Source organism: Diadema antillarum, unplaced genomic scaffold (assembly GCF_040938485.1).
Source record: "Diadema antillarum isolate AM-2024a unplaced genomic scaffold, OU_Dant_1.0 scf00000017, whole genome shotgun sequence".
Classification (NCBI taxonomy): Eukaryota; Metazoa; Echinodermata; class Echinoidea; order Diadematoida; family Diadematidae; genus Diadema; species Diadema antillarum.
This window is the reverse complement of record NW_027270906.1, coordinates 5,742,725-5,886,903: the sequence shown is the minus strand read 5'-3', so window position 1 is coordinate 5,886,903 and position 144,179 is coordinate 5,742,725. Positions and strand designations below refer to the sequence as shown.

Here is a 144,179-nt window from a genome sequence, read left to right as displayed (position 1 = left end):
TGGAAGGTTTTAGGCAGAGTATGGATAAGTTCAAAGACTCTTTTCTCCAGTCAAATCCAATGGAAAGAGAAGTGGAAGTGAACTGGGAAATGTTTAAGAAAGAACTCTTCAACCAGATGGACAAACATATACCACAGAAACGACTGTCATCATGGCAGGATTCTCCATGGATAAACACAACCATTAAGAGACAGATCAGAAAAAAGAAAAGATTATGGCAGAAGGCAAAACGCCATGGCACTGAGAGGAATTGGCAGGACTTCAAAGACATGCGGAAGAAGGTCAAGAGCAGCCTTAAGAGAGCATATGAGGGGTATGTTGGAGGAATCTTTGACAGAAACACAGAAGAAGCAGGAAAGAAGTTTTGGCATTTCATCAAAAGCCAGAGGAAAGATGTGGGAAGTATCCCGACTCTTCGGACAGATGAGGGACTGGCCACTGACAGCACAGCAAAAGCAGAGGCACTGAACAAACAATACCAGTCAGTGTTTACAAAGGAAGATGTAACCACAATACCAGACAAAGGACCTAGCCCTTACCCAGCAATGCCCAAGATTGAATTCACGACTGACGGCATAGAGAAGTTGCTTAGGTCACTAAATCCACAAAAAGCATGTGGACCGGATCTCATTCCCATTCGAGCCCTGAAGGAAGCAGCGAAGCATATTGCACCAGTGCTTCAAATGATTTTCACCCAGTCCTATGAGAGTGGTAGCCTACCATCAGATTGGCTATCAGCCAACATTGTTGCCATTTATAAAAAAGGTAACAGAAGTCTTCCATGCAACTACCGTCCTGTTTCCTTAACTTGTGTGACCACCAAACTCATGGAGCATGTAATCTTCCATGCCATCATGGAGCACATTGATGACCATGACATACTAGCCAAAAACCAGCACGGGTTTCGTAAGAAGCACTCAACAGAGTCTCAACTCATCACCACCTTAGAGGAGATTAGTAGATCCTTTGACAACAAGGATCAGACCGACGTACTGATATTAGACTTCTCGAAAGCATTTGACTCAGTGGCCCACCAACGTCTTCTGACAAAGCTATCATTCTATGGTATAGGTGACCACACCCAAGCATGGATCAAGACATGGCTCACTACTAGGACGCAGAGAGTGGTCGTGGATGGGGAGGCTTCACCATCTGTCCATGTTGACTCAGGAGTGCCTCAGGGCACGGTCCTTGGACCGCTGATGTTTCTCTTGTTCATCAATGACATCGGGGACAAAATCAACTCAACCATCAAACTGTTTGCGGATGATTGTCTAGTATTTCGCACAATATCATCCACAGATGACACTCTCAAGCTCCAGGACGACTTGAATACCCTCCTTGAGTGGTCCAATGTCTGGCAGATGAAACTCAATGCGGAGAAATGCTACTCAATGAGAATCCACAGAGGGAAACAGCCCACCACTCACACTTATACCATGGGGGATGAGGATATTGCCTCTGTTTCAACCCTAACTTATCTTGGGATTGAACTCCATGAGAAGTTAAGCTGGAAACCTCACATTGAAGCTGTAGCATCTAAAGCTGGGAAAACCCTTGGATTCTTGCGGAGAAACCTTGGAAAATGTTCTACCGACATCAAGAAATTAGCCTACGTAACCCTAGTACGATCACAGTTAGAGTATGCATCAACAGTATGGGACCCCTACAAGCAAAACCAAATAGACCTGCTGGAGAAAATTCAAAGGAGAGCTGTTCGCTTTGTATGTGGGAATTACCAGAGAGAGGCCAGTGTCACGGCTATGAGGGAAAGTATCTGTCTCCCTACCCTAGAAGACAGAAGAAAGCAAGCTCGACTCACCACCTTCTACAAAGCAATAAACAACCAAATTGCAGTACCTATACCACATTACCTCAAACAGAGACAAAGAACAACACGAAGCAGCCAACATCAACGTTTTATGAGAACCGGCTCTACCTTGGATGCCTACAAATACAGTTTTTTCCCAAGGACAATCAGAGACTGGGATAGGCTTCCTCAACACATCATTGAACTGCCCTCTGTTGAGCAGTTCAAGAGAGCCACAGAAGCCAATTAAGCATGGCAGAGATTTTTTACTTGCACAAGCACAAAGCACAAATGGCATCCACTGTCTGAAGCACCACACCACAAACCCTCATCCAGTTGCTGAACAGGCTTTGATGAGAAGCACCATAGAAGTAGAAGTAGAAGTGGCAATGACAGTGTGCTACAACGAATGGCTTACCAGCTCGGGAATGTCTGGAAGTCGTCTTCTTCTTCTTCTGGTTCTGGGTGATAAAATTGACTTTCCAGAAGAAGGTTACGATTTTATTTTTAAATACTTCACAACATACAACTCAGATTTAGTTACACTTTTCTACATATTTCTGGATGGGATTGACAGAGACTCCAACCCCAAGCACCTTCTGATCTGGAGATTCTCCTGCCTGAAACCCCTAGAAAACGGGAGACTCCAACTTGATGTGCGCGAAGCGCATAATCACGAGCACGAAGTTCCTTGCGGCCGGGGTCCAGGGCCCGTTTTGGTACTGGAAGCTCTTATGATTAGGGTTCTTGATGCTCTCTCGTGCTATCTAAGGCTTATTTTTCAACAAACGAAGACAAAAAGTAAGAAATCATTTCAAATGGGAGACACAGAGCCAGGGCAGGAGAAATTAATTCTCAAGCGGGAGAACAGGAGATTTTGTAAAAATGGGCTTTTGGCGGGAGATCTCCGTCGAAAGCGGGAGAGTTGGAGTCTCTGGATTGACTTGTTATAAGCTGTATCATTTTGTGAAGTTTCATTTCTTACTAGATAAACAGGCGAAATTTACCCAACATTATGTTAGCATTCAAAATGACTCCTCCGCTCAGATTGCTCAAAAAGACAGCTTGGCATCAAATGCAACTACCGTTAGTGCACCAGTTTTCAACAGGACCCAGATTTCGACACCCAGCAGATAATTCTTATAAAATTTTATACTCAATACAAACGTCTGACTTCAGCAATCAACCAAGTTATCAATCACATTTCTAGTCTTATATAAACACCGTTTGTCACTTGTCATCATAATCCGACGGTAGAATATTTAGAGGAAAGCAACACAGTGTCAGCAGAAATGTAAATGTCATCCATTTTTAGGGGTTCAAAACAATATGACGCATTTTGTATACATCGCCGTAAAATTAAATTCACCCGTGCCGGTTATCTTGCTTTAGTATCAGTTTGTTTGCTAAATCTTGATCTTTGATTTCATAATCGTCTTTAGTAATTTCATGGCTGAATTCGTGATAAATGAGCAAACTTGTAGAAAGAGTTGGCTTTGAGAATGTGGCACCAGATTTCGACATTCCCATATCAAGACACGTTATAGAGGAAACAACAAGTTCTTGAGCCGGTATGATTGCTAGTTTGCGTCCACAATGCAGTGTACGCGTACTGTACGCGCCATGTGATTTCTGTGTGATGCGCGCTGTGATTGTGTCAAAAAATGATGCTGGGTGTCGAAATCTGATGCCAGCGACGGCGTGACGGAAATCGCTTAAAAATTGAACGCGAGTGCATTCAAATGGGAATTCGTTTAAGGAATATTATTATTGGCCTTTGTAGCTCAACTTCATATCGAAATTCCGAGGTAAAACGGTGCAGTATTGATGGTAAACAAGGAAATGTGCTAAAGTGTCGAAAACCGGTACCCTTACTGTAGATTAAAAGGCATGAATGCACCTATGGAATTCTAGTTTTGAGCATCGCCATAGAAAAAAGACGACTGTTTCAATAAATATATCCAGCTAGAATTCCATCTCTTGAACCTTCTTGATTGTTCGCAACAATTTCATACACCATGCCACTCATACAGTGTACTGCATTGATATGCTTGCTCTCTCACACATGTACACACACACACACACACACACACACACACACACACACAACCACAATACTTGCATGAGTTATGCAGGAAATGAGTACACCATACAGGCAGTATATTTTGCAGTATTTATATGTATATTTTTGTGAAGTTACCAGTCAAGACCAAATCAACAACTTTCAAAAATGTTGCTCCTGTGAAACAAATGACCTTCAGTGTATTTGGTTTCAAGGACAAGGTGGGAAATTACTTAACTAGTAGTAGTAGATTGGAGTGTACCATGAACTAGAGTAAGTTGTGCTCATACACCCTCCTATTTGTCAATCGTAAAACTTTCCATTCTTTGTTTTCATCCTCAATATCATCAAGGTGTACAAAGTAGGTTATTGTCGTCAACGCTGAGGAGCAGACAGTCTGGGACTAGCGACCACTCGTCTTCCTCATCTTCGGAAGGAGACACCCAGTCAGCGGAGGATGAACCCACTGTGGATGACATCAAGAGGATCGTCCTCAACACGGCGCTGGAGTTTGTGCCTGTCCATGGCTGGACCGTCAAGTCACTGGCTGAGGGGGCGAAGCATGAGGGCTACCCTGGTGTGGCCCACGGCATGTTCCCCAGGGGCGGGGGTGACCTCATGCACCACTTTGTGAAGGAGTGCAATGCTCAGCTGGCAGAGCAGTTAGCAAAGGAGAGCAGCCAAGAAGTAGAAGGAGGAGAGAGGTGTGCCTATACCAACAAATCATCATTTGAGAAACCAGAAGGATAATTGATGCTGCAGATTGTATTTGATTTGCACCCTTATGCTTTTCAACAAATCATACCATGTCCTTTCAGGGTTTCCCAGGTGTAGTTTCTTCTATACTGCCAAGGCAAATCTAAAAGTTTGCAATCAGGGCCCCAGTTCATAAAGAAAGTAGATTAGGATAGCAACTCATACTGGAATGGCAATTGTCATAGTAACGACAAGAATCTAGCTTCCTGATTGGCTGTTACTATTGGAAGTTGCCTTTCCAGCAAGAGTTACTGTCCTACATCTTTTATGAAATGGGGCCCTGATGGAATTATTCATTTTTATAGGTGTATGTAGAATATGTTTTTTCATGCAAATTAATGATAACATGATATGAGAAGTAGAACAGCTATCTCATGTTCTTGTTTACCATATCACCCTCTTAGGGTTGTTGTTATTGTTGTTGGTTTGTTTTTAGGTTTAATCTGGGTATTGAAAGTGTCCAAAGTATCTGTATAGTATGCTACTAATATAGTACGGTATATGCAGTTAAGAAAATATGATTGATTGTATTGGAACATACTCATGTACACAATAAGGATTAGGAATATTATTACTCTACATTCATTAGCGAGGTAAATCAAGGTGAAGAGAATATTCAAATATTGCAGGAAAAATGCTAATGTGGATGTTAGCTATTTGTTAATGTGCATGATTGTATTTGTAACAAAGTAGCAACTCTCCTCTCCTTTCTGTGCATAGGAAGAGGACTACAGCTTTCATTCGCGATGCCCTAGAGGCGCGTCTACGCATGATCACCCCTTACCATGAGACATGGCCAGAAGCGATGGTACTCACAGCTCGACCAGAAAATATCACAGAACACTTTGCCAACCTGGCTGATTTGATGGACACGATATGGTTCTACGCTGGAGACAAATCAGCTGATGTAAGCCTTGCAATAAATCTAAACACACTGTGATCTCCTGTATTTCATTGCATGATGTGTGTTATGTTTTTACAGGATCCTCCCTCAAATGGCAGTAACTGTAATAGTGGAAATTATCAGTATATGGAACTTTTTGTGCAGTTTGGGCAACTTGAAACTTGCACGAAAAATAGAAGCACCCAAATTCGTAATGCGGACCAGTTTCCTTTTTCTGTAGTATATGCTGTCAAATCCCGTAACTGTTGAAGTAGAAGTAGAAGTAGACGAGGTAGCTATGTAATTGCCATTGGTGCTGACACGTGAATGGTTGAAATTTTTTTCATCCCATAAATGATCTCTTTACACTGAACACTTGCACTTCGTATGTTCAGGACTAGTGGATTTTTCTTGTGGTATATGTGTGTATGAATGTGAGTAGATAGTAATATGCAATAGGCAAGTTTGTTTCAATACTTCATTTACATGTAGATCATTTGCAATCATGTGATGAAGCATCTGTCCCATTCGATGATCCAGCTTATGTAATCAATGCCAAATGTGGACGAATGCCAAATGGTTGGCACTCGGAGGCATCCAGATGTGAATTGCACATGTTATATACGTACAGTGTTGTATGGCAGTAGTGACAGTGGTGCTTACGAAATCTTGTGCTTGCTTGCCTCACGTTACTAGTTCAACTGGTACACCAAACGAGTGACGCTTGCGGCTGTGTACAAGAGTTCCGAGTTGTGTCTCATTCAGGATAAATCTCCCGACTTTGAAGACACCTGGACCTTCCTGGACAACAGGCTGGCTGATTTCACCAGATTAGCAAAAGCCAGAGGAGAGGTAGGGATTGCATCCAATCATAATTTTGTGTGTGTTTGTGTGTGTGTGTTTATTTGTTTTTTATTTTTTGTTATTCTTAGATTGAGTTTATTTTTTTGTTTGATCAAGTTAGTTTCTCTGAATTTACAGACAATGATACATGCCAGCCTGGAACACTTATCTATTGGTTTGTTTTTGTTTTTTTGTTCTAGTTTAACGACATTGTATACGTAAACATTGTTCAGGCTTCAGTGAGTGAGTGAGATCAGAGTGCAAGAGTGCACTTGTGAAATAAAAAACAAAACAAAAACAGACCAAAACAAAAAGACACGAGGCATCACTGACTGACTTAAGAAATTTGGATGTCAGTACATATGATTTTACTGTTTGCTGGGGTGTGCATTCCCTGAAATAATAGTGAATAATTGAATTATGAAAAATCAAAGTTTATATTTTTCAGTTCAAAAGTTCATTTGGGCAAAGCAAGCATTAAGTCAGTCACTTGGGCAAAGCAGGCATTAAGTCAGTCATGATTTCTGATACTCTCATCAAAGTGTTGGTGTCTTGTCAATATCTTAGCAGTATGTTTGATTCAGTTATGTCTATGTCTTGTCAGATATCCAGTGTATGCAAATCTGTAAGGTACCAAATGTGGTGGTTGTGGAATAATGTAATTAATGGAGAAAAACATGTGTCCATGTCACATACATGCTGGGATCAGAGGTAATATTTTCACATTGTTTTTTAGTTTGTGAATAGCAGCCAATTTGTGAATTTTGAGAAAATAAATACTTTGTGACATGTATGGTATATGCATAAAATGGTAACTTTTGTGTATCTGTTATTTTTAAGAAGTTCTGATTGTATTCATCCTCCCTCACAGATGGAGACTGCTGGTGCAGCTTTCAAGGATTTCATGTCAGCAGCAGTTATCACAGTGAGTTCATGTGCTAGTATGCTTATCTCATTCATCATATCAGTCTTGGGAACTGGACCATGAGGGAGGCTTCTACTCATGAGCACTCCTGCCCTCCTCATGAGTACCTCTGCTGGTTCCCCCCCCCCCCCCCCCCCCCCATCACACACACACACAGCTGCAGATTAGTGCAGTTTTTATATTTTTCCCCTCTTTATCTATGGCTTCTTTCTGCTAGACACATGTAGGGTTGCAACTGATTGACACATTGCCCTTCATAAATGTAAGTAAGCACTGAACTAATCGGTGGTCTTAGAGTAGCCATGAAAAAAAAAAAAATCAGGGACATACATGCTTGTGTAGGATTCAAACATACGACCTCCTGATCTCCAGACAGGCGTCATCTCCACTAGACCATGGAGCTTCCGCTGGTTCTAAATCTTTAGACCATGCAGTGGGTACTGCATATTCAATCAAATATTTTTATTTATTTATTTATTTATTTTATAATAGTTACTGCTACTGAAAAACACTGATTAATTTGATGCTCATTTACGTTGATGTAGGGCATTTTGTCAATCAGTTGCAATAAATAACTTGACGCAAGAATATTTTTAATTTCAATAAATAAGCTGTATAGTATGCTTTAGAGTGCAGGTAAATACACTGCACAAGATTAATCAATGAAGAATACTTGTTTTAAGGCAACATATGTTGGTATACTGTGTCTGTTTAAAAAACAACTGAGTAAATTTACACTCATCAGTTCACACATTCAAAAGATTTACGTACACGATTACTACAATTCGCATGTGTATGTCAATTTCTGTATGTGTTTACTGGTATGATTTAGCATATCTATGTGCATCCAGAAAGTACTGTAAAGCGAGAAATGTTCGCGGCATGAAATTTTTGTGAATTGCCACTGGCATTCAATGCCTATAGTGTAGACAAGAACTTTCGCATGCATTTCAATTTCGAGAATCTTTACCCTTGCGAAATTTGCAAGATTAGAAATGCACACAAACATTTCTAGTTTTAAAGTTACTCAATTTGACTCGAATATTAGATTTGTTGTGATTTTGTGCATCTTCTTTTCGACAGGCGAGAAATGTGGCAGGACTGAATGTGAGAAACTGAACACGTGGAAGTTTGTATTCCAAACATGATGACAATAATTATGAGAATTCCCAAGGAGAGGAGCTAGTAAGAGTAGATGTCTACGCATCAAGGAACTGTTTTGCAAAGCAGCTGTGAAGAGTGCGTGGTTCCCTGGAAACCCCTGCATCGAATGTGGATTCAGTTTGTATTCAACTCCCAGCCTACTACCTAGAGCAGACATTACACTACGATGAATGGTACTGTAGATGGGGATGATTAGGTCTGAGGTGCTGGATGGATAAGCGTAGCCCAAGTTTTGTGTCACAAGTGATTGATATAATGACTTTGTCTCCTGCAAGACAGGGTGCTACATATAAGCACCTGTTTGATTGCCTGGGGCAACTGAAAATCAAAGTCGGGCTCGTGTTTTGGAACAATGAGAAAATAAATGCTTGCCCAAATTGGACAAGGAAAAAGTTTTGAAGCCATCTTTTCTCACTTTTCCCCTCTTCAAACCCATGAAGTCAGTCATACAGAAGCCCAAAGATAATGGCTGTTTAGTGATGCAACGCATTTTAATTTCATTTCAGCTAACTTTCCAACACTGACGTGAAGAAGCCCCAGTGCAATGCAACACCAAAACTCGATCGAACCAAGCTTGTTTGAATATTCCAGTGTTTTTGATGTGTTAATCAACTTGTGTTGCTTATTCAAATGATTGTGTTTTATCAATCCCTTGACTTACAAGTGATTTTCTTTGAGCCTTCAATGTGTCATTTTTGCATATTTGTGGACTTTCTTTTTTGGACAAGTAAAATCCATATTTGGGCAAGTGTCCTGCAACCATTCAAAAATCTGCTTGCCCAACTGGGCAAGTGGTAAAAAAAAATTATGTAGCACCATGCAATAGTTTATGTGATTTCTTTGTATATGCTTGTAGGAAGTACATGGAACTTAAAGATATTGCACAGGCAATTCCTATGCAACATACACTCAGTATGGCAATGTACAATGTTCTGTGTTTTGTATTTACAGTTCTACAAAAGTGTTCAATTACATTCTCAACACTTATGTTCCAAAGCTCTTACCTTCTTTTTCTTAAGGCTTCCACATTTTACAGATCCCAAATGGAGAGTCAAACTGAAATTAGTGCATCAGTTGACAAATCTCATCTCAAACTCTCTTGGCAATTAAGCACTCACAAAATTGAAGTATTCTTTAGATTCCTTTGTATTGTCAAAAAGTTCCTGTTTCACAAGAATATCTGGTAGGTCCTTTGAGAAATTTCTTTCATTGTCAAACTAATGAGCTTTTATGAATTGTACCTGAATAGAGACAGTCTTTAGTATTAGGACTACAGAGATACTTTGGACAAACTAAAATAGGATTTTCTTCCTTGAGCTGGAGGTTTTGGGTTTACTTCCCTTTCTTTCCTCAGCTAGAGTCATCTTTCTCTATGGTGACTCTACCAGGACTAGCCATAAGATACAGATACCGGCCCAGACTCTGATGTTGATATGTAGTGCTGTTCAATAGGCATGAAGCATTCAATAAGAGAATGATTAAGCATACACGTCTGTGACCCACGACAGAAATACAAATATGGGCCTGGGAACACAGTAAATGAGGCAGGTCATGTATGAAGTTCTCTGTTTCAAAGAAACATTGGAGCACTTTTATCTGGAATCTGTTGGGGAAGGGGAGCCTGGATTCTGAGATATGGAGTATCTTCCAAGAGGAATGTTGACCTACCATTAAGCCCTACTGAAAAGACAGCAGACATCCATCTAACCTGGAGAGCAGGAGGATGAGAGAACATGGCCTCCGTGGTGGGGAACATAAATGCCGGTACCCCTTTACTTTCAGAGGACACTATCGAGTCAAAAGGGCAATGATAGAGTGGTAGAAAAGAATATATTTTTCTTCATAAGAGATAATGGTTTGCGTAATAGAGCAGAGGTATAGAGGTATAGAGGTCAGGAGTATAAACTAGAGGTTGAACCCACTTGGGGAACACTGTGTTTCAAAAGGTGAAGGAATTTAGACTCGATCACTAGAGGTGGGATTCATGGGTGGCCCTATTCATTCACTGCCCACTGAGGTACATTTGAAAACCACAAATAGCACCAGTCAGTGAATACAGTGGAGTCCCATTATAATGAAGTCCTCGGGACCGGCAATTTTCTTTCGTTATATTGAAATTTTGTTATAACCGGACATATAAACAGAGAAAAAAAACATAGAGAGGATGATGTTGAGGTCTGAATTTTTATTTCGTTGTAACCGGAATTTCGTTATAACCGTGTTCGCTTTAGCGGGAGTGCACTGTATGTGCATCGCAGTGTACACTCATCGATAATGGTAGACTTGGGTCGAGATTCTTCGGCTGTATGTTTACTTCCATAGAGATCAGTGATAAGCTGTACACAATTCTTTGTGGGAATTCTTGAATATATCCGAGCCAGGAGAGCCATGCCACTCTGTGGTATCTCTACTTCACAGTCTCTTTAAAGACCTTTACAGCGTTCTTCTCATGGGTGTGACATGGTGGAGGAATTTCAAACCCCTCCTTGAAAGTAAGGGAAGGAGTACCGTTGGTACAAGTAAAATGACCTTGAACAGCAATACCTGCTAGTTACATTGTAAATTTACATAACATTACAGAGGTAAATAATGTAGATTACCAAGAGCTGTGGAAACTGGGTCAAAGGTCAAAGCTGCCAGCTGATATCTTTTCATCATATTTAGTTGTTGTTTTTTCTTCTTTGGATTTTATGAGAAAATATGATCATGAAACAAAGTTTTATTTTACCCTGAAAACATGGGATAACATTCAGAGTATGTGCAGTTGCCATATTTTTTAAAACAAAATATGGTTTCTGCTTTCATAGTACATGTACGTTTATTGCTTTGCCACATGTGTGGTTATTTGTTCTCAAAATATTGACAGCCCAGGTACCAGCATATTCCATACTTCAAAGAAAATCGATACTTTTCAGTATTGTAGTGTGCAGATCAAGGACTATTTGGTCAGATGATGTAAATGATAATAACACTTCTTCATGGTGATTGTAACAGAGATGCCAACAGTATTTCTACTGTTTCTTTCTTCTTGTTTTTTAAACCTGCAGCTTTCATAGAAAATACACATAGGGTTTTTCCCAAATGGTAGTACATGTACCATGCCTGTCTATTGCAAAAATGTGAAAATACTCCTTTCCACCAAAAACATGCCTTTTCATCCACCAGAATATAGCAGTGCTGTTTACAAGGCTGACATCCCAGTTACACGGACGAGAAATATCAGTCAAACTGAACAAAGTGTCTTGTGATTATTGTCATAAATCAGGAATCTGGAAGAGGAATAGGCCACAAGATGAAATCAAGGCGAGTTTATATACATTGATGTGTTGTTGGGTTTTTTTTTCACAATTTAAGATATATTGGAATTGAAAACTTCTTATTGTGTCAGAAATACACTTTGTAGATAAAGGAAAATAAATCATGCTTCATGTTATACCATTTGGAGAGTTCTATGTGGGAATTTTGTCTCCGAAGTGTGCACTCGTGTGAATGGGAGTTGTGAAATAGATAAACAATGTAGCATATTTTGTGGGATTTGAGCCAAATTATGACAAAGCTGACGTCAACATGTACCAAACTGCAAACCATGATGACATCATCATCACTACCATGTGACTGATGTTATTGCACTTAACCCATTGAGGACAGACTGATTTTGCTATAACATGCATTTCCCATAGACACCTGCCCGAGTATACTCTGGGCTAGTCTTCAACGGGTTAAGCAACAAATTTGTTTTATTTTTTTTTACACATGTCATTGTTTTGAGATAAGTTAAAAAATAGAACCACTGTCACAATGACTGTGCTCTACAGTGCTGCAAATGATGTCATTCCGTACATCTTTAAAAATATAATGAATTTGGACATTTTATTCCTTCCTGCAAACTTTCTAAATGTTGAACCATTTTTATGCCTCCGCCGCGAAGTGGTGCCGGAGGCATTATGTTTTCGGGTTGTCCGTCCGTCCGTCCGTCCGTCCGTCCTTCCGTCCGTCCGTCCGTCCGTCCTTCCGTCCGTCCTTCCGTCCGTCCGTAATGAATTTTGTGGACAAGGTAACTATCAAAACCTGTTGAGGTATCCTAATGAAACTTGGCATGTATGTGTATTAGGGGGTGAAGTTGTGCCTATCAACTTTTGGGTGCACATGCTCAAGGTCAAAGGTCAAAAGGTCAAGGTCAAATACATAAAATTTCACTATTTCCACCATATCTATTGAATGCCTGAAGATATTTTCTTGAAACTTAGTATATACATGTATTACCCAATTAAAATTCTCTGGTGAAAGTTTGGGTCATGAGGTCAAAGGTCAAAGGTCAAAAGGTCAGGGTCAAATACATAAAATTTCACTATTTCCACCATATCTATTGAATGCCTGAAGATATTTTCTTGAAACTTAATGTATACATGTATTACCCAATTAAGATTCCCTGGTGAAGGTTTGGGTCATGAGGTCAAAGGTCAAAGGTCAAAAGGTCAGGGTCAAATACATAAAATTTCACTATTTCCACCATATCTATTGAATGCCTGAAGATATTTTCTTGAAACTTAGTGTATACATGTATTACCCAATTAAAATTCTCTGGTGAAAGTTTGGGTCGTGAGGTCAAAGGTCAAAGGTCAAAAGGTCAAGTAAAAATATTAAAACTTCTTTTTTTTCTCCGTACCTTGGAAAATTGTTCAAGGTATCTTCATGGAACATAGTATATACATGTACTGACTGGAAGTGATTATCTAGAGAATGTAGGGTTCATGGGGTCAAAGGTCAGGGGTCAAAGGTCAAGTGCAACACTTCAAAATTTTACTATTTCCCTCATATTTATGTAATGCCAGCAGGGTTATTTTTTTTTTTACACTTGGTGTATGCATGTGTAACCTAATAGAAATTCTCTGGAAAGTTTTTTTTTTCTTCTTTCTTTGCCTCAAAGGTCAATAGGTAAAAAATCAAGTGAAAGTGCTGAACTAACTTTTTCCTCCATATCTCGGAAGTGGCTCAAGTTATCTTGAAACTTAGTACATACACTGTATTATGCATGTTCTACCTGAAAGTGATTATCTTATGAATTTTAGGGTCAAGGGCCAGATGAAAATGGTAACAATTTACTATTCAATTCAGAAATTCACACCAATTTTCCACACCTGTACCTTGAAAATTACTCAATGCCTAAATGTATGAATGGGTCAAAGTCAAGTTAAAGTCCTTAAATCCCTAGATACATGCTCTCCTATTCATCCAATTAAACCTAGGTCAAGGAAGGTGAACATTCAACACATTTGTGACAAATTTGTTATTTAAATATTTTGCCAATTTTGTGAAAATGTAATCACACATTGTCCACATGTACTATCTAGACCTATTGGGAAAATCATGCATTATGGCGGAGGCATACCAGTCGCCAAAGCGACATTTCTAGTTTTGTTTTGTTATATACTGTTAAGTGTTAAGAGGGGAGTATATAAGCCAAATGATGTTTCATGGACATTTGTGGGAAGTGACTTTTTGTTTTTTTCCTTTCAAATGCCATGCTAGATAATTTAATGACTAGTTGGTTGTCTATTGGGTTGTCTGATAACTTTAACCTGTCTGATCTTTTTCTGTGGTATGACAGTTGAAATTTATTATTATTTTTATGCCTCCGCCACGAAGTGGTGCCGGAGGCATTATGTTTTCGGGTTGTCCGTCCGTCCGTACGTACGTCCGTACGTCCGTACGTCCGTACGTCCGTACGTCTGTACGTCCGTACGTCCGTCCGTCCGCTTTCGTTTACACGATAACTTGAGTAATATTTACTGGAATTTTACCAAACTTGGTCCAAGTATGAAGTATGATGGGGCAATTATTTGATTAGATTTTGGGTGAAATAGGCTAAAGGTCAAAGGTCAAAGGTCAAGGTCAAATCATGAAATTGTATCCGTTTACGCGATAACTCAAGACTGGATGGAGTAAATTTCACCAAACTTTGTTGGAGGATGATGTATGATGGGACAATTACTTGATTAGTTTTTCAGTGAAATCGGACAGAGGTCAAAGGTCAAAGATCAAGGTCAAATCCTAAAATTTATCTGTTTACGTGATAACTCAAAACTGGATGAAGCAGCTTTCACCAAACTTGGTCCAAGGATGATGTATGATGGGACAATTAGTTGATATGATTTTAGTGACATTGGCAAGAGGTCAAAGGTCAAAAGGTCAAGGTCAAATGCTATAAATGTTGCAATTTCCCCCATATCTATGCAATGCCCAAAGGTATTTTCTTGAAACTTGGTGTGGACATGAACTACTGCGTAAAGATTCTCCAGAGAGAGTTTCATGTCATAAGGTCAATGGTCAAAAGGTCAAAGGTTAGGTGAAAATGTTGCAATATCACTTTTCTCGCAAATGGTTCAATGTATCCTCGTGGAACTTGGTACATGCGCATGTACTGACTGGCAGGGATTATCTAGGGAATTTAGGGGTCATGGGTCAATAGTCAGGGGTCAAAGGTCAAGGTCAACTCCTCAAAATTTTACTATTTCCCTCATATACTAGTATATGCAATGCTTGCATTATTAGTTTCAAAACTTATTACATGCATTACCTAATGGAGATTCTCTTGGAAATTTCCAGCTGGAAGGTCAAAGGTAAAGGTTAAGGGTCAAAGGCCAGGTTTCAATGCCCCCTCCCCCCCCCCAAAAAAAAAAAAAAAAATCCATTTTGTACCGTCATTACACTCTTTCTTCATACCTTGGAAAGTACTCAATGCATAAACTTATAAAATGGTCTGTCAGAATTCAAGTAAAAATTCTCAATTCCCCAAATATGTGTACCTGCACTCTTAGAAAATTAAAGCAAACCCAGTTCAAGACATTTCTGACAAACCTGTCATTTCAATATTTTGCCAGTTATGTGAAACTGTCATGGATCACACATTGTGAAGACATTGTACTATACGCCTATTGGGAGAATCATGCATTATGGCGGAGGCATCAGTCGCCATAACGACATTTCTAGTTTTTTAATGGTTTTATCATCCTTTTCATTCAGTGCTGTCATGTGAGATAACGTATTGATATGTATTGCTTGTCTGGTTTGGCAGATGTGTTTGTGATAACTGGGATTGGTTGTTTGATTCTGATTATTATTATTTTTTTTTATTGGAGACATTAAGGAAATTGTGGCTTTTTTATGGTCATGTCAGAGAAGTTCAAGTGCCACAAGTGTAAAGAATCCCCCTTTCAGATTCAGAGAGAGAGATAGAAAGAGAGAAAGAGAATGAAGAGGAGTTGGAGAAAGAGGGAGAGATTGAGCGGGGAGAGGGGAATAGAGGAAGAGAGAGGTAGAAAGAGGTAGAGAGGTAGATAGGAGATACGCGTAAGAGCGATATGGAGATAGAAACATATTTATTTGCAAGATCATGTTAATTTCTACCACCCTTATCTATAAACGGTAGTATGAAGTAGTTTGACACATGTGTAATTTTAAATGGGATTTCCAGTCTAGTTGAAAGTTAATGTGAAAAGGAAGAGTCAAATTTTATATGTGCAGCAGTGATATTTGATCAATGTTGGATGAAAAAATATATGTATATCCTTGGCACAATGGTTATAGGGTTTGAATTTTCATAAGTTAAAGGGAACGCAAACCCAAAGAGCAGTGGGGATTGAGTGAAAGCATTAACATTAGTAAGATACATCAATGAAAGTTTGAGGAAAATCGGACAGTCAATGCAAAAGTTGTGATTTTTTTAAGTTTTGGTGTTGGAACCGCTGGATGAGGAGACTACTAGAGGTTATGACGTATGAGTGGACAACAATATAACAAAAATATACAGGGAATGCCACAAAAATTCACTTTTCTTGCAAAATGAAAGAGTACTTGATCAACCGCTTTCAGAAAGCAGGGGGAATAATTGCTACCCTTAACATATGTCAGTATCAAGTTGATGGAATGTGTAATTTTTGTGAAAAATGAATTTGAGAACCTCTAGTAGTCTCCTCATCCAGCGGTTCCAACACTAAAACTTAAAAATTTCATAACTTTTGAATCGATTGTCAGATTTTCCTCAAACTTTCGCTGATGTGTTCTTCTAATGTTGCTGCTTTCACTCAATCCACATTTCCCTTTGGGTTTTGGTTTCCTTTAACAATATCTTTACGTGTGTGTGTGTGTGTGTGTGTGTTTGTGGGTGTGTGTGTGTGTGTGTGTGTGTGTTTGAAAAACAAAACAAAAACAAAAAATGCGTGTGTGTATTTGAATGTGTGTATGTAACTATATAACAGAACACAGCTATTACTCTGGGAACTTATCATGTTTTACACCAAATGTTTGTTTTCTGTTCACAAATTTTCTGGTGCCTTGCTCTTCACCAAGGATTTTACAGATAAGTTTCTTGTCCAATTTCTCTGTTCCCCTGCTATAACACATGTTTAGCCAACACATGGACAATGAAATACTGAACACACACACACATAGAGTCAACCTTGCTTAAAGGTCCTTTTACCTTTGGGAAAAGAGATTTAAAAATGTTCAAGATATCACATTTGATGCATGTGTGTAGGTCTGTTGTATCACAAAACATCCTATAAGAATTTTTGCAATAAAGCCTAAAATATAAGATGTCAGTGTTTGTCTAACTGTAAACGGTTTAGTCTGGAAACGTTTTCATTATACCTATTGTTCACATTTTGTGTACATAATAATACATCGATTATACGGATTCAAATTTTTTACAGTGGTTGTTTCTATCCCAAACTCACATTTTAGAACTACTTTGAAGCACTAATGCTGGGTTTTTGTTTAATCTGCAAATGGTAAATTATGCCTTTAAGTCGGCCTTGCATAAGTCGAATAATCACCTAAGTTGAGAGTCTTTTCAAATTCTCCTCTCTTTATATTCTGTTGATTTCAATCCCTCATAACTTGAATTTTCTACGTCGAACCTATTCATTTAGTCCAAATAGATTCGACTTAGGCAGTTGACTCTATACATTCGTTTTACTATGAAGTGTTCTACTCACGATTATGGCACAAGGAATGCTCAAAATAATTATAGTCATCCCCCTTGAACCAGATTTCAAAAACTCAATCTTCCATATTTTACAATGGCTCTATTCTTTGGAATACATTAATCAAGAGCAGTAAGACTTTAAGTCAATCTAAATCATGGCTTTATAGCCAATGAAAAAACAGTGTTAAAATGTACTAGAAGCTAATGAGTATGCAATATTTGTTGTAAATTCGTGTAGTTTGTTTAATAATTGCCTTTGTAGAATGTAGTAAAGGATTATAACAGGTTCCTTTCTAACAAGCCTCTTGTGTCCTTGTTATGATCCCACCATGTAAGTAGTACGATAAATGTATTTCAAAATTTGTAAATGCCATTATTATGCCTTGAAATGAACATGAAAGAATGAACGTGTGTGTGTGTGTGTGTGTGTGTGTGTGTGTGTGTGTGTGTGTATTAGATATAATAACTATGCATTTGTCGTGTAATGTACAGGTTTACCAAGACACTGCATGTTACATGATACTGTTTTTCTATTCGACGAGGACTCAACACTCCTCATCAAGTGGTTCTGTCTACTTATATTTTTTTCAACTTGTTTATCTTTATCTTTTGTGTGTGTGTCTGTGCATGCTTGTTTCATTTCCATGCCCCCTTAAGTGGTCCCTGCTCCACAGACTCGCAAACACCATCCACGTTTTGGAGTGTTCATGTCTGGTGGATTTGTATTTCCAATGTGGTTAACAGTTAACTTTAGGGTACTTCTGTAATGCAGAAACATACATTGTTTCTCGCCCACATGAACTGCACAGCTTTGGTGAGTATAGAAAATAATACACATTATTGAGGGCGCTAGCAAGAATTACCCACGCAAGTTATCTTTGGAACAGTCTGACACGGAGATAGTCCAGGGCGTTTGAACTGTTTTGATAGTGCTGAGTGTGGGTAATCATGCTAATGCCAACCAAAATGTGTATCATATTTTTTATAAAAATGATGAAGCAGATCCTTTGCAGTTAAAAGAATTTTGTTGAAAGAATTTCAAATGTGGGTGCATTGTATTTCATATTCCGAGGGAGCCATTTTTGCAAGTAAATGAAGCAAAATATCTTGCACAGTCACCATTGCGATATGAAAGTGCCAATGACCAGTCATTAGTAAAATTAAGTGTTAGGCAAAATAAATGCCTGGTGACATGCATGCACACTGTCAACCAATCATTGTTGATTAGGACCTGCTTCATTATTTTGTAAAAAGCAATCAGGAACTGGGGTTGTAAAGAAAGAAAGGAATATCATATAGGAGATGTGCATGAATTGTCATTAGCCCTAACTTTGGGCTGGTTTGAAAACTTGCCCTGATGTGGAAGAAATCCATATTCAAAACAATGCCCACACCAACCAATATAAAAAAAAAACAAAAAAAAAAAAAATAAAAAAAAACAAAAAACACCCCGAAACACAGACGGGCAAACAGGGGTATACATATCCTTCGAATACTTTGTATTTTTGGTTTCTTTTAGGCTTGCATAATGTGAAGTCCCAGTTGTTCATGGTTGGTTTTCTGTTTGTCTTGCTTCATGTGATGTGTTAGCTGTTACATAATTGTTGGTTTTACTTCTTTTTTTTAACTCTCTGAGTTGTTTCTGACAAATATAGGAGGTTATGTACCACACAAATTATGGCTGCAACTGCAAGTTGTGGATGTACTGTTAACTGTTTCGAACGTAAACATTGCCAGCCCGCATGCAAACATTCAAACAACATAGAGATCCAAATTTGATCGATGTACGCTGATCATGAGCGCCATTACCTGGACTTCCCTGCATGCACTATAGAATGTCTGTAAACAGCTGAATTCCTGTGGGAAATTTATGCACTTTTTACCGGACTTTTTACCGGACTTTGATACTTAACTGTACAAATATCAGTCCATATAAATGAAATATCTGTGAAAATGGTGTCTGCATTCGACTGAAATGAAAGTTTGTTCTAGTCAAGAAAAAGAACACATCCATCTGAAACAATTGCGGCTTATAGTCACATGTAGATTCATTTGCATTTATTATCTGTCAAAGAAAAACTGCCATCAATTATGCAACATTTTGCAGACATTGTCAATTATCATGTACAAAAAATGTAAATTTTCACTCTTGGTACTACAGTGATACAAAACTCTGTCATACAAACTTGGTAAATATAAACATACAAAAAGTACAAAAGTGTTCCAAATACCGAACCTATTTCAAAAAAGGCAAACATTTGTCCATTAGGCACAGTACCATAATCTCATCACATGAGTTTGTAGATTACAAATGCAAAGTACATGGTGACACACTTATATTTTCCCATCAATAAAAATCTGACAATAATTCTGGAGACCACACATTACAACGAGGCCCCTTCGCATAACAAACACCAGCATGTCTTCATTTACATCACAAAGTAGGTAACATGAACTACTACATGGAAAAGTACAGCTACAGAACTTTTCCAAACAGCTGAAATACCAACAAAATATGACCAAGCACCACATATACCAGTAATCCCCTCTGTATGCTTTAATATTTCTGCCATTGAAACCGTAGCGAACTCCTAAACTCTTCTTCACATATCAGCGTAAAACATAGTTATCTTGTAGTTCAATTAATATACTGCCTAATACAGATATCTGTACAATGAATGAGAAAAAGATGGTGGTCTATTCTCTAATGAATGGCCAATCTCTCTAAAACATAAACCACAAAAAAAGTACTGTACCACTTCCTTCTGCTTTGTTCAGTTGTTTTCACATGGCTTTCCTGTCTCAAAAAGCAGTTATGAGAGCATTTTCTCTCAAGGTAAAACACCCTTGACAGCCCTACTAATGTTTCTCTTGAAAGCAAAAACTTGCATGCAACATACACAGTGGCTCAACTATGAGACTGGTGCAGTTTGCACAATAATTCTTAATCTCACTTTTGACCATAGGTGTGCATTTTGCTCTGCACATCAACTTCACTTTCACTCACATCTTGATTTCATTACAATGTACTTTGTCAATGACTGAATCTGCTCCTGTAGAGGAAGCAAAAAGCAAAAAACAAAACAAAACAAAAAAGGGGGTTTATGAAACATTGTGATATGCCTCATTTTCACAACAGTATGGGAAACATATGATTCTGTTCACCAGCATCCTTTTCCTACATTGTAAGCATGTGCCAGGAGCTACATTCAGGTACTTTCAGGGGAACCCTCTTATAACGATTACCTTAAAACCATATAACACTACAGTCTACTGTCCCACAGTATATATTTTGCAGTTTTTACTTCTTACGGGAAATTGCCTGTTGACTGATAAGCTGTATTTGCAAAATTAATAACTTGCAAAAACAATGCCTGCTGTAACACAAATGTGTTATACATTGTCTCCATAGTGGAAATTTGCTGACTTTGGTTTGCGATCATAGATTCAACCACTCACAAGGTTTGTCTAACGAGTCTCAGTTTCTGAAATATTATACTCACAAAATATATACCCTACACTGTATACAGCAGACATTGAGAAGTGCTGTGCTAAAGGCAAGGATGATATATGATTCGCACCAGACCAATACAACCATACTTCCAATTCTTGGAATCGTTCATGATGATTTTAACCGTAACACATTGTACCATGTCTGCATAATAAGCAAGCACTCATTGCCAATGGGTAAAATGGCCACCTAATCATAGAAAAATTCTATGCTGCTTGTATTTAGAGTCTATCACTGCTAGAGATGCTGAAAGGGTGTGGAGTACTTGTAGAGGTAAACCCAAAAGGGAGCTATATTACACATCTGTATGTAGACATACATTGTACATATGTAAACGTACGAATTTCAGCCAGTCCTTTTTAGAAGTGCTCCTCATCATTGTTCATACACACTGCACCTTCAGGTTTTACAGCAAATAAGATGCCAGTATAAAGGACATTGAACACATATATGGACATTGAACATGTAAGTTTTCCTTCTTCACCGCAAGAAAGAGACAAATTTATGTGATCTTATATGAGTTCACTATCGCGTCTCTGGCAAATCTGACGTAAACAGATCCATTGTACAAGCTGATCACTCAAGAATTGTATGGTTTGCAAGAGTGCAGTTTAACAAAGAAAATGTCAAAAACTTTGAGTACATTGTTCATTGAACATAATATGACAGAACAATACCTACATTATGTTGTGTACATGTACACACATACACTTGTATATGATGTGTGTTTGCATGTATAATACACACATTTGTGTGTATACAGATTAATACCTTTATTTCTTAGAGAAAATATGAAAAAAAAAAACCACATTCTACACTGCATTTGTTCAGACTACACTGCATTAACATCTTTGGGATCGATTTCTATATTGATCATGCATGTATTATTATTATTTCTTTCAATTTGCAACAAAATGAAACATATAACTTGACATACAAAGTATGCAGAAGGCACATTCTCAACCCATGCCAGTATGACAAAATGGATAGGGTAACATTGCTCAAGAACAATACCACTGGGTATGACGAACAATTGTCGGACAAAAAAAAAAAAAAAAAATCATCAAGGATGAAGATTTTCAAAGAAAAAAAGAAGATATGTACTGGCATTGTATTACCACAGTACAACAAAGCCGGAATCTGGCATGACCACATACAGGAAACTGATCACACCCCTCTGAATAGCATGCCAGGATGCAAGATAGAACCAATACAGTTCCGATCAAAAGAAGCATGAATGCAAAAAGATAAAAAGCAAGCAAACAAACAAAACCCACCACCAAACCCCTCCCACCCCCCCCAAAAGCAACAACAACCCCCCCCCCACACACACACAAACAAAATCCCAAATGGGAGATCAAATAATGCACAAGGCAGCATGAGATCATTTCAGCACCATCAAGTGGTACATTATGAGAAGCTTCATAAGGTGATTATGCAGTTAGAACTTACAACATTGTAGCTTCCATTTTTCAGATGTGATAGGAGCTATCTTAAAATAGTAAGTATACCGTAAAACAAGAAATTTTTGCATGCATTTCAATTTCCCCGAGAGCCAAGACTTGCGAAAAATGCAGATGTGAAAGTTCTTATATAGGCCTACATGTAGGGCCTACACTTTATGCACTGAATGCCAGTGGAAATTTGTGAAAATTTCATGCCGCAAAAATTTCTTGCATTCCAGTACTTCATCTTCACAATTTTGTGAGTCCACACGAATCACAAACATGCTCTAATAAATTTTGCAACTCATCATTCAAATAGACATGGTTTGTTTCTCAGGGTGGGGTTTTTCACCTTTGGGGGAAAAACAGATAATATGAAAAGAAAAACAAAATGAATTAACAGGACACTGCCTTGGGAAAGGTCTATCTTGGCTTCCAGAACAAAGAAGGGGTTTCAGACTGACAAAAGAACTTGTTTGTTATCACATTTCTGAAACATGTTTGTAATTTTGTTCAGATTTGCAGAACATTTACACATTGAAATGTGTCTCCTTTCAGACCACTAGCTTGGAAAACATTTTACACAAAAAGCTGTGTCTAAAACTGCATATAAAACTGTTGTAAAGTGTATTTAATCTTGATATGCTTACTTGAATTTAGTACTAACACATGTGTGCACATTATGTACATTAATCCCTGCAGCTGAACTCAAACCCCATCATATGCAAACTGGGCATCCAGAACTCACTACATGTAGATATACTACTAACAATGTGTTTGGGGGAAATGTAATTGTTTGCATTCAGACTTGTCAAAATTTACCTTGAAAATCATGCAACACACTACTGAACATGTTCACAGAGAAGTTTTGTGTGCTCAGTCTGAAACTGCCTCATGATTTGAGAGCCCATGCTTTTCAGACAAGACGAAAGAAATCAGAGCTTAAACTAACAACCAGTTACGCATCCAACTTTCACTTTCACATATTACAAGAGCGATAGGCTTTGAAACAGACTCCACACTATTCACGTGTGTGCAACTCTGCCTGGCAAACACAATACATCGTATTTAGTATCCACACTGTCTTCTATACCTCCCTGTGTTGTATTGTTACATCTGTTAGAGTGTGAATGCAACCATCCTTTCATTACTGTACTACAGAGTAACAAAAAATATGATTGTGCTAAATACAAACTCCAGCTGCGGACTGCCTTCAAAGAGATTTTTTTTCAGAATTGACTTCGACTGAATTGGACGAAGCAAGAGACTAGCATCTTGATGTTTTGGCAAGTAACTTGATATGTTGATATTCATGAATAGGGACTTTGAGGGAAATTATCAAGCACCGCCATCTATTATGACATCAGAGCATTGTTGGCTCTCTTGTGGTGTCAGACTACAATGTATAATTATACGTGGTAAAACCATCCATTACAAAGGAGTCCTGTCCACACTCACACGAGCAGCATTAAGAACAAAGGGGAAAGGGAACTGACCAAGAAGCAGGGCCCAGCAATAACTTACACCACATTTCTCTGGTGGCATGAGCGGGCCACTGAAATTTTAAAATCTGAAATTTTGGTAACTTAAAAAAAAAAAAAAAGGTAATATACAGGGATGCCAAGTTCAAAACATTTTTATGAGTGAGATTTTCATGACTCGGCATCTCGGCGAGCGAATGTGCGCGCAAGCGAGGGTGTGGGAGGGCCCCCCCCCCCCCCCCTGACTATTTTTTACTTATTTTGAAAGACAAAAGGAAAATATACCTTCAATTGTAACTATCACTTTAATCCTTTGAGCTATGCTCCTTATTATGGGCCCAAATTGCAGACTTTGCCCGATTCGTGAGAAAAATGGGTGCCATGCGTGAGATCGTGAGACGACCCCTAAATGCTTGAATGAGTCTCACTCAGAATGCGTGAGACTTGGTAGCTCTGAATATAACAATTCATTTTTTTATCTTCCTTGCCCAGTCGTGCCACCAAGAGATTACTTTTTTGAAGTTTGGTGGCCTGCCATCAAAATCAAATTTTTAGTGGACCTAGGCCACTAAACATACTTATGTCAAGCGAGCCCAACAAAAAGTATGGGGCTGGGGATAGAAAGGATGAAAGAGTTCAACTTCACAGGATATTTGATCTCAATACTTCAAGAAATAGATTCTCAAGTGACCAGTACCTTAAAATCAATATGTTCCTATGTCTCTACAATGCAGACACTACACCCAGGCTTTCCATGTACAGGGCTTATAGAGCTGTGACATATTTTCTTTTCTTATGCAGGGTTTGACACTAATGGTGGCCCGGTGGCCCGGGGCCACCAAAAACGCACGTCGGGCCACCAAAATTTCAGAAATGATGAATTTGGTGGCCTGATCGGGCCACCAAAAAAGGTCGGATGTTTGCCTTTGGGCCACCAAAAATAAAAGTTAGTGTGGAGCCCTGTCTTATGTCAACCCTGTTGCAAATAAATGTCAATATAAAACTTGAAAAGGGATTAACGGTTGATTAAAATTTGGACTAAACGTTCAGTATGTATTGTAATGGCTGGAATAACCTTAATGTCTTCTATATTCGTGAAGAAAAATGCATGCACAGGCTGGAACAAAGACTATAAAGTATTATCCCTCCAGGTTGACATCTTCCTGAGCATTTTTTTTTTTTTTTTTTTATACTTGATACAAGGACAGTAGGATTAAGGCTTGGTTTGAAGCCAGCCAAATTCTACATGGCACACCCTATGGATTATTTGACACCCCATAACATACAATACACTGTATGCAAGCTACTTTCAAACATTAATGCAACATACCGGTACTGTGTAAATTCTTCTCACATCTTTACCATGACTTTGCTATAATCATAAAAATGGATAAGCATAACAGACGGACACTATTAACTTGTGCATACAGTCCGACCTCTGTCATTGGGCCATGTTGGGACCGGCGCCCATCCCGATATGTAATCAGTTTGGCTGGATATGGGAGAAACAATGTTTACGTTCATGTACATGTACCAGCTAACCCAGTGGTAGCTACAATAGGTACATTAGGTACTGTACTTGATGATCTCTATATAGGAGGTATAATGTACAGTATTTGTACAGATCAGTGGGTAGGTGGTGTACACCACAACAGTGGTGTAATCTATGTCAACCTATATACCAATTCGTGTAATATTAAATCTATAGTCCATTTTTAAAGGAAATTTAAATATCTTGATGTAAAATTCATAACAAATTTTTTGTTGAGAATATCATGTTTTATATGTATATAGTGTAAGTTTTATAGGAGTTTTGATCAAGTTTGAAATCATTTCTTTTTTCACCTTCACAGTGTGAACCTGCCTGGATGATAGAGAAGTATGCATATTACAGAATTACATGTAACTGACTAATTGAGGATGGACGGTATGACATGAGCTCCTGTGTTTGTGTGGTACTCCCAAGACCAACAGCATGGTTGTTGTGACTGCTATTCTACTGAGCAGTGACAGAAATCATCTCAAAGTCAGACCCCTTTATGGTTGCATCATCTGGTTTCAAGGAAATATTGTTTACTTAAAAAAAGAATATATACACGTACACTGTATCTTCGACATATCTTTCATATAAAGATTTTAGTTGTCTCCTTAGCAACCAGAAAATCTGCTAACGCTTGAAAGGAATCTTCTCAAGAAAGTCTAAATAAAAAAGAATGGAAAAACAACTTTTCAGTTAGATGCTTGTAGAATTCCCTTTTACATGCAATCAAGTGTACAGTATGTAAATTGGTTCCTGTAATGTAGACTGTGCTACCTTATTTGACAGAAAATGTTGCCATCCATTGTGAGTTCCTGTGTACCTGTCATACACAATGTACATATTTGTACAGCTATAGTCAACTGATGTTGTTGTTCTTTTTTTCCCTTATGGTCTTCAGAGCCACCATAACTATGCCGTGACCTACATAATACAGTGTACATTGAATGGTGGGTCTGTGTTGTGTAGAATTACTGTCTGTATGTGGTCTTCACTTGTGAAAACACAAGACTTCCGGCTAACTTTTCCTCAAGAGCTTTATCTTCTTATGAATAGGACAGTCCAGTGTCGCTGCCACAATGCATGCAAAGTTTTTGAAACCATCGTCCTATTTTCATCCAGGATAGACTTCATTTCACAGCTAGGAAAAACAAGGAAGGAAGTATAGGGTTCATTCGATAGCAGGTTAAACTGGCAGAGTGCGGTTTCACTCACAGTGATTTGTGACTTAGCTAGGGGCATATAAGGCAGCACAATTATCGCACTGGCATAACATGTGGATGTCACACCAGTGTTTTTGTCTTTTGGGGCAATGGCACGTACAAATTGTATATCATCAACATTAATCGTGACGCTACACTCCGCCAGTTTACAATCCCACTGAGCATAAAAAGATCAACAGATGATTGATCAACGGACAACTGCATAATGACTGTGCAGTCAATTAAAATGCATGAACAATAATGAAATTGTGGTTTCACCTACTGGCCAGTCACAAACACTGTATAACATACCGGTACTTGTATCTGTCAGGTGAGGCTGTGTCATTTTGATAAACTTTGTTTGGTGTGGTTACTCAATGCCACGATGATTGAACACATTGTGGAGTAGAGCACAGCACAACAAACATGTACTCGACTGAAGACGAAACCAGTCAAGGTTCCTTACCCATCTACCAGGATGCAAGGTGACTAACGTCAGAGATACAATGTATCATTACAAAGAACACATTCTAGCGGATCAGTGCAAACAGTTTCTGCAGCCAATAAAACCACAATGGAGAGAACGTATGATTCCATGAAAAACAACTGCACCTTGATCACTCAACAACAACGAAAAAAGGAAAATTTGGCAGCATTGCCATACAGTGCAAAGGGATGCTTCATACTTCATAATACATACACTGTGCTCACTACTCTTCATCACTCAAGAAAAATAATGATAATAATAAAAGAATGTCAAGTAATAAATGCATTCATTGGAAGGCCTATTTTCTGGTATGCTTGGAACCACTATTAGACCAGTAAATCACAGAATTCCTCAATTAAACTACTGGAAAGCATGTCACAAGTCACAACCACAGAGTGCACAAATATTTAATCAGTACCGGTAATCACCGTTTGTCATCTTCACTGTACGATTTAATCTGTGGCAAAATTGGTGCAGCTTTCAAGGCACAGTTCACAAGTCACACAACAGAAAAATAATGGCAATTCTATGTCAGCGGAGAACAAGATGACAATTTGTCAAGGTGTCTTTCGTATTTGTTCCAGAATGTACTGGTCATGACTTGCTTCAAGTGGTGAGCTGAAGGATGCAAAAAAGGCAATTGTACGTCTTCTCTACAGTTTCCACTCCCTAAACCATTGTTAGCATTGTCCGGAGAAAGTATTTGGTCAAGAGAAAGTTGTATGTTTACACTTCTGTCTGTGCGCGGTCTGGCAGCATATCAGGCATTACAATTGCTCAGATTTCGTCTGCTCCTCTCTGAATAATCAGGCCATTTCTCCAGTCAAGTCACCTGGTCATGAAAGCGTCAAAATGTATCACCACTATGATTAATACTCATAACCTTTAACATTCAATTCCGACCCCCTTTTCAGTTCCCAACACTCATACTTACAACCAGTCATGTTCTGTTTGTACAAACACTTAAAGCTAAAGTTAGGTGTAAGAAAGCCATTCCACAGTGACGATCACAGAGTTTCCCTTTTCCATCATTTCTTCTAAATTTTGTTGAACACTGTGTACAATGCTCACTATGGGAAGGCGGTAAGACCTTCAACACTTGAATGATATTGGTAGGGTAGCACTTCCAGTGTACATGCCTTCCTAATGACACTTTAAGTTTAAAATGCACTGTAAATTTGATAGATTTAAGCCACTTGCAGTTTCTATTCTCGCATTGCAAACATTTGTACCCAGCATCTTTCTAGAAATGGGAGTTCCACCACCAGGAAATGTGAACCATCTTACATGTATGATGGGGGTTAATGTTTAATGTACAACACATTATCAATACCGGTAGATGGGAACAAACTTTTAACAGGCAGCACTGTTTGAAAAACAAACTCTGCATCAAAACTTTACTGTAACCTGCAGGGAGGTAAGTATGCCATACGAATGTACTGTACATTGGCTTTAGATCAAAGCTACTTTTTTTTACTGGTCATAGCATACAATTGTACAGCTGTACATTGTACATGTGCATATTGACACTTAATACATGCTACATACCTCCACTCAAAAAAAAAAAAACCAACCAAACAATAACCTTAAGGCCAACGAAAAAAATACCCTTGGTACAATTGTATATTATGCCACCAGCATACTTCCTTGGGTGTGGCTGCTGAGTGCGGCCCATTTTCTTCATTTGAACTTTATTGCACATGACTCTTTGTCATGTGCGTACAGTTTGTAACCTCTGTTGCTGGAATAATGACGCTCCTTGGTACAACTGTACTTAAAAGTCTGATGATCAGAAACACTATACATAGAAATATCTGGAGAATACAGTTCTCTCTCACAAGGCAAGTCAGTCATTGTACATGGGTGTTCATGGACGCCTTTGTGCTGCCTTCCTTACACATCAATACATGAATATGGCTCATCATTGTCCCGGTACAATGACTTGCCAAGAAACAATGTGGGAAATGTGCTGGGCCCATAAACTTGTGTGCTGTAGCGTAACTACACTTTGTGGTACTATTTCTGCACTCGCTCACAATTACCAACTTCCTGATGATCTGTCTAAAATACTTGTCCTGCATGATAGCAGCAGGGGGAGGAGACAATGAAGATAGAAGATACAATACTGTATGTAGGAAGCATCAGTAGATGCACGTATGAAAAATGATGCATATTGTATCAAGTGGTAATACAGTAATTACAACGACCTCTTTTACAAGACCTTACATTAATAATAATAAATAAACATATTATGTTTATAGGCACTGTGTACTTTAATAATGTACATTGTATGTATACACTGATATCCATTGCATTGTCTACCTTACAAGAGGAAGGGGGGATTTCATGAAAAAAAAAAACCACACATGATGTAAACACTGTCTGTGAAATGCTGCTTACATACCAATTTCAACAGGTAGTTGCAGGCTACCTTTTGTCTGATGGTGGAATACAATGTAGTATGAAGAAAATCCCCCAACACTGTCAAACACGCTGGCACCTTTAAGCAATTGAGGGAGTGTTGTACCTGAATCTGCAACAAAGTGATTTGCTCAACACTATTGTGTGACTGTGATCACTGTGAAACCATTTTTGTAAGTCCACACTCTCGACTGATGAAACAATTTAACTTTTTCTTCTTGTTTCTTTTAAGGACTGGATATGCCTTGCATTCTGAGTTGCTGCAGAGCTGACGTGCTGATCAAAGCTCTGTGTATACAAATTGTAAAGGCCTCTGTCCTCAACTGAACAGGTGTGATTGCATAGTTTACAGTTTCTTTTATACATGAAGCTGTTTTGCATTTCTTTGGAATAGTTTAAAGGCACCTTCCAGGCAATGGACATTTCTTTGTTCCATACTGCTGAACCATATTTCTTTGTGACTGAGAATTAAATACTGATTTTTGTCTTCTCATTTTGACAACATGGCAAAGGCACAACATTGATTCTTGAGGGATACCCAATATTAAAATAAACATATCAACACTGTGTCAGAAAAGCAATTGTTCTCTTGCATAAAAGAAGCAATTGTCCCTAAGGCTTTGATGTGCCACATTATCCTTTTACAATGAGGTTGCCATTGCAGAATCTGCTATATGATTTAATTCCTACTGTAGGCAAAACATACTAATTCCGGATGAACAACAATTGTAGCAATTTAATGGTGACTGTCACCAGAAATAAATGCTACTATTTTTGGGGTACCTTGGATCATCTATTATTTCAAGAGAGTGAAATAGAAAGATGATATACAATGTTAAAAGATGGTTTAAAGGAAAAGGAACATCCCTTTGCACATCTGAGATATTGTCACAAACTGCTCTATGGATGTTATTTTGCTCAAACAAGAAGAATAAAAAAAAAAGCCTGAAGCAATTGAAATTACTCCTAGCCTGTAAGCCAGTGGTTTTATAAAACTTGCTAAATATGGATGGAAGATTAATAAAAATTCTTGGAACAGTATTACGCAAAAGCTGTACCAGATCATCTGCCAACCTGTAGCATGATCAATTCAGGCATACAGTGTACCAATACATGTAGGTTGTACAATGTAGTGCCACTCCACATACATTTTGTACAAGTATACAATACAGGAATGTTTGAAGAAAAATCTAGTGGTGATATGATGAAAAATTGTCTTCATGCCATTTTATTGGGTTTGGGCATTACTTGGATCCAGGGTGTTGAAAATATTTACTTTCCTGAACGAGGACCCCTTTTTCCACAGGATGTAATGTATAAACTTCTAGTAAACCAACCCCAGTTGGAAAAAAAAAGTATCATTAGAGACTTTGTACCATGTGCTTAAAAGTTACTTAGGTTTTCTTTTTCTTTTTCCTATTACATCACTGAAGATACTTTGAGTATGGCTATACAACAATGGTGCTACATGTACATGGTCTGAACTGTCTGAATAAACGTGTTTGTGCTACTTTAATACATACATTATACAATTGTGTATGTGTACACAACTGTCAAGAGTTGGGACATAAAAGCTTCACAAGCAGGAACACAACAAAAGGCTATTTTCTCCATTTCTACTTTCCACTAGAAATCTTCCATCCCTTCTTCGATGAGTACTGTATCACAATTTCATGTTCGTTTGTCTGCTTGTTTGTTTTTTTTTGCTCACAGTACCATTATTACAAAAGTTATTGGCATACAATTACACTTATAATATCAAAAAATGGTTCACAAAAAGTGTCATTTGATCAAGAAAGTAAAAAACTATATCGATATTTTGATGTTATATCAAGAAGTACACAAAAAAATATAGTTCTGTGAACAGTAGAAGGACATCAGTGCTCAATGCATTTTCTCAAAATGCCCGCATTCTGACAGGAGCCAACACAAGATAGCTGCGCAGCCCATTGCATTTGTTTACTTCTACTGAACTGTCATTCCGATTATTGGTTGGAATTACTGCACATTACAAAATTGATACAGACTTACGAATAAACATCAGTAATACAAGATACATTCACTTGTCTTTGGAATATCATATACACTGTATGTAGTTCATAATATGCTTTCAATATGGCAACTTGTGTTTTCTCCTTTTCTCACTGTATAGTTAGTACTGATTTTCAAGGAGGTACTCGTTTATTTTTTTCGGGAGGGGAAGTCGGCGGATGTGATGTCGGGGATACGTCTCCCTAATGACAAACCTGCAGAGATGCTGTAGAGATTTCACCTCGCTGTAGCGAGAGACCCACTGGGTAAGCCTTGCAGGAAAGTTCTGGATGCCTGTGGAGTCGTTCATGTAGCCGTAGACCCCCTTCTGGGACTCTGCTACGACATTGTGGATCAGCTCGATGACGGAGGAGTGGCCTTCTGAGTCGTTGAGGCTGAAGAGTCCATTTCGGTGCTCGATTCTAGTGTGCAGGGTACGACCGCCTGACTTGAAACTGAGGGTGAGAAGGTACCGCTCGTCCGAACTGTCCCTCACAAGGAAGCTCCCGTTGGCTCTGTCTGCTAGTTTTTCCTCCGCTGCCTCCTGTGACATTGGACCCCAGTACCAGGGCTGGCGGGGCAGTTTGGATAGCTCGCCTGCCAAGCCTCGATTAGGATGGTTGTAATCCAGATGGACATCCTCATATATCGTAGGTCGGGGGCAAGCCTTTTCCCGCTCCAAGTACTGCCTGTAGAATGGCAATGAAACATCAACACCGTATCTCGTTTTCGAGCGTGCGGGCGGACGAGGAGGTGGACCCTCGACAGCTGGGGAAGATTCAAGACATTCAGTTGGCGATGATCGCCTATCTCTGTCGATGGTCCACTGGCCATTACTGAAAAGCGTTGCTGGCTTGGGTGGAATTGCAGGTGGAACGTCTTCAGGTGTAGAATTTTCAGCAGTCATAACGTCAGATGTGTCACCATTGGAGTTATCACAGGTACATATGCATGTCTGTTCACTATCACTAGTGTCATATTCTTTATGGACTTCAGCATTATCATTCACATCACATTTCATATTGGCAGCTGTTGCGCTACCACCAATACTGCAGTGGTTTGTCAAGCAATTATCGCCTTCACTTTCAGCCGGACTCTGTTTGACACAGTCGAGTGCATTAGCATTGCTTTCCAGTGAATCCTTGTTCTCCATTCTTTTCACATTATCATTGATGTAACAATGACTTGCACTTTCAACAGGTCTAAAAGTGTGTGTGCTAGCAGTCATGTGTGGAAGCTTGTGTTTTCTCCCACTGATATAACCCCTTTCATTGTCATTCCTTGAACTACATACGACAATATGGCCATTTGCTGACGGCCCACTTGAAATCGCTTGTTGCTCCTCGATCTTAGCGGAGCTGGAGCCACTTCCGGGTACACTCAGAATTACGGTGGTGTCTACGTCGTACTCATTAGCATTTACGTGATTTATGGAGCGATTGCTTTTATCAGACGACTTGTGCAGAAACCGCCATCTACTCACTTTATTTTCTAGACTTCCCATATCAACTTCGTTACCATTTTGATGGATGATCCTTTTCGACTGATCGCTGAGAAGTTCAGGTTTCACGTCGACATTTTGATATTCCACGTTCCTTGTCGCACTTTCGTTCTCGCTCTGGGAATGAGACTCCCGGGGTTCGTTCGCACCATTTGAACGATCACCTTCTGACGTTCCACGGTTCGTTTTGCGTCGAAATGTGGATTTAAATCCGCTCAAACTAAGTTTTTTGACGGAAGACATATTCCATACATGCTCAACAGAGTTACTGGAAGACAGTGACGAGCGATTGGCGAGTCATTTCAGGACACGAAACCCTGACATGTCTCGGGCATTTCCTCGGCTCAACAGGCGAAATAATGATACTGAGCACACAGTGAGTGCTAGTGTGGTGCGTACTGTAGTATATAATGCATGTGTGACTAAACATCGACACATAACATCCTTGTTGGCCTTCTCAACATCACACACACACGGCCAAGCCACGGCCATCCAGTACACTGCCAACAGAAGTATGTAAACGCAGGTGGCGCTATAGTCAGAGCTCATACGGCACTGAGCTCTCTCTCCACTCGGAGGGCTCTCTTATAGAATGACTCTCTCACTCACTAGTATGATTGGAGCTTCAATCTCCTTGGCATTCGAGTACATTTCAGGGGCGGATCCAGGAATTCCGAAAGGGGGGGGGGGGGGGGCCTAAAATATTTCAGGTGCCAATTCCGGGTTTCGTGTCCTAACAAGAAAAAAAAAAACTTCCACGCGCAATATTTTACGTTTCTCGTGCGACTTCAATCGCTCCCACTACAATCGACTGACAAAGATTGCATCTTCAAAAATTAAAGTTTTTTTTTCTTTTTATTTCTTTTGTTTTAACAAAACAAAATAGGGGCGCGCCTGGGGTGCCTCCTCTGGATCCGCGTATCCATTTCATGTAAAATACATACCTTCCTTGTTTTATTGGGGTCCTGCCGTATAGGCAGTTTGTCCGAGTTATACATGATATAGTATGGTGTTAATGAATATAGGGGATTTTGTTACATGTAAAATGGAAGATGTAATGATTATGTCTGATATCGGAGGATGAACACGCAGGCGAGGGTGTGAGATGTGTATAGGGAGCTATAGACTTGCAATTCAGTAGGGCCTATTCAGGGACACTAGTATATGATGGCTTTATAATCCAGTCCAAATATAAGTTAGTCTGTTAAGAAAGAGTAAAATATTACGAGTTCAACGGTATAATTTTGATCAAAATCGGATGAAAAATAAAGAAGTTATGACATTTTGAAGTTTCGCTATTTTTTTTTTTGGGGGGGGGGGGGGAAACAGTTCTTGAACAGTCAATAGAAATATGCAGATGGAAAAGTGAGTATATTATTCCCTCACAACTTACCATTATGGTTTGTACATAAAATGTTGAAATTTCCAGTTTTCCATTCAAACGCAATTATGCCCAAGGCTCAAATCCTCGTATATCTAACTGATCGCTATTCTGAAGTTATTCAACCAGGAATAACATCATGTTTCAGACTTCACCGACAGAAACCTTGAATTTTCATGATTTTTTTTTTATACGATCAATGGAAAATTGTGAGGGTATGACATGGTTAGCTCATACATTTGCATATTCATATCCACTGTACAAGAACTGTTTTGCAGAAATTAGCATAACTTCAAAATGTCATAAGTTCATTGTTTTTCATCCGATTTCAATCAAATTTTTACCGTTGTAACTCGTAAGATTTTACTCTTTTTTTAACAGATTAACTTATATTTGGACTGGATTTCCTCTTTAAGAGATATGGTACGGGGTGCATCTTTACTGCAAGCGTGCTTTTTTATGGTCTATACCGGCGGTGAATGGACAGTGCTCACCGGCGTTAATGAACGGCAGTGAATGAGGCGGTGACAGCAGGGGTAATCGCAAATTAAAACTGCGAAACTATACATGTAGCAGACACAAGAAAAATAATCTAAATCTTGTCTTGTTGAGTGATTTTCTCATCTACTGATCACATTATATGAATATCTAACATCCGAGTCTAAAGAAAAAGGGAACTTCCAAAATCCCCCCACGCCGCCGATGATTACGACCATGCTTATATCAAAACGTTGAAAATTATAATGAAAACAAGAATAGAAACTGAACATTTTTTTTTTCTGAAAGAATGAATCGTTGCACACATCGTATTAGATTTAGAATATTGTAATCCCCCTTTGTAGTAAAAGTGGAGTATTATAATTATACACCCGGAGAGTATTTCATCATATTCGCCCCATAAAGATATGGATCCAGATTAAGAAGAAAAAAAATTATTGGCTGAAAGCTTACATAATAAGGTCATTCTTTCATTTACCTTTTAAAGGCCTTAATTTGACTCTTCAGCCGACCGTATAGGCTACAAAATACTTTGCCTGAGGTTTTTGGTTAAATATGGGCAGAGTGATTCCAAAATAGTAGGCCTACTATTAATTACTTGGCACTGCTTGAGGCGCGGCCCCAAAGTGATTACTATACTAGTAGTAGGCCTACACTCGGGGGCACACTGAGGCACATTGTTTAATCAATTTAGGGGGAGTATCTTTGTTTTATACTTAGGATAGAAAATTTAAACAATTTTGAAGCAGGCACACTGTACCTGTTATTTTATGATACTCAACGTTTACTACGACGGAGGATTACAATCCATAAATCTGATACGATGTATGCAACGGCTCATTCTTTTAGAAAAAAAAATGCTCAGTTTCTATACTTGCTTTTTAATTTAAGGGGAACAAGACGCAAGAAGTTGTGTGGTGGATGCGATGTTATCTTATATACAGTGACCGTACGAAGCATGTCCCCAGGCCCATACAGCGTCCGATGTCAGAATTGTTTTGTGACGTCACAATCACTTTATAAAGGGATAGTACAGTATTGGTGGAGATGAGAATTGGGCTTTTAAGTTTTTGCAAGATACCAAGAAAACACTTATGAAATAGTACAGCGCATACCATTTTAAGAGGAATTCAAAGTTTATTTGATGAAAATCGGGTTTAGAATGATTGAAACATATCCAAAAGCAAAGTAAAACAAAGCAATCGTAATAAAGTGTGGGTCCCACACTTTATTAGAATCAATACATATGTTTTGAATATCTCAGCCATTTCAAAACCAATTTTCATCAAATAAACATTGAATTCCTCATGGAATCACATGCTCTTTCATATTTCATATGAGGTTTCTCATTATCTCACCAAAAGATGATAGACACATGAAATTAGGTCTCAACCAAAACTATGCGATCCCTTTAACGAAGCAGCGCGCGACGTCAGAATTGTTTTGTGATGTCAACACTTGCTTCGTGACATAATGTAGAGTGCATTGTTTTTGGAAACTGTCGTAACAAACAGTAACGGCATTTTAATTTTTCATATAGTATACCATGAAGCAGGGGCGGATCCAGGAATTCCGTAAAGAGGGGGCGCGTTTACAAAATTAAAGGGGGGGGGGGGGCGCACGCACCCCTCCCCCATTTTTTTCATTTTATTTCTTTTGTTTCAACAAAAAATAAAGGGGGGGGGGGGCGTGCGCCGGATGCGGTCCTCCCTGGATCCGCCCCTGATGAAGTGTCCAATATGCCATCTTTAGAAGAGTTTTATCCAAAACGTTTTGCGATAAAACTCTTGTAATCACTGATTATGACACAAAATGTCCGTGTCTGGTCTCAACTGCATTGTCTGCATGGCTTCAAGGCCTTAGCCTATAGGGCCTACAGGATAATATTTTGGATGATCATAACAAAAAAAATATCTTTGACCCCTGTTTCAAACTAACCGCGCTTTTCCTTGATTCTTGTTCTTCTTGCATTATTTCAATGAGATATACATGTATGTCCAGATGAAGCGCATTTTTCTATAACATACAGGGCCTACGTCTCCTGCTTTTGAATCATGAACGATTCTGGGCGAAGCATAATGATGCACCGAAATCATTACTAAAGAAATGTTCCGTTTGTAAAACAAACAAGAGGGAAAATAAGCGTTTTACTGTCAGTTGGCAAACCATTTAGCGAGCTTCAGGGGGGCGTTTCATCAACGAGTTCGTCGGGGGTTTTCACCGACGAATTTGCTATCAGCCAATCAGACGCAAGGATTTACACTGACAACTGTTAAAAGCTAATGAAATTCTTGGTCTGATTGGCTGATAGCAAATTCGTCGGTGAAAACTCCGACGAACTCGTTGATGAAACGCCCCCCTGATCTGCGACTCGACCGCTACTTTACGACGCAGATTGTGCCTGTGTACGGACGGGTGTACTTCAATACGTCATACGAACTCGTATGCCCAACGTTGTTGTGTTGGTGCCTACGCACGTTCGCGGCGAGACGCCGCTGCGCCGTCACATGATCTCCATCCCGATCACGAATAGTACTGTAGCACTCGGCGTGTGTGCGCTGATAAAAGCGTGTCAAATGCACGCACGGAGATACTCTTGACAAACTGTACAGTACTAGTATGTCACGTAGCGTGCGCATCAACGTACACGTATGTACGTACGTACATACGTACGTTCATTAATTGTGCACTGTTGTATTAGAAATGGCGGCCTACCTGCATGCGCTGTGGAAGTGAAGATTGAAGATAATTGCAAGGAAAGCTCATCCTTCGTGTTCTTCACAATCGAAGTTTGGGAATTTGAGAATCTGCATTTTCTAGATCATTTTATTGGTAAGGTGTTATGTTCGTTCTGAGGCTGTAGCTTGAGTAATATTATGTTAACAGGAATGAAAAGCCGCTTGAACCTGTCCTGGATTGTTTCTGGATGTCTGATGGCGTATTGATACGTCGAATGCTGTTTGCATGGGAATCGTCTGCGTACATACTGATACTGCATACTGCATGCTAGCCTATGCGCCTGACCAGACCGCTGTGGCGCTGTCGCTTCGCGACAGCGGCTGTGTGTAGTTAACTGCATGCTGCTAGTTGTACGGTGGGATTGGCCATTGCTTGGTGTGGCGTTGGCTGTTGCGTGCGGGTGCTCTCCGACTCCGTGTATATAGATTCTAACTGGTTAATACTAATAAAGACAGTCTAGAACAGAGTCTGCATGCTGTGATTCATTTCGTCGCTTTAATGCTTAGTTTTGTGAGGCTTTCCTCACCCAGTTAAAACCTTTGTCTACATTGTAATGATATGTACCGCAATTGTATAGACAGAAAGATCCGTCTGTCCGGAGGACTCTTTTATATTTTGCCATTAACGCTGTCCTCCGTAGACAGACGGAAGGTTGCAGTACCCATTGCTGTGTGGATGTTCTTAACCACTGTCTCTATGGAAAATTGGGTGAGGTACCTCACCCTTCTCGATTGCGTCTAATTCACGGCCCTAGGTCGGCAAATTTAAGCTTGTATGGTGAAATTACCATTTTTTTAAGAATACGTTACACTCACCAGATTAATGAATAATCCAAAATTTATTAGAATTTTCAACGTAAAACACAGCCTGTCGCGTCGTCACATTCAAACTGCCGAAACATACACTATGAATCTATAAGCCAATCACATGCGAGGTAGTTTCTACGTGTTTGTTTTACTAAAACAGGTACCTCGCATGTGATTGGCTTAGCAATTGTTACAGATTCAAAATGGCGACTTACTGCTCGCGAACGGCGATGTTGCGATATCGATCAAATTTCTGCATTATAACCGAGGTTATGTGAGTATTTCTTTTGTTTGCACAAAAATGTGAGAAATGTTATCCCAAATATTGCTGCAGTACTGTGTCATCACATGTCATACTAGTTTTTCAAGGTGAAAAAACTGTCTGAAACTTTTTAACGGTTTCCGATCGTAACGTTTGATCTGTGCGCTACTGCTCCACACAGGAGCCGCAATCATTGACTTCGGTCTGTATACGGAGGGGATCCGTGAAGCCAGACGCAGTCTCCGCGGAACATTCCCGACGGACAGATACAGACCGATCTTTGTCTTTGAGTCACTGTAAAGTGTAATGACATTTAACACTAACAACCTTAGAACAGGAGTTAGCATTGTTAGTGTACCACTCCGCAGTACTTTCGAACCTCCTTGCTTGGGCTTGACTCACAAATGATTTCAAAACATGCAGTGATGCACAAGCTCAGCTCACCCTAAAAAATGGTCCCTAAGTGTCTGAAAATCTTGATTGCTGGAAATATTGTTCTGCAGTGTAGGCCTAACTTAGTTACACTTCACTTGTATTACTGTAGTTGTAAGCAATTGACACATTACGAATACGTTCAATGCATGCAGTAAGGGTAAACTAAAAAACGTTTGATATGAATGAGTGAATGTAGTAAATTTAATCTAGTATAGGCCTACAATGTATGTACGTAGTGATCACAGCACAGCGCCCAGCGGCCTTTTGTATTTGTATGACTATGAGTGTCTTTGAAAAGCCAAAATTTGTTTTTCCCTTTTCCTCAGCCAAGTTTTGCAGTAGCGGTGGTGGTACTAGTAGCACTGTTGAGAAATCACCGAGGTCAAATAGTTTTACCATGGCCCGAAAGAAAGCAGTCGATATTTGTTTTATATCCCTCTCGAGCATTTTACTAGAGTGATGATGGTTCCCTTTTGGAAAAATGTGCAGGTTTCCTGACGTTAAATCTAACGTTAGGCCGTAGCAGTGCAGCAGCAGTGCGTGCAGCGCGTAGCGAACGACACCGTTGGTTCCTACACACGAGCTACACTACAGCGTGCAAAACTCCGAAAGATCGAGGAGGTCCAGGACTACGTTAGAAGTAGGTCTAAAGCGGCTTGGTTACCCACATCATCTTCAAAATCGCTTTTAGTTTATTCCTAATTCGTACCTGATCTGATATGGTGTCCTTCTGCTGCAATTATTCCTCCGTTACTTGAAGCGCAGTCACTTTGTCAATAATGAGCTGAACTGCATTGATCACACTAACGATTGTACGAATACACAAGTACACACACACACACGCCTGTGCCATCGCACCTAGTTTCTAATACAAAGTGGTTGAGTGTGTGTGTATGTGCAGCTCTCATTTCTTTTTCTTCTTTCATTGCTGGGTGCCGTAATTGTGGGTAAAATCGGCCTAAATTAAACACCCATGGTTCTCGGCCCCTGGTAATGAGATTTTGAAGAGGTTGAGTTTACCTGTTTAGTGTTAGGCAGAGTTTTCTAACTTCCCCATTTCTTCTTATCAGTCATATCTTTGTGGGTTTCCTCTTGTCTAACTTTCTCAATTTCCTATTCAATATTTAATACAGTACTTACTGCCTTATTGTTCTTTGTTTCCTTCATGGGTTATCTTTCTCTCCATGTACTGTACCTTTCCTTTCTTCCTCTCCATTATCATTTTCTTATGTTTCGTTCTGATGTATCCTTTTCTTATTTCCTTTTCAACCTGTATGATTCTTTCTTTCCTCCCTGTTCATCTTTGCTTTCATCCAGTTTTGATTTACATGTACAGGCTGTACAATGTATCTCTCATTCTATTTTGTCAAAGTGCTTTTTATTTTCAATCTTTAATTGTTATCGTTTGTAATGCCAGTTTCTCTTTGTTTTTTCCTTCCATTATCATTTGTTTTTATTTAAAGTGTACTTTCTCTTTTGTAAACCTTTTGTTTCATTTTTCCAGTTTTTTATTCGTATTTTTTTCATTTATTTCCTTTCCCCCAGTTTTCCTATCCTTTCACTTTATATTCTTTCACCCTGTAATATCTTACAGTACTTTTCACAATCTTCTTTCATTCACATACACACCCTCACATGTACGCTGTACATGGTTGTACACACACACACACACACACACCAACCCAATACCTCAATCACTACCACAAGACTCGGTACAAGCTGAGGGAAAGGTGGAAAAACAGGTTTATCTTTTTATAGATGCCATAGAAGAACTTGCGGTAGTCGCTGTGAGATTGCTATTGCACATTGTACGTGTACATTCAAATTGATCCTTGCCCTCGCTGCCGTGCTGTGAACGTGTTTTGCATGTCGTGCTGTGCTGTCTGCTCCTGTGCAACACAGTTATCTCAAAGCAAACTACACTGTCCTGTAGCTAGCTGCGACCGACATTTTCCGATATTAGTGTAAAAGTGTCAAAATGGCAAAAATTCCATTTCAACTGGACTTGGGTCTCACTCAGATGCAAATGGTTGTTGAGTGAGTTTGTGCATGTTTGGAGATCAGTTGATGAGGAGTTGCAAAAGTACACTAGCACCCATTTCACATGTTTCAGTCATGTTGTCATTTGACACAAGCAGTGTTTCTATAGATCTACTTATGATCCTACTTTCTTTAATATTGGCAGTGAACTGTACAACCACATCATGTGACATGCGCACACGTGTGTCTTTACCATCCAGTCACAAGTGTGTGGTTGCTTGTACTAGTCCAGCCATGGCCCGTGTGTATGCTGTACACCCACATTACACATGGTATTGGAGAAGCTGGCCTAGATATTACAATTCGTATAAATACAGTATACACTGTATCATTGGATAGGGAACTCAGTGTGTGTAGTAGCCTAGCCACCACATCGTCATCAGTCTGGGAAACCAGCTCACGAGAGGGGCTCCTGCTCATAAAGCACTCTCCCCCTCATACATGAGCCACTTCTCTATGATATAATTGTGATCCAACTTTGGCCACAAAATACCGGTAATAACATTATTATCATTGTGAGATCTACAATGTATACTATACAGTACATGTACGTTGTACACTGTACACAAGGTCTCCTGTCAAAATGGACTGGTCTACAAATGTACACTGTAGACCTCTAATTATTAGATAATACTGTACACTGGGTCTACACATGTACAGTACAAGGACTATGTGGAGTGATAGAAATTATAAATACTGGGCAATTCTAACCTCTATTTTTGGTTGCAACTCTTTGTAATTGTACAGTGTGTTTGTGTCAAAATCATATATGTATTGTACAGATCTGGAACTGTGGCTACGGACGAATGTTGCAGTTTTTATGTGGGCGGATTTTTAATTTTTTCCCCTCCCCTTCTCTTGTCACTGACTGAAATTAGAGAGTGAAGGAGACCTGTAAATGAATGCCCACCAAGGGGAAATTAACATTGCCAAAGTCATCACATGCTGTAACTAGCTCAGTCAAGTGTTACAGTGGCAAAAAAAAAAGGGGGGGGGGGGTGGGAGAGAAAGGCATTTGTATATGAATTGGAGAACAGAGAAATATTACTCAAAATTTTTAAAGCATATATGCATTATTCTTGAGTGTAAAGCAGTTTTTCCCCAATCCCCCTTCCTTTCACTCTCTTCAGAGTTACAGGAGCTTGTTACAAGGTGCACTTCCCTCACTGAGGTTTCTGAGTGTACAAGTGTAGCGCACGGAGTGCAAGGAGAAACAATGGGCGAGGATCTTGATGTGGATGCCATTGAGGCTATGTTGGAAGCTCCATATAAAAAGGAGGTATGTATGAGGCTTTGTCACTTCATACAGATTTGATAAGTTCTGATTGGAAGTCATGTTGTTTGTCTTACAATGTACGCAGCATAGATTGGTCGTTCACACAGTGATATTGATACAATGTAGTGTGCTTGCAAGCACAGCAGAAGGCAAGGAGGGAGTGTTAAAAAGAACTGCTGGAAACATGCATGCACAGTCAATTGAATTATGATAGAAATGAGCTTCAGATAGCAACTGGACAGGTATTTAGTCTTAAATGTATAAATCTTGGATCTACAAAGTATGCCTTGTGAATTGAGATGGGAGTTTCAATGTCTGGAGCCTTTACATGGCATTGAATCGTTGAATGTTTTCTGGTTGATCTTGTGTAATTTGTCATTTCCATTGTTTTAGTACTTTCAAACCGTTCTTCCTTTTTTACTTTAATATGAATAGCGTTGAAGTGTAACAAATTGCTCTACCATTGTCAATCTCCAGTATCCTTCATGTTGATCATTCACAACTTGTCCGTCCCATTGCTGTTAGCTGCAAAATTTCTCAATCCCGCCAGATAATTGTTAGTGTACCATTCATTTGTTGCGAGAACTGAATACATTTCCCGTCCATTCTTTCTAGGATGTTGAGGGATGTACTTCATCAGCAGTACGGAAGGTTTCGTGGCAGTTCTCCATGTCATCAAATCCACTGGATGCTTTCTGAATTTTTCCTTTTTTTTTCTAGTCAGTTCATGATATTGCAATGTGTTATGATAAAATGTAAAAAGTAAACATTGAAAATCAACATTACAAATACATAAAAGCCTATAACATCATATTCGGCAAGTGATATGGCAATTTGTAAAGTGTTCAAAACATTGGTACTTTCAATTACTTTTCTATTGAAGACAACATGATTACAATCGACCTAAATTCTTGTGAATCATACTGTAAATTGATGTTGACTAAATGCTGTTACAAATTCATACACCTGGTATTCTTTTCACCTTTCTTGCACCGGTGATGTAAAAGCAGTAGGAAAATATAGTTGTCTGTGTTACAAATACTTTGCAGTGGCAGGTGCTTCATGTGTTTTACATTTTCTTTTCAACTCCTTCAGACATTATTCTGATGCATTCCACATACATGTATCACTTCATGCCATAGCTTTGAAAGAAAATCATTCAGTTTTCAAGAATGGTAGGATTGCCAGTGTCTGTACCCTTCTTATGCTTTCCCAACATTTTCATTTGTCACAGATTCCTTTTAACTGGTATTCGGACCAACTGATTTCGTTCGGATCGGTCTATTTAAAAGTTTCATGACTGATGGTTGGTCAGTGTAAGTATTTGTCTTAGCTTACAACGGGCCCATAGCATATGGTGTGCTGTTGTAGTAAAAGTACCTGTTGAGCAGATGAATTGATACCTCAAAGGGGGGCAGATTTGGTATTGTAGCAGTGTTGGATGGAACAGGGAACCCCCAGTAAAAAGAAGTCTGCTCAATGGAATTCGCATGCAAATGCAAAAAGCAACATGTAACAGGTCTCTGTACTGTCCTTAATTTTATCTGCTGTCATGATACAATTTGTCAGTACAATGTATCAATCAAATATGATTGAGTGCATGAAATAAAGTGCACTAGTAGCCACACTATGAACTGTGTGCATATTGTATCGGTTAGACATTATCAAATAGAGATATCAACATTGCACGACAGTAGTGGGGCCTGTTACTGCTGCTTTATGATATGATAATGTGACGCTGCTCTCAACAAATGTATTGATTCGTTTCTGCTTTTGTTTCTTGTTTTCTCTCCCCGTTCACCGCAATCCCCTTTCTACTCCCTTAAAATCCAACGTGCTTGTGCTGTTCACATTCATGATGTTCTCGTTTGGAATTCAGGACGTGGCTGCTGAGAATGGTGCCCCTCCTGTAGAGGAAGCCGTCGTTGAAGAACCTATCACAAAGAAGAGGTGGGTGTCAATAAATAGATACTTTTGAGGTTATAGCTTATGTGCAATAAGACATGCAGATTGATATTACATGTTCACACTGTTCAATCTTGATAATGCAGAAATGTGTTTTAGAATGCATAACTAACATCCAACCTATTTTTGCCTAGTAAATGATTTGACAACTGACTGTCTTCAAAAGGGACAGAACATGCCTGATCATTCACTTCAGATAACCTATCCATTCGATAGCAGAGACAGTAACAATTCTACACGTGTGCTCCCTACACATAGGTGACAAGTTATTGAGGGATAGTTTGGTGGTGAACTTGATGCGGAAAAGTCAGCCCTGCTTAATTACCCCTCAGAAGGTAAGGTCTAGTGGAATTGTGATGCAGAGAAGAATTGAGACAGCATTTGCCGCATATGTAGTAAACCCTGTTTGCTGTAGCTGAGCTATACTTCTGAGTTTTGCTGGAGGTGTTAAGTAGCACTGACATGGTGGCTCAAGTGCATGTCAAATATTTCTGTTGACAAATGTTTGTGAGGTTAATATCTATACATTACCATAAAAAAGAGATCAAATTTGTTACAGAGGTAGCTGAAATAAAATTTCCTTGAAGTATTTTGAAATTCAATATTTTGTTGAAACATGCATTGCTGAAAGTACTCGTACATGGCTCTACAGATCAGTTTATACGTGACAAGATTCTCTGAATCCTCAGTCATTGGCAGATGGGCTACATTCAAAGTGCATATCCATTGGCAGCTAAAATGTACCTGAATGTGGTTGTACCAGAAAGATTATTTGTAGTAGCGGTACACACAAGTGAGCCTCTTTACATATGACATGAGCAGCAGAAACTTTGTCGTCCTCCCCCCTTCCTCACCCCTTCCTCACCCCCAAGTAAGGAATTTCGATTCTCCATGTAACAACTGGGTCACTATCTATTGCCGCAGATAATTTGGATAAAGTGAGAAAAACCTAACCAACTCACGTGCGGAACCTGAAATCACAAGTTGTTTACGTCAAGAGGTGGCGGGTTGCGATGCTGAGCTGTCCCGCGGATGATTCTCAAGGTTTTGTGGTCTGCGCCCCATCTCTTTGCCTCTCGCGTTCTTCCTATGTTCCAGCAGTGGGTGTGAGAGCAAGAGTGGGAGAGAGTAGAGATTGAACTGAGGAAATCAAGAGTACATTTGAGAGGATTTGTGTCTCTCAAATGCTAAATGTGTGGACAGTCACTACCTGTGCATACATGGCCTGTCTAAGCAGGGGGCAGAGCCATAGATCTGATTGGATTAGAGTCAGTGGAATGTATTCTGTAAATTCTTGTCAGTTAAACTGTAGTGTTACTTTGGATAGTCATTTACTAAATGGCCCTTGGAAGAACTTTTGCATTGCAAGTAGTGAGTAGATTTACCGGAAAGATTTAGTGAGGACCATACAAGAACCAGCAATAAGGGGAACATGATTTGATTGTTACTTTGTTCATTCCAATTAGTATCATGACAATGATATAGCTGACATACGATTGGAGGGCACGGTGATAGAGTAAAAAAACAATTAGGGAAATGATGACAGAAATTTGAAAGGATATCACACTGTTTTGTTACACTACAACTGTACGTGTAAGTTTGGATCTTCACTGATGTGATATAAACAAATGTATGTGGATAGTTGCAGGACTATGATTGATATTACAACTTAGTGCGAAGTCAAGTATTTGTAATTCTGGCAGTCTTGCACAATAAGTGACCATGATTTTGGAAGGAAGAAGTCAAAATATATGGCACAAAGTGTTTGATATGATTTTGCATACCTTTAACAAGGTGATAAATAGCTTAGTGATGTGTAAAATGTAAAACTAAGTCTTGTTGCCTGTTGCCTTTAGCTTATTTTCTTTTGTTCTTATGTAGACTTTCCACCACAAACCAAACCACCAAGTTGGGACTTCAGAGAAACGTCAAGATTGATTGAGGTTTAGATGGATTTGCTCGTGTTTTCTGATTTGTCTGCTTTTCTTTGTCAAAATCAAGTTAGGATAGGATACGAAGTGTATTAATTGGAACCCGTACATGTGAAATTGTAATCACATGTATATGCGAAGAATGCTCAAACTTAACTCGGTGAAGGGTTATGTTATCATATTGTGGCATCCATAGTTTATTTCATACAAACGCTGGTGACTGCCTGAAGTGATGGAGACCCAATTTTATGTATTACAGCTTGATTTTGATAAAACTGGTAAGCTTTAATTGTATGAAGGAATCAATATCATCCCTTCCAAGTGCGACCAAAATACCAGTGAGCAGTCTTGCAGGAGCATGATTTTGTGCAGTTATTGATAGGTACGTAGGGATCAACTCTTAAAGGTATTAGCCCACATTTGCAAACCCGCGAAAATCAAAACTGCATAAAGTAGGTCCAATATGACTTCAAGTACAAGTTATAACAGTAACATACCTCACCTGTTGCTCTTTGTCTATTCCATTCGATAAAAGAAAGAAAATCATCGTTTTAAAATCAATTTTCAAACCAGGTCAACCCGACCCAAAATCGAATTACGAGCGTGGGCTAGCTACGTACATGTAACTTACACATGTATCACATGCATGTAGTATGTACGTGGACCGGAGCTAGCGAGCGTTTTACGCATGCATACGGTGCATTTTCATTTATTTTTATGAAAGTAATGGACTAATTGGAACAACATTGTGCACAGGTGTTACTGCAATCATACCCAAACTCCATGCTAACTATGAGACCAATTGCTGCAGGTTTACAAATGTGGGCTAATACCTTTAAACTAATTTTTTTGCTCTGGTGCTCTGTGCTGATTTTTAATGATGTGAGTGGAGAGGATATCATGTATGAAATGAGATCTGATGCAATCTGCTAACCCTGAGAGTTTATTCCGGTTTGCAGGGAGGAGAGGAAAAGAAGTCGCAGCAGAAGCAGGGGTCGAAAGAGGAGCAAGAGCAAAGAGAGGGAACGGCACAGGTTAGTTTCCAAGTCGTGTTCAAATCCACTTCTCTTATCTCCCAAGCAGCTACTTAAAGGACAAGTTCACCTTCATAGACATGTGGGTTGAGTGAATGCAGCAACATTAGTAGAGCACATCATTGAGAGTTTGAGGAAAATCGGACCATCCGTTCAAAAGTTATGAATTTTTGAAGTTTCTGCTCAATCAAGGCTGGATGAGAAGACTACTATAGCTTGTGATGTCACATGAGTACAACGATATAAAGAAAGAATAAAGAAAATTCAACATATTTTCACTTTTCTTGCATAACAAAAGAACATTTGACTTCTCTCTTTCAGAAGGCAGGGGGAATGATATTACCCTTAAAGACACCCAGTCGCGAGGATACATGGACATATTTCAGCCGCGGGCGGCAGCACGTAAACTCGCTTCCGAAGTTGCTACGAAGCGAAATGTGTGTGTGCGCAAGACATCCCTAAAGCAATGTATCGCGCTATAGTATCTCGATTGCTCGCGATCGCTTGCTTAGCGCGGGACAGTACGTTTTGTGTAATGTGAGTGATGTTCGCATGAGCTAGTAGCTAGCTGCGTATACTTCGTACGTTATGCATTCTCTTCATCGCATCGTCGATCGTCGTCATTCGTCAACTATACTGTAATCATCAGATCAGATCAGATTAGTGAGTGCAGACCACATTATAATAGATAGGGTGGCCATCATGGACGATGACACATCGTCATGGGTAGCGGATATTACCGCCGAGTTGTCTATTCTGAACGCGGACGATTGGGTCGGAGACCCTGCCTGTATCATGTACTTGCCCTGGCGTGTGTACATAAATTCAGGACGGGGAAGCGACTGTGCCCGTGCAGGGCCAACGGCCAACGGCCACAGTTGCACTGCACATTTATGCAGTATTTTTGCACTCTTCATTGTTTTACTAACTAATATGAAGAAGGTGAGCGTTGTATCACCTGCCTGGAATATACTATATGTAAGAAGCAATGCCGAAACCCTTTCATTTGACTAGGTAAACTCACAGTTATAGTTCTGTCAGCTTAGCCTGGTGTGAATGATCTTTAAAAAAAAGACACACACACACACAAAGTGAACATTAAAACTCATAGATAAGTACATGACAAATAAGATGTAATGCCTTCTTCAGACAGGAGCATAAAGAAATTATTGTCTATCTCCCTCTTACACAAACAAACAGAACACTATTGTCTCAACAATACAGTGTGAAGGATAACCATTATAAATAAACCTATCACAGGTATCAGTATTTGAGGTTATGTGTGAAAAATGCCCTACAAATTAATGAAAATCGCGGACAGTAGACCTTTGTCCATAGTCAACTCAGTGTAACATCGCAAAGCCATTGTAATGGGTTAGCTTTCTACCAAACACTGATTAAAATACCAATCAGAGGCGTACCTTTGATCAACAAATAAGGGATGTGCCACGGATACCAATTAATCGTACTTGATGAAGCTCATACCTGTACATATTAGCATATTACAAACTGATAGGTTCATATTGCCCCTTGACCTTGTTGAAGCAACTTCAGTGGGCCACTCTTCAGGAGAGAAGGGCTCAGCAGAGAGTGTGCATGGTATACTCCATAATCCACAGGCTGATCGACATCCCACATGAACACTTCATACCAGCCACTGGACCATCTACACGAGGGAATCCAAACAAATTTCAAATCCCGTATGCCAGAACCCAAACATATCAGAAGACATTCTTTCCTGACGCAATTAAGCTATGGAACTCTTTACCACCAAGTATAAGTAGAAGCACCTCCCTACAGTTCTTCAAACAGGGGGTGCAACAGATTAGGCTTCGTTAAGCCTCTTCTGTCTTTTTTAACTGCACATATAGAATCTGTAGTGATCCTTTTACTCGCACTTTTCATCTGGGCACTTGACAAGCACAAGTACGATAATACGCCAACGGTGGTCTGTACTTTACTGGAAGAAGAAGAAGACCTATGACCAATATCTGTATTAGAATTTAAAAAATGGATTCTTATGAACTGTTGTTCATCAACAACTTCCACACCAATCAACATCCCTATTAGACACTCCTATATGAAGATGTGAAGGTAAATAAAACTGTAACTTTCACGTACAAGGGTATTGTACGTACACTACTGTAACTCTGTAGTTACTACCACTGACCTGACACTGTCGGTGTAACCAAACTAACGAATTTCAACTGTAAAGGATCATTTTTTTTCTTCAGAATTTACATTTCAACATACTTGTAGAAATTCACATGAAAAGATGTACACTTCACTGGATCACTTGAATTTGGTTTCAAATTATTGGACCAAATGCATTGGAAGTTTGACTATAAATGCAACATAGATGCCTGAAACTTTTGCCAAGCTTATGAAAATTACAATCTTTATCAAAATTCCTTAACCAAACTTAAAATGTAGGGCCCTAAATATGATGAAAGAGGAGACTTTGCTATACAGTTAAATCAATGGGGACAAACAGTATTTGAATCGCAGCCATGAAATCTGGCTATGCAAATTTAACCTGGATTGTTGACGCTAGCTGCTCAGGAAAGTGACCTCTCTGTATCTATCTAGATTCTACATTTGCACATGAAATACTTTAAATTCTCAATACTGTGATGACAAAAAACTTACCACTACTTGCGATTCCCTGACTTATGACATTTGCTGCCTACTGCTGGGTCAGTTTTTAAGAAGTGATAAACTGACCCAGCAAATGTCATTTCGATTACGGCGTTATCATAATTTGACATAAATGAGAACTTAGAGAAGTTTTTCGCGGAATTATACATAGAAAAATAGGCCTACTTGTCGATGAAACGCAAAGGCCCTAGCAGTTAAAGATAGATTAGAAAAAGTCATTCCACTTCAATCATTGATTCATGTAATAGACTTCTAACGTTACTTACACATCATCTGGATCTGGATTCCTTGAAGTTGTTGACTTGGTCAGCTGGGGTTGCTTGATTGGCGTAAGCCGTGGCATTACAATTCCACCGTGCATGCCGTAACACGAATTTGCACATTCTAAATTCCTGCAAAACTGTTCATGCAACTCCAGCAAGTGGAAAGCAAATTTTTCATCGGCACGCTGACGCTGAAGCTTCCCCCTCTGCCACTGGTCTCTTACTTGTCCTAAGCAGGGAGGTGAGAGGAAACCTCCCTGTCCTAAGCATGCTAAGAACACGTCTCTCTGCGTTCTCCACTCGTCGATAGCGTCAAACAAGTAGATACGTTTTACTCGAGTTGGACGGCTGTTTTGATCTCCATTGTGAGTTTCATTACTAACCAAAGCCAAGGCTAATCCGAAACAGTACACGCATACCACACACATTATTGATATTGACATACCGGTACCGACGACTTTATACCAACTTTGTTATGTTCCGATCCGGCCCAACATACTGTAACACAGCTGACGCAGCAGACAATTGCCAATGAGATCAAAACAACCCGCCATACGGCCATGAGCATTGCAACTTGCTATACATGAAGTTTAGAGTTTAATATTTCTTCATCAAAGCATATTTATAAATACCAAATATTAAATAACGTAATATACGAATGATTTAAAATATTGTTATATAATATTTTCAGACATTTTAAAATATTATTGCTTAGATTGCTGAAATTGGCACCATAGTGCAAATAAACAGAGACTGCAGCCAGATACGTACGTACGTACTCCACACAGCTCTACTGTTGTGTCGCGACGGGGACCCGTAGGAGAGATTTTCATGCACATGGCTGTTGTGCGGTTTTGTGCGTGCACCCATTCGGCCCCATTCGGTAGGTATTCGGAGCGTCCATGTTGAAATTACAGTGGACGGCTCGCACGGCTCTCGTGCCCCATCTGGTTTTCGCTGGTGCGCTGCGTAGCGTCGTGTTCGGCATTCGGTACGTACGGGGGTACAATAACGGGAGGAGCAGCTTGTCGTGCTTTTCTACTGAGCTGCGAATCGCCTGCGACGACCGATTGCCTTTAACATATTTCAGGAACAAGTCGAAGAAATGTGCACTTTATTCAAAAAGTAAAGTTTTGTGAAATTCTCTTTTTATTTCTTTATATGGTTGTACGCATATGACATCATACACTGTAGTAGTCTTCTCATCCAGCAGTGACTACGCAGATACTTTAAAAATTCATAACTTTTGAACGGATTGTCCGATTTTCCTCAAACTTTCACTGATGTGTTCTACTAATATTGCTGCATTCACTCAATCCACATGTATATGAAGGTGGACTTGTCCTTTAACCCTATTTTAACTGGGCTATTTGAGACCAAGTTTTTACTTCAGATCTCGGCCGCGCGATCGCCGCAAAATTTTGCCTGAACATAGAGCCGGATGTCAACTACAAGATTATATGGTCAAACAATAGAAAAATTTGATTTTATATATTTTAATAAATTAATTATGCAAATTTACGCATGAAATCATATTTTCACCTATAACTCCATTAAAAAGATTGAAGGATTGCTAAATTTTTGTGTCAGAGTTCCTCAAGACACATCGAACAATTTTCCTTTAAAAAAATAGCACAATCAAAATCAGTTTCTTTTTTTTGTTTTGTTAATTTCTTATGTATTTTATTGTTTTTTCAACCTTTTGTTTTTCTATTGTTTTTTGCCAAAATTTGTTGCAGGCACTTTTTCAAGCTTATCTACATTAGAATTGATTAATTTTCAATGGTTAAAAGTTGAAATAATCTAATTTATATAAATTAAACAAAAAAACACAATATGCATTGGATTTGCACACGAAATCATGAATTTGAGCTGTTTTGTGGCTGACATGCATATGCGAAACATTGCGTAACTTCAAAACGGTGTACATGTACCCGGACGTCGCAAATTTGGTCTCAAAATATGCGTGAGACTTCAATGAAAAAAGTCATGAAACGACGTGGCAAAATCTTTTGCGCGTTGCGGATCGTGGCGCGAAATGTCGAGGGGGGGTCAATTTGACACCCCCCCACCCCCCCCCCCCGTTAGAATAGGGTTAACCCTAAAAAGACTTGGGGGGGGGCCTAAAAAGGCCCCCCTCGACATTACGTGTGATTACTCTGCAACATGCAATGCTCTCGCTGCGATGCTCTATGACTTTTTTCTTTCGAGTTTCCCGCACATTTTGACACAAATTTGTGACGCCCGGGGGTACGGTTCTGAAGTTACATAACTTTTTGTACATCCACGTGAGACCGAAAATGGCTCAAAAATGTGATTTTGTGTACAAAGTCAATACAAATTGAGTTTTATCCATGGTTCATATAAATATGCTTATTTTTTCTCTCAATGGCTAAAATCAATTTGTTTTAGTAGTATTATGCTTCAAAAAGGGTCTGTCACAAATTTTGCTGAAAAAAACAAAAACAAAAGGTCGAAAAAACAATGAAATACATAAGAAATTCATAAAACAATAAAATAGATAAGAAATTAATTTTGATACCGAATTTTTTTCAAGTACATTTGCTAGGAATGCCACAAAGAATATCTAGACCAAAAATGAGCTTTTTTTTTTAAACTTTATTTACTAATTTAGATCAAAAAGTCTGATTTCTTGCGTAAATTAGTAATTAATCAAAATAAAATAAAAGAAGACTATTTTGGAAAAAATTTAAATATACGATCTTGTAGATTACATCGCACACTACCATTGTGCAAATTTCCGTGGCGATTGCGCGATCCACGGCCGAGATCTTAACCCTAACTAGGCCGGGCTATTTAGGTAGTTGATAGAGCTGTGGGGGGGGGGGGGGGGGGGGGGGGGGCTCCCAGGCCCCCCCTCCAGATCTCGGCCGTCGACCGCGCGACCGCAACGAAAATTGGCACACACATTGCCTATGATGTAATCTAAAATACCATGAAGTTAATTTGTCAAAAAATCATCATTTATGCTAAATTATGCTAATTTATGCATGATGATGCATAAAATCAGACTATTTGGTATAAATCACAAAAAAAAGCTCAAAACAGGCATATTTTTTGTGTAAATATTCTTTTTAGTGTCCTTAGCAAATTTAATTTAAAAAAATTGTGATATCAGAAAAAATTCTGAAGTATTGTTTTTTTGAATTTCTTATGTATTTCTTTGTTTTTTCGACTTTATGTTTTTCGTTGTTTTTTCGATGAAATTTGTCCGCGACATCGCTCCAAACAAGAAAATATGTTATTCATTGATTTTAAAGACACTCAGTCGTGGCGAGTGGTTTGTGCGGCACGCAGACGAACGGAACACGCTGCCTCCCCCATTCTGTATCAAATGTAGTGACCCCCGAATGAGAATAGCGCTGGCTCAATGGGTCAGCGAAAATACGGTAGGCTACAAGAGAGCTCCCTGTGCTTATCTCCTAACCCAAAATGGCTGTCCCAGCGAGCCACGAGAGCTTCCGAATGGACGCACACTCTCAGTGCGCATGCGCATGAAGAGAGGCCAAAAGAGCCACGCGTCTTCTGGCCTCTCTCCAATCACCGCAGCTCGCGGTGACAATATTTGTGTATGATGCGTACACACACACGCACACACACGCACACACACACACACACGCCGCAGCGTCTTCTGGCCTCTCTCCTCCAATCACCGCAGCTCGCGGTGACAATGTTTGTGTATGATGCGTACACACACACGCACACATACACACTTGTCTCAGTGGTAGCATTGTCCCACATGTTTATGGATATAGCACCGATCTGGCATTGCGCAATTGCATGCACAAACTTCGGTCGTTCGGAGTTTACGTACCATTAGGGATGGCGATCGGCTGCCTTTAATCAATAAAACACCAAAATAATCATGCTTTTATGAAATTTGCCAGTAAGCACAGTTTGCATTGAAATTGTACACGAATTAACGTTTTTGAGCAATTTTTGGTCTGACATGCATGTACATATTTATGCGTAACTTCGGAACCGCGCACCCAGGCGTTGCAAATTTGGTGTCAAAAGATGCGGGAGACTTGAAAGAAAAAAGTCATGAAACGTCGCGGCGATAGCTTTTTGCGATTGCGATACATCGCGCGGAACGTCGAGGGGGGGGGGCCTCGGAGGCCCCCCCCCCCGGCCTAGTTAGGGTTAAGGGGGGCCCTTTAGGCCCCCAGTCTTTTGAGCTACCAAAATAGCCCAGTCTTTTTAGGGTTAACATTTGTAGTTGTTTGCCAAAAAATGTGCAACATAGTCAGAGACTCCAACCCAAAGCACCTTCTGATCTGGAGATTCTCCCTCCTGAAACCCCTAGTAAACGGGAGACTCCAAGTTAATGTGTGCGAAGCGTGAAGTTCCTAGGGTTCCAGATGCTCTCTGGTGCTATTGAAGGCTTTTTTTTTTCAACATACGATAGAAATAAGTTAGAAATCCTCTCCAACGGGAGACTAAAGAGCCAGGGCAGGAGAAATTATATCTCAAGCGGGAGAACGGGAGATTTTGCAAAAATGGGTTTTCGGCGGGAGATCTCCTGTTGAAAACGGGAGAGTTGGAGTCTCTGCATAGTATTGTGTCAAACTAGAGAAAGAGTCTCTGGAAAATTAAGATTTATGGCGTGCTCTTTACATGTATGTGCTTTGTAGAGAAAAATTTTGTCCATATGCTGCAGGTTGCTCATTTCTTAGCTGGGTGGCATATGTATTGCAAACTGTTATCTGGCCTGTCTTCCCACTTGCACATTTGATCAATGTTCTGACATTCCCTTCTCTTCAAAACATGACGATGCATTTGTCAATGGAATGTATACATGTATCTATACCATCCTCATGACCAATGGAATTACTGTACTTCCTGTAAAACGAGGAATGTTCGCGTGCATTTTAATTTCGCGAATTTCGCGAGCACCAACATTCGCACAATTAAAATGCATGTGAAAGTTCTTGCAATTTACACAATCTGCATTGGATGCCAGTGGCAATTCGTGAAAATTTTATGCTGCGAGAAAGGGAGTCTGCTCCAATTCTCGAAATTTTTATGCTGCGAATATATCATGTTTCACAGTATATTCTCTAGGAATGTTCTGTAGGACGATGATTGTGTGTTTGACAAAGCTTTTTTTCTCCTAGTTTCTCCTTCAAATTTTCCATCTGAACCACGCTTCTAGCTTTAAGCTTGTTTACGTTGTATATTATCATTCTTTTCTTCTATATAAAACAAAACAGAGATAAAGACCGCAAGGATCGAGATCGGGATCGTGACAGAGGCCGAGACAAAGACAGAGACAGAGACCGGGACAGGGACAGGGACCGGGACCGGGACCGGGAGAAGGACAAGGACAGGGACAAGGAAAGGGAGAAGGAGAAGGATCGTGACCGAAGGGACAAGGATAGAGAGCGGGACCGAGAGCGGGACCGGGACCGCGATCGGGACCGCGAGCGAGACCGAGACCGGGACCGGGACCGGGATCGTGACAGGGATAGAGACCGCGACAGAGAGAGGGACAGGGACAGGGACAGGGAACGCCGACGCAGCCGCAGCAGAAGCCGAGAGCGCTATGGTGGTGGTTACCGTGGCGACAAAAGATCAAGCTACAAGGGAAACCGCAGGGATCGCGAGGAAGATGGCTACCGCTCGAAAAAATCTCGTTCTCGAAGTAGGGAACGTAGTAAAAAAGACACCAGTCCACAGTAAGTGAGCTGCATCATTATGAAGCACTCCCTAACCAAATCTTTGTTGCTCAGTGCCAAAAGCTGTATGATTTTTACATTGAACTTTTTCAGGTGACTCGTCTGAGAAAATGTAAGCAGACCTATCCCAAAGTTTATGAAGCAATTGGCCTGCATACTTCATTGTATGAGTCAAGCAGTGGGACATATGGCCATCACAAGAGATCATTTAGGACACCTAGCAATCACTGATCAATCTTTCAGGACTTGGTTAGACTTACATTTGCAGGATGACGTAAGATTAATTTAAGGATTGACATATCACCTTTGCGAAATGCATACTGTCTTTGGATAATGCACCCAATTGTATATTTCGCTAATTCAGATACTTCCATGTTCCATGGTATTCCCCACATTGAGCAGTGCATATTTACTTTCTGTCGAACATATATTGCATGATTGTGTCCAATTTTCTCTCTGGTTATCATCATCCCAGTGAGTTTGACTTGAGTGTGAACCTACAATATTCATCAAGATGATTCATTACAAGTTTGATTTGCACGACAGTTATGAAGATGTTTTTCTCTTGTTCAACATTTCAAAGTATCTTTTGCGAAGTGAGACTGGTGAAGAAATGAGTGTTATTGACTCTGAGCATCTTTGGGCTCGAGCAAAAATTTGGTCAGTTGCCAGTGCAGAAGTAGTGCCCATAGGGAAATAGGTACTGGGTGCCTTATTTCATCCAAAAGAAGCGGTCCTGGTGAGATTTCAATTCATTGTTACTACCCATGTAAAAGCTGGAAAAGTTTTCACTTATTAGTAGCAGCCTACGAGAGGGCAGCAATATGAAAAAGTAGCCAGTATTTTAACTACTGGTAAGCATCTCCCAAGTTAGTCATCAGCTGACAAGAATTTCTGCATACATTCTTCCCTCCGTAGACGTGATGATCCTGACGCTGACACGAGAGATGCCAGGACTGTGTTCGTGATGCAGTTGTCACAACGTGCCAGAGAGAGGCAGCTCAAGGAATTCTTTTCATCTGTTGGCAAGGTATGTCAAGAATTCTTACCTCTGCCAAGGAGGTTATTACCTCTCCCAATGAGGTCATGCTTTTGCCAGTGTTAGTCTAGTTTGTATGTGTGTTTGTTTGTTGTTTGCAAAATAACTCAAAAAGTTATGACAGATTTGGATGAAATTTTCAGGAAAAATTGATGACACAATGAACAGATGACTACGTATTGGTAGTGACCCGGATCACTGTCTGGAGCGAGGATTAAAAAAAAAAAAAGAAATCAAAGGATTCTTTATTGTTAGGAAATGGGGCCATATGTGAGTAGCTCTTAAACTAACAATGATATCAATGTGATTCCAAATGCTATGGGTATGTTTTGATGGCCAAGGACTCTGGTAATGCAGGTGATATGAATGTAGGACTAAGATAAAGGGTGAAAATGAGCTGCTTGGCGAGGTCTACTCTCTCTGAGTGCTTTTCAAGTATTTTTACTAGCCTTTGCATACTTTCAGTCTGTTACTGCTATTACTTGAAATGTTATAAACAGGTTTTGATGACATTTTCAGGATCGCTCAGTTGTGGCTAAAGGAACAGGTGACTGGTTTTTGGTGGTAATTGGGATCATGATCCTGAAAATCACACTGTAATCTCAAGATTTGACACTTAGCATTTGGTCATTAAATGCTTTTTCACACACCATACAATTGTGCGTGATGAAGCCATTTCATTTTCAGTGACTGCATTTGGATGATGCAGTGGTAATTTCCTTTCATTTTCACCAAGTTTTTACAACTTTGTTGCTACAGTATCATTTCCATAATTTAAAAAAAAGCATCTCTCGGTCACAATAGATGAAATGAAAACCCTAATATGCCTGAGATCTTGAATATGAAATTTAGTTTTGCAAGTTTTTTTTTCATTAATTGAGTTTTTTATTTTTTAAAATCTCTGTCGTAAAAAACTGTCAGTATTGGATCAGCATTTAGACAAAAAGTTGTTAACTTTATCGACCATGCAGTGGATTTGAGTAACTTGCAAGTAATCTGTCTGAATATTTTGATTATTCTGTTTTGTTGCTGTCACAGGTCAGAAGTGTGAAAATCATCACAGATCGCAACTCGAGGAGATCAAAAGGTGTTGGATATGTGGAATTTGACTCCACAGAATCAGTTCCCCTGGTAAGTTTGTATGTATGATTTGTGTGCCCTTGTGAGAACTAGACAGGTGTCCAGAAATCTTTGAAGGCTTTGCAGCTAGAGTGGTGAATCCTTCTGGTTCTCAAGCACAAGATGTTGAAATGATCCTTTATGATCCTTAAATGTTTTTAACCTAAATGTCTGATGAGCTTGGACTTTGTACACCTTGAAGTCACCGTAGCCTACCTGCTTACCAGTTATTGTTACGGCTGACCAAGAAGCACAAAGTAATGTGAAAATCCTTACAAATTGTGACTTCAATACTTCGCAGGTCTTTCATGCATGTGTTGTTGAAGAGGAATATAAAGTTTGAATTTTGTGTAACCCAGGTGACAAACATTTATAGTTTTATGTTCTTTTTAATCTGAATGTTTTGCTATCAATTTTCAAGGGTAAAGCCACTGTGAATATCAAGAAAAATTTCCTGAGTTCAGTGTAACAAAAGAGCAAACTCACTTTCCTCTACCAGGCAATAGGGTTAAACAACCAGAAACTTCTTGGCATACCCATCATCGTCCAGCCGTCCCATGCCGAGAAGAACCGGTCAGCCAGTCAGAATGTCACCCTCCAGAAGGTCAACGCCGGACCCATGCGACTCTACGTGGGCTCGCTCCACTACAACATCACAGAGCAGATGCTCAAAGGCATATTTGAGCCTTTTGGCAAGGTGAGTGACACCTCAAATTTGATATCAAGAAGAAAAGCAACAGTCACACTATGCAAAGCTACTTGGAGTTTGCTTCCCGATAATTTCCAGAAGTTTGAGCTGTCATTCACACTACAGATAAAACAATGCGTAGTTTCAGTAATGCAAAACTAAGCATAGATTCGATAGTTTCAGTCTCTAGCATGGATGCTCCACACAGGCAAAAACTGCGCTCCCTTCCTGAATATGAAAATGCAAATGCCCAACAGCTTGCTAAAGAATAATGCAATGTTTGTAAACAACGTGAAGTGAATCCCATTGTGTGACAGACTTCGTGAAGTTTCAGCCGTTCGTGGTCACACTACACAAAACTACACTTTGTTTTGTGAAAAATGAGAAACTTCCCTAGTGCATGCAGGAAGTTTTGTGGGGAATTTGCGGTTACACTGCCCAAACTACTCAAAGTGAACACCATGTAGTGAAATTACGCAAAGATTTGCGTAGTGTGACAGCAGCTAAAGTGACTTTTTCATTATCTCTAGAAATGCATTGCACCGCAAGTAGGAGTGGTATCTTCACTAATCAGTATAGTGTATTTAATGTCAATCCAAATATAGCTGTGTCTCATATGTGTTATTATAAGAGTGAGGGGAATAAACTCTAGTTCATCATTTGTGGATGGTAAAGGAGATTAATACATGAGAACAAACTTTTAACCTCGGACTGTTGTGAAAGCTCAATGAGCCCCTCTTTTTGGCAGTTATAGGGGAGCTTTCTCTCAAACTGATATTCTCTCATGATTTCTGGCTTTTTTGATTATTCATAGTGCAGTTTGTTGCAGAAGAAGATCAGCTCAGTGGAGATCGAATCATGATTTCATATTCTATGTTTTTTGTTTTTGTTTTTTTTTTTGCAGTCAGCACCTTGTCAGTAAGATGTGATTGTGTAAGACGTTTCCAGAATGGCCTTCCTCCACCACCGATAGTTGTTTGCCTAACTACTTGTTATTTGTTACATATATTTACGGTGATGACCAAACAATGATTTGCACTGTTTTCCCCATAGATCGACAACATTCAACTCATGATGGATTCAGACACAAACCGGTCAAAGGGCTATGGCTTTATTACGGTAAGCAAACTTATCTTATGATCATGGTGTCCGTAGTGAAGATACGTATGTTTCATCTCTCACTTTTGAAGCAGCATGATTCAGTGAATGTCTGTTTTAACCTTCAAATGACGCCCAAGACATTGGTTGGGTACCGTCCTGCAATAAGTTGCTACTCACTGCCAACATCTCTGTCGGCTTTCAGTGCATTTTCTGTTTTCTTGAATTTGAGCAATATTTTAATGTTACTTTTGATTGTTCATGCTTTCTTTTCTATTCTTGATAAAAAACATTGCTTTACTGCTCAGATCGATCTTGGCAATGTAGAGCACTATTTAGTGTTTGCTGATATTCACAAGTGGTCATGTAAAAAGTTTGTAATTTACTTAGGTCATGTAAAAAGTTTGTAATTTACTTAATTCAGAAATCTCCAGTTTGTCTGGGAAAGTCGTTTCAGGTCTTTGACGTCCTCACGAACCAGATTTATATTTGTATTGTTTTTCGACTCAATTTGACAGTTGCCAGGTAGGATGTTTCAAATTCTCAAGCTGTTGTTGCACTGCTGCCAAGAGTGAAACTGAACACATTAACTCTATTCCATAGAGCCCTTCATCTATAGTATTCTAACACTTAGAGCATGGCTGCTTCAGCCAGCCAACCTCTGTCTTCATTATTACACAATCTTGTTAGTGCATCAAACAAACAACAACAGCAAAATTCAAATCTCTGTTTCTGACATAGATATTGTGCATGTGACAAATCTGGATTTCACTTTGATGAGAAGTTGAAATTATTGAAGGGAAGTCAGTGAAAAGGAAGGAGCCTTTGGAATATAGTTTGTATATAAAGAATATTTGTGATCAGGAGACAAAAAGTACGTAACAAAAACAGTTTGAGTGTCTTACAAAAACTTGATTTTAGTATAAGTTATGTATTGCATTTTTGTGGTCTACAATTTAGTATACTTGATAAAGTAGACGACTGAATATAAAGTGACTTTCATATTCTTCATCAGTGATATTTTGAAGGAAGGTATTTATTGATCAGAACTTCATGGTAGTAATTGCTTCACCCGTGGCATTTGAAGGTTTGTGATGTGACCCAACTTGGTCCTTGGTCCCTATCCTCATCAGTGTAACTCTTTGCTGCTCCTACAGTTCCACGATGCGGAGGATGCCAAGAGGGCGCTAGACCAGCTCAATGGCTTCGAGCTTGCCGGGCGACCAATGAAAGTCAATCATGTGACGGAGAGGAGCGAGCAGGGTCAGCAGGCGCCCTCGTTGCTGGATAGCGAAGAGCTGGACAAGAAAGGCATCACTCTCAACACGACGGGCAGGCTGCAGCTCATGGCAAAACTGGCAGAAGGTGAGGAGAGAAAAAAATGGAGGTTTGAGAAGAAGTCATTTAGTTCTATTGAACATATTAGACATTGTACCTGTGTGCCAGCTGTAGCAAGGTCAGAGTGAGAAAGACACATGTTTTTACTTTAAAGTTGTACAGCGGGAAGAGAGTATACTTGTAATGAGAATATGAGACTTACTTCAAACAGTAGAAAGAATGAGCATTTCTGTGGACTAATAACTTATGAAAGCACCCCTCAAAAATAAGGTGGACATCAGCATCCCAGTACATTCAGTTTCGACGGTTTCTCAAAATTTTGATTTAATTCGTAATAATTACAAGAGAATTCTTGCCAAACAGGGCATTACTTGTATCTAGCAATGTTTCTCCTGTACTTTTTGCGTGACATGTGTGTATCATGCCTTCATGTCATTGAAGTTGAATGTCTTTTGTCAGTATTTTGTATGACATGCTAACTTTTGTTTGTTTTCCTATGTGTATTGTACAGGCACTGGTTTTCAGATTCCTGCTGCAGCGGCTGAGGCCCTTCACCCACTGAGTCAGGTACCCGGTCTTGGGCTCCCAGGCCTCCAGGTCAACCCCACTGGGGTCAATCTGGCCACCCCAGTGGTCAATCTTCAAGAGTCCCTCCAGGCTGCTCAGCTGCAGGCTCAGCAGAGTGCCCAGGCCCTGGCTGCAGCTACAGCAGCTGCTCAGCAGGTCAGTCCTGAGGATCAAATTTGTTCCTTTCCTACAATCAGTGGAAGTTTATCACGTGACCTTAATCCATATGAAAAAAGCTGTGAAGTTGTCCTTGTTGGAGAAGTGTGGAGCTTGTCTTCATTTAAAATTCTTGATTTAGCCTTTCTCTGATCTGATAGATTTAGCCTGGATGTATTTTACCTTCATTTGAAATTATGGGGCTTGGTTGTCACTTTGAAATCAGTGGCTTGGCCTTATTAGTAGCATTTAGACTTAGTCTTGGTATATGGAGAAGTTTGAAATACTTCTTTTTTTTTGTGAGGGGGAAAATGATAATTTCTGTTCTCTTGTCAACACCTAAGTCGATAAGAGTGTTTTATGGATCCACTGTAAAGTATAGTGTAGTTTAACTTACCTCACTAGTGTAAAGGTACTTTATATCTGTTTTGGGCTGTGTTAAAATATCTTTCAGTATCAAATTGTAGTAAGGATTGATGATTTTGTTTGTGCCATATAGAAATTGGAGACGGCAAGACTAGATATCTGTCAGCAATGTCAGTTGTCAGTTTGTGCAAAAACAATTTTGATGGAACGTAATAGCTTTCTCTTTTTTTATGGAAGTGATGATCATTGTAGTGCAGTGCATGTATCCATAACTACACTGCATGGCATCTAATTGAGTGACCCTGTGTGAAGCACAAGATCTTGAATTATCTCATCATTCTGTCTCACCATTCTGTCTCACTTGCCTCATTTCCTCTCGCTCTTTCATTTTCCTCTCAGACCAACATTGCACTAGGCATGGGTCAGCTACCAGCCATGTCCACAGCCCTGGCAGCCCTGGTGCCCGGAGTGCAGAGCTTACCAGAGCCTGTGAGCCAGCCAGCCCAGCCGGCACAGCCGGCCCCTGCCACTGGCCCCGCGGGAGCGGGAACGACGGCATGCTTTGTGCTTTCCAACATGTTTGATCCCTCTGCGTAAGTGTACAAGCAGTCATATTCGTCACTCATCTTTTTCAAGTACTCAGTTCAGGCCAGGTAGTTCTGTTATGTTTTGTTCTACAGTCACACACACACACACAAAAACATTTTTGTCGTACCCCAACCACCTTCATCATGTCGTTCAGTTTTGAAAAGGTAAGGGCAGAGTATAAAAAATTCCACTTCAATATAACATTTTGATTAGGAGAATAATGTTCAGGCGTAAGTCAGTCTCATGACTTTTAAAATAGTTTGGTCAATATTGAACTCCAGAATAATGCTACATATGCAGTTCTCGCATGGAAGTTATATTCCCTGCCATAACAAGACCTCAATGCCTTGGTGGATTTTGGCAGAGACATGCACAAATTTGGCTCATGCAGGATTGTTGCATATATTTCTTAACCATCCCAAAGCTCACAATGTACTTGTAATATTTTCTCTGTAAACGATATGAATGACTTATTCAGTGAGATAAATTACTGTAAAACAAGGAATTCAATTCAATTCAATCAGGTTTATTCATAATACTGCCATGGCAGCCAAATGGCTGAATTGCGGAGTAGTACAACTGTATACACAATGAAATATAAAAAGTCATTATTGCATGAAAACAATATAATGATCATATACACTCGTACATATTATATTCATAGATAAAACTGTGAGGAAATAAGTTTACTTCACGCTGTAAGAATACATACTTAAACGGCAATAATCAACATGAATAAGAATATCAATCACTTATTTATCATTGACCATATCAAAAGTATAAAAATTATTGCTTAAATTATTGCATCACTTATAAGTATCGGGTACAGGGGTTGCTATTACATGGTGTACTAAAATATAACCTGAATCAAGTGATAAATATTAGCGCTCCTGTTATTCTGTATACCGTGTGCTTTGAATTGTGGCATAAACCAATCAAGTGACAAGTGAAACACTAAGATGCACACACATACCCTCACAACACACACACACACGCACCCACGCCCACACACATATACACTCGTACATATTATATTCATAGATAAAACTGTGAGGAAATAATAAGTTTACTTCACGCTGTAAGAATACATACTTAAACGGCAACAATCAACATGATTGTTGCCGTTGGAATGTTCGTGTGCATTTTCATTTCGCAAATTTTGCGCGAGCCAAGATTCGCAGACAGCGAATTCAAACACTTGGGAAGTTGTCTTACGAGTCCCAATTTGTGAAATACATGGCACATGCAGGTTATGAATAAACTGTGTTTGACCTTTTCAGCATTTCTGCATTTTGGTAACATTACAGAGAAACAGCGCTTGGCTGGGACACAGAGATCCGAGATGACGTCATCGAAGAGTGCAACAAGCATGGCGGAGTCCTTCACCTACATGTTGACAAGTCTTCGCCCAAGGGCAACGTCTATGTCAAGTGTCCCAATCCACAAGTAGCCATGGCCGCAGTCAATAGTCTACACAACAGATGGTTTGCAGGTAATGCCCCATTCTTCTCCCCTTTCTCAATCGTCCAGATCTGTGGCAAAGAACCTGATAGCATATTGACTGTATCTATACTTCTATAAGACAGTACTTGTTCCAATCACAAAGATAATAATTCACTTTTATTTCTTCATAGTCATTTTTTTTTTTTTGAAAGGAGATAAAGGGTTCTGAATGTCTATTCTGATCACAGTAAATGAAATAATGATAAAGAGATGCTGTCCTTTTGGTTAAGATTCATCTTTCTTCATTAAGAAGATATGCAGTGTAGAATGTAGATGTCATGAGTCATGCCCATATTATGTTCAATGTTAATCAGATTTTCATCTTGTTTCTTCATTTCAGGCAAGATGATCACTGCAGCCTACATGCCTGCTGCTAACTACCATGCAATTTTCCCAATGGCGGCATCAGCTACCATGCTACTTCAACCCAGTACCCCACGACGAGTGTAAATACAACCCAGTCAACATATTTTTTTTTTTTTTTTTTCAGTGTATTAAGACGCACACATACCTGTTCGAAGTGCTTTTTAAAAATGTATGTGTCTGTGTGTACATAGTCTGAATATCAGTCTCTTTGGGATTTTAAGAAAATTTCAAGACTGCTAAGGGATAATGAGTATTCTGATAAGGTCCAAGTGGAGCTGTTTGGGAATTGTGCCATGGCTTAAAATCATGAATCGAAAGCCGCAAAGTGAAAACAGATTGTGATAGAGAAAACTGGCTCAGTAGAGTTGTTGAAAGAGTCTTATTGTGCCATCTCATGTACTTTTTATAGCAAAATGTAATTTTTGGATCGTGTTTGTACACCTGTAGTCTTCACTAAGATTTTCACCTTGATGGTAAATTAAAAAACAACGAAAAACCCCAGAAGGGTTAACAGCTATTTTACTAGCATGTTGTAAATCTATCTAAAAGTGGCATGTAATGTCGTCACATGGCAAGAATATGGGGTGTAGTGCTGAGTCAGAAACTTAAGACATAAACATGCTCTACCGACTGTGGAGTTTTCTGCATGTAAGCAGATGGAGCACTCATCAAGACAAACGAGACAATTCAAAATGATAAAAATGCTCACACATGTGCGCCGAGTATCCTCTCCAGCCATATCTGCGATGATGTCCCAGAGTGTATGGAGAAACACCTGCAGTCGCATTTCAGCGCAGCGATGGATGGATTAACATATATGTTAATTTGCCATTCTGCTGCACTTCTTTGTACCGCTGGAAGTCATGGATGAAGCAGGAGTATATTCTCTGGAATCTTTTGGTTGCACCATTGCTTATTTGCATAAAAAGTGAACAAATGATATAAATTGAATCTAGTCACCCTGCTGCAGCACCATACAGTAACTCTTAAGAGCATTTTGGAATGCCAACGTGCTGCTAATGCTGTAGCGTGACTTTTTGAGTATTATAAATCTTCACACCAGATGGACCCATAGAGTTCACCTAGACCAAAACCTCATGAAGATCTGCAAGGACGGTTAAAAATAATTTTTAAAGAAAAATATCACCCGGTCACCACGGAGGAAAAAAGAACTGATGTACTGTATGATGTGTGTATAGACTGAAGTGTAAATATGTGGTCAGATTTGTTTTAATGCCAACATGTAAGCAAGACCTTTGAATGTGATCCCTTCTCATGGCATGTTATTCAATGGACATGCAAGAAAATCACTGTTGCCATAAAGGCCATTTGTTTTATTTTGATTTTTTTTTTCTTGCTTCATATTGAGTGTGTGTAAAGCAAAAGTGGCAAGAAGTATAGACAGGATCAGGGGTCTTGGGTTCATATTGCAGATTTCTTGTGTTCAGTAATGTTAAGTGGCGGGGTTTGGGTGAAACATCTGAAGGTTTGACGATCTTAAAATAAGTTCTGGATGCATCTTTTGAATAGCTACTTCAGGTGATTAAGATGGTTGTAGGAGTGGGAAGTGATGGAAAATTTCACACTTTGTGCACAGGCTTTTTAGTGAGCCCCTTCATCTTACAGGATTTTATGCTTTGTGGAGAAACCTCCCCAAACGAGATGAGCTCTGTTAGCCCTGCATCTGTGTGCAGCAGAGTTGATAAGCTTTGAGAGGTGATTTTCTTGACTGAAGTTTTGTATTTTACAAGGATTTGTTTATTTAGCACATTCCCAGTTACTTTGTGTATATTTCACTACTTCTGTGTTGGTATATTTTACTGTGTATGTTTTAGATGGAGTGGGCTTGGAGATTATTAATATTTTCGGCAAGATGGAGGGGAGGGGGAAGTATGGCTTAATATTGCCCATTTATCACTTGCTAGCTTAGAAACAAAAGGGCATTAAAGTTTGAAGTCTAGCCAGAAATACACATTTTCCTGTTCATTTAAAAAAAAAATGATAATCCACTAAAATGACAGACCCATCTAATACTATTAAAGACAGGTGATGAAAAATGTGAGAAATTCATCCCACTTGTACAGAAAGTATAAATCCTTCAAGCTTCACTTCGTTGATATGCTGCATTCATGCTACACACAGTCTTTTTCGTGTTAATTCTGTGGACATCAGAAGAATGCAGTGAGTTAAGGTGATTTTGATTCTCTGACATTTTTCTCATACTGACATTCAACTTGCCAAATTATGGGTACATGTATTATGTGTTACTCAACTTTTGCTCAGATTTGCTCATTACTGTATGCACACTGGACTACATAATATGTGGTTGCTGTACACACACACACACACACAAATAGTTATTGTGGGATGCATTGCTTCAAGCTTAAAGATGAAATTTTTAAATGTATACTGTTACATGTACATTGATACATTCAAAAAGTTTCCTCTTTTTTTTTTCTCCCCTTCTCGGCCTTTCTAGTCTGAGTTATTATCTTGCTAGGTTTGTTTGATTATCACAATTAAAGAGATCTGGGAGATCTCTTCATACAGTTCATCCAAGCGCTTACAATGTGCTATCTTGACCAGTACACTTCACGATAGTGGCATGGCTTCTGAAAATTATATGTTGATGTTCATGCCTTGCAAGTATCGTTTGCAAGATATTTTTCCACCCAAGAATTCTCATACACGAACAAAATACAAATGGGTAACGTCCTGTGCATGCATGGAGTGTGTTACACAATTCATACCAAATTAATGGAAAAAAAATTCCTCCACACACAATGAGAAATTTGGACTGATATTCCCAGGATAAGTGGATCAAAATTTAGAAAAGAGGAAGTGTACACACAGTTCAAATAATGGGTTATTGAAAGCTTTCCTGTTGAAAAAAGGAAAATGCGTCATTTATCAGATTATTTGCTAGGCAGGAAGATAGTTTATATTCTCAAGGCCAAATGTGTGTTAATTTTAAGTGCGTGAGGGGTAATAATAACATTTAGTCAAAATGGTGATTATGTAAAGAATATCTAGAGATAAAACTGTAAATGTAAATAAATACGGTACTCATTTAAGACATGCACGTTTTGAAGGTGCCAAAGTACGGGTGTAACTTTCCCAGCAGTCTAAAAATGTTGGCCCTTTCTTTCCACTTTTTTTTTGTTGAATCTTGCGTTGAATACATGTACAATGGCATCAAATAATTCATATTGTCAATAAATCTTTCTTACGAAACTTGAGAAATATTGTATTGTAGTGTGAGTAGAAATTGTACTTGAAAAATGGAGCCGAGATGTTTGTGTGATTGAGAACCTAGTAAATAGGATTGAGCAGTGCATTGAAATTCAGGCAAGGAGTTGTGAATAAAATTGATGTGTGTGAGTATGTGTCTGTGTCTGTGCGTGCGTGCGCGTGCGCGTGTGGGTGGGTGTGATAAATGTCACCAAACATGGATCATGGACTACTAAAGAGACAAGCCAGCTATCTTTGGACCATCAAATGCAGTGTAAAACCAGAACCATTCACAACATGAAACTTCATGAATTTGAGCCAACAGCCTTTTCCATGAAATTGCGAGAGTATCATGCACACACAAATTCTCGTTTACAGTATTAATCATGAACAGTCTCATTAGCTTAGTTGATGCATTATTCCACTGAGCACCGACAAATGCACTAGATGTAGATCCTGTGACTGAGTGAAGGTTGGAATATTTAGTGCTCAACATCTTCAGTCCTGTGCAATGAGTCAATCTCTCCCTTGTTCAGTGTTAGTTGTTAGATGTTAGATTAAAATGTTAAGATTAAAGCTTTCAGTAGTGATGATGGTGTAATTTCTGTGTGCATTACTGTTCGTTAGTAACACAAAAGAATGTGACAATTGGTGGCTATTGGCAACACAAGTCTGATATATATCTTGCAGTACTCCCTTTACTAAAGGGGTGACTACCATACATTATTCCTATGGAATATAGAATGGCAGCATGCTATAAAAACATATCAACATGCACACCAAATTGACTTTGTCACAGGACTACAAGGTATTGCATGAACAGAATGTCCAAAAGATATAGTAGACTGAAATGATTGAAACAGAACAGTTCAGCTGTGAAGCTAGACATCATCTGCTCACATAATTCACCTTGCTTTTATGCCCTCACGCTCCCTTGAATGCTTAGAAATGTTATTTTATTGTAAAGAAGCCATTCAGGCACTGTCCACGTCACTGCTCATTACAACCCTGTGTCTCATGTCATTTTTCTCATACATGTGCACAGAATGTAACTCCAAACTGACTTTAATATCACTTGCGTGAAGACATAAAACTTTATAGTTCCGTAACCATACATTTCAGGTCTGATTTTGATTGAAATTCTACTACACTGTATTTGTTTGATTTCAAACATTTTAATACCAGGTAGTCAAAACCAATTGGAACCATGTGTCAACTTGTACTTAACTCCCCCCCCCCCCCCCCCCCCCACCCCCATCAAGATACTCTGAGTAAATTATTAATCAGGGGGTGTAAGTGGACATGGCTTCAGTAAATGTGGCTTGAAATAATAGCTTGAATCTGAAATACATGTATTCACAAGGTGATAATCTAAGATTTGAGATTTACAACATATTTTGGGCATCAGCTAAAGAAATACAGAAATCAGACTACACATGTATATTTCAGTCTGATTTCTGTATAGGGAAAGCTTGCAAAAGACAATAACATCTTTAAGAAAGGGTACAGTCTGAATTTCTTTACTTTGATCTAACTTGATCTTCACAACAATCAAAACTGGATGGCCAGAATTCACAAATGTAAATTTAGTCCATGGATTATGCAAATTTTGATTGAGAAATGGATGGCACACTGCGTACACCAACAAAAATTCAATAGTGAATGCAGGCCAACATGCCTGTTGGTATTTGTGCTTGTTTTAGCTGTGGATAGAATTCATACCATTTGATTTAAACCTTAGACCCCGTTTACAGTGCGAGGCCCGGCTGCAGCTCGGCCGTGGCCGAGCCCGCCTTCATTTCAGTGTAAACGCGCAAAAGGCCAAATGCTCTGGTGGTGGTCTCGGCCGCGGCCGAGCCCGGCCTTTTCTCAGTGTAAACGCAAACTGGGCCAAATGCGCGGCCAATTTTAGTCTGGCTTCCAAACCCTCTGCCCGTACTATTTCGTTATTCAGGATATTAACCCCCTCAGCGTCGAAAACTAGTATAGTTTAAGGTGGTTTTGTCCTGCAAAGGATTTTTCCTCCAGCAAAGGCCTTTGCCCGAACGGCGACTTCGTCGCCACAGAATCCAGTTTGCGAAGGGTCTGAAAACCAGACTATACCAAATTGCATTTGTTATACCAGCAGAGCGCCACTACGACAAAATATTGAAAGGTCTGAATTAAAAGCGCGGCCGAGCCCGGCAGTGTAAACAGACAAAATTGCAGGGCTCGGCCCCGCAATTGAGGCTGGGCTTGGCCGCGGCTCGGCCCAGCCCCGCACTGTAAACGGGGTCTAGATGAATTCAAGCCAATGAAAGGACAACACGTCAAGGAGCACAGCACCATCTGATATTGTATCCAATTTTATTCAAGTCATGGGCTTTACATCATGATTTCAGGTGTACTGACAAAGTGATACACTCTCTGTTTCTTTTTATATTTTTAGTATAGATAGAAACAAAAATAGTGTGGAATGAAAACAGACCGCAGTCAAAACACACTCCCCTACCAGTGGGGCACTGCTGACGATGCCGTGACATACACTTTCTTGAGCGAGCTCAAGCTTACACAGCATCATGATACCACACTAGCTTATGCAGAGGCAATTGTGATGTAATGAGTGACAAATTGTCTGGACCTTTGACATAAGATTTCATAATCTATAATATAGGAAATGATGCAACTCTAAGGATTCTTGTAAAATTGCTGTAAAATCCTTCTGCACCATGGCAAAGCAGTGACTTCATGCTCTCCATGCATGCAGTCCTCATTAACTGCAGTAACGTTTCAACAGTGTTTATCAACTACACACTACAACATTTCATTGTAGATACTAGGCAATTATTATTTAAATCTGATAATGTAGACTTTCAATCATTCATTTGTGTCAAAGTAAAACAACAAATACACTGAGACTAGTCAACTCAGTATGTACCGGTACTTATCTTTGGTTGCCATAGAAAAAAAAAAAATCAAAAGAAATTCCTGAACATATTGTCTCCTGTCCATCTCCCACCCCTACCCCCCCCCCCAAAAAAAAAAACCCAAACAACAAAAAACAACATAACAAAACCAAGCTACCTGTATGCATGAGTACAACATTACAACATTTGAAGGACCAGCAAGAATGAGATTCGTACATTAGCATTGCCTCTTTTTGCGTGCATTATGTTGGAGTACCTTTTACAAGAGTGTTCCATTCTGCTCACTGTAGGTAGTACAGGTGATGACAGAAAATGTTTTTTTTTGTGGCCTTACTGTACCTCCAATACACCTCAGTACTAGGACCTTGTGGTTAACGACGCCCACAAACTGGAGACGGCTTCTGCCTACTGAAGGGCAGGGAGCCGAGGTGACACAGCAGGGAGTGGGTGGAGTCCAATAAAATAGTTGGGACCTCCACAACTAATGTGGTCTAACTCAAGCCAGTATCTCACATCGCTTTCACCTGCTTACACACTATCTTGCTGCCAAACAAATATTACCTGTAGGCTGGGTCTTTCAAGGAAATATCTGTCAAGCTTGAAAGAGATTTTGATATACTTTCAGAGTAAATAATCATATTGCTCCTCCCTTACCAAGCGAATGACCAACCAAGCCTAAGAGGCAGAGACTCCAACCCCATGCACCTTCTGATCTGAAGATTCTCCCACCTGAACCCCTAACAAACGGGAGACTCCAACGTGATGTGCGCGAAGTCCCATGGGTCATTAGGGTTCTAGATGCTCTCTCGTGCTATCTCAGGCTTATTTTTCAACATATGATGGCACTAAGTAAGTTATAATTCACTGATTCAAATCATATATTATGGCTTATTAAAACTTAATTTCACATATCATATGCAGATACTATCCATGCATGCATTTGAAATTGACTGGCATCTACAAAACCATACAAGCAAAAGACATAGAGCCTGGGCGGGAGAAATTTAATGTCAAGCGGGAGGACAGGAGATCTTGCGAAAATGGGCTTTCGGTGGGAGATCTCCCGTCGAAAAACGGGAGAGTTGGAGTCTCTGAAAAGGTGCATGGACTTCTTTGCAGACTTCACACAATATCACTACAGCTGGAACCGACATCTATGCCATGGAGTAGTGCTGTTGACGGAAATGTTGAATGCAGATGTGTCCACTATTTCTCATCAGACCAAAGAGACATGATATAATATGCCTGTGCATGCTATGCCCTTTTCGACATGACGCCTTTAAATGATGTGGAACCTCACAGCCTCCATGTCTCATAAATGATATCTATACGAGAGAGGCATAGCCATTGTGAATAACACATTTTGCATACATCTCTTTAAGTGACAAATTGGTCGAGTACTAACAACATCTGACACCTGGGCCCTGTTGCATGAAGAAATGCAATCAAACACAAGTCAGAAAAAAATCAAACATAAATCAGGTATCAGCCAATCAGAATGGAGTATTAAGAGAATTGTGTTTAATTTTCTGTCTTTTGTTTGATCTCAACTTTCATGCAACAGGGCCCTGTTTCTTTTTTTAAATGTATCACGGTGAATCTTTTTTTTTTTTTAAATGACACATATTTCTTTATTAGAGTGTGATTTTGATCAGAACAGGTAGAAATGCGTCCCATTCGGGGAGAACATGTTTCTACATGGCATTATACAGATTATATTGTAGTGTGACAGAAACATTCATATTCTTTGCCACCTTTCAGAACACTTTTGATATTTGATGTGGTACAAACGAAATGGTCCTGAGAAATCCCTTTGACTTTGGGCATGTACTTATCTAACATCCACATTGAGGATTCCCAGTAGGAAGAAGGGACCTGAAGGAAAAAAAGGACATTTATCCCATGAAATCAAATACATTTTCATGGATATTTTGTCCAAAATTCTTGTCTTGCCATCTGAGACTTTGGAGAGGTTGCACACAGAGAACCTGAAGAGGTGAAAAGGACACCCCTGATGTGGTACTTCTGCTTGAAAATGCTGTACGAGGGACTATTGAATTGATGATAATTATCAAACTTGAGTCTACAACAGAAGTAAGGTCAAATCTACACTGCATCCATTTGCATTGTGAGGACACAGTACACAGTGAAAAGTCCCTGCTCCTTGAGGTCCTTTCAAAAATATGTGTACGATGATAACAACGATGAAAACGACGTAACAGACGACAACCCGCCGCCATCAGTTCGCCTTGGCACGTATTTGCGCTCGTTTGCCCGTGACGGCCTGGAAACCCGACTTGATGCTGGCGACCGAGCACCGGGACTGACACCTCTCGCACTGGAGGAAGAAGAGTCGGTTCTCTTTGTGGAGGAAGGTCTCGGACGACCGGCAGGTATGACACGTCACGTACTCCTCTGAAAGAATACAGGAAAAATGGGATAGAAGAGACAGGGGTGGGGATTAAAAACTCTTCAAACTTACAGAGGAAGCCAATCCTATCTAAAGGTGACTAGTATATACAATGAACCATCTAAAAATAAGTACAAGGTTCTAAACATAACAAGGAAAGAAATTTTGCAAAGTTGCGGAATTTGCTTTAAAAAAAGATCTATTAGCCATGATCACGTACATGTAAATTCACTGTCACAGATCAAGACTTCAGTACAGATTTGTTCTACAATCTGTCACAATCACTAACACCATCCATCACTGCTACACCTGACAATCTTTTATGTACTTTTTCCTCTTAAGCAAACATTCCCAGAATAACTATTTCCATACTGGAGCTAATACTAATTACATCTTCTTAGGATTTGCATCCCCCATCACCCAAGTGTGTGAAACAGAGAGATTTAGTGCAACCAATGTAGTTTCTACTGGAACAAAAAATAAAGAATAAACAAAAACAATTCAGCAATAGTCCAGGAGAGAAGTGCCAATCAAAACTTAAAGAATATACACAAAACAAAACAAAAAAATTCTGGTTCCATGCAACCCATGAGTACACATTCTTTTTTACCACTACACATGTCTATGGTTTCTTAGTATTAAATATTTTTCGCTGGCTCAGGCACTGTATATATGTGACCATGCGTCACAAACAAACAAAAAATGCAGGCACTGATTTAGTGCGAGGACTGAAAATAGGTGAAATGGGGCAACCTAATCAATCTTGAGTTTTTCATAATTTCTGAAAGAGCAAGTCTTCTTCTACATTATGGTAAAGTTTGGGATCATGAAACAAACAAGAACTTGTGTTTTCAGCAGTTTTTCTCGAACATTTTTTGGTAAAACAGTGTGATCAGGTGTTTCTCATAGAGTCCTCTTTTCATTTCTTAAAAACCCTGTTGATAATCTTAACTTTCAACTCCAATAACTTTGAAAAGAATGATGCTGCTGCATTGAAAGTTGGCTTTAATAATCTACAGAATGTGTTAATGAAGCATGCTCAATTTCAGCCAAATCTGATAATCCTCTCATTGTTGTTGCTCCAGTGGTCAACATCCTGTTTTTTGTTCCATTCATCACACAGCTGGCATAGCTTGGTAAAGATTAAGCCCTTGAATAGACTCTTGTACTTTAGAGCCTGTCTTCCTTGTTCAAACCCTCCAGAGTGTGTACCTGCTTTCCAATATTTAGATACCGGTAGTTTAGGAGAGTCCATTTGAATTGAGTTGTACATCATTTTAAAGCTTAGAGTCTGCTCTTTCAGAATCTGCTCTTAACTACAAATCCATGTCTGGCGACTTTTTGTTGGTTTTGTGGTGCATGGCCACATATGACGTTAACATTGCTATGACTGACAAGCTACTAGTATCAAATCTTGAATGCACTGTGAGATATATGCTACCATAGATTAAAAAAATATATTAACAGAGTACTCACTGATATATCTCCTAAGCACACTTTCCATCTGTTTCTGCTGGAAGCGCCCCTTGATGATCAGCTGGTTGTTACCATCGATGGAGCCACTGGTTCCCAGTTCAGCTAGCAGGAAGTTCAAAAGATGCTCGGTGGGCCTGTGCAACCTGGGAAGAGAGAAAAACCACTCTTTCATTTGGCACGAGATCCAACTTGACAATTCTGTATCACTGACGCCCACAAACATCAAATGCTAGAAGACAAGTTGCTTGACAACAAAACTTTCGGACTTCTACAACTACTCTATACTCACATTTTGCAAATTTCTGTGAAGTTGACAAAGGAACTCTTCTTGGTTCCAACCCTGACGACCTGCGGTGGCCTCATGATGAATCGCTTCTTCTCACCCGTCACCATGTCTGGATTCTTTGACCTCATGATATCGAAGACTCTCGTCAGTAGCTGTGGACAAGACACAAATGTGGAGCATCAAGACAAAGTTTCAAAGAATAGATAGAGAGTGTGATGCTCAATAGATTTGTCCTTGTGTGGCAACAAGCATCAAGGAGCGAGAGAGATTCAGTGAAAATCTGGGACCATGTCTTGGTAGTTTTCAGGAAAAACAGGATTCAGCATCAGCGTACACAATTTCATAGGGAAAACCTAAAGTATGTATGGAAACAATCTGCAAAAATACACAGAATTTTACAGGTAAAACTCAAGGACTGTATGTACCAGGCATGAGGCAGAGAAAAGTGAAAAAAGAGGAGGGACTTTGCGAGGGAGCGGAGCGACCAAGCGGGGGGAGGGTGTGTGAGGGGGGTGTCCCCCCTCACACGGTGAGGACTTTCTGAAATTTAAGGTATGAAAAAACTCATTTTAATACATTTTACAACTGAAATTTACTATTGTTATGAGGTACATTTTACAGAGAAACATGGTGATAATTGAACTCATGAATGACACTTGCAAAATCTAAAGGAAGGAATAGTATGCTTAACTGTTATACCTAGGACCTACTCAAATGTGAGGCCATAATAAATCACAGTAATGTACACCAGGTGACGTCTTGCTGGATTCAGTTCATACGGGTACAAAAAAAAAAAAAAAGGTGTTATAAATCACAGCTTAGCATTGCCATTGTTGGCTGTCTTTACCTTAGTCCATTAACAGTTTACAGTGTGCAGACCAGGCAAAGTATTGCTGATCTTGGTCCATGTAGAGAATCATGTATGTATAGACAGCTGAAAATTAATCATACATGCAGCTCAGCATTGTTGACCGTCTCTAAGTCCATGCAACAGCTAGACTATACCTTACAGGAGGTACAAAAATTTGTAGACCCGGTTAAGTCCATACACAGCTAATGTAGACCAAGCAAAACTTAATGAAGTATTGTTAGATGAAGTCCAGAATGTAAAGCGAATCCTTGCGGCGGATGATGTATGACAAGTTCCAGGTCCCGAGGAAGTCGACTGACTCGCTGGCCTAGAAGACGAAACTGGTTCTGGGAGATCAACTTCATATTCCAACCACTGCCACTTGAATTTACTGTATTGGAGACATCTTTGTCAATATCCGCTACACGAGGCCCGAGGGTCATCCTTATCGAGGGTCTTCATTTTCTCGTTGAAGAAAGAAATATTCTCACCGGTCCACAAAATCACGATGGCAAATGTAGGTCACGCCAACGTAATCAGCGGGATACAAAAGCAGCGCATCGCGTAGACAGAAAGATCCGTCTGTCCGGAGGACTCTTCATATTTTGCCATACCGCTGTCCTCCGTATACGGAGGGGATCCGTGAAGCCAGACGCAGTCTCCGCGGAACATTCCCCGATGGACAGATACAGACCGATCTTTCGGTCAACGCATCGCGCTGAATGCTGCGGCAGCATGCATGCCGAAGTTCCTTGATAATACGCAGCTACAGCCTCACACATGTGTGCATCATATCACACCACACTGCAAGCTACAGTAGCTAGAAGTTGATCGACACGCACGTTTCACATCCATTTCACGCATCATCGTGCATGCAACATCGCACAAGCTGCCGCTGCCCGCTGACAAATGCACTCATCACCATTCACACAAGGCGAGATATGGTGGCTGCAAAAAAAAAAAGAAAAAAGAAAAAGAGGAAAATCACGGAAATTTTCCCGACTCTGCATTTTCCCCCCAGAATTTCAAAATCCGTGGAAATCCGCGGATCCGCGGAGAAATCTCATGCCTGATGTACAGAAAGAACCTGCAAAACAGATTTACAATTGCTTCCCATGGACAGACTGCAATATATACTGTAGAAGTAGATATTTTTGTGGGACTAATATTTTGGGCTCGGCTGAGTAACATGAACTTTCATATTTTCAATTTTGCAGATGGTTATAGCAATTGAGTGAGCACTTCAAACAGCTCACCACTGCCAAGGCAGTGAAGAGCTTTGTCAGCACATGTACAAAGTAACTGGCCCTCATTACGAATTCATGTGATTTTTTTTTTCGCTCGTTTTATGTCACGTGAAATGTGCAGAAAATTCCACTTTTACAACAATTTATACGCATATGACAGGGGTCCCAACATTTGCACATCAAAATTGGGGAGGTTCTAAAACATAAACCAGGAGATACTTTTGTGTCACATGCATTGTGTGAACAGAAAAAAAAAAAATCCAAAATCAGGGAGACTTTCATATCATCTTGTTGGGAAATAAAAAATATCTCAGCTTTTGAGGGAGACTTGACAGCTCTGATACGGGTATGTGCGTTACAGAAAAAGCTGTAAGATACCAGTGATGAAGTGCACAAGACATGCGGATGAAGGTATACTTCATATGCAACACATTATTCCTATTTTTAGTAATTTTGTAGGCATCTCTGATTAACTTTTCATCTGCCATCATGCTGTCCCCAACAATCATTACAATGTACATGGCAAATATTTGTTTCATGTTCATGACAAATAATGCTGTATTATATTGTCTAACTGGGGAGAAAAAGTAAGGGAGTATGAAATTCGATTTAAAATACACAACCTGCTAACCTGATTCTTAAAAATCAATATACTGGTAAACACAAGCTTGAAAGTGGGCTAGAAAAGAGACGAGCAATTGTAAATCACATGCGTCAGATACAACAAATTGTAGTCTGATCAAGCAATATGAACAGGAAGTGGGGATCACAGAGGTCAATGATAAATGCTTGTGACTAATATTACAGTAACAACAACAACAACATTGACAAAAATAGTAAAACTTCTCCAACTTTGTGGTACTTGTTGCCGGTTGGCAATAATGAGAATAACATTCCCCCTCCCTCCACTCACCTCATCATATGTGTAGTCTCTTTCTGTGCCTGCCCAGGTTGTGCCGCTTGTATCTTTCAACTCTGAATCCTCTACATAGCCAAAAAATAATTGGGGGAAACAAGTTATGAGAATAATTATGGTACAAATAAAATATGATCTAGTAGTCATGGTTTCAAAACCATTATCTGTATCTGCTGTGCTTTAGATAATCATCGCCAATTCTGCTCACAGAATCACACAATGTCCTAAACAATTTCAAAATTGTAAATCTCCCTTTATGGAATGAGACAAAATTTATCTCACATATATGTCACTTGAAATTTCGAAAGATGGCCACTCTAAAAGAAGTGGACAATAAATGTCAAAGGGAATGGAGCCCACAATTTTATTTCAATGCTGTTGTGATGTAAATTTCTAACTCCTTTGGCACAGAAATTAAAACATCCTATGCCACGATGTAATCTGAAAACTTATTTATCTGAAGGTTTTCATTACTAACTCATGGCATTACTGCCTTTCATTAGTGTATATGCGCACTGGATAGCCACTCCACAAGTTTTCTGGCCTTGTAATGCTTCTGTCCTTCTTGTTCAGAGAGTGGATCACTTTCCTCATTATGAATCTCGGCAGCTCCTATTTTACTGATTTTCTGTTTTCACCTCAGTAGAAAAACAGTTAAATTGCAATTTTTATACGAAGTAAAAAAAAAAGAAAGAAAACACCCACACACACACACACACACACACAATAAACAGGTGAAAAAGAAAATCTGACACACTGGCAGCGTTCATATGATAGAGACTTGATAAAATAAACTGTAGATGGGACAACAGAACATGTGCTACCCTAAGAAGTCTGACTGACCGTCCACTTTCTGGCCGTCGGTGGCGGTGTCCTCCCCCTCTCCTTCCATGTCCTCCGTGCGCTTCTTCTTCTTCCTCTTCTTCTTCTTCATGAGTGTGATGTCGATGTCCTCCATCTCAGGCAGGGTTTCTGCTGGCTGCGTCGTGTCCGGCTCTGGCTCCACCTTACTGCCCGAGTCATCCACTTCCTGCAAAACAAGAAATGTGAGCTCTGATGAGTACTAATACTTAGCACATCTTGAGATAGCATGTTGGCAGAAGTAATCACATAATCACAATACATCAGTTCTAATGTGATACCCCTTGGTGGACTTGCATCATCCAAATTGGCACTGATTACAGTTTCAAGACAAATTATTTTCTTGATGCACATTTCAAATGCCTCAACATCCATTCACAATCTCCTAATCACCTCTCTGTGGAGTAGCAAAGAAAGTGATGGGCAAAATCTGCTCTTCAAACAAAAGATCAACATAAAGCACAGAAAAACAGAAAAAAACAGAAAAAACATATGGAACAAAACAACACAAACAGCATGTCAATCGCACTAGTAGAGCTTTTAAGAGGCAATCAAAAAATTGAGATCTCACGTACTGGCAGTGCTGCATCAAGGCCGTCCATGTTGAAGGCAGTCTTCTTCTTTTTCTTCTTCTTCTTCATTGCTGTGAAGTCTTCCAGGTCGAAGTCATCGACTAGAGAGAAAAGGAGTCAAATTTCAGTCTAATGGAAGCACAAAACTTGAATGGCTGTTGACTTTAATTCAGTATCAATGAGTACACCAACGAGGCATTTGTACTCAAGTCACTGATAATAAACTTGTATGGTAAATTTTTGTGTGCAGAAATAAGTAAAATTTGAATGACACGCAAACATAGGCCTATTGCCCTTAGAAATCATCCAATTTGCAAAGAATGTTGTTATGTTAATGGGTGGTATTGACATAATTGCTTTGGACGATTTTCTGAATTGTTAAGCAATGATTGCATTTTCATTGGGTTCAACTGTACTCTGTATGTACACCATTTGAACTCTTGCCTGAAACATGGACCTCTGACACAATCAGTTTGTGATACAGTTGTATATTGTGTTAGTGCATTCCTGGGCATTATCAATGTGATATGTTGGAGGTGAAGTGTATAAAACCTGTTTCAGAAATTATAAATCAGCAAACATATGAAGCAAATGACTTCTAATCCCCAAGTAGGTGTGAAGTGGGCCACTGAGGCACAGTTGTAATGAAATAGGCACTCACATGGTGTTTACAGGGACAAGAATTAGATGCTCTGAGCATGCAATCATTCATGTGAACACAAACATTAAAGTTCTGACACAACATAATCCCAAACTTGCATCATCCAGTTTGGCCGCAGTCACAGCCATCAAGATGTACACACAAATGAAGCTGTAGATAAAGCTGTGGCACACATCGACATGTACCAAGACAATGTGTGCATGAGATTTACATTTAGTCTTTTCACAATGAATAACAAACTGATATTAAATATAACAGTCTGTTTCCTTGTGAATAAATAACTGAAAATAACCATCCCTATCAGTTCACCATGATATACATGCAGGTAATCACCCCTTCGATTGTGAATATTCTTGTAAATATGACTTGTAATTAATTACCTGTTGATGATTTTGACTTTTCTGTGGTTTCTTCCCCATCAGCATCCGCTGCTGGTTTGGTTGCCGTAGTAACTGTGTCAGCGCTTTCACCCGTTTCCCCCTTTGCCTCTTCATTTTGGGTCTCACCACCGAGCGCAGCATCGAGGTCGAACGGCGTCTTCTTCTTTTTCTTCTTCTTCTTCATTGAAGGATCAAAGATCTGTGAAATAAATTTCGCAAAATGGTAGTTTATTCTTAGCTGTAATCATAACTGATAAACGAGTCAGCTAGCATGGCAACAATAAACAACGCCACTTGTAATTGCTCTCTCTCTCTTATACGCAAACCACACCACAATGTTCATATTTTTCTGTTTGCACAATATACAACAGGTGTATGTTGCAAGGTGCCACATAACCCCGACGTGGGGCGCTGTAACTGTGTGTCGAGGTCGCTGGTGCGGTTAGGTGCCACACTGATATCAGTACAAAGTATGCAATGTATCCAAAGAAACAGGCTGAAGTTTTCACGCCTGCGAAGTGAAAGCTGATGACTTTGAGGGACAAACAACTGCACTGAATGAACACGAAATGCAGAGTTTGCTGAAGACGTCTGGTCGGAACACTTTTCTTCTCTCCCGAAGAGATATTCTTCCTCGGCAAAAAGGGTTAGGGCAAGCTTTGATCGAAGAACTGGGAGAACCAATGTAAATTTACACTATGAATAGAATGATGACATGACTATGTATGGTCAAACCCATTCCCCACGAGCTGCCAGGGCCTGGTGTCCAGGCAGGCTTAATTTACAGTTTCTGCCATTCCTGGATTTTACACTAGAATCTGTAACTGTTAGATTCTAGCCGTTAGATCTTCTAAAAGTAAAACATACACACACACCCGCACACACAAAAAAACCCCAAACAAACAAAAAGTAGATTGCTACTACTCACTACACTGTACACTAGCCAGTAAATTACAAACTAGATTTCTATCTGTCAACAATACAACATGTCTTGTCGGCTAAATCGTGATATATATCTGTCCCCTCTTGTTCTGCGTGTGCGTCTTCACTATGTGCAAACAAAGTCCAGTATGGAGGTTGAAAGCAGTCACTGATGGCTATGACGAAATGAATGGCGGTGAATGGAGTCCGGAGTGGTGGACTATTTCACGATGATGTCGTCTTGTCTCTAACTTCTCTGACCAGCTAACGACAACGTTAACGTGTTAAACCGACGCTTCCGACATACTGTAGTACAAGACAAGCAAGCAATTTTAAAGAGTAAAATAACGTTACTTCACCGTGTGTTCACACAATCACGCCCAATCACGTTCTCCTTACAGATGATGTGGAGCCGCGGCCGAGGGTCCTTGGGATTTTTTGCCATCTAATTCACTGACACTGCCGCCTTTCATACAAATTCTTGGGGCCTACAACCACCAACATTCTAAAACATATGCCAATCTACACACAATTCTCAATGAGTTGTGCAAACGAAAATCTCACCGCTTCCACTTGATCGTCTTGAACTTCGTCTACCATCTTGTATCTTGCTGATTTTTCACTTCTGTGATGAGCAAAGCGGGTAGAGTTGCGAAAGTCTGCAATTTGCTGCCGTATATTCCTATCGTGATTCTGTAACGATAGATTTCAGGATATTTATAGGCCTATAACGGTAGACCAGCAAGCTCCCAGCTGAGATAGTCGGCTTGTACCTGATGCAATATACATCACACTCACAGCACACACATTACACATGTATGCAATAATCGCAACGTGCGGCATGCACAAAAGCCAGTTCCCGTTGCAACGCTGCGTGCATAGGATCTCGTGTCGTGGGTAGGTCAAGTCGCGCACCACATCGTAGACTGGACACAGAGGAGTAGCGCGCCACGAGCGGTCAAACAGCGCGAGGTATTGCATCAGATTTTAGAGAGCCCCACGCCACACACGTGTAGCGCTAGGGCAGCGTACGATACACACTCCTGCACAAACTGGACGGGACTTAGCCGCAAAAATTGCGGTGATACAAATTTTACATCTTATTTTGATTGCTGATTATTTGTAACAAGCGCAATGTATTCTACCAGTATGTTTCAGTGGTCGATTATAATGCACTGATACAGTCTGCAAGAATCGTAACTAAATTCGTGACTGTTACTGATCTTGATGGGTTTGTTTTGGGTGTTTTTTTGTTCCAGTTGGGCTGTGATTCAAAATACAATAGGAAATCGATGATGTTGCTCATAAATGAAAACATAAACCAAGAAAATGCAAAATGGGCAAACGAAGTCATTTCCGGCATTTATCAATATGCCTACTGCAAGACGTATCTGATATTTTCACCTCTTTCCATTTACGTGTGACACTATTATGTTCATTATCTATCTTCTTAATTCTTCTTTTTTTAAAATCTACTCTGCATGAGGCTAAGATGTCCCGCCTGGATCTGTTAGGCCTACTTAAGTTTATCTCACGTAATTTCCTCCCTTTCATATTTTCGTTTTTTTTTCACTTTTTTTTTCGTTTTCTTTCTTTCTGTATTCATTCTATCCACATTTTCGCATTTATTCAAAGCTCGTCACCCCCTCCCCTACCTTCAAACTTCTGATCGAGGTACCCACATACCTAAATCATTGTCTTTTGAAGCTTTTTGAGTGGGTAATAATCTTAGGCTTACCTGTATAACGTCTCTTCGTGTAGACCTACTAATCATAGACAAGAATCTACTGTTCTCCCAGTTAAATTCATGTGCTTCATGTGTATCTTTAGATATGTGTCTAATTTCAATCACTTTCACCGTACTTCCCTACTTTGGCAAAAGGAAGCAAGTGACATCGAGTACAAATGCTACAAATGAAGAAAATATGTTTTTGGGTAGGCCCTTCAACATGGAAATTTGTGATCCTCAGAAATAGGCCTAATGGCGGTATTCGTGCACATACGGTGATGCATTTATGACACTTCGAAGAATTTTGATATTCCCATAAGAAACTCATTATTATGTAACTTGCTTCCTTTTGCCAAAGTATTATAGATTTGTAGCAAACATAAAAATGGAAAAAGGAAGCAAGTGACAATCATATCAAAAGGATGTCACTTAAATTGCTTCCTTTTGCCGAAGTTTTTCAGAATGTGTGCAAATATGAATAATTTGGCAAAAGGAAGCAAGTGACAATCATATCATATGAGGTTGTAACTTGCGGCTTCCTTTTGCCAAAGTATTTCAGATTTTTAGCAAACATGAACAATCTGGCAAAAGGAAGCAAGTGACAATCATATCGTGAGAATGTTACTTGCTTCCTTTGGCCAAAGTATAGATTGTGTGAAATGATTTGGCAAAGGGAAGCAAGTGACAATCATATCATGAGGTGCAACTTGCTTCCTTTTGCATTTTTTTCATGCAATTGTGCACTTGCTTCCTTTTGCCACCCGAATATCTAAGAAATGGGCCAAAATCGTAACTTTGGGATTTTTCAGTTTAATAGAGCATGCCTCAAATATAGCCTATGCCAAATCAATAAAAAAGTCAATATCCGTAAGAATGTCACTTTCTTCCTTTTGCCAAAGTAGGGCAGCGTATAGTTGTACTAGATCTTTGTTTGTTGACAACCAGAGATCCCTCTGGTTTCTCCCTCCTTCCTTCTCTGTTATTTCATTGTTTGTCCTGTCTTAATACGTTCTTGTTTACTGTGAGCATCTCTTACCTGTGTGTGTGTTTGTGTGTGTGCGCGTGCGTGCGTGCAGGGGCGTCACCAGCTTCTTTCAAAGGGAGTGCGTTTATAAGAGCTTGCTTCCAAAAGGCGCTATCCATTGAAAAATGATGGATTTATAACATTATGTATAGCGCCTTTTGGAAGCAAGCTCTTCATTTGTGGTTCCATTTCCAGGTTTCATCAGCTAATAACTTTTTTCTTTCGTTTTATGGTCTGAAGGGGGTGCGATCGCACCAACTCACCCCCCACCCCCCGCGTTAACGCCATGGTGTATGTGTATAAACGTGTGTCAAAGTGTGCTTGTGTGCGTGTTGTTCCGTACCAACATTCTGTTGTATTTTTGATAAAGGCCTACTCGAGTGGCCCACATTCCTTCAAACTTGTCTTTTATACGGTCCCTTTTTTCCAGTTATTTTGAACAATTTGTTCCATAAGTACAGTATACCCCTTGCACATTTATTGTTGTAATAAATTTTACGTTTTGTTTTCTTTTAATCTGTTCGATAACAATCGTGTTATATTGGAAATAGAATTTGATTTGAATCGATAGGCCTAAAGTGAATTGATCTCCCGGCTGGACCCATTATGTTTGAAACAATGTATTTGTACGGTAATTTTAACGTTGCCAATAAATTGAAAACTGTTAGTTTGAATAATCCGAATGAAAACAAACAAAGAAACAAATTATAAACTCAGGCTTGTATAGTAACATTTAGGGTGATCTTCTGAGTTTGATCAATTAATATTGCTCTTATACCTCAGCAATAATCGAGGCTTGCTTGGTATAGGGCCTATGGCACAGAAAGATTGTCATGATATATTATTCCCTGTAAAAATGATACGCTATTGTATAATTTTTTGGCATGCATGGAGGTGACATTATACTTTGAAATAATCATGGGGTGAGGTCAGACCTGAAAAAAAAAATGCAAATATGACCCAAGTTTGATGGTAAGTCACTCAATTTTTATTTCATTATACCATGATTGGAAAGGTGTATTATCATTACGTCACGTTCGCCTGCGATCCTGCAGAGCAAACACAAAACGGCCTTGCTGTTCCGTTGAAATCTTCGGACGTCCGCTGCAGCTGGGATGGGTCCATGCCCACATGATTATTATATACACACGTTTTTAAAAGTGTGCGTGTGTGGGAGGGGTGGGGGCAGTTTATCATTTCTGGTGCCACTTCCGGGTTTCATGAGCTAACAAGAAAAAGGTCTTTAGCGCAACCTTCTGGTGACCCTTCCGGCTTCTTCAGCAGACAAGAAAAAAAAAAAAAAAAAAAAAAAGGGGGGGGGGGGGCCTTACCCGAGCTTCTTATAAATACCACTTCCAGGTTATATTTGCCTAGCAAAAAAGAAGAGAGAAAAAATGGGCCTCTGGTAGGCCCTACTCCTTACAACAGGCTTCCAACAAAACAACAACAACAACAACAACTACTACTACAACAACAACAAACCTTAATCACATTTTTTTTTTCTGATGCCACTTCCGGGGTGAAAAAAAAAAGTCAAAGGGGGAGGGGGTGGGGGCGGGGGGACCAAGTGGTTAGACCTATGTATTCCTGTGTCTTATGCGGAAAACAAAAGTGCACAGGGGGATCTCGAAAGAAAAAAAAAAGCCTCTGCTACCACTTGCCATCGGCTTCCAAAACAACAACAACAACAACAACAACAACAACAACAACAACAACAACAACAACAACAAAACTGAATTACTATTTTGTTGTTGTTTCTGGTGCCACTTCGAGGTAATAGTGTGTGTGTGTGTGTGTGGGGGGGGGGGGGGGGTTAGTAGGCAAGTGGTTATGACCCGGCCCTTACTATGTAAATGCAAAAAAGTGGGGAACCTCGAGCCCCCCGTTTTGCGCCGGCCCCGATCCTTGACATCTCCGATCGAGTGTTGCTTGGAATTTTTGTTTCCATTGTTAAAGGTCCAAGGGCGTCCATACTAGAGTCTCTCAGCCACATCTTGTGAAACATCCCATGCAGTTTAGATTTATCCTTTGTCGTTTGAACATTTACTTACAAAACGTGTCATGATGAACAACCAAACTTTAATACAAAGTGAGCTATCAATCTTGCCTGGCATGGCACCACTGTGAGCCTGAATGTTGAATTCAGAGTGATTTTGAACTTGTCACACAATATTTCGAGATTTTCTGCCCTTTCCTCGAATGCATGGGCGTCACCAGGGGGGGTGCGTTGGGTGCGAACGCACCCCCCTTCAGATCCTATTAAAAAAAAAAAAAAAAAAAAAATCAGTCTGCGAGCGACCTCAACGCCGGACGCTAAATAATCATTCTTTTCTATTTTTTTTTATATATATTTTGCACCAGGGACCAAAAAAAAAAAGAAATTAAAAATTCGTTGTCAAAAACAATTCGCACCCCTGGTTCTGGCAGCAATAATTTTATACATATCTACTATTTATCGACCGGCGTTACTGTACTTCCGTACGATACGGAGCAGGGGATGCTCTAAAGTGCAGATTTTGGACATCCTTCCCCCGCTTGGTCACTTCGACGCCACCTCGCTAGTCATACCTCCCCCAGTCATGGACATAAACCGACATCCTTGACTACCAGTGGCGGATCCAGGGGGAGGGGCGCATCGGGCGTTCCCCCCCCCCCTCCTCTTAATTTCCAAAGCGAAAAAATATAGCTTCAAACGGCAGTTTTTGGACTCTTAAATGTCAAAATTTTCAAGCTCGCTCGCTCCGCTCGCTTCGCATTTAGTCGTAATGCCATTCTCCTGAAGTTGCTCCCAGTAATTGCCGGCAGTTGCGCCCGGTGCGCCCCCCTTAATTTCCAAAGCGAAAAATATACCTACAAACGGCAGTTTGGGGACTGTAAAAATAATGTCACAATTTTCAAGCTCTCTCGCTCCGCTCGCTCGCATTTAAATTCTCTTGATATTGCTGCCAGTAATTGCCAACAGTTGCGCCCGGTGCGTCCCCCTTAATTTCTAAAGCAAAAAACAGATATAGCTTCAAACGGCAGTTTTGGGACTGTAAAATGTCAAAATTTTCAAGCTCGCTCGCATTTAATCTTTATGCAATTCTTCTGATGTTACTGCCAGTAATTGTCAGCAGTTGCGCCCGGTGCGCCCCCCCCCCCTTAATTTCCAAAGCGAAAAAATATAGCTACAAACGGTAGTTTTTTACTGTAAAATGTCAAAATTTTGAAGCTCGCTCTCTTCGCTCGCATTGAATCGTTATGCAGTTCACCTGATGTTGCTGCCAGTAATTGCCAGTAGTTGCGCCCGTACGTGCGCCCCCCTTGATTTCCAAAGCGAAAAAATATGGCTAAGAACGGCAGTTTTTGGACTGTAAACATTTTCAAGCTCGCTCTCTTCGCTCGCTCGCATTTAATCGTTATGCAGTTCACCTGATGTTGCTGCCAGTAATTGCCAGCAGTTGCGCCCGGTGCGCCCCCCCCCCCTTGATTTCCAAAGCGAAAAAATATGGCTAAGAACGGCACTTTTTGGACTGTAAAATGTAACATTTTCAAGCTCGCTCTCTTCGCTCGCTCGCATTTAATCGTTATGCAGTTCACCTGATGTTGCTGCCAGTAATTGCCAGCAGTTGCGCCCGGTGCGCCCCCCCCCCTTAATTTCCAAAGCGAAAAAATATGGCTAAGAACGGCAGTTTTTGGACTGTAAAATGTAAAATTTTCAAGCTCGCTCTCTTCGCTCGCTCGCATTTAATCGTTATGCAGTTCACCCGATGTTGCTGCAACTGCAGTAATTGCCAGCAGTTGCGTCTGGTGCGCCCCCTTGATTTCCAAAGCGAAAAAATATGGCTAAGAACGGCAGTTTTTGGACTGTAAATGTAAAATTTTCAAGCTCGCTCTCTTCGCTCGCTCGCATTTAATCGTTATGCAGTTCACCTGATGTTGCTGCCAGTAATTGCCAGCAGTTGCGCCCGGTGCGCCCCCCCCCCCCCTTGATTTCCAAAGCGAAAAAATATGGCTAAGAACGGCAGTTTTTGGACTGTAAAATGTAAAATTTTCAAGCTCGCTCTCTTCGCTCGCTCGCATTTAATCGTTATGCAGTTCACCCGATGTTGCTGCAACTGCAGTAATTGCCAGCAGTTGCGTCTGGTGCGCCCCCCTTGATTTCCAAAGCGAAAAAATATGGCTAAGAACGGCAGTTTTTGGACTGTAAATGTAAAATTTTCAAGCTCGCTCTCTTCGCTCGCTCGCATTTAATCGTTATGCAATTCACCTGATGTTGCTGCCAGTAATTGCCAGCAGTTCCGCCCGGTGCCCCCCCCCCCTTAATTTCCAAAGCGAAAAAAATATGGCTAAGAACGGCAGTTTTTGGACTGTAAAATGTAAAATTTTCGAGCTCGCTCGTTCCGCTCGCTCGCATGTAATCGTTATGCTCTCCTGATATTGCTGCCAGTAATTGCCAGCAGTTGCGCCCGATGTGCCCCCCCTTAAATTCCAAAGCGAAAAAGTATAGCTACAAACGGCAGTTTTTTTTACTGTAAAATGTCAAAATGTTCAAGCTCGATCGCTCCGCTCGCTCGCATTTAATTGTTATGCAATCCTCCTGATGTTGCTGCCAGTAATTGCCGGCAGTTGCGCAAAATATGGCTCCAAATGGCAGTTTGGGGACTGTAAAATGTTACAATTTTCGAGCTCGCTCTCTTCGCTCGCTCGCATTTAATTGTTATGCCATTCACCTGATGTTGCTGCCTGTAATTGTCAGCAGTTGCGCCCGGTGCGCCCCCCCCCCCCTAATTTCCAAATCAAAAAAAAAAATATGGCTACAAACGGCAGTTTTTAGACTGTAAAATGTCAAAACTTTCAAGCTCGCTCGCTCCGCTCGCTCGCATGTAGTCGTTATGCCATTCTCCTGATATTGCTGCCAGTAATTTGTCGTTTCACACCGTCATTCCATAAGCCATTTATAGGGGGACAACTCCCTCCCACAACCTCCCCCCTTGCTCGTTCCGCTAGTTCGGGCTCGGTCGCGTTCATGACATCAGTGTAAGAATTATTACTAGAAGTTTATTTAGATTATACCATTTATAGGCAAATTGTTCAATGACAATTTACTTCAAAATGTACTGATACCTTAAACAAGTGGGACTGTTTCAAGTCGATAAAACACGCAAAAAACTTGCATCAAATTGCACTACGAGTATTTACAACATCAAAATGCAAAAAGTGCTCACCGTGGGAGGGGGACACTCCCTCCCACATCCTCCCTCTCGCTCACTCCTCTCGCTCCCCCCCCCCCCCCCCCCTCAAGATGAAATCCTAGATACGCCGGTGCCCTTTCCCTGCTTGGCTTCCCTCAAAAAAACCGTAAAAGTCTAGGGATTGAGAGCTTCCTATGTTCCAAATGTCTGTCCAAAAAATCTCGTTACATTTAGTGTCAAAACGCACCCCCCTTGAAAAAAAGCTGGTGACGCCCCTGGAATGACATAATCATAACAAGTATAGGCTGTCATTCGAAAGAGAATCATTATGATAATCTTTGTGCATGATTTTACCAAGAGGAAACTCAGAGAAAAATAGGCCTATTCAATCAAACTCAGATTTCCAAACTTTTTGAAGATGAAAAAGTCATGTGGTATCTCAGTCAATATTGAGTCACTTAGTCGTAGAGGGAGACATGCACAAAACGCTCCGCAGAGATATCATATACTCGGAGTAATAGATCATCCCACGATCATCCTCTACCCCACCCATACAGAGTTCTGTGGCCCCACCCCTCCCCCACCAGCTTCCTTGTTTGCATCCCATGGTTAGCTTTTCACACACTCTACACACAGAAAGGTGACGTTCTGTTTGTATGCATCGATGGCGACGTTATGTAATGCATGTACTGCGCGATTTTACTGCGTAATATACCGCACCTCAGTCTTCGCATACATAGTTGGCGATCGCAGTGGCTGACCAAAATCACTGATTAGTCTATCGGAGCGAATATAAGAAGTAGAATTTTAGATTAGAGTTTCTTCCCGTTTCTGCAATTCCTGAGCACTCTGTTGGAAAGCAACATGTCAAGAAAGCTGTCTAGTTTCGTGTTGTTGGCAGCTGTTAGTGTTATATGCGGATGCATCGCATATCGGGGAAAAGGCGTCGGGGCTTCGTCCGCGCCAGCAGAGCCTCCCAATCCGAAGCCCTTACCCGGTGCAACAGCGCAGCACGACGCGGCCGTTGATGAAACTGGCTACGATGGAGAGCTCTCGACTTCTCAGGCGGGGAATATGTCGAGGTTAGTTGGATAAAATCTGCATTTCTCACACATTTTTTTATAGTAATATAACTTTTTTTTTTAATTACTTGTAACACATGCCATTAGATGCTAGACGGTACAGTGGTGGTGTATGGTGACATCTTTGTTTTACCTAGACTATAGTATAGTGTAACGGGTACTGGCTGTAGAACATGTGTGTTTATGATGGCTATCTAAATCAGTCCTATGCTGTGACAAGATTGAACATTCAAGATTTGGCATCATGAAGATGATAATAATGATGATGAATATAATTTGCTATTATTAATTTCATCATCAATGTGATGATTATTATGCCTTGTTATCATTCATTTTCATCAAGACATCGTTTAGCTGAGGAGTGATAGTTTGTAATGTTGCATTGTTGGTGATGATGATGATAATGATACTTAACTTAGCATATTAATTTTGATTGATCTGTTGCGACATTTCCTGGAGGTAAATACTAATGTATCCAGATGGATATACAAAATGTAGATATATTCCCTCAAGGAAGTGCTTGTAATCTAGTTGTATAGTGCCATTCATGGCTGTTCAATATAAAATTAGTTTGAGATGGGGACTTAAACAATGATTCCGTTTTCATCAAAATTTCACTAAGTGTTTCCATAGATGTAGGGACAATATATCCTCTTTGGAGCCATGGATGAACCAGCTTCACTCGCCAATATCTAATACTGCACAGTAAACCCATTCAACAAAGATGACTTAACTAATGTCGCAATGATTTGTCTGCCACCTGCATTGCCACACCTCCACACTACAGTGCAGACAACAGCACCAATGGGACCACCACCACTACACACACCCCCACCACCACAAAGAGGAAGACGACGGAAGTTGTGGATGAGCAGCTGCCGGACATCGGGTCCGCTGAGGAGGAACACTCGTCCAGCATGGCGCTCTTCTTCATTTTGGCCATTCTTGGTAAGAATCTACATCACAGATATTTTTCCAGTAGTTAAACTAGAAACCATGGTAACCAAAGAGGTGTAAGCAATAGGGCATGCCAAACAGAAACATTGTAGCATAGAGGATAGATACACACACATAAGTTGAACATTCCCTGGTATGATATTTTGCTCTCAATATATTTTTCGTTCAAAACAGCAAGTACAACTATACAACTACAGAAATATCAAGAACAATAACTGATGAATAAAATCACATCTAATTTGGGGAGCATTGATGTACGTCAAATGATATTGTGCTCACAGTATGGGATTTCTCTGTTTTATTTCAGAGAGTCAGCCACTTCTACTATATTTACTGTTGTCTTTCTTTTCATCATTTGTATTGGTTTAATTCTTTAGACTTAGAGAAATCCTGCCTTGATAGGCATTTTTTTTTTTAATTCTAAAGCCAGAATGTCTTCTTTTAGTACAGTACAAATACGTATTTGACCCTAGCTCCAAAAATCCTACATATATTTCATGACTTTCTGATGCAAGGTCCCAAGAACCTATGCATAATGAGCACTGAGACTGGTGTGTTAGGACAAAACAACATAATTAACATTCCTCTATCACTTTCCATACACCTTCATCTACACTAGTCTGTCACTGTGCCTCACCAGTTTCACACTGTATCATGCTTGTCTCCTGTTGTCTTTCTTCCACCCAAGGTCTCTGCATCTTGCTAACGCACCTCCTCATCAAGCTCAAGTTCCACTATCTCCCGGAGAGTGTCGCTGTCGTCTGCCTCGGCCTTCTCCTCGGTCTCATCATCCTTGCCCTCAAACACACCAACATCAGCGACCACGACTTCTCGGTAAGTTTCAAAGGTCATCCTTCTGCGTCTAACTTTCTCACTTAAAGGGACTGACAGTACTGGTTGAGGTGAGGATTCAGGTTTATAGCATTTCCTTCTTTTTTTTGTGAGATAATGAGGAACTGCTTATGAAATATGAAGGAGCATACGTGTAATTTCAAGAAGAATTTAATGTTTTTTTAATGAAAATTGGCATTGAAATGGCTGAGATATCCAAAATAGCGATCCTTTAGAATAAAGTTGACATGCCACAACTTTCATTAGGATCTCTTTTTTCCCCATGTTTTTCGATACCTCAGTCATCTCAAAACTGATTTTCATCAAATGAACTTTTGATTCCCCTAGAATTGAATGCTCTTTCACATTTCATAGAGAGGTTTCTAAATATCTCGCAAGATGTTACAAGCTGAATCCTCACCTCAACCAGTACTGTGCTGTCCTTTTAAGCCCTTACTTCATTGCAGGCTAGAACGTAGACGATATTTTTTTTCATCATATTTGTTTTAAATATGAATTCTTAAAATTTGCTTCAAAGTCATGTACTTCAAGGTACTGTATAAGCTGTTACACTTCGCGAGGGTTTAATTTTCACAAATTTCGTGAATCTCAGTTGGACCGCGAATTCAACAACTCACGAAAATGTCACCATAGTAGTGCGCTATTATATGTAGGCCTCTGTGTTAATTCGCGAAACAACATCTCGCGAAAATGTCTGACCTCTTCATTCGCGTAAATATCTGTACGCGAAAATAACAGCGTATACAGTACACTTGTTTTATGTAATTTTTGCAGCACGTAGTTGGCTGCGTGGCTCAACTTGCCGAGAAGGAGTGAACTTTTAAATAAAAGTAACTTTCTTGATTTCAGAGTGGTTCAATATACTGCATCATGTGGAATAGAGTCTATGTTTTCTAAGATGCAAACATAGGTGTCACATCAGGATTAATTACTTTATTTAACCTTCACGCACTGAAAAATATTAAATGAGTATCCTGTCACAGGTATGTGATATGTCATTTATTTGCGATCCCTGAATTATTACAGTTTTGCTTGTATTATAGACCTAGAGCTGTGACAGCAATTACACTGTAGGTAACAAGCCAAAGGTTGCGAGCAGTTAGTCTGTGACTGCAAATCTTACATTCACCTATAGTATTGTAGCAAAGCATTTTTACTGAATGAGACCTGATTTGTCTGATTCTATGTCAAGGGTGCCAGTGGTTTTTGTTGTCAAGGGTTTTTGAGAATCCTGCACTCCAGTATTAGTCACCTTGCCAATCTCTTTTTTTTTCTTTATAAATTAAAGGGAGAGATCAGCATTGATAAAATGTATTAAAATGTTGAGTCAAGCCTCATACATGTAGGCCAATATGAGCAGTTCAGGTATTCACACTTTGTGACTTTGTTATTGTTTGCAACAGATTTGGATTAGACTCAGTTGATCTAAACTACATGAATGAGATTTTATATTGATAATCAATGTACATTGTGATTAGTCAGCGTTCCAGGTCAGTGGATAACTACCAGCTGCAAAGTTGCCCTAAAAATGTGCGATGAGATCATGCATTTTCACCAGAACTATAGTTTGAGTAATCCAGGTTTTCATTCATCATTGTACTGAAATAGCAACGAAATATGAAGTGCCAAGTTGAAGAGAATGATGTGGTGTTTCTACAACCTACAGTATCACTATTTTTTTGTTTCCTGATAGAAAAATCAGGACAGTTGGTAAATGGTACATAGGGTTTAGAACCAAATAACTGCTTGTATTTTACACTCTCAGTTAATGATGACAACAGAAATTGAAATTATAGATTGTATATGCCCAGATGTGCAGTCTGAAGGAGACATGTGTATTTTTGTGTGCAACTTGGTTCGATTTTTTTGTTCTATTCCACGGTTCGAGAAATTGTACTGTGTGTTGCATATTGAGGATCGCATGCAGCTAGCGCAGTGTACGTGTGCGGTACATGCATGCGCGTATGTAGGCCTACGTAGTGCTAGTGTACGTGTATGAGAGCTAGCTGTGACTTGTATCTACACTGATTGCACAAGCCAGAGAGAGAATCGCAGTGGATCCACATGTAAGTATGGCTATATTTTTCATACATACGTATATATTTCTATAGACTTCTAGGCCTACTTAGACCTACCCAACAATCCTCCAACCAAAAAGATCTACTTGGACGTTATATAAAACAAATAGTGTATGGTCTTTACTCGTGAAATGGAACGAGATTTCGCACTCGGTGAAAGATGAGGTGCACTATTCAACTCGGCTTTGCCTCGTTGAATAGAGCGCCTCTATCTTTCACCTCGTGCAAAATCTCGTACCATTGCACTCGTGACCATTCATTATTTGTATAATAATGAATGTTTATGAGTGCAATGGACAGAATATTTCATGAGGTGAAAGATGAAATGATCCATTCAACGAGGCGCAGCCGAGTTGAATGGATCAAACATTACATCTTTCACCGAATGAAATATTCTGTCCATTGCATGAATGAAAAACATTTATTATTTCTTTTATATAACGCCTAAAATACAGTAGCAGGGCTGCCAACTCTCACGCATTGAACGTGAGACTCACGCAATTCAACCAATTTTGACTGTCTCACTCTGATTTATTTTAAACGAAATCTCATGCTAAACCCCAAAAATGGAATGTACATGACTACAAAAATAAATATAAATCTCCAAATTCTCTGATATTTCGAATATCGATATGCCCAAGCCCAAAATTTCGAGATTTTCCCGCGCGGGTGTTAAGCTTAACCAATAATGATAGTTTTCGGTTCACGCGCAGAGACGAGCTATTGGATTACGATTGGCTTCTACCTATACCACGTGAGCGTAGCTTGTACTTTTGGCAAATTACAGTACATGTATGGCTATGACGTGTGCTTTACATCGCTTTACATACACTGATTGTGTACGTAATACGTACGTACGGCCGCACAGCAGGCCGCCAGGCGCTAGCCAGGAGGTCGCTTAGCTCCCTCGCAGTGTCTCACGCCAAACTCTCACTCAAGGTTGGCAGCCCCGCAGTAGATCCTTGTCATTTGATGTTTTAGTACTAGTAATCTAAAAATAAGAGAGAATCTGAGATTGCGAGAGTGCTCACATTTCAGCGCGCTGTCGCATATATATACACTCACTGCAAACGCAAGCGTTTTACACACATAGTGTGGTGTCGGGCTCTCAGCGAGCATGCAATAGAGCAAATCGTATGGATCCAAAATTGCACGCTAAATGGAGCCACAATTGCAGGGATGATGATGTCATAGTGAAATGGGTCAAATGATCAATGTCAAACAACCAATCAAATGACAAGGATCTCTTCAGGCATTATGTTTTCACATGTGGTTTGGAGTGTGCATTAGCAGCTTCCATAGTAGGTTGCTCAGTATTTTGTGAAAATCAAAAAATGTTATACTTACCTTTGTTTGAAATAAAATTTACATCTTTGGTATGATCTGCAAGTATTTCAGAGTCACAAAAAGCAGACATGTCTGCAAACTGTAAATTTCATTTTCTGAATCGGTGGTTTATACTGTCTGAGATGGTAATTAATGGACAAGTCCCATCCCCCAAGAAAAAAAAAAGTTAAGAAAAAAAGAAGAGAGTGGTTTGCACATTTGCAATATTATCTTATATTGGCTGTGCTATTTTGAAAAGCCCCAAGACTTCCTCAAAATTTGCCCTGGCAATTTGACAATTTATTGTTCTTTCCTCATCAAAAAATAACATGATTTTCCATGGCTTATACTTTCATCCTGAAGTTGATTCCTTGCTTTTGTGAAATATGACTTAAAGTATCAAATGATGCCAAAATGTATTTGAGAATGTTACTTGTTAAACATTGGAATTCAATAATTAAATCATGTCCAAATCAACAACTTCGAAACTACATTTGTAAGAAAGACATTTTGTTTTTTAAAAAAAAGATCCTTTCCATTCATATGTTCTATAACCATATAATGGTCTTCTTGTTCAGAATTAAAATTAGTGAAATTTTGGCCTTTTCAAAATCTAGAACCTCTCTGAAAGAAAATGTGTGAGCATTTATTTTATGTACTGTACTATGTGTACATAATGACAAACAACAAAAATGTGAGTACAATAAGTGTGCTCCTTTCATCGGCCCGAATGCATAAAACTAGCAATTGCTTGTGAGCAATTGCTCCAAGCATTAGCACAAGCTCTTCTAGTAAAAGATCTAGCTCAAGCAATTGCTTAAATCCATTTATGATGCATAACCTTGTGCTTTTCCTTATCTTGCTTGTCCTGCACAAGCAATTGCTTGCGTTATCAACAAAAGGGACGTCACACCACATTTTAGAACTATTTTGAAGCAATAAATCTGGGTTTTTGTTTCATTTGCAAATGGTAAATAATGCCTTTAAAAAGGCGGTGCTGAGTAGTTGTAATCATACATATACTACATGCATCCTATAAACCTCAACTATGACGGTGAGTTCGAGCGCTCTCCTAAAGCAAACTGCACATGCCGTACCGTACCCGCGCCAGAGGAGCGCTCGAACGCTCCTAAAGTGTACCGTGCCGTACTGTACCGAGCCAAAAGTGGACCACTTCCCGATGTGCTCCAAAAGCGTACCAAAAGTTCGTTGTAAAGCATATGTATCATGCGCATACGTCACAATGCAAAGATATCATTCTCTTTGTTCGGGACAGCTGTAAGTAGTTCAAGCACCAGGTGAATGACATTCTTGCTACAAACAAGCGAGACCTTTTCTAAAAATAACTCATGAGGTACGCTTTCTCCACAGAGCGCTTGAACGCTCCAAAACTGGCACAGTTCGGTACGGTACGCTTTGGTTCAGTTCGCTTTGGTTCGCTTTAGAGCGCTCGAACGCACCCTATGGTATGAGCAATGGAAGGGTGCTTCTTTGAAGTATCAGTAGAAGGGACTAGCTAGTATACTGTCATTTGAACAAACCCTATGCACAGTCTGTACACTATAAAGTGTGAGCATGTCAGACCGACTATACCCTCAACCTGCATACCAGCATGTCTGAATAAATGTGAATGGACCAACCATCAGGAGAAAGACTTTGTGGTTGACAGTACCACTCACTGCATGCACATAATGGTATTTGCACTCACTGATGAGAGAACTTGGACTGCCCGCATCCCTCCTTCATTCCCCCCCCCCCCCCCCATGGAGTATTGTAGGGGGAGGTTGTGAGCTTTAGTATTGTTGAATACAAGCCAGAAAGATGACATTGAATCAGTCAAGGGGTCGTTGAACATAAAAGAGGAAATAAATTCAAAAAGAGGGGCATTTGTGTACAAGTGTGTCTGTGCGTGTGTGTGTGTTGGTGTGATGGGGTGGGGTGAAGCATGACATTTAAAAAGGGTTGTTGAATGACGATGCCATTTGTAATCAATAGATACACTGTGGTCTGTATTCACTGTTTTGTGGAACTGGATTTGTGTATTAAAACCAGGGAGGTAAGAGTTTACCTACCTGTGTAAACATAGATTATCAGGACTATGCAGTCTCCTGATTATAATGTAGATGTCTGTCTACTGTTCTGTGGGAAGTACAAAGACATCTGAAAGGGTAGTTTCTCTGGCTCATACATGAGAAAAAATTATGCTCTTAGAAGATGGGGGGGGGGCAATCTAGTGTTATAATGTGATCAGCAGAGGTAGAGGAAGAAAATATTCATTGGTGAGGAAATTGATATAACAAGTCCAGAACACATGTGCCTAATCTCACATGTGACCATATCTTTGCATCCATGGGCAAGGCTGGGTCCTGATGTAAAATGCCCCTTTGAATGCCATACTATTGCATGACTTACCAAGAATGTGATCTTGTGTTTTCTTTTAAAGAGCCTGTCACTTTTCATGGTTTAAATGTAATTTTACAAGATAGTCTCACCATCAATCTGTCACTTATAAATGTCTGTAGTATTGATTTATTGTTCAATTTCTTTTTTTTTTTATCGGAAAGTATGCAATATGAGACTATATTATGATTGATGTCATGTATACCCCATGAATCTCAAGTTGGTTTGGTTTTCGACCTAAAAGTACAATGACACACAGTAATATGGGTCAATCAGGTCTACCCCTGAGTCACCATTGCTGAGTCATTGTAACTCTACAAGGGTTTGATGCAAAAGGCTATACTGTACAAATACATGCTGTATGTTTGTGAAGATTTCCCTTCAAAACATGAAATTACTATTAATTTTTGTGCCAGTCAGTGGGAAAATGTGGAAGGTAGTAACATCTTATGTTTATGTAATTTGCCAAATGTGACTGGGATCAGTATCCCTGTTTTTGTTGTTGTTGTTGTTGTTTTTTATGGAAATATAGAAATTCCACAATTTTCTAACTTTGTGTTGATATGTGTTCCCATACCCTTCGTTTGTTTTCTTTTTGTTTGTTTTTTACTGTACAAATTTATGTATTTGATTAAAGGCAACTTGAAGATAACTTAGCTCAAATTACTCTTATGAAAAGGCATCATCGAGTAGCATTGTTTAATCATCGTGCCTGATTTTTCATTCTAGTGTGCAACAGTCAATGAAGCCTGTGACTTATGTATCACCAAAAAAGTCCCAGAACATTTGTGAGTTTTTTTTTTTTTATTTTTTTTTTTTAAATTCAGTCTTACCAGCGGTCCAAACATAATACAGAGAATTGTTTTCATCTCTTATTGAATTCTACATGATTTTGCCTAAAGTTTAAGGTGAATGCCTGATATGAGAGTGGGTCTAGGGCAATTACCCCCTGGGCAATTACCCCGGACCCTCCCTGTGGCCCTAATCCTAATCCTAATCCCAATCCTGAGCCTAATTGTAACCCTAACCCAAACTCCTAACCCTAAACCTAACCCTAACCCTAATCTTACTCTAATCTTTACCATTAACCAGTATTTAGCCGGGGGGTAATTGCCCTCGGGGGGTAATTGCCCGGATACGATGAGGGTGTATCTCATGAATCTCAAAGCTAACAAAATACAAAATCATTGAGGACTATCAAAGTGATGTATGTTTCTTCTTTGTTTAATCTCTTGTCAATCACAGCAAGATGAGATTCTGGACCCCACCCTTTTTTTCCTCATCCTCCTACCACCGATCATCTTTGAGTCAGGATATTCTCTACACAAGGTAAGCCCTGGTATAGTACCATTTAGCATTATAAATACAGTTTGAACACCAATCAATCTTCCGTTTGAAAGTTATGTAATAAATTGGGATACAGATTCAACCAATTCTTCTTTGAATGGTTAGAACTTATATGAATGATTTTAGTGATCATTTATTTCTCCAATGACAACCGCATGAGAGCACCAAGTGACTTAATAGATCCTTAATCACAAAATATTGTGTTTTTACTTTAAATAATCTCTCTTTTTTTTCATCATGCTATAAGAGTATGAGATATTCTTTATAGTTGGTCTGTATAGAGTGTTTTTGAGTATATGAGAGTCAGTGTGTATTCCGTGTGTGTGTGTGTGTGTGTGTGTGTGCTCGCTAGTTATGATGATGATGATGATGATGATAATGATGATGATGGCAGTGATAATTATTGTTATAATGATAACAGTATGGTTCTCTTTTTCTGGGGTATATATGTGTTGACACAATTCTTATACTAGGCTGACCTGCCATAAATATTACCCTTGCATTAGAATAGAAAAGATTAGAATTATACTAATTACAATTTTCATTCCCAGTGAGAACGTAAGCCTGTGCATGAATGGCTTGTCTGGAAATTTACATACATGTACGTACCTCAATGGAGCTGTGTCTACACAAATCTGCACTCTGCAGGAGCACTAGATCATTTGGCATTGGAAACATTTCCACTGATTGCATCTCTCCTAGGCTGGCAGTAGAGAAATGACAGAAAATGGCCCTACTTTACTGATGATGCATGATGGAGGTTGCCATGGCAACAGGTTCCTAAAAGCACCCTCTTTAGTAATTCTGCCAGTTGGCTGGGAGCCATGTTAATTCCATGCCTGCACTGGTAGCCAATCTGGCTTGTCGTCATTAACGGTGATTTCACTCTGTATCCAGAACTTAATTACCAAACCATTAAGTCTTTAATGGCTGATTTCTGTCTTCTTCTTTTTTTTTTTTTTTTGGGGGGGGGGGGGGGGGCTTAGTGGATATGATGTACTGAGTGCCAATGTGAAACCAAGATTTAATGACATCCTATAGATGGAGACACAGGAAATATTCAATACTAGCCTCTGCTTGTTGCAATTCTGGATTTCTTGAAATGTAGACAAAGAAAATTAGCTCAAAATGATTGACATTGATGGCTTTAGACAGAATTTAGTAAATTGTACTTGCCGCTACATGCACTCACATCACAGTATGATTTTGAGCAAAGCATTTCAAAAGATGTATGGTATTACTATGCCTGTGTATACATACGTATTAGATGTAGAATAGCTCAGCTTGAAATCATGCGAGATACTGCATGGTGCAGGTAGAAGGCGTATCAGTGGTGTGATTTTGTCCATCTTTGTTACCGTTCATATTTGAGTTTGTGTACGATTGACTTTGCTGTCATGATATGTCTCACGTACTGGCAAAATATACGTCAGGTGTGTGTGCTTTCACTGTTTGTAGTCCGCTGCAATTGCTTCGAGAGAGGATATAACTTGCAATATCAGCACCACCTGTTCCCGGTGGCTTGAGTCATACATCATGTGTGTTGTTCAATGCCACTTGAAGTGTATAGCTTTATCAACCACAGCTTGGTTACTTAGTTATGATCATTATACCAGAAGCTTAACCTGTTGAGGATGAGTCCCGATTATACTTGGGCAGGTGTGTATGGGAAATGCGTGTTGTAAGCAAATTAGACCTCAATGGGTTTATGTGATTATGTATTATTGATGATTTACTTTATTTGTGTGAAGGCCTATAGGAAGTAATTTTATCAGTGCTCACTCAAGAAGAGGTGAATTGATTGCTTAGAAATTTATAACATTACAGATTTATAAAGCATAACAAAGAAATACAAACAATCGACTACACATGTACATGTACTAAATCACTGAAAATGAGAAGAATGAGGAAGAAATCTTTTAACAAGAGTCTTTTCATTTACAAGTATTTGAACATCTTGTGACCTCATGTCATACAGACAACTCTAATTACCTGTCATTATTCATGTCTCTCTCTCTCTCTTTTAAAACTAACTCCCATTGCTTTCACGTGTTGTGCCTTCTAAAACTTTTCTGAATGTACACAAATAATGATGGCTACAGTATATTGTGCTTTTTAGGCAGTATGCCTTAAACAAAAACTGAGAACAAAAAAGGTGCCTTATCACTATGCCAGTTACATGCTATATAACAATCTAGAAGAGAAGGTTTTTCTTTTACATAAGAGTTTCCCTGATGTTTTGTCCATGGTGTGAAATTGGTACAATTTTGTTTTCTCCAATACTGAGGCCATCAACATAATTTCTAGGCTTATTCAAAAGAAAAGAAAAGAAAATCAATCCCCTCCTGAAATAAACTTGTGCAAAAGTATGATTTGCAGCTGCTGAATGCTGTGAAAGTGTTTTAAATGTAATTTTTATTTTTATTTCATCAATCTTTGTGCAATTTTTATTCATGAATCGCTGTGTCTTTACCTATGTACTGCTCATCTTTATAAATAGGGATGGTGGAAAAGTAATTACCATCATAAAGACTTATAATCCTTATTGGGTGGCTGGTCATTATAGGTAAATGCAATGAGACATGAATCAATCGTCTTCCTATCTGAAGCAGATCACTTTGGCACATCATGTGCTCGAAATATTTTTGAGTGGTGACATTTAACATGTGATCAAAGGGAGTTGGGCAGTTGTGACTCCATCTCTTCAACTTCCCTGGTTATACACACTCTTCCTATCTTGACGCAAGTATACAACATTGTTTATTGTAAGTATGTGGCACTAAGTTAGTAATAATGACATGACCTTCAAGAAAAACTGCATGTACACTGGAGAGGCTTTGCTGTGTGAATAACCACTTCAATGTTAACCCATTGAGGACAGACTGATTTTGCTACAACACGCATTTCCCATAGACACCTACTCGAGTGTACTCGGGACTCGCCCTCAACGGGTTAATATCCTCTGTCACTTTCATTACTTTCAAGGAATCAAGGTGCATTCTATAAGGATTGTGCAGTGCTTTCCAAGTGTTGTGGATCGTTTGATCTACATTGATATTAAATTTCTTCCTTTCATTTTCATTCGTCTCCCAGGGAAACTTCTTCCAGAACATTGGCTCCATCCTCGTCTTTGCCATTTTTGGCACACTCATCTCTACGCTGGTTGTTGGAGGTGGGGTATATCTGCTTGGAAAGGTGAGTGAAGGGCCCTTTCTCCCATGGTGATTTGAATCAGATGCTTTGGGGGAGTCCACTAATCGTTGGCATGTAGCCACACTTTGCATGTACACTGTACACAGACTTCAATATACAATATAAGCCAGAACATAACTCAGTCACATGCTCATTTCACAAATTGTCTCTGTTGGTTTTTGGCACTTCACTCGTTTTCAAAGCGACAAATAATGCAGAGCTTGCCCAACATAACAATTTATGGAATACATGCTCAAAGAATGAACATGATCAGGAGTAGACCATGCGACCAGAATGGCTTGTCAATTTACAGTTTAGGCAAAGAGCAGTAGGTCAAATTAGGCTTAAACATGGACATTTTTGGTAACAAGCTGATTTGTTGATGTTGCTAGGATATAGGTCCAGAAATATGTCTAGAATAACATACTGATAGTCCGCATAAATCCTTGGGCATTTTCCGTAATCCAGCCTTGGCTGCTGTTTTCCTATTTTTCACCCTTCACTTGCTAGTAGATATCGCCAATACACACTTCTCTTCTATATGTTTTGAGAGACAGGGAAACCAGTAAATATTTATAGTTATTCAGAGATTTCAAAACACATTATCATCAAGTAATCTTTAAAGGTAGGGAATCCCATTTGCATGCCTTAAATGAAGAGTTGTATAAATACAGTGGTATGTTGAAGATAGTGTCATTTTAGAAACTCCCATAAAGTATAGAAAGTGGAAGGTAACATTTAGTACATTTTTATTGACCGTTAGATTTTGAATTGAATTTTTTTCGGGGCTCACCGTAAAATCCAGTACATTACTAGGCTACCTTTGCAGACCCAGGCACTGCATGTGTGTCCATCATGTATATTTTGTGAAGAAAGTTCATCAAAACATACAAACATTTCTATATACATTCTTGCCACACACACTTTATGTTATTACACCAGCTCTTATACTTTTAGATTTGTGTTTATAGATAGAAAAATACACAAGACTGCAACAAAAAGGCTTAAGTGTGGCTGACACGCAGAACTACTGAGTAGTTGAGTTTTGTGCATTATTCAAATTGTAGATAACTGTTGACTTCCAAATTTCTCAGCAGTGGCCTAAACAAGTCCCCTGAGGTTCATATTTAATGTTTTGCTGCAGTTTGGGAGGTCTGTAAAAGATATCCCCTACCTTTAAGATAGCTAACCTCCAAGTGTGTCTACAGCGTACTAAACTACAAAAAGCTAATCATGGAAGCTTAAAACTTTAGGCCAAACTTTAAGTTATGTAATGTCTTATAAACGTAACTACTGAATTGCTACTTCTACAGCCTAGTACCTTAAGGGAGGAGTATCTCGCAGACAGGAGAGTTAATACCAGAAGGAAGCTGTGTGGCTTTTTGGAAAGGAAGTATGGATTTCTCAGGGGAATCCATGTCTCTTGAGCACATCAACGTTTCACTCATCACGGAGCAAAGCATGGGGTGCATCAGCAGGTGCATCAACCATTTAGCGGCTAACATTCTAAACCTATCACATCTGACGGAGAAATTGTGATAGAGTTACTTAATCATGTTAAAATCTGTCCACAAAGCAATTAATTAATGTGGTCACACTTATTTTCATATTAACCTGTTGAGGACGGGCTGATTTTGCTACAACGCGCATTTCCCATAGACACCTGCCCGAATATACTAGGGACTCGTCCTCAACGGGTTAACATAATTATACTATTGTGTGCCAATTTGTTAAGGGACTGACTCACTATGGAATAGTTTAGCATTGTTTTTGCTATCCGTCGAAGGTACTTTTATATTTCATTTCAGTAGAATGCAATACACTAATCACAGATCTGAATGACACAAGAATAGTTGTGGCTATTGTGCTTTTGATATATGGCTGTGGATACAGTCAGCGCATATGTTTCTGGCATTTTAAGAAGTTACAGTTGTAGCAGTGTATGATTTCAGAAGAAAATTGACAACTTTCTCAGACACAGAATACTACACTATTGGCACTGCCAATCAATCCCCCCACCCCCCGAGAAAAAGTGGCTTCATCCCTCTCTTTAAACCAGAAATACGTGATGAAACTGGGACATGTTTTCATATTTTTGGATAAAGGATTATGATATTTTCTTTAAATTGAATTCTCCTGGTTTATAATCTCAATTTTTTTATAGTGTCACTATAAAGGTCAATCAAAAATCCAAGTCATGCCCATATGAACATGTACCACGAGACGTTAGAGCATATGGCACATAATACGCACATGTTGTCATACACTGCCGCAAACACACACACAAAAACATATTATGCAAATTGTAAATTACCATGCTTTACTCATAGATGATTGTTTGTTTGTATAGGTGAACATGATCAAATTGTATTATGTTGGTAATTTGACAATTACCATATGGTTTTTGAGTACATGTAGTTTTGTAATTATCCAGTTTCTTGTCACCTTTGATGTAATGGTGTAGAGCAGTTTTGCAATGATATGGCTGTGCCATTTTGACTTTTCACTGAATTCTCCAATATATTTATGCATGCTTTAATTACATGTTCTCTAAAAATGCCTAGTCGAGAGCAGCAGATGACTTTTATGCCCCTTGAGACATCCTCGTATACCACCAGTAAAAATGAGTTGTTTAAGGGAAGTCATTGATTGCGATCACAGACAGCAGCCTCTAAAAGTTACTGGTTGGTACAAGATATTACACAGATCTTGGCTGGTAGACGGTGTAATGTACTATTTTTGGACTTGAAGGAGGAAGTAATATTTTCCTGAGCAAGAAAAACATAACAAAATAAACAAACAACTTCTATATCATGTTACACTTGGGGAAAATATTACTCTACTTCCATTACATTTTTTCATTTTTAAAGGGTAAAAGTTTGAAAAAAGAAAATCCTCATCATTGAATAGATATCAGATGGTTGTAGTTAATATTCAAGGCAATTTATACACACAAAAAGAAAGTAACATTATATACTGATTTTGATTCCATATCACTGTAAGTTGAATTCTGTTTGTAGTAAATCCCAAATCATGTACACTGTAATTCATAAACATGCTGCATGAGCAGCGGCCAATGAATGTTCTACAATCAAACTCGCCCAAGTCGAATCTATTTGGACTGGAGAAATAGCTTCGACTTAGAGAAAAATTTGACTTGAGGGATTAAAAGCAATAGAATATAAAGAGAAGAGGACTTGAAAAGACCTTTGACTTTCAAGGCGATTATTCAATGTATGCAAAGTCGACTTAAAAGCAAGGCTGATTGTATATAAATGCTCCTTCATATTTCATAAGAGATTTCTCACTGTCCACAAAAATCATCATCAAAAAACATTGAAAACCTTTGGTTTACCATGGAGCTATGTTTGTAGCTCCATGGGTTGACTATATAGCTGTTTTGGGGTATGTGTGAAGATATTTTATCAACTTTTTCCCAACATCAGTCCAAATCAAGCAGACTGCTAAACCCAAGTTAGTGTGATACAGTGTTCTTCTATTGGTAGCATTTGATTGTGAAAGTTATTAGCAAAAATAATTTGCCTTCTGAAATCATCTGCATGTCATGGATAATGTAGTCCCATCCATGCATATATCCATGCATGGTTGCATGCAATTTGGTTGTATGGTCAATTAATTATTTATTTGACCAGTTGATAAAACATACACGTGTAACTAAAGGAGCTAGCAGGGATAGTATGGATAGTAAAGACTTTCCTAATAAGTAAGCAGCTCAGGCAAATATGTGTAAACCTGGGGTCTATTATGGCCATTTTATACACCCTGATATATTGCCCACAGAATACTAATTTATTGGCACCCAGTCCATGGTAGGCAAATGCTATCTGTGCACAAGGTGTTGGGGGGGGGGGGGGGGGGGGGGGGAGGGAGGGGGGCATTGCAGTGGCCACAGAAAACATATTGCTGCCTTTGATGGCCATTTTGGGGAGGAGAACATTTACACTGTATTCTGTAAGTTTCTTCATGAAAACTGTCAGTCCCTGTACCACACAGACAGACAGACACACATACAGCCACTCACAGACACACACTGACATGCACATACACACATACTTTGTAAATGTACACACACAGACTTCATAGGCCTATATATATACACACATACGCAGACACAGACATGCACATAGCATCTTTTTGCAATTAAAGTGTGAGCCAAATCTTCAGATTTTTTATTTTTCATTTCTATTCTTTTCTCAAGCTGCTTAGCAACATATTGTGATAAAATGAATTTCATGTAATGTGCATACTGTATGTGTACACAATACCCAGAAAGAGTCATGCATTAGATTCACCACCACACTGATGGTGATACTGTCCAAAATTGGCCTTCTAAAAATAGCGAGAGAGCTATGAAATTTCATCTGTGCAGTGACTTGGCAGGTGTGAATTATGGGTAACACGCATCACTGTTATTTATCTACCCTGGCATTAAGAATTCTGGTCATCAAAGCATTTTTTTTTTTTATTTTTTTTTCATGAAGAGGGGGATATCATAGGAATGCCTATTAAAGGGAGGCTATGAGTGCTTTCTTGGTCTGGTCTTATTATTTCCAGTGACAATTTCACCAGTGAAAGCCAATAAATGTGAAGCAGTTTGTAGCCTGAAGATATCAGCCATTTTTCCCCTCTTTCATCCATTCTTGCAGGCCAAGGTTGCCTACGAATTGACACTGGTGGAGAGCTTCGCCTTCGGTTCGCTCATCTCGGCTGTCGATCCAGTGGCCACTCTGGCCATTTTCTCAGCCCTGGACGTCCACCCTTTGCTCAACATGTTGGTGTTTGGCGAGAGCATTCTGAACGACGCGGTCTCCATCGTGCTGTCTAAGTGAGTCAATCACCACTGTGATCAAAATCATCCTGTGATGATTTCTGCATGTCTGTTTAAATGTTGATTAAATCATTACAATTGATGGCAGAATGAAATTGCTTGTTTTGCAGAGAATATCTTCTTTGTTCATTATTTTGATATTTTGTAAATATTCATCACTGAATGAGATTTGTGATCCTTTGTAGTATTTTCTTTCCAGCAATGAGCGGAAGAAGAGCCTTTCCATTTCCAAACATACCTGGTGCTCACACAGATTTATAGGAACGCTGCTTTTAAAGTGCGACAAATCTTTATGAAACATTTCTTGAAGCAGTATGTAATTTTCTTAGCATCAGGAAGACTACAAACTGCTTCATTGAGATATGTCTTGACATTTTTTCCTTGTTGGCAGTTACTATGTACACTTGACTGTATTTTTCTGCATATCATTATCTTTATGTATACATCGTGTACCGGTATGTATGTATGAATATGTATGAAATGACAGTAAACAGAGAGATAATTAGATAGATAGATAGATAGATAGATAGATAGATAGATAGATAGATAGATAGATAGATAGGTAGGTAGAGAGATATATCGATATTTGTATAGGTGAGATAGATTGATAGATAGATAGATAGATAGATAGATAGATAGATAGATAGATAGATAGATAGATAGATAGATAGATAGATAGATAGGTAGAGAGATATATAGATAGTTGTATAGGTGAGATAGATAGATAGATAGATAGATAGATAGATAGATAGATAGATAGATAGATAGATAGATAGATAGATAGATAAACATAAACAGATAGATAGATAGGTAGAGAGATATATAGATAGTTGTACAGGTGAGGTAGATGAATAGACAGATAGATAGACTAAAAGATAGATACACACAGACACGCACATATACACTCATAAATTTTTATCTGTCATCTTTGCTCTTTCCCCCGCAGTACGGTGATCAACCTGAACTCTCCTGAGATGGCAGAAATGTCGGCTCTGAGCGCTCTTGGCTACACGGTGGGCTCCTTCTGCCTCATGTTCTTTGCTTCTTCCTTGATCGGCATAGCAGTGGGCCTGATCAGTGCTCTCATATCCTTTGGAGAAACAAAACTTCAGACTATTTTTCTGAATACTCTTCACGTTCATTGCATTACCTTGTTACTTATAACCACCATTTGATGATAGAGATATAGATTCTTTAACTCAGAAAACCACAAATGCCTAGTTTGGTTGGAAAATTAGAAATTTGATTGCATTATTCAGAAATTGGAAAGGTCGATGATAAATGTTTATTATATTATATATATGCTACCTTGTAACGTCCCATCAAAATCTGACAGAATTAGACTGTTTTGATAATTGAAACTTTTTGGTTCTTGTGAAGAAAAGGGGTATTTAGTTTCTGTACCTACTCTCTTGTGGATGTTTTAAGACCAATTTGCTCAAAAAGTGAACTTTTTTAGGTCACCAGCTTTCGTACCAATTCTTTATGGTAGGCTTGATATGCTTGATAAAATATGGCAATTCCTACCATTAAATGGTTGTCATGGTAGTTATTGTTTTGTTGTAATTAGTTGCTAGGGAAATCTCTTCAGGAGGTTATAATTGATGACAGTATAAGATGCTTATGGTTGGTTGGGTCAGTTATGGGGTCAATGCTACCTTCCCCTCCCCTCCCTCTTTCGATGAGAAGAATGCTTTAGGAGTACCCTTAAAAAGACATGGGTTACTGGTGGTGGGGGGGGGGGGGGTGAGGGAGTTGCCACTCCACGGCCCCTATAAGAAGGTGAAGATGAAGAACTCTTTGTGTGACTGTGCATCCATATCTTCTTTAACTCTCACCTCACCTCCTGAAGCATATCGATCTGAGGAACACGCCGTCTCTGGAATTCGGACTCATGCTCATCTTTGCCTACCTCCCGTATGCCCTCGCAGAAGGGGTCAAGTTGTCAGGTACACTGGACCTTGTGATTTTTCTTTCAGTGGTTTAGATATCTCTGCAACAAACCTAATGCACACACATACAAACAAACATGCACACACATGCACAACACTCACACACACACTTGTGCACATGCAAACACAGAGCTCAGAGATTTATAGCCAAATTAGTGGTGCCATAACACAGCCTTATTTCATTCAAAGTCTCATTGTATTACACAATAACCATGCATGGGGCAGTTTTAAGTTTTACAGCATATTTGAAGATGTAGGTGTGGTTGAGATAGAAATTTTCATTTCTTTTTTAGCACGCATATCTATCACTACCAGTGAGAGTTGTTCATGATACAGTTCCTGTGTGCCAGTATCTTTGTATTTAGTTTATTTTATGATGATAATGAGATTTTTTTATAGTGATACTGACAATACGGAGTCATGATGCCAGTAACTTCTCAAATGATCAAGATGTGAAGAGAAATTATCTCCGCTCAGCTCAAGGAGAAATTTGATAGGAAGAGAGAGAGAGAGAGAGAGGGAGAGAGAGAGAGAGAGCGAGCGAGAGAAACAGAGACCGTGAGTGTAAACCGCACAAAACAAGATAGGACATCTATGCCTACAGGCCAAGCTCCAAAGATGCACCAGATGATATACTTCTTACAATTTGTTAGGGAAATGTGTCCCAAAGCAATCGATGGTTCTGTTGTTCCAAAGACCCTATCATCCATGCAGTTTGACTATTTGGTGCAGCGCAAGCAAACCAGTGTTTGAGGACTAAAAGATTTTCATTCATAGTCATTTCTTCCCATCTATAGGGCCTATGTATTCTTGTCTTGTTTCAAGTGAGCTATTGCGATCGCCCTTTGTCCGGCGTCTGTCGTGCGTCGTGCGTAAACTTTTTACATTTTCATCTTCACTTTGAGTTCCCCATGTCTGATTTTTACCACACTTGGTGGGTAGCATCACTAGGGGGATAGGATCTCAATTTGTTCAAATGGGCACCATGGCCTACCTGGGGGAGGGGGGGGGGGGGCAGGGGGGCCCAAACCCCCTAAAATTAAGGAATCTTTAAAAATCTTCTCTAGAACCAGAAGTTATAGGGCTTAGATAATACTATGAGTTAGTACATTGATGACTGTAGATTCAAGTTTGTTCATGGGATTGGCGGAATCAGAGGTGCCCCCCCCCCCCCCCCCCTTGGGACCCAGGAGAGGGGATGGAGATGGGTCCTAATGGGGCCTGAATTGTACATGTTCATCTTCTTCTTGAAAGCCTCATGATGAATTTTGACCAAACTTAGCAGGTAGCATCCCTAGAATCTCAATTCCTTCAAATGGGCACCATGTCTTGGGGGGCCCCTAGGGCCCCCCCCCCCCACATTAAGTAAATACCATGAGTTTGTACATTGATGACTTTAGTTCCAAGTTTGTTCATTGCAGAATTAGGGCTGCCTGCCCCCCCCCCCCCCCCCCACCCTGGAGTTGAGGGGGGGGGGGGGGGATCCATATGCAGACCTAAGTTTTCAATGTTCTCAGGTAAGAGTGTGCAAGAATGCATGGAAGGTGAAATTGCGATACTCAGGTGAGCGCGTGACCCCCGGGTCTCTTGTTTTTATATCTGTACATCCTACAAGTACTTTGAAGCCATAGTCACTGCCTAATCAATAATTCTGTGGAGTACAATGTATGTACTTCCTGGGTGAAATAGAAAAATATCTGTATCTTCTTTCTGTATTGACCGCATATAAAAAAAGGTATTGACCGCATATAAAAAAGTTGCTATCAAAATAATGAAAGTATGGTGAGAGGGGTACAATGATTGTTGAAAGCCAATGGAATATGTCGAGCATGCCTAATGCTGGGGCACCAGGCAATGTCATGGGAAAATTCAACCAGTGTATGTTATGATACTTGGATACTGCTCTGTTGCATGAGATCAAATGACTCATACTTCCCTGTAGAGTAGTTTCTAATCTTGGAGACTAAATTACATTTGAAGATGATGACGTAAATTCCTTCATCAAGCATCATTTTCTGGGTCAAATGTCACTCTTAGGTACTTAAAGACACAGACTCGGATTTTTCATCCTGTGTCTTTAATCTTAACACACACAAACACACACACACACACATACACACACACACACACACACACACACACACACACACACACACACGCATGCACGCACAATAAGAGACAAAAAAGAGAAGAAATCAGCAAATTTCTGGTACATGACAAATGGGTGCTTGCATTGATGTTTTTTGTTTTTTTCGTACAATCATGACTTGATATCCAATCTTCACTTACTGTCTGTTAGAAAGTGATTTAACCTGTTGTGTGCTTTGAATATGGATTGGCACAGAAAACCCCATAGCATTCTACACACTGTCCAAAGTCCCTGGCACAGAAAGGCTGAACACTCTTACGACCACCAGCTTAAAACTTTATGGACAGTGACAAAACATGTTGCTGCTAGGATCGACAAGAGTTAATGAGAAATTGATTTTTGGCATATAGCTTTCAGTTTGTGATTAGTTGTTTGCTCCATGCAAATATTTACTCAGTATTATTTTATTCATTCGTTCATGCATATGGCATTACATGCCTGGTTGATATCATCGAGAGCAAATCTGAAGTGGCCAGTATCATTTGCCTGCGTACGACACACAGGGCCTTCATTTTGTGTCCCAGCTGTTAAAGGGAAGGCTTTGCAAACGGTCTGTGTAATTGAAGTCTTTTAATCATATTGATTGATAATATGATTTCTGTTTTTAAATGTACTGTATAAGCTGTTATTTTCATGAGGGTTGAATTTTTGCGATTTCGTGAATCACAGTTGGATCGCGAGTTTTACAACACGTGAAATTGTCTCCATGTGCTTTGTTAATAGAGCATTAACGTAAGCGTTGGTGTTGATTCGCGAAAACAGCATCTCGCGAAAATGTCTATGACCTCGTCATTTGTGAAAATATCTGTACGCAAAGATAACGGTGTATATAGTATATGGTCACATAATGTTTGATGTTGTTAACATTTTACTTCAGCTGGCTTTTCGATATGAGATTTCAAAAGAAAACTTATTTTGAAATAGTCTTGATTTCTACTGTATATTTACTCTTGTACATCATGATGGGGACTCCATATTTATGATGACACATTAGATATGATAATGGATATTTTAATAATCAGTGATAAAGAAAAGATAAATTGAAAATATAACAAAATAAACTGTAGCTATGCCCTTCACAAAGATTCTCTGAAGGCCTGTAACTCTAAAATCTGTTGATGTGTCAATCACTGAGCATCCTTCACCTGTTGGTATTTTACAGCAAAGACTCAAACAGTTTGTGTGGCCAGAGCACAATTGCGATCGATAAAACATGCAGAATTACGAATGTGTGCATTTAACACATCATTCAAGTTAATGAGGTTAGTTTGTAACTTTTCAATGGTCTGGTAAATATTGAACTGTTGATACTGATTGGTGCAGTACACACCATATGATAATTTTTTTTTTTCTAACACAGTTTCCTGGCAAGCTTGTCTTTCCTTGTAGATTAGTTTGTAGTTTGCTGATAGAAGCAAGTCCAGGAAGTACTAGACTTTGCTTTTTCTGCGTTATCAGCTTGTTATGCCTTTCCAATCATACGAAACCATTTTTCTCACATTGACAAGATGTTCTGTTGACCAATTCTCGGTATCGCAAATACCTAGGTGCCATAAGCAGTGCAGTGTTTTAGATGCATAATGGGATAACTTAATTAGGGGACAAATTTGCCCAGGTTTTGGCTGCATATGCATTCAGGTCACGTTCCTTCTTTATTCTGGGGTATTTTTTTTTGTAAAGATTTCTTCATTTTCCATCATGTGACCAGCACGATGAAGCCTTGCATAATAGTGAGCCATGACTAGTGACCACTAATCAGTAAAATTTTGAAATTTCAAACTTTCTTTTTATAGTTGATTCTAAGTGAAGAAGAAAAAAAAAACAGCAATGAAAGCAAAGCATTGCATTGAATTGCATGGGAACTAAGACATGTGCAAGACAACCTGGGGGGTGTTTCCAGGGGTGTATCCAGGATTTTTTCTGGGGGGGTCGTAATCACAATTTTTGGACCTTTACCTTTGTGAGGGAGAGAAGCGACCGAGCCTGAGGGAGCGGGGGGGGGGGGGGGGGGGGGGGGGGGGGGGGGTGTCCCCCCTCCCACGGGGGGGAGTTTTTGAATTTTATATCTTAAAATGGGGCCATTTGGTGCATACAAAAGTGACCTTTTCGGCATACTTAGAAAAGAACCCATTCAAATTTTATGTTAAAACTGGTGATAAAACCTGAGTTGGTCCAGGGGTGTATCCAGAATTTTTTCTTGGGGGTCGTAATCACAATTTTTGGACCTTTACCTTTGCGAGGGAGTGGAGCGACCGAGCGGGGGAGGGTGTGGGAGGGGGTGTCCCCCCTCCCACGGTGGGGAGTTTTTGAATTTTATATCTTAAAATGGGGCCATTGGTGCATACAAAAGTGACTTTTTCGGCGTACTTAGAAAAACTCATTTATGTTAAAACTGGTGATAAAACCTGAGTTGGTCACTTACAAGTTCGTGAATCGGTAAGTTGAAAACTTAATTTAAAAAAAGTTGCTGACTAGCTACACCTTCCTATTAAATCCTAGAGTATATAGTAACAAGTTTTGCGGACCATTTAATACAAGTATTCCAGAGTTGACGATACTCCCAGAGCTAGTCAATCCTGCCTAACTTTGCCTCCGGATGTAGTAAGAAAGTAGAATATGTACTTCAATCTCAATCCAAAAGGACAGGAGTTGAAAGCATGAGTATGAACTATAACATTCTTCCTTACAGGACAATATAGTTATAGGCCATAATTCAAACGGCCGCGGTTGTCATAGGGTAAGGCGCGAGTTATAAGGCCGGCTGTAAGTGTGTAGTCTAGGCAACTAGTTCGATGAGTTGCTCATGGGAGACAGGAAAATCAATAAACATGGCAGTGCGGCTTTAGCCTGAGAAATAAGTTATGGCAGATTAAAACTAAGTTATGAAATTTACGAGGTTTTTGACAATTTGCTGGAACACCACCTGGTCACTTTTTTCCCCTGTTGTATATACAGGGTAAAAAGCCCTCGAAACACAAAAATGTCTGTTACAAAAAGTGGACCTTTTGAAAATTTGGGGGGGTCGTACGACCCTCCCGACCCCCCCTTGCATACACCCATGGTTTCATAAAGCTGTTCGTAAAGTTACGAACAACTTACGAGCGACTGGTGATCAGTTCTGATGTGCTATACTTATCAGAATTTCCATAATTCCGCACAAGAACTGATCACCAGTCGCTCGTAAGTCGTTCGTAACTTTACGAACAGCTTTATGAAACACCCCCCAGAAGTGACAGTGGCACTGAGGAATCCCACTGTGCATCTGTGGCAGGCTTTTCAGCGTGGGCAGATGTTTTCTGCGCATTGGCGATGCCGAGGATTCAGAGAATAATGCATTCTAAAGCGGAGGCGTACGAGTCGCCATAGCAGCATTTCTAGTTGAAACTAAAGTTGCTATAACTCATCATGATCCATGAGTATAGGATCAAGCCTCTGTCACTGAAACACTGTGATAAATAATTGATGGCGACAATTGGGACACACACACACACAAAAAGAAGAAGGAATGATGATCTTGTGTGTAGTCACCACTACTCCTCATTCTATCAGAAATTGAAAAACCAGCTTTTTCAGTCAATAGTTGCCCATACATGTAGGTGTATGTATACACCAAATTTACTGATACTGAAGATCCATACCTACTGTCTTGAACATCATCGAAAGATTTTTGAGTTGACTGTAGTGTCTTGCAGGCATTAGAATATCAACACTTGGATGGCTAAAGTTTTAGTCTGTTTTGTTATCATGTATGATTTTTTTTCTTTTCTCCATCCAGGTATCATGGCTATCCTGTTCTGTGGCATTGTTATGTCCCACTACACCCATTACAACCTGTCGCCAGTCACACAGATCAACATGCAGCACTCTTTCAGAACCATGGCTTTTCTCGCTGGTAAGACATTTTAAAATAAATATTGTTTTGGAGTAACAAGTCTCTGAAAAATAGGGTAGATAGGACATTTTATTTTATTTTGTTTTGTTTTGTTTTGTTTTTGTTGTCATTTTAATGGAGTATGTATGCACTGTGCATGAGTTTCCTACGCGTAGATAGAAACATGCAGTGCTGGCGTGGATATGGAACAAACAAGTTGCATTGGGCATGCTCATGAAAAAAAGAGAACCCTAACCCGTAAACAAACAGAAAGTTAATCTGTTGCTAAAACCGCTTGAAGCATATATTTATAGCAGTAGAAATGACTGCAGGAGTACCATGGTAATGAGTATCACTGACATATGAAGAGCTCATTTGCAAAAGGGGTTAGATCCATTTTTGACCAAAATTGAGTTATTAGCATCACTGCACAGAATTCCATTTGAGTTAGTTACAGTGAAAATTTCTAATCCAGACAAACATTTGAATAGAAATTATAGCAAAATTAGATTTTGATTTTCCATACTCTTGTGTACAAATTCTCAAAAACAAACCAATTTTTCTCTAAAGTACTAAAAGTGGATCTAACCCCTTTTGCAAATAAGCTCCTCATATACAAATCCTAAATCAATCTAGGTCTGTAATCAGGTCTGTGATGTGAGACTACTTGAGGTATTTTTTTCCAGATTCTAAATTGTATTTGGTACTGAATTACCACTGTATTTCCTCAGTAGCTACTCTGTGATACAGGATTGATGTATCCTAATTTAATACTGTACATCTGGATGTTGGTGAGACAGACCATGATATGTTAAGTCAGTAGAATATGTGTTATACATATCAGTCAATTCAATTCATATCAGTCATGGTAAGCAATACATACTGTATACGCTATATATTTCGCGGGGGTTTTATTTTCGCGAATTTCGCGAGTCAGGAGCTATTCGCGAAATTAACAACACGCGAAAATATTACCTTCCAAAATGAATCCCTTGCCTTGATGATACGAACATTTCAGTACTAGTATACCATGTCACGGCTTACCGAACAGACCATACTGGCTAAGCTTGTTTATGCACGTCCACGTCTACTTACGAATACTGTAGCTAGAGAGCAGAAATCTAGCGCGATGGACTTAACCACTTCGAAAATGTTGAATTCTAACTTACTAGTTCGCAGAGTTTGGTAAGTTTTTTTTTCATGCAGTGAATAACTAGTATCATTCTTATTTGCTAGTAAGTTGAAAATTCACACTTTCTTTGCCACGTCATATTTTCTCTGGTCCCCCAATCGCAAATTTAACCACTCGCGAAAATGTGTGACAGCGGCAATTCGCGAAAATTTATGTACGCGAAAATTATAGCGTATACAGTATAGTTATCAGTAATGCTTACAGTTAAAGTAGCACCCATCATGATATATGTCGTTGTATACTGTAAGCCTGCTATTGCAGGAGGTGTTGAGCTCTTATGAATGCAAAAAGTTGGTAGAAGAATACTTATCTTCTTCTTATTGTGTCACTGGTTTGATTCTTTGTAGAAACCTGCGTGTTTGCATATCTGGGAATGGCCATTCCAAGTTTCAACCACAGATTTGAGACAGCTTTGGTTCTTTGGAGTATAGTGAGTAATGCATCCTATTTCTGTGCCTTGAACTCTAAGATTTGTCCATTCATTATCACAAATGATTTCAGTTTTCGGGAAGAAAAATGATACCTGCATCACAGATTTAGCCTGGTGTTGTTTGCACATAGATCCTAAAGTAAAAATAACATGGGTAGTCAATGTATTAATTTCTTAAAGAAAGTCATATTTAGCTGAAGCAATTTGCAAATCATGCTTATTTGTGTATGATCATTCCTGCATAATATTGACAATGTATTGACAAAATTCTAGGTAAAAATACTGAAAAATCATAAGAATTCCACAAGAAGCAAATGTTTATCATTTTTACAGCATGTCATAGTACAAATAGAAAATGGATAAGAATAATCATCTATGTAAGAATTGTGGTTAGCAAACCAAATTGGAATCTTGCACAACATAAACAATTGTTCATACTTGTTGTTGTTTTTGTTTTTTTTTTGCAACAGAAAAAAGAAGAGAGAAATATGACTACAGCTGTATGTACAAGGCTTTGGCATCTTTCTTGTTACCCTCACCCTATGGAGTGCGAAGAGTCAAGATGTGTACAATTTGTGAAAGATTTATAATGATGAACCAGATTCACTACTTTATGGTGTTGTACCATATCTTTCTTATCCCAGGTTCTAATTCTGCTTGGGAGAGCTCTTAATATATTCCCTCTGTCCTTCCTCTGCAACAAATTCCGGGAGCACAAGATCACCTTTAAGATGCAGTTTGTCATGTGGTTCAGTGGTGAGTTCTCACATATGCCTCAACTAAAGTGTTTAGTCCCACATGACCAATAATTTGTAGTGATGTAAAGCTGTCAGTGAGGCATGTACATGTAGTTCTGAAACTTTGCCACCACTCAGTGTGATATTTATCCTTTGTTGGTTTTGCATAGGAAATTATCAATGGTGTAATGACTTGAAGCACTTAAAGGACAAGTTCACTTTAACATATGTGTGGATTGAGTGAATACAGCAATACTAGTAGAATACATCAGTGAAAGTTTGAGGAAAAATTGGACAATCTGTTCAAAATTTATCAATTTTTGAAGTTTCAATGCTGCCATTGTTGGATAAGACTACTACAGCTTGTGATGTCACATGCATTAGAATGACATAAGGAAAACAAAAGAATATTCAACATATTTTCACTTTTTTGGCATAATAAAAGAGCACTTGACTTGCGTGTTTCAGAAGGCAGGGGTAATGATATTACCTCTATTATATATCAGTAATAAATCGAGGGAAAATGAAATTTTGTGGAATTCTCTAAATATTTTCTGTATATCGCTCTATGCATGTACCATCACAAACTGTAGTTGTCTCATCCAGCAATGGTGGCACTGAAAATTGAAAATTTCACTGTCTTTAGTACGGATTGTCCAACTTTCCTCAAACTTTCACAGAATGTGTCCTACTAATATTGCTGCATTCACTCAATCCACACACAATCATGAAGGTGAAGTAGTCCTTTAATCATTACACCTTTGAGGGAGGCTATGGCTCTTGTATCTACATGTCTGGATTTTTCCTGTAGTGCTCTCTATGTATATAAGTACCTTAACCTAATTAGTGGGAGTTTGACATCTGGTATGGGTGTCACATTACACTAAGTGATCACATATCCACCAAGTGTGCATCTATTCTGTATTATGCATTATGCATGTGTGTTTCCTTAGTGGCAATGAAATGCTCTTTCTAAATGTGTTCAATAAATTATTCACTCTTTCATTGATATTTGTGATATATTACTATTGTGGGTTGGAAAGACAAAACAAAGCAGTGAATGCTGAAAGTAAAGACTGTCATGAGAAAATAGATAAATACATAAGAATGGAAAGTCATGAAAATTTAGTAAGAAATTACAGAAGCGATTATCTTACCGATTACTGCTATTGCCCAGTGATAATGAATTTTCAAGTTATTGTGCACTTTCATAAGACAGAAATATATAAGTGCAGAGTTATTGCAAAATATGCACATAATGTGGCATATTACATAAAGGAGTTAATGACAAAGAACAACGAAAAATGCAAATGAATTTCTCAGTATATACACTGTATTAAAACTTACGTCATGTAGTTCTTTCTCAGGTATCACAAAATTGCACATAATGTGGCATGTTTCATAGAAGAGTTAATGACAAGGTACATACTTCAAAGAAAAATGGCAAATGAATATGTCCTATATTCAAAAGTCCAAGTCTACATCACGTTCAATCAAAATGTGCAAACATGTGCAAGTATTTAAAACTACCTTTAAGTGAATGATGACACATAATGATAATCACACAATATCTACTCTATGATATCTTGTCAATGATATCTTCTGTGCGATATCTAATCAACTTGAAGATATCTAATTGTGTCATGTGAAAGCATATCACCATATGGCATTTAACTTTGTGTGTTTGTCTCTCAGTATTTGATGTTTTCTGTCTCCTTTATTACCTCCGCCAAGGGAGGAGGTTATGTTTTCATTACCGTTGGTTTGTTTGTTTGTTAGTTTAAGAATAGTTTGTTTGTTTGTCCATGTGCAAAATAACTCAAAAAGTTGTGCACGGATTTTGGATGAAACTTGCAGGAAAGGTTGAGAATGACACTAGGAACAGATGATTTAATTTTGGTAGTGATCCGGAAATTCTTATGGATTTTATGAAGGATGTTTGATATTTTGGCAGGAAGGGTCAATGAACTTGGGAGTTCAAGCTGCGGATTTTTGAGGTTTTCATACATGCACTGAAGTGCGTGCTCTGGTTTCTGCTAGGGGGAGGCGTGCCGCGCAGCTGAGGGATTATGACGAAAAAAAGGCTTCTATATTTTGGGAAATCGGATGATTTTCAGCCTGCATACGTATGGGTAGAAATCACTGATCTCTATGGAAGGACAAGATCAGTGGTGGTCATTATAGTTTGCCTCTCTCACTATTTGTTCATCTCCCTGCCTGTCTGTCTGTCTGTCTGTCTGTCTATCTGGCTGGCTGGCCGTGTGTCTGTTTATACTCTTTCTATGATCTTGATCTCTCTCCCTACCCCCTTCCAGGTTTGAGAGGTGCTATTGCCTATGCACTCAGTATGCACCTTGAGTTTGGCAACGACACGAGACATGTCCTGGTCACCACAACACTGACCATCGTCCTCTTTACAGTACTAGGTCTCGGCGGGTCCACCCTACCACTGCTGAAGGTACGTTTGTACCCCGATTTTACCATAATTCCATAGTACACCTGTTCTTGAGGTCCACCTTACCTTAGCTGTGAGGAAATTTGTTATCAAGGAATGACTGTTTCTTGAGATTCCGCCCCATCTCGGGATCCACATTACCACTGCTTTTTGTAAATGTGCATCATGGAAAGACTTATGCTGATTTCACTGTGTCTCCAGGTCAAATTGATTTGTTGGTATGAGTAAATTTGAACCACGGGGCAACCATGTTTTTCATTTTCCACCCTATTTCAGGAGCCTCTACTTTCTGCTGTTGAAAGGTCAATTGCACCATACTTCATGAATCTTGTCATGAAATACATCGTAGATGCTGATCTATAGTTGTCTATTAACCCTAATCAGGCCAGACTTTTTTGGCTATGCTAAAACCGGAGGGGGGCGGATTCCTATGTATTCTTATGTATTTTATTGTTTTCAGAATTTCTTATGTATTTCTTTGTTTTTCAACTTTTGTTTTTTTCTTTGTTTTTTTGTTGGAAATTGTCACTGACCACTTTTCTACCATGATTAGCATAAAATTAATCAATGAAAGTGATTAATTGTAAAAATAATCAGGTTTTTATGACTTTCATGACAGAGCACTGTTTTCCTTAGGAAATGCACACAAAATCACAAAATTGTGCCTGTTTTGGGGCGACGTGCCGTTACAAAATTGGGCGTGGCTTTGAAAAAGTATGGGCAGACTTTACAAATTTGGTCTGAGACTTGATCAAAGAAAGTCAAGAAGCCTCGTGACGAGGCCTTCTCGTGTTACAGAATTATAGCGCGAAACTTCGGGGGGGGGGGGGGGGGCATAAAGCGGCTTTATGATTGCATTGTGATATCAAGTAAAACAGGGGGCTGACATGCAATCATCAAAATCATTTACATACCAGGAGAATGAACCTTACAGATAAGTGATTTAGAAGATCAGCAATGAAATGCAATTTTGTTACTGGAGCATCACTATAGCTGAGGTTTCTGCTCTTATTAAATGCTGACTGATGTTATATCAATTTTTTTTTTTTTTTTTTGAGATAGCTAGTTAATTAAGTTTGTATGATCTTGAGCATGCATCTTTCTTCCTTTGATATCATCTGTTCATCTGTTATTATGCTTGTGTCCTTTAACAGTGCATCGGAGCAGAAAGTGGCAAATCAAAGAAAGAAGTGTCCCTGAGTAAGACAGAGGAGATGGTGAGTATGTTTATTCACTTTCATTTATTATCTTGAAAAATATCATTCTTACAATCTTTAAGTCGGTGGCACTCATTGCATTTGCTTCATGTTAATAATTTTGATAGAAAGATTTCATGTCACCAATACATAATGAAATGCACCCATGACAAATGCATCCTATAGTAACAAAAGCTAACATGGCAACTGTTTTAGTGCAGCTTTTGCAATGCTAACATAAGATATCTCTTGATACTCAAGTGAAGCAGTGATAATGTAACAATAATGCTTATGATAATGATAATGATAGTGATGATAATAATGATAATACTACTACTACTACTACTACTACTTCTACTACTACAACTACTACTTTTTAGGCTTTTCAGCTGATTAAACCTGGAAGTGGCACCAGATATATTTTTGCGCCTCCCTTTATGGAATTCCTGGATCTGCCCCTGCTACTTCTACTACTTCTACAACTGCTACTATCACTAATAGTAATCAAATGATAATTATTATAATACTGGTAATGATAATGATAAGTATGTTGTCTATGTATTGTGTAGGCGAGAGGTTGACTTTAACTTTGGTGATCATGCATTTGCTACAAGAAAAAACATTTTGAAATTTTTGCTCGTAGGGAAGTGCCCTAGATGCAGAGCACCTCTCTGAGCTAACGGAGGAGGAATACGAAGTCAACTACATCAAGCCCGGTCTCAAGGGATTCGTGAGATGGGACACCAAGTACTTAACACCTTTCTTTACCAGGCGGTTCACAAATAAGGTGAGTTTTGGGGGCAGAGGATGGCGTTGTTTTTTACCTACTTGAGGTAACATTCCTTTACAGCTTGTATACCTTTCACACTCAAGATGTAAGCTGCTTCTAAACCAGACACAAGTGAGGCAAGTTTGGATGGGTGAGGGTGGTCTTGTTTAGACTTCTTGACCCGAATTCACAAAAGTGGTTTAAACCATGGCACAAATTTAGACCATGGCCTAAAATAAGAGTGAATTAGGCGTACCTTTGACATGCCCATATCCATGCGTGTTTGTTACTGGACATCTGTTTGCGTACGCAGTAAGAGTGAATTAGGCGTACCTTTGACATGCCCATATCCATGCGTGTTTGTTACTGGACATCTGTTTGCGTACGCAGTTTATCAATCGTATTTACGCAGAAGAAATTTGCATAAACCACAATTTAGATTTGTACCACCTTCTTGAATTCGGGCCATTGAGGTGACATGCCTGTACATAGCTTCTACACCTTTCATGTACAGTATAAGGTGTAGACTGCTTCTACATCATTTTCAAACGGGATGAGGTGGTCTTCAAAGGTGAGTTGTCAGTTTTGCGTGCCCTGGAAGGCAGCATCCTATAGTCAATAGTGCTACATATTTCACATATTCAAGATGCAAGCTTCACTACCTTTCGCTACCATTCACAAAACAGTTGCTGTTTCGATCATTTGTTTTATCCAGTTTTCATTCTGTTTTCAAAATTATAACTTCTTTATACTTACAGAGAAAATTCAAATATCTGTAGTCATATTGAACATGTTAAGTGACCCGTACAGTTTTTAATAACACCATGTACATCATTTCAATGTACTATAGTGGAAAATTCTTGGAAAGTCTTGTTCCTGATCTGCAAAACTGATAATGATTCTAATCTTCACCTATCTTGATTGTCATTGGTCACAGGAGCTCAGAGATGGGCGGGTCCAGATGAGACAGCTGACGAATCGCTGGTACTCGGAGGTCAGAGGCCCCGCCTCCGACACGGAGGATGAGACTGAACTTATCGGAAACTGAGCTGGGCATCAGTTTGGCATGTCTGTGGACCTTGGGATGATACGACAGTCCCATCATGTGGTGCACTTTGTTGAGAGAATGTCCTCACATGCAGCACATCTCCAGTTTGGGATCTCCATGGTAACGCACACCACACTGGAAGAATGGGAATGCATCTCATGACGTAGAGTTTAGCGATTATCATCCTGGCTAGTGAGAATGCTGTCGACCGTCTCCAAACACAGCGTCATGTTTGATAACTCTCTGATGAAACTTGGCCAAAGCAAAAGGATCTATGCAAATGATTGTTATTGGAAGAGCTGAAAGCGATGCAAATAGTGTTTAGCTTGGAGTGAAATGTTGTGTTGGTGAACAACTCAATATAGAGACATGAGGGTTTCATCTTTTTCTCCCAAGATCAGTGCAACATAGACTATGTACTTCTCATATTGTGCTCTTTTGCAAGTTTTAGCATCAAAGGATTGTTTGCTTTTTGAAATTAAGAAAATCTGCAATCATATGATAATGTGTGTTTTTAAAATTTCCTTGATACTGTTGTGGTGTCAATGTTTATCCCAAACTGCAGAGAAAAATAGGGGTATTATTGGATATTGCAGCTGATTCCAAGGGTATAATGAACATCAAGATGAAATCATATTTAGTGTAGGATGAGGAGATTGAATGTAAGTTGTGTTACTGCATATATCTGCAAAATGTCTTGAGTATTTATTATAGAGCATTGTTCACTATGCCTTATGGGTGAGTGTTTGTGTTTGTGTGCCTGTTTGTATGTGTGTCTGTGGTGGTGGGGGGGGGGGGGGGGGGAGGGTATGTGTATTTAATTGGCAACAAGTGGTGTCTGAGAGCTGACAAGACATATCTTTTGGTGGAAAACAATATTTTTACCTTTCCTGCAAAAGAAATGTGTAAAGATGCAATCATAGAAGAACAGTATTTTCCATGAAACCTGCTGTATTTTGAGAACACAGTATGAAATACTGCAAGAAGGGAACAGTCCTGATCTCTGTAAACATCTTTGCAAATTAAATGATTTCAATATGTTTATCAGTTTGCTCTTGTTTCTAACATAAAAACCAGGATACCCTTTTTCAAAACATTTTATCAAGTCTTTTTGTGTTGTGGCTGAGTGGATAAGACTGTTTGTCTCTGAATGACATGAGCATAGCATGGTTCGTGAGTTTGAGCCCATGCCAAGCCCGACTCGTTTGCCCTTCAGCAAGGCACTTTGTTCACATTGCTGCTCTCCACCCAGGAGTATAAATGGATACCTGTTAGGATTACAAAGTTTATGTTGGTTGATCAGCATATGCGTGGCTGTAAAATGGCTGCGACTGGCTGGAATGCTCCCCAGGGAGTGGAGAGTGAGCACCGTCAGTGCTGGTTTGAAATAATGTATCCAGTGCATTGAAATACTTAACAAATGTGAAATGCGCTATTAAAATGTAGCTATATTCATTATGATTATTATTTGTACTGCTGCTATTTGCTATGCCGAATTTCCTGATTCGTAGGATTGGAGATGCACTGTGTCTCCTTATAGGACTGGCAAGTCTTTAGCATGCTGATTGTAGTTCTCAGTCTGCTTTACATCGTTGAATCTTCATCTTCTTTTTCTCTCCACTGACAGCCTGTGGGCCTTGTGGTTTCAGGAGGTTGGATGATGTAGGCAGTAGGTCCTATGTGGTGTTCCATCTTCTCCTTCCTTGCAGTCCCTGCGCTGCGCTGCCATCAACACTTTGGTTTGGAGTGTTTCCGATCGAGCTCCAGCATTGCTGCTGGGAGGGGGGCATCACCTCTAGACTGCCATGTCTGCTTGAGCAGTCTCTTTGTAGCCTTGACTGCTGCTTCCATTTTCCTCTTTTCCTTGGCTGTGTCTTGGGTAGAGTGTGATGCAGTCAAATTCATATCTATTGTTTGAGCTATATTATCTACCTACCTAACTATCTATATATCGAACTTTGCAAAATCTTGAGATGAGTACTGTGGTCCATTATCGCTAATGACAGTCTGTGCTTAGGATGCCGTATCGGGTTAATTTGCTCTTCAGTTGAAAAATGTTTGGCTGGTGAGGTCATGGAGTCTATTGATTTTGGGAAGCTAGTCGACACTAGCAAGGTAGTGTTTCTTGCTGAGCACAAACAGATCTGTTCCAACTTTTTCCCACGGCCGGTCTGGGTTATCGTTTGACATCAACGTTTCCCTCTGATTTTGCTGTTTGTACACTCGCCAGGCTTCACATGTCCGGATATACTGCTTGACATCCATGTTCATCCCTGGCCAATAGATTAATTCTGTTGGCCCGCCTGAGAGTCCCTTCAATTCCAAGGTGAGAGGTGTCAAGAGTTTCCTTCATTGCCTTGTGGAAGGTTGTTGGGATGACTACTATCCCCCAATTCCCTCCTCAGAATACTAGTCCATCTGGCACACCTAACTCATCATGAATGTTGAAGTATGGTTTAGCAGTGTTAGGTACATCTGCTTTGTGTTCCGGCCACCCATTGTGGTTTACTTTCTTGACGGTCTGTAGTACTTTGTCAGTGTTGGTGTGGGTTTGCACTTGTTTTTGTAGACATGAGTCTACAGTTTATTTGACTTTAAAGGAACAAACGTGATAAAACCCTTATTCTTAGAAAATATTTGATACTTTAACTTTTTTCTGAATGGAATCATTAGATTATGATCAGGTAGTTTTAACAAATAGCTGTGTGATGTATACTTCTCTTAAATTTTTGTGTTTTTGTCATGAAATATAGTACCAAAGAGAGGGATACTGTTCAACGTGCATTCAGAGGTAGATATTGTTGCTGTTGAAACAGACTCCATTTAAAATGATAATCCTGTATCATTTCCCAGCCTCACAGGCAACCTACATTTGCAGACGCACAATTTATGGTAATATGCACTTACAACAGTACAAGTGTAGAGGGCAGTATGTGCAAATTATGATGATAAAGTTACATAATGTTTTAGTCGAAAATATGAGCGTTCTTTGTTTTGTTTTGTTTTGTTTTTTAATTCAAGTGAGACTACCTCTCCAAAACAGATAAATGGAAGAAAATATTGTTGGGCAGAAGCTTGGAAGTGTAGCGGATACAATGCCTGTCTAGTAATCAAGAGATCATTGGTTTGAGTCCAATGCAAATATATGTCCATGATTTTTTTACCATGGCTACTACTAAAAAAATTGAATAATCGGTGCTTATTTACGTTGATGAAGGGCAGTTGTGTCAATCAGATGCACTGAACTAAGCAGTTCTTAGTTTTTCCATTAACAAATAAATGTGAGGCAGTTTGAGAGTGAATTCCATTAAAATATCTCACACATGAAAAAGTGACTTTGTTTGATTTATGGAAAGGATCTGCCCATGAAGGTGCTATTTGCGATCTGATGACTCTTAAGCTATTTTATACCAGGCAGACTCAAAGGTAATTCTGTACAGCATGGATAATGTATATCCAAAGTGGCAATGGCAATGTGAACACTCCCACATATAGGTAGTCTTGTGTATCTATTTTGTAATATATGTACACTGCATTCAAATTCATGAATCAGTTTGCTATGTACACTGCAGTCAATCATCTTGCATCAACTCTAGAGTGCCTTGACAAAATTTGGATGTACAGTCATCTACGTATTTCATCGTCGTGAGCAAAAGTCATTCCAGGGATGTCATGCAATCTTATCTTCAGCTCAGAAAGTGATATATGTATAAGAATGAATTCCTCTTATGAGGATCACAATGATATTACATCTGTGTGCCATCAGGGCTTATGTACTTCAGTCTTTTATCCGAACTCTGACCACTGAGTACATTGCAACAATTTAATCTTTTTTTTTTTTGTCTGCTTTTGTTTGTTGTTTGTTTCCCCTTTGTTTATTTATTCTTTTTTTTTTTAATTCAAGATACAGGCAATTAGATGACAAGTGATGTATTTTACACTTTTAGATTGTCAAAGCTTAGTCAGTAGATGTTAAACTCCCTTGATTATGATGCATTTCAGTGTGGGCACTGTGGTATAGTGGATAAGACTCATGACATTCAAACGAAGGTCTGGAGTTCAAATCTTGCCAAGTGCTTGTCGTGCTTAGACGGGTGCACATCACGAGTTGGACACCACAAATCATAATAAGTCATACAGCCCACGAGTTATATGGCTCACAAGTTATATAGCCGGTGAGTTCGACACTAAGCAAACAAGGCCCATTAGACTGACACATTAAGCCCTGTGTTGTAATGTCAAACTCATGGGCTGTTTTTACATACTGTAAAAGTGGATATTTCTGTGCGACTAATTTTGCGTGCTCATCCTAGTAAGAAGAGTTTCGCATGTTTTTAATTCCACAGAATCAAGACATCAACTACTGGAACATGCGGGCAGAAGAAATATTTGCGTGCTTTTATTTTCATGCCAGTATCTGGATGTGTGAAATGCGTGAAAATTTCAACACCGGGAAAATTTCCACTTTTACAGTAGTGTTGAACTCATGGGCTGTATGACTCGTAAGCTGTATGATTCATGGAACTTTTTTCCAGTGTCAAACTCATGGGCTGTATGACTCGTGGGTGTTGGTCCTTCGGAATGACCCTGTTTTTTTTTTTTTTTTTTTTTTTTTTTTTTTTTTTGGGGGGGGGGGGGGGGGGTTACCCACCATGTCCCTCACAAGCCTGTCATGTAAATGGGTACCTGGTATCATTAGGGTTATGATAATGGATGACCAATTGAAACATTGATTGTTACATTATCATTTATTGTTATAATGATGATGTGGATTAGGATTATGACTTTATCTTCATTATGATCATTCTCATTACTACATTATTATTATCATCGTCATTAACATCATTATTTTAAGATATTGGATATATTTCAATTTATAAGATTCTAAGATAAGCACATGCACTAGACAACACTGAAATCAACTTTGTACTTAATAGTGTGTTGTTGGACGCGAGGTTAAAACTGGAGTTTATAGTAAAGAGCATAGCAACCAACAGGAATTTGATCCAATACACAATTAAGACCTGGCCTGCACATGGTAACAAGGGATACATCCGAAGTCTGTCCTTCTAGTTTGCATCATCCTATAACATATGGTGAAATATGACTCATAGTCTTAGGAAGTGTGGCACAGATAAACAGAACTACAATGCCATATTCTCTTTTGCTCTTCCTATGTACAAATGCATGGCATTATGAATGCAGTAGTTGAATTGCCTTCTCATATTTGTGATTACCAGTTTTGAAGAAAAAGGCAAAACAGAGTACAATTAAATACTTGATTATGTGCTTATCTTATTCATAAACGGTCTGAATTTAGCATGACATATATCTTTTCCTGTATGTATCCATGTTAAGTTGATATCATACCTTCTGTGGGATTTGCCCTTGCCCTTCTCATAGTTGTTTTACGTTTTTAAAGGAGAAATGTTGCATTTAAACATATTTATTCTTGTCATATGTTAACTCAAGTATTTTTCTCAGAGGTCATTTGCATCGGTCAATTGATTGTTTAAAAAACCTGTATTCCTCAGCCTTGTTGATGCAGTATATTATAGGTAAGATAGATTTGAAATGTTGCAGAAACAGATAAAACTTAGGTCTTTATCTTTATGAATGTATAGTACTCAAATGTCGATGTGATGACTGAATCATGGCTGAAATTATGACAGTCATGAATATTGTTCCATGTTGACGTATAGTAATGATTAATGTCATGCACACATTCCTACTTAATACGTGTAAGTGTGTGGAATTCAGTTTGCATACATTGGTTGTTGCTGCTATGTTGCATGTGCGAGCTTTCTGGTTTTGAAGTAAATGTTTCCTGAGAAAGTTAGTATAAAATATGGACAATGAAATAAGCCTCCGCCATTTTTATTTTCTGCAAAAGGTCTTAAATCTCATTCATTATAAGTTAGAATGATTTTGCAAATGAAATACAGTTATACAATGACTGAACACAGTCATTTAAAAGCTCGAGTATGTGCATTATTTGAAGTTGTGTAGATGTGAGGATCTGTTTTTATATGTCTTGTACATATTCCCTTCATATCTCATTCTAAAGTGCTGAATTTGTATATTAGCCTCACCAATCCATTAATTTTAAACATTTCTGTATACATTAAATGTCAGTTTCAGTTTTCAGGGTTTTTTCATATTTCTCAAAAATAAGCAAAACTTTACGATAAGACAAAATACATAACATGGACAAAATTTCACAAAAATCTACTGTAAAAATATACAGGAAGTTAAGCTATGCATTGGAAATAATAATTGAACAAGTTTCCAAAGATGCTGTTTGAATTTGGGTATTGTGTAATTTAATCAATAAATATACTTTAAATGCTGTCGAGTACTATTTGTTATATGTTATCATTCAATACCTGGCATTATATCGAATTTTGCTATGCTGCACGATTTTTTTTCGGGGAAGTGGTTTCGTCAGATGAGGTGCAAAAGATAACGTCTGCAAATTTTCATGTGTCTCAACATCATTTCTGTTTCAACTGTGAACATTCTGATTATATACAAGTTAGATGTGTTGCAATGTGTATCTTGGGAGCTGCCATTTTGTTTTGTTCTTTTCACCTCTAGGCCTAATGTTGAACGTCTCTCCTATTATTGATGCTTTGCAAACGTTCGCGGGTGTGTCTCTTCTTTTTTTTATCCGATTTAGCAACACCGGAGGAATGATGATGTTAGTGTAATGTGTACTTATACTGTAGCTGGTTTTTGTACAATGCTCGTCCACTTCTAAATCGGTGTGTCATATACCCTTTGCATAATCATTCTCTTCTGTTAATGTCCGTGTGCAACCACATTCTTAGTTCTTCTTTCAGCAGAAGTGTAATTTTTCCGAAAAATATATAAATGTTGTAAGAAATAAAAGATATATTTGAACTATGTACTACGTTCAACTCACTATCCATTGTGCCAATGCTTGCTTCTTTTTTACACTTTCCTTTAAGTAAAATAATAGCAACAATGTAGCAAAAAAAAATATTAAAGGACAAGTCCACCTTCATATACATAAGGAATGAGAGAATACAGCAATATTAGTGGAACACATCAGTGAAAGTTTGAGGAAAATCGGACAATCCGTTCAAAAGTTGTGAATTTGTAAAGTATCTGCGCAGTCACTGCTGGATGAGAAGACTACTACAGTGTATAATGTCACATGCGTACAACAATATCAGGAAAATAAAAGGAGAATTTCACAAAACTTTACTTTTTGAATAAAGTGCACATTTCTTCGACTTGTCACTGACGTATGTTAAGGGTAATATTATCCCCCCTGCCTTCTGAAAGAGAAAAGTCGAGTGTTCTTTTGTTATGCGAGAAAAATGGAAATATGTTGAATTTTCTTATTCTCTCTTTATATCGTTGTACACATGTGACATCACAAGCTATAGTATACTTTTCATCCAGCCATGACTGAGCAGAAACTTCAAAAATTCATAACTTTCGAACGGATTGTCCGATTTTCCTCAAACTCTCACTGATGTGTTCTACTAATATTGCTGCATTCACTCAACCCACATGTTTATGAAGGCGAACTTGTCCTTTAATGTAATATCTGATTAATTAAGGCGAGCCACTAGGCCTAACATCATTTCATTAAACAGGAGACAAAACACCATAAGTAGTCGTGTGTGTGTGTGTGTGTGTGTGTGTGTGCATGTGTGTATGTTGATCCAAATACTCGTAGTGTGTGCATATTGTAAAGCATTTTACTTTATTTTCTGCTTTCACTATTTATTTTTTTGTTGCGCTTTGTGTATTCAATTAAAAAAAGATTAAAAAAAGACATCAAGTTACTCAAAAATTATGCTAGTGTGCGAGATGTTTATGTGTGCGTGTGTGTTTTTTGTGTGTGGTATGTGTGTGTAGTGTGTGTGTGCGTGTGTGTGTGTTAGGTAGTATATTTTACTATGTCTGTATTTGTGAGTCCGTGTGCTGGTCGACCACTTCAAGGTTTTTCAAATTTCCCACAGATGAATGAATCCTCTACAGGTTTTTTTTTTTTTCTTTTCATTACTCTTTTTTTTTTGTTCTTTTGTTCAGCTTCTTCCACGTTGTCAAGGAAGTTGCAAACAGGGGTGGAGTAACAATGAAGTCAAACCAATATAGGGCGTGTTTTCATTGACCACTTTGTTTTCGCGCCACAAATTTCAAGGTTTGGAAACGAGTTAGACTCGTTCTCCTTTGTTCGAATCAAACTTCTGAGTGTTTGTATGTTGGGGGATGTTAGGGTGGGGGATGAAACACTGCTACTTTGGCATATGTAGCAACGTCTTCAAAAAGTGGTGTTTGCGGGTCAAATTTTCCCGATCAAACCGACCCATGACGTGTACAAAGTTTACCGTTGAATAGTTTCCAAGTATGTTCATACTTCTTCAGTCAAAGGAATACAATTAACAGTTGTTTTGTTAAAACTTACGTCAACCCTAGACACGGCAACATATAAATACGAGATACTCTATGAACAACAAAGTCTGCTCTTGTGCACAAGCACTGGACAGAATGTGGCATACATAAATACTAGTACATACACGACTTCTTTTTTTACGATGTTGTTCTTGCCGTATTTATTGTTCTGTTACATAATCCTCGATTTTTCAGTTTCCTTGAAACTGTAAAACATATAATTACTTTCCCCCTCCATATTCTTTTTCTCTCCTGAAACTCCAATCTATCTTACGATAAAGAACAAGAAACTACAACACTTCTTATCAGCTATCGGTAAGGAATAATCTTATCCGTGAAATAATAAGTTTTAAGTATCAAGTGTAAAAGTCTAAACCGAAAGACAAGATTATTGCTCTGTCTATTCGGAGCCATATATACAGTAAATATCAAGGGCGTAGCGAGGGGGGGGGGGGGTGTTTTGGGTGTTCAAACACCCCCCTTTGCCAAAATGGGGGTGTTTGAGGTGTTCAAACACCTCCCTTGGGCAAAAGGGAGGTGTTTGAGCTGTTCAACACCCCTCTTCAACAATGTTTAGATGTTAAAAAATGAAGCAAAAGCTTTCTTTACCGCTTTTATTTCCGTTCATTTTCTTTCTCTCTCTCTCTTCCCTGCTTTGCTTTCTGGCCGAATCGCGAAGATACATTGCGCATAATGTTCACGGTTTACCGGTATTATACCGTACGCGGTACCGTAAATTGTGTACAATGCATAATATTATGTGTGTGCAATGCATGCTATACCGATTCTGTGACGCGCTTTGTGTATTATCGAAGCATCGACGTTTCTACTTCTTCTCTTCTTTCTTTTCCTCACCTTTTTGTCTTTTTTACTCCTTTTTTTCTTCATGTTTTTTCTTTTCCTTTTTTTTTTTGCGTTTTGGGGGCGACCACACCCATCGTCCCCCTGGCTACACGGGTGTGGTCTGGGTCAGGTTCTCCCATTTGTTTATACACAAAATGCGTCGGTTACTTATCCAATGCTGTTTTGCGCCCTTTTCCATATGCATGGCAGGCGTTACACCAAAAACGGCGATCTATCCGGTCTTCCCCTCTCCATTATCTTTTGTAAAAGTAATTCATGAAATTGGGGTCTTAAGTCTTAACTATACTGATGCTTCATACATTTATTACTAGTAGTAACATTGGTTATACGAGCACAATTTCGCCGGCGGAGGGGAGGGGAGCTGGACCTTTCGGCTTTTTGCCAGATTATCAACTTCCTTATTTTCCCAAAATAAAGTGAGAAAAAACGCTTTGGCAATGCAGTGCCTCAAATTTTGATTTTTTGTTCTTAATAATTGAAGTTAATTTAAGCTAATTTGTGTGTGTGTGTGGGGGGGGGGGGGGGATCCAGACTATTAACACTAATATAAAAACAAAAGCCTTTAGCTGCCACTTCCATTTCCGGAAAGTGAATAATTTTTATTCCTCCAAAGTTAAGCTACTAGTACTCTGTCTCATGATTTGACCACAAATTTTGAAGATAAAATGATATGCAATAATTTGAATGAGTTTTGATAATATGATTATTAGACCCATTCATATCCGAGGTTTTTTCTTTTCTTTTTTTTTTTTTTTTTTTTTTTTTGGCGGAGGCGCACAAAACTAAAAGTTCCTAATTTTTCCACGATCGACACTCCTAATAGCCCTGTCATGACGTGCCAGTATCAGCAGACATAAGTGAGTTCTGTTCTGTAGTGTCTGGTGTGGGAATATTTCATTCGCAAATGCAGTGCATTTGTGCAAGACGAAAATGGGAAGTTGTTGCAATGAAAGATTTTTTTGTAATGATTCAACTAGGTATCGACTAAGATTTTACACTTAATGTCTAAAATCATTTAATATAAAATTATTTGCATTTAATGCCCCTTTTTGAACACCTCCAATATTACTGGGGGATGCATGTATGTTCTTGAGGGACGCACATTGCACCGTGCATTGCCCCCCCCCCCCCACACACACACACATGGGCGTAAATCCGGGGGGGGGGGGATTGAATGACGTTAGTACGCCCGCCTCCAGACAGGTAACAGAGCTGAATATACATAATTTTCTCAAGCGCTCGCTCGCTTCGCTCGCTCGCAAAGACAGTAATATCGACATAAGGTATGACCCAGACGTTGACATCGTCAAATAGTATAGGCCTATACATTGTAAACATGTAAATCCAAAATTTCACCAAAATTGTGCACCAGATCGCTTAATTTCAGGTATGAAAATGCAAAATCTTCCTCGTCTGAGAGGGGGGTATCCCCCTCCCACACCCTCCCCCCATTCGGTCGCTCCGCTCCCTCACACAGATATTCCAACTCCAAGTCCCTCCCCCACCCACCATCATTACAGAACGATGCCTCTGGGATGATTGCTTTATTGACTTAAATCAAGAAAATAGAAAAATACAATACCTACAGGAAGATAATACCGGTATGTTATTAAATACAAAGAAATGGAGATCCATATTACCATTTCATTGAATATATTTGGGCATTATTCAGGGTTATGATACGTTTTTAAAGGGGGGGGGGTCAAAATCACCTGTCAGTCAAGAAGAAAGAAAATCAAAAGATAAGAGAAACAACAACAAAAATTCCTCGTTCTTTCAAGGTCTGATTTTCCGCAAAAAGTCGGCTGACAAGCAAAAGAAAAAAAACAAACAAAAACAAAAAGTCTTCATATTTTTGCTGCCACTTCCCTCATACTTTATATTTCATGCAAAACAGTGGTACATTCGATCCCTGTTAAGTGTGTGTTTGTGTGGGGGGGGGGGGGCGCCAAGCTTCCCCCCCCCCGCATCCGCTCGTAAAAAAAATAAAAAACTTACCAAAATGGTAATTCAAGGGTTACTGAACTGCTTTTGAAATCGACATAAAAGGGGGATCAAGAAATAAGATATTTTTCTAAGATTTCTTTTAGCCATAATTAAAGAGGTACATAACGTGAAACATTGGGCAAAAAGTCCGGAGCCGACAAAATATTGCGATTCAGCATGATTCCTGGTTGGCATTCTGAATATAAGCAGGATGTGCGCAGTGTACTCAGAACATCCGAACGGCAAAAAGAGTCGCTGTAACGTTGCGCAATGTGATGTAGAATGTACACCTTTGTACCTTACGCTTCGTATATATCAAAGCTAGATCATTAATGATTTTGCGGTGTTGCTTTACATACTAGTCTATATCAAAATGCCTTGCATTGCCAATAATAAGACTTGACCTGGGCTATTTCCTAACTTTTTCATGTATATAAAACACACACACACACAAACACAAACAATAATATTAGAGGATGTTCTAAAGTGCAGATTTTGGATATCCTTCCCCCATTTGGCCGACGTCCCTCGTTGGTCATACCTCCCCAAATCATGAACATAAACCGACACCATTGACTACCAGTGGCGGATCCGCCCCCCCCCCCCTCTCAATTTCCAAAGCGTAAAAATATAGCTACAAAAGGCAGTTTTTGGACTGCAAAATGTCAAAATTTTCAAGCTCACTCGGTCCGCTCGATCGCATTTAATCGCTATGCCATTATCCTGATGTTGCTGCCAGTAATTGCCAGCAGTTGCGCCCGGTGCGCCCCCTTATAAAGTATAGCTACAAACGGCAGTTTTGAGACTGAAAAATGTCAAAATTTTCAAGCTCACTCGCTCCGCTCGCTCACATTTAGTTGTTATGCTATTCTCCTGATGTCACTGCCAGTTATTGACAGCAGTTGCGCCCGTTGCACCCCTCCCCCTTAATTTCCAAAGCCAAAAAAGTATAGCTACAAACGGCAGTTTTGGGACTGTAAAATATCAAAATTTTCAAGCTCACTCGCATTTAATCGCTTTGCCATTCTGCTGATGTTGGTACCAGTAACTGCCAGCAGTTGCGCCCGGTGCGCCCCCCCCCCTCCCCTTAATTTCCAAAGTGAAAAAATACAGCTACACAAACGGCAGTTTTGGGACTGTAAAATGTCAAAATTTGCAGGCTCACTCGCTGCGCTCGCTCGCATATTATAATCTTTATGTTATTCTCCTAATGTTGCTGCCATTGCAGTAATTGCCAGCAGTTGCACCCGGTGCCCCCCTTAATTTCCAAAGCGAAAAAATATAGCTACAACCGGCAGTTTTGGGACTGTAAAATGTCAAAATTTTCAAGCTCGCTCGCTTCGCTCGCTCGCATAATATTCGTTATGTCATTCTCCTGATGTCGCTGCCAGTAATTGCCAGCACTTGCGTCCGTTGCGCCCCCTAATTTCCAGAGCGAAAAAATATAGCTACACAAACGGCAGTTTTGGTACAGTAAAATGTCAAAATTTTCATGCTCGCTCGCTCCGCTCGCTCGCATTAATCGTGATGCCATTCTCCTGATGTTGCTGCCAGTAATTGCCAGCAGTTGCGCCCGTTGCGCCCCCTTAATTTCCAAAGCGCAAAAAATATAGCTACAACCGGCAGTTTTTGGACTGTAAAATGTTAAAATTTTCAAGCTCGCTCGCTTCGCTCGCTCGCATATAATCGTTATGTCATTCTCCTGAAGATGTCGCTGTCACTAATTGCCAGCAGTTGCGCCCGGTGCGCCCCCTTAATTTCCAAAGCGAAAAAATATCGCTACAATTTTAACCGGCAGTTTTGGGACTGTAAAATGTCAAAATTTTCAAGCTCGCTCGCTTCGCTCGCTCGCATATTATAATCGTTATGTCATTCTCCTGATGTCGTTGCCAGCATTTGCGTCCGGTGCGCCCACTTAATTTCCAAAGCGAAAAAATATAGCTACAAACGGCAGTTTGGGGACTGTAAAATGTCAAAATTTTCAAGCTCGCTCGCTCCGCTCGCTCGCATTCATTTTAATTGTTATGCAATTCTCCTGATGTTGCTGCCAGTAATTTGTCGTTTCACACCGTCATTCCATAATCCATAAGGAAAAAAAAATGACTGCGCAGTGGAATGTATCACATTCCGTTATGTATTGCAGTCCCCATTACAGTTTCCAGACTGACAGCACACGCACTTACGCGCGCACACACATACACACGCACGCACGCACAAGCATGCATATACACACCCTCAAAATTACTTTTCCACGAGGCGCCCCCCCCCCCCCCTGTCTTGAACAACCCGCCACGGTACGTCACTGGCTGCACCCGTCCGGTTATGGGCTTGTAATCGTGGTGATGGTGACTATCGCCGATCATATCCCCCCCCCCCCCTACTCCTCAGCACGGATTTACGCCGTTGACACACACACACACACACACACACACACACACACACACTTCCGTTGGCAAAAGCATACGGATTTGGGAGCCCACAGACACGACGTTGCAATTTTAGGCTACTGCATGAGAAACTTCTGCTGCGTCCGGGCTGTGTTTGGGCCACGGATTCACTCCCCGTATGGATGATGCGCGTGCTCTCTACAGCCAACGAGCGCACAACGAATTGACACCGTGCGTCTTTTACGAAAAAATATAAAAGACGCCCGGTGTCAGTGAGTTGACCGTAGAGAGCACGCGCCTCACGCAGCTCGATCAATCGAAGCGAAAGATCCTCATGCGCTAAAAGTGCCAAGACGTGTCTGCGTGTTCCAAAATCCGTACGGAATCGGTACTCCCCACCTACGGATCTCAAATTTTGCCCACGTTTTTGCACGTAAACAGCGTGCGGGCCACGTACTTACACCTTGCGCAACCGTACGGCCGACGTGCGTTGACGTACTTCCTTCCGGCGGTTGCCACTCCCTCCGTTTTCAGAAAAAAACGTGGCGGACGTGGCCTCCGCAAGAAAGGTACGGGCAAAAAAACACGCATTGTGGGTTACCTGGGCAAGCTGTTGCCTTATTGTATTATTATGCTATGTCTGAATTAATTTGGCTCTTTTTAAATTAATGATCCTTGCGTCGAGGTATTAATTTGAATAGAAATATGCAGTACTCGCTGCTATTAAGGGATTCGGACAAACACTGGCTATCGGGCGAAAGCTCGGTAGTCTAGTGGATATGACGCCTGTCTAGTAATCAGGAGGTCGTTTGTTCGATTCCCATCCGAGTATGTAAAGCCCATGATGTTTTTTTTTTTTTTTTTTTAATATCGTGGCTTACTCAAAACACACTGAGTAATCGGTGTTTATACAACATGTTGAGAAGGGCGATTTGTCAATCAGTTGCATTCAACCCCTCCAACCATGTTTAACCCAGTGACTTCCTGGGATACTACATTACATCTATAAGTTAAAGCAAAATTCAATGTAACTCGTAAGAAAAAGAATCAAGATAAATTTCCTTCATAACAACAGGGCTCTGGCACTGTAGAGGCGTGGGTTTGCCGCCTTCGACGGCCCTTCTAGTTCATATTGCCCATGAGTCGCATTGGCATAAACTAATACGGGAAGGGGCATGGGGGGCACATGTCCCCTCAAATTGGCTGGTCAAAAAACCCAATAAAACATTTACGAAAGTAGGAAAGGAAAAGAAAGGAAAAGAAAAGGAAAGAGAAAGGAAAGAAGAGCAAACAAAAAGAAAGTGGAAGAGAAATACCCGGAAGCGTTCGCTATAATACCTTCGCTCACTCGCATTTTAAGTATCTTAAGCAATGCAGGTTATATTGATAGTTATTATTCTTATAAAAGGGAGTTGGTTTGTATCTTGTGTCTCTATCTAATGTCATATTATTCTTTTACTTATAAAGAATTTTAGTATATAATATAACTGCAAGGAATCGGGCGGAGGTTTACCTAAAATAGATGAATTTCAGTGGATAATGGCCTGTGACCAATAGCCTATTCCTATCATACCCACTATGAGAACGGAAGATGCCGATAAAAATATACACCATCATGAGAATGGAGAAACAATACACTAGAACCTGGGGGCGTTTCATGAAGGAACTTGTCGGATAGAATGTCCGACAAGTCAATTATATCCGACAAGTTCAGAGAAATCAGCCAATCAGACTTAAGAATTTCTCAAAACTTGTCGGATGGTTGACTTGTCAGATACTTTATCGGACAAGTTCCTTCATGAAATGCCCCCCTGTTCTCAGTATACAAAATTCCAATTTTTTATCGCTCGTAAAATCTAGGAACAAGATGGTTTCCAGTAGCGTGATCTGCCATGCCTGAATATCATAATACTTGGGTAACTATATTCGAATGCGGCATGAAGATGTACTTAATAAAAATCAATTATTGTATTTTGATGACGAATCTTCGTTTTAAAGAAGGCAAAGTTTCTTGTCGCTCGCTCGCTCGCAGAATGGTTACGGACGGCAAGCGAAGTGCCCAAACAGTCATATTCGGCTGATAGCTTGCGCCTGATAGCTTAGGTGATGGAATTATCTTATAGGCTTATAGTGAATTTTGGTGACGAAATCACACTTCTATACCGTGAAAAAAGAGAAGTAAAGTTAATGAAATTTCAGATGAGATCACTACGAACACAATACAATACAATACAATAATAATAACGATAATGATTGATAATAATAATAATGATTATAATAAAAATGATTATGATGATAATAATAATGATAATAATGATAATACTAAACAGAATGACAGAAATAGTAAAGATAGATATGAAATAATTAACTCTGACATTTCCTTTTCATTGTTTCCTGTTAATGTCACTTTCATATATTTGCATGTTTTATTTTTATGTCTACATGTCTCTGTATCTTCTGACTATGTAATTTCCATTGAGTTACATGTAAAGAGAACAAATTCCCATATGGACAATAAACGATGAATTGATTGAATTCACATTATTATCATAATTGTTATTGTCATTATTATCATCGTTATTATTACCATTTTTCATGTTTATCGGCAAAACTCCTTTGAGCTTCTTCCCGCTTCCCACCCCCTCCCTCCACCACACTTCCAAAGCGTTCCCGCTTCTCCTGTCAATCAATTATTTTCAGTTAAAATAAAGAATAGATCTAATCTTAAACACCCCCCTCTAAAAAATCCTGGCTACGCCTATGGTAAATATATTAATCGTTTATGCTTTATACAGCGTTATTCAGATTCATTCTGGTTATTTATTTTGAGTGTCTTGAATAAACATGTTTATCTGGACCTCGTTTCATTAGAAAAAAAAGTTGTTATGAGTTGTTAGGAGATTACATAACTATGATAGATAGTGACTATGTACAAGTAATCTACTTGCATCTTGATTGGTTGTTGCTTCAAGACTTTGCTATTCTATCAAGGTTTGGTATCCTGACATCTTGTATGAAATATTACCCTGATGTGCCTTTAAGGATTCCCACTGCCAGCGATATGACTGTGCGTGTCTATCATTAATACGATTGATGGCGGTGTCGTAGGTCATGTTTCTATAAGCCTAAGAAATACAGTAAAAGATTCTCGAGCACGATTCTAATGTATGCCGCACCTTTTAGTAAAATGCATAACGTTTTAGATTTATAATAGGCATGTTTTGAAGTCGACATGTTGAGATCATCTTCTATTCGGGATCAAAGCTACCATTAACCCATGAGTAAAACGTTTTAGAATAAAAATGAATAGATAGATAGATAAATAGATAAATAAAACAATATGGACGGTCATATACGACTGCAATTTAGCTAGAAGTTTCGAGTCACTATAACACAAAAGTCTGAACACTCTTATATTATTATGTTTCAATCGATGGCAGATATAGCTCAGGAATGGACACAACAAGCAGCTTTTCTCTCCTTTCTTTTCATTTTCGCTTGTGCTGTAAGAATATTGCCCTATCACCTTTTAACTTTCGAAGTGTTGCTAACCACATATAGTTGATTTAGCCCATCTTGCTCAATGGGAAGAATGAAAACACAACCACCCACGGTTGGAAAAACAAATACAATTCAAAAAACGGTGAAAGCGTGAGAATGAACGACAAGGTTGGAGCACGCGAACGTCCAGGATGAGATGATAATTATAAAAGAAGAAGAAAAAAAGAGCAAGTTACACCTTTTTCTGGGTGTCATTAACGATTGATTTGAACTCCTTAAACAACCAAACTGTAAGCTGCTCGTTTCACTGGCGCTCTGCGCGCGTGCACACATGCTAATCAGTCACTTGGTGAACAGGTTGGCATTGACGATTTCGCAGAGGGGTTATGAACGACCTCGCCTTATAATTTATCGGACCGTCTGCTCAATACACGGGAATACCTAACGCGCTTCGAGATCGAGCGCGAAAGAAGTGGCCGGAGTTCTGATATAAGAAAGAAGAAATATTCTGAGTCTTGTTGGGAAAGCGAGAACGCTGCGCGAGAGACCGAGGTTTGTGGTGCAGTGTAGATGTGGTGAAATATGGAGAGAAAAGTCATCACAAAACACAGCAGGTTAGTGAAGAACTGTTTCGATTTTAAGAATTATTTTCCTCGTTTTAGATTGCATGACACCTCTAAAGTGTGCATGTGTCCGACACTTTTCACATTGTGATGTGATATGTATAGGGGTCTTATTGGAAAGGGGAGATCTTTCCGGCGAGGCGTATAAAATTTCTATCGAAAAGAACAATCTGATTACTGATCCATGGGCACTGTGTTGGTGCTTATAGGAGATTCAGCTATAGTGTGCATTCATTCACAGCGATTTGGCAGACGCCGTACACATTTGTAACTCTACGAATGGCAATTCGAATCACGCTATTTACCGACATTCCTGCTTTCGGGCAAACATAAGCTCTTTCGTCTTCTGAGCATGCGATATTCTTGGCTGATCAAGCATTTATCCTTTTTTTTTCAACTTTGTTTATTCTCTTTAGCGTGGTAGAACAAAATGACAGTTTCCAGTAATACCCCTTAAACCTATGTACAAACACTGAATTGAATTCCATTGCAGGTTCCAATGTAAAGATAGTTCGTTTCGCATTTTATTATTATTTTTTTAGATTATCTAAATAATCTAACGCGCAGACTACAATCGACTTTATCCAGAATTCTTATATATAGTGCTATCCCTGCTTGAGCTACAGAACCCAGTTTTTAGTATAAAGTTTTTGTATATTACATCAACTGATTGAATTCCAGTGGCAACTTTCAACTTATCTTCAGCGGGTATATACTTGGGTATTTCTCTCATAATTTGACTTTGCTTTTCGAAGCATACAAGTAAACGATACCTAGATGACACTGCTATATAACTTGCATGTCATATTCGACAATTCGAAGTCGCTCCGTCATTGAAATCATCACTGAAATTGCTTTCGGATGTTTGCATGGGATATTGCTCCGATTCGCGAAGATGCATGATCTATACGGAAATGTCACAATGGATCGAGGCTAAAATCAAAGATCATTCGCGTTCATGCATCATAGAAGGAGTCTTCATAACCACACACTGGATTACTTTTCCTAGGACCCTCCTAGTGAATGTAATTTGCTTGCTTGAAACGCGGTATTAGAGGAAGAGGGGGTAGGGAGGGGGAGGGGGCAAGAGGGTTTGGGAGGGAGCTTCTGCATTTAGCAGTGTTGGCAGGCTTATATATTGACACAGGATGCATTGTAATGGAACCATTGCGTATTATGTAACGTATGTGCTCTCTCGTAACAAGTTTTAACTCAATATGATTTACTCATCAACCTCCTTGAACTTATTGTGCCTGCTTTTCTAGTGATTTTTTTTTCAACTTGAGTGTGGAAAAAAGCGTGTATGACTGGGTAATTGAAAACAATGATGCCCCTATTAACTAAAAATATATAAATCACAGTATATCGACTATAGTTACAAGAAATATCCTTCATGGTGTCTTTTGTTTGCTTCTTGCTGCTGTTGTAACCGACGTTATCAGCTAGCGGTATACATGGTATATAGGCACTGCTGAAGCGCGAGACTGTCTCACGCAGAAGTAAACCAGTCTATAGGGCAAAAAAATAATGAACATTTAAGATAAAATCACTCATAATCATCTGCTTGTCTCCGTATACTCTTTACCCTTTTTCCTCACTCCTCTATGGACCTCTTTGATTTGTATGAAGGCTAATCATAACATAAATTATCTTTAAAGGAAAGAATAAATCGGATAGTCTATATCAAGTTGTCATTATAATTTTTGATATCAAGATATCAAGAAAGATCGTCATTTTATGTGGTATATAATTAGAGATTAGAATTTTAGAAATTAATTAGAAATAACTCACGATTAGTTTTACAGACACGTATAGATTTTTCATGGATGATGCATGTGTACCTTGCATTTCCGAATGGCATAAGCGGAAAAAAGAACGAAATTTCTGTTCTCTAGTTAAGACATGAAAAGAAATATAGTTTCAACTCATCGGAATTATATATAGTTCAGAATTTGTCTGCCATGGAGGAATCATATTGTGAAATATGTGGTTCTATCTTAATTTTAAGTGTGGGGGCCCCTAGTTCCTCCCATCATTCACAGTCAAAGCTTTCCTTAAATTTGATGTCAATGTAAGAACTCGTGACTGAATCCCAAACAAACTTACACCCTACTCCACGTACTCAAACTTATTATGAGGTGAGTTAGTAATTTCCAACCCGGGTTTGAGCATTTCCCGCCTATGTGTTTGTTTGTTTGCTAGCTTTTGTTGCCTTTCCTCTTCGACTGTTCGATTGTGTCGTCGCATTATGATGGATTTTGTTCTTCAAATGCTATACACAGTTGTTGTTGTTTGTTGTTGTTGTTGTTCATTTTCCATCTGTGAAGATGGCTGGATAGCCCATATTCAGCTACACTATAAGCTGGTCTTCCATGGGGTCCAGTTGGATGTGGGGTGGGACCACTTCACCGGGTTAGACACCCTGCTCTTTGCGATGAATGAATGAAGCGGGATCTTTTACGTGCATGAGCTGTGACTCTCTCATACACGGGACCTCCATTTTATGTCCTATCCGAGGGACAGAGTGTTTTGCCTCTTACTAGAGGGGACGGTATGTTTACACACAACATTGCTCAGTCCAGACTCGGGTTCGAACCCGGGCCTCGTGATCGTGAGGCAGACGCGCTACCAACTGAGCCAACTCACCGCCCTATTGCCTCTCCTCTTTGTAGGCCTATTCTGGCCATCTAAACCTCATGAATATTTAGAATTATCGCTTTTTTTTACGTAAGTGAGATATTCAGTGAATCGGTGCACGAAATTGCTGATCCGGCGGTTGATCAATGAGTGTATCTGTGGACCTTATATTTCTGTTAAAGTATGTTCATTAAAACACTTACTAACTCAACCAGTACGATTTACTTCTTGCTAATGTCTATCGTCATGTTCTTTCACTATACGTATAGAGGATGGGCATTTGTGACATAATCCTCTGAGTGCATACTAGTAATACTAAACGCGGTGATGAATATGCGTAAAACCGTCTCTGATCTATAATACTG

The 144,179-nt window shown here is 39.4% G+C and overlaps 6 protein-coding genes across 6 annotated transcripts in view; 4 read left to right on the top strand and 2 right to left on the bottom strand.

The window, feature by feature from the left end:
* The window catches only part of LOC139726905 (ubiquinone biosynthesis protein COQ9, mitochondrial-like), an 11,834-nt gene extending 3,376 nt beyond the window's left edge, over positions 1–8,458 (top strand). The window contains exons 2-6 of the mRNA XM_071637900.1: positions 4,225–4,576; positions 5,349–5,535; positions 6,208–6,363; positions 7,226–7,279; positions 8,363–8,458. Coding sequence (XP_071494001.1) covers positions 4,225–4,576; positions 5,349–5,535; positions 6,208–6,363; positions 7,226–7,279; positions 8,363–8,398 — 785 coding nt within the window. The 3' untranslated portion in view covers positions 8,399–8,458. The remainder of the gene's footprint in view (positions 1–4,224; positions 4,577–5,348; positions 5,536–6,207; positions 6,364–7,225; positions 7,280–8,362) is intronic.
* Positions 8,459–26,152: 17,694 nt separating this feature from the next.
* Positions 26,153–33,445, bottom strand: LOC139727448 (uncharacterized). Its single transcript, XM_071638406.1, has one exon. It carries the CDS (start codon positions 33,286–33,288, stop codon positions 31,666–31,668), a length of 1,623 nt encoding a protein of 540 aa, XP_071494507.1. The 5' UTR covers positions 33,289–33,445; the 3' UTR covers positions 26,153–31,665.
* A 4,182-nt stretch (positions 33,446–37,627) lies between these two features.
* LOC139727437 (RNA-binding protein 39-like) lies at positions 37,628–65,344 on the top strand. Its single transcript, XM_071638395.1, has 14 exons — positions 37,628–37,756; positions 42,337–42,485; positions 44,362–44,432; positions 47,338–47,412; positions 55,568–56,032; positions 56,951–57,062; positions 58,110–58,202; positions 58,690–58,887; positions 59,932–59,997; positions 61,134–61,341; positions 61,826–62,037; positions 62,803–62,996; positions 64,299–64,483; positions 64,835–65,344. The coding sequence occupies exons 2-14, from the start codon at positions 42,423–42,425 to the stop codon at positions 64,942–64,944; spliced, it is 2,052 nt and encodes a 683-aa protein (XP_071494496.1). The 5' UTR covers positions 37,628–37,756; positions 42,337–42,422; the 3' UTR covers positions 64,945–65,344.
* Positions 65,345–71,867: 6,523 nt separating this feature from the next.
* On the bottom strand, positions 71,868–82,329 carry LOC139726893 (eukaryotic translation initiation factor 2 subunit 2-like). The gene is made up of 8 exons (XM_071637891.1): positions 82,142–82,329; positions 80,657–80,855; positions 79,619–79,716; positions 79,026–79,212; positions 78,180–78,250; positions 75,173–75,321; positions 74,884–75,026; positions 71,868–73,412 (listed from the first exon to the last, which is right to left on the bottom strand). The coding sequence occupies exons 1-8, from the start codon at positions 82,175–82,177 to the stop codon at positions 73,237–73,239; spliced, it is 1,059 nt and encodes a 352-aa protein (XP_071493992.1). The 5' UTR covers positions 82,178–82,329; the 3' UTR covers positions 71,868–73,236.
* Positions 82,330–90,368: 8,039 nt separating this feature from the next.
* LOC139725980 (sodium/hydrogen exchanger 8-like) lies at positions 90,369–123,549 on the top strand. The gene is made up of 15 exons (XM_071637066.1): positions 90,369–90,586; positions 91,374–91,534; positions 92,232–92,377; positions 99,445–99,528; positions 102,640–102,741; positions 107,406–107,584; positions 108,534–108,672; positions 109,431–109,536; positions 115,464–115,580; positions 117,099–117,181; positions 117,826–117,937; positions 120,234–120,376; positions 121,528–121,590; positions 122,213–122,356; positions 123,276–123,549. The coding sequence occupies exons 1-15, from the start codon at positions 90,369–90,371 to the stop codon at positions 123,384–123,386; spliced, it is 1,908 nt and encodes a 635-aa protein (XP_071493167.1). The 3' UTR covers positions 123,387–123,549.
* Positions 123,550–141,000: 17,451 nt separating this feature from the next.
* The window catches only part of LOC139726876 (alpha-crystallin B chain-like), a 31,107-nt gene continuing 27,928 nt past the window's right edge, over positions 141,001–144,179 (top strand). Inside the window, exon 1 of the mRNA XM_071637880.1 lies at positions 141,001–141,168. Coding sequence (XP_071493981.1) covers positions 141,137–141,168 — 32 coding nt within the window. The 5' untranslated portion in view covers positions 141,001–141,136. The remainder of the gene's footprint in view (positions 141,169–144,179) is intronic.

Excerpts from the sequence above, each read along its gene's own strand:
- LOC139727448 (XM_071638406.1), bottom strand. The coding sequence starts at position 33,288 with ATGTCTTCCGTCAAAAAACTTAGTTTGAGCGGATTTAAATCCACATTT.
- LOC139727437 (XM_071638395.1), top strand. The coding sequence starts at position 42,423 with ATGGGCGAGGATCTTGATGTGGATGCCATTGAGGCTATGTTGGAAGCT. Across the intron at positions 58,203-58,689 it reads CCACAGAATCAGTTCCCCTG|GCAATAGGGTTAAACAACCA; the intron begins GTAAGTTTGTAT and ends TTCCTCTACCAG. Across the intron at positions 64,484-64,834 it reads ACACAACAGATGGTTTGCAG|GCAAGATGATCACTGCAGCC; the intron begins GTAATGCCCCAT and ends TCTTCATTTCAG.
- LOC139726893 (XM_071637891.1), bottom strand. The coding sequence starts at position 82,177 with ATGGTAGACGAAGTTCAAGACGATCAAGTGGAAGCG. Across the intron at positions 80,856-82,141 it reads AAGACGATCAAGTGGAAGCG|ATCTTTGATCCTTCAATGAA; the intron begins GTGAGATTTTCG and ends TTTATTTCACAG. Across the intron at positions 79,213-79,618 it reads GCCTTGATGCAGCACTGCCA|GAAGTGGATGACTCGGGCAG; the intron begins GTACGTGAGATC and ends CTTGTTTTGCAG.
- LOC139725980 (XM_071637066.1), top strand. The coding sequence starts at position 90,369 with ATGTCAAGAAAGCTGTCTAGTTTCGTGTTGTTGGCAGCTGTTAGTGTT. Across the intron at positions 121,591-122,212 it reads TGAGTAAGACAGAGGAGATG|GGAAGTGCCCTAGATGCAGA; the intron begins GTGAGTATGTTT and ends TTTTGCTCGTAG. Across the intron at positions 122,357-123,275 it reads CCAGGCGGTTCACAAATAAG|GAGCTCAGAGATGGGCGGGT; the intron begins GTGAGTTTTGGG and ends CATTGGTCACAG.